This window comes from Armigeres subalbatus, chromosome 2 (genome assembly GCF_024139115.2).
Source record: "Armigeres subalbatus isolate Guangzhou_Male chromosome 2, GZ_Asu_2, whole genome shotgun sequence".
Classification (NCBI taxonomy): Eukaryota; Metazoa; Arthropoda; class Insecta; order Diptera; family Culicidae; genus Armigeres; species Armigeres subalbatus.
The window spans coordinates 311,971,126-312,115,304 of record NC_085140.1 but is presented as its reverse complement, the minus strand read 5'-3'; the positions used below and the strand labels follow the sequence as shown (position 1 = coordinate 312,115,304).

The 144,179-nt window shown below is 40.4% G+C and overlaps 1 protein-coding gene and 1 long non-coding RNA gene across 3 annotated transcripts; one reads left to right on the top strand and one right to left on the bottom strand.

Moving 5' to 3' along the window:
- Positions 1-31,895: 31,895 nt before the first annotated feature.
- LOC134216736 (uncharacterized) lies at positions 31,896-87,855 on the top strand. 2 transcript variants are annotated; one of them, XR_009980802.1, is made up of 4 exons: positions 31,896-32,319; positions 76,930-77,331; positions 86,998-87,685; positions 87,771-87,855. It is a non-coding gene; the product is annotated as an uncharacterized LOC134216736 (long non-coding RNA). The 2 variants fall into 2 exon arrangements; XR_009980801.1 differs by having other exon boundaries at positions 76,923-77,331.
- LOC134212590 (microfibril-associated glycoprotein 4-like) lies at positions 62,791-64,184 on the bottom strand. The gene is made up of 2 exons (XM_062690582.1): positions 63,116-64,184; positions 62,791-63,053 (listed from the first exon to the last, which is right to left on the bottom strand). Exons 1-2 carry the CDS (start codon positions 64,105-64,107, stop codon positions 62,939-62,941), a joined length of 1,107 nt encoding a protein of 368 aa, XP_062546566.1. The 5' UTR covers positions 64,108-64,184; the 3' UTR covers positions 62,791-62,938.
- Positions 87,856-144,179: the final 56,324 nt, after the last annotated feature.

Sequence of the window (144,179 nt, the reverse complement as noted above, 5' to 3'; positions counted from 1 at the left end):
GGAGCAAAAAAGGTTAAGGAAAAAATATGTTATGCCATATTTCTCCGGAAAACTTCAAATATTTTTCGTACACATTCACCTTTTATTAGCAAGCGTTATGCTATGAAGTAATTTTTAAAATTGAAAATGTTTAAATTTCAGTGAAAACAAAGTTTTTACTATTACTGGTACTGTTGGGAATCTTCCCGTTTGCACCCGCGGAAACTTATTCGGAACGCGAATTGATACAGTTTGTGATACGGTCACTATCGAAATTAATTTCCACCGAAAAACACTTAATTGTGGACTGTAAATAATTTTATTGCTCTACGAGGTCGTACGGTCGACCGATAGCAACACCGGCGGCGGTTGGGAGATAACTAACTATCGCTACCTATCAGTGATGCTGCGAGAGCGCATCACTGATCGCCTATCTCTTGGTTCGCACATATCAGCTGGTTTCGCATTTTTGCACATCGCACGGCCATACACGCTAACCTGGACCTACCCAGAATCATGTCAAAGTGACCCAGATTCGGCAAAACCGTGGTTACTCTAATTTAGGTTCGGGTATCTAAACTCAAATCTGGGTAACCGAAGAAGCGAAAAAATCTGGGTAACCGGTACCCAGCTATTTTCGCTCCAGAAAATTATTATTGTGTAAAAAATGTTAAAGAAAACAATTTCCCCAAACCCATATCACTTGGCGGCTGTGCCGACAATGCTCCGCTGCCATTAATTTGACCATGCTTACCTTTTCCTTTGTGTATTTGGCAAAATTCCCTAGCATTTACTCCGGCATACGACGTCGACGCCATGTTGTTATATCCGAAAATGTTTAAGTCCCCGGTTACCCAGATTTCGGGTTCGTCTGACCCAGATCCATTTTGTTGACATACCCAGATTTTGACAACTGCTAACATTGAAAAAATCCGGGTACAAACGACCCGGTCACTGGGTTATTTCAAGTTAGCGTGTAGCTACGCAGCTAAGTGCTTCACAGTGGCGTACCGTGTTTGTGCCCTTACTTTCTTTAACATTCCGGCCGCCTTGAGTTTACTCGAAATAATTAAAACTAATTTACATTATAACTACTTCAATAGTTGCCCCAAATGGGGGCGTACATAACTTTGTTGTAGATTGATGATGAAGCGATGACGTATTCTGGAACAGATGTCGGTTCCTCCCAGGCTTGGTGAATTCTGTTAAGGGAGAACGCATCAGAATGTTCCCGGACTTGCAGTAGACATATACATAACTTTGGGGTTGCCCCCAGGCAGTAGCGACGGTTTGTATCGCTGGATGCCTTAAGATGCCCCGTACGGGGGCGAAAAATACTTATTGATGGCGTGTTGATTCATCAGAATACAAATTTTGGAGATTGCCCGGCGATATTGACCCTTCTCACGTTTCCATCTTGCCCTGGATGGATCTCGGTCACGCGTCCCAGTCGCCACTTGAGAGGTGGAATATTATCCTCTTTCAATAGAACCATAGTTCCGACGTTCAAATTGTTCCGGTGCTTTGTCCACTTGTTGCGACTCTGAAGATTGGACAGATAGTCAGTTGACCATCGTCTCCAGATAATTTGGTAGAACCGCTGCATCATCTGCCACCTGGAGAGTATGTTCTCTGGTAGCTCCAGAAGTCTAGGCTCCGGCATCGCAGTGAGCGGACGCTGCACCAGGAAATGACCTGGAGTTAATGCTTCCAAATCGTTCGGGTCGTTGCTAAGCGGAGTCAAAGGTCTGGAATTGAGGCATGCCTCTATTTGAGCTACGATGGTGTGCATCTCATCAGGTTTCAGCATCCTGTTACCAATGACCCTTTTCATATGGCCCTTCAGCGATTTCACCGCAGCTTCCCACAAGCCGCCAAAATTGGGTGACTTGGCCGGTATGAATTTGAAGGTTAACGAGTCTCTTGAGGTTTATGCGCAAAGTTGCTCTTGAAGCTGCTGTCGCTGAAACTCACTCAGCTGCCTCCGTGCTCCAACGAAATTTGTCGCATTGTCGCAGTCGATTTCGATTGGCTTCCCACGTCTGGCGACGAATCTTCTCAGAGCGGCAAGGAATGCTTTTGTAGTTAGGTCCATAACTACCTCGATGTGTACGGCTTTGCACGCCATGCAAACGAACAAGCAGATGTAACATTTCACAGGAGCGCCTTTCCTCGTTGCAGGCTGCAGTTCGAAGGGTCCATAGTAGTCAATTCCCACCCGTTGGAAGGCAGGAGCAGGCGAAACTCTCTCCATCGGCAAATCTCCCATCAGCTGCTCGTGAACCGTTGGTTTCGCTCTAAAACATTTGACGCATTCTTACGTCATCCTTTTGGCCAAGTTTCTCACATTCAGTGGCCAGAATCTTTCCCGTATGCAGGATATCATCAACTGAGGCCCTGCATGGAGCAGTCGGTGATGGTAGTCGATTACGATTAGCTTCGTTAAGGGATGGCGGCTATCCAGAATAATCGGGTGTCTGCGCCCTCGTGAAACTGAAGCATTTGCAAGCCGGCCGCCAACGCATAGTGTTCCCTCCAACCATCATCGGGTTGAGGTTTCGGAGCTTCGATGTTGATCTGACTTCATTTTTTGACGCAAGATCAGACAATTCCAGCGGAAAGCATTCCGATTGGGCGAGTTGCACCAAAACTAGTAATGCTGCTTCGTGTTCGGCGGCTGTTATGATGCCGCACCTTCGCTGAAATTTGTTTCGGGGTTTGCAGTTAAACGAGAACCGACGGATTCAAGCAGTTATGCGTATAGTATTCAGAAGAGTCGATCGCACACGGAAACAAATGCATACCCACAATCATGAATAAAAAATCATGAAATCATGAATCATGCCAGTTCATGAAATCATGATTATAATTCATAATTTCAGGAACATTATTCGTGGTACTGCGCAATCTTCAGCAGTCGACAAAATGCATAAACTGTTATACTTCGAACACTCCCTTCCCAAGAAGTGAGAACGGCAGAAAGGTAGCACGCCGGACTCTCACTCAGTGTACTCGAGTTCAAAACTCCTGTTAAACTTTTTTTTATTTTTCGATCTCAACAACCAAATCGTAACGCATTGGTTGCGTTACGCGAAAATATTTCATGATTTATTTTCGCGTTTATGATTATCGTTTATTATGATCATAACATGAAAACACGTTGGATTCATGAAATCATGAATTATTTTCTTATTTCCGGGAACGGATTTTTACCCGTGCAACGTGAATATTTCATTCGGAGGCAGAATCTGAAGAACGGCTGACAGTAGCGGTCTTTCCTCCAGGGTCACCGAATCGAATTGCTGTTCTGGAGCCAGCGTGCTTACTGGCCAATACTGTGTATCCATTTTCAACCAATCTGGACCAGTCCACCACAGGGAACTGTCCGCTATTTGAGCTGGAGTTGCTCCTTTCAATATTATATCCGCACGATTCTCGATCCCCGGAACATGGTTCCAAGCACCATCCTGACGGGTGAGAGGATATCCAGCATTTGACAATTGTAGAATCAGTTCAGAAGAATGAACTCGCTTCAATCGCCATGCTGGTTGAGACAGATTCGTACAAGTGCGCCAACAGTAGCGCTGCAGATAACTCCAGCCTGGGCGTGGACTGCCTTTTCTTTCTTCTGCTGAGATCCTCCAATGGCGCAACCTTAGATTTTGCCATCAGCAGGTTGACGGCAATATTTCCGTTTCGGTCCATACAGCGCAAATAAACCGCTGCACCATACGCCTTATCGCTTGCATCGCTGAATCCATGGAACTCGCACGAGATAATGTCTTTTCCTAAGCCGATTCACCGAGGAACGTGTCCAACTTTCGAAGATTGGTTCTGAACTCTAACCATCGTGACTGAAGTTCTTCGCTGAGTGGCTCATCCCACGAGTATTTTCCCTTCCACAAATCTTGAAGGAATATTTTCCCCTGGACCACCACCGGATCAACTAATCCATATGGATCAAACAAACGAGCTATCTCTGAGAGCATCACACGGTGCGTGATTGGCTCACTTGGCCTCAAATCAAGAACTTTGATCCATAGCGTGTCGGTAGCTGGCTCCCAGGTAATGCCCAGCGTTTTGACAGTTGTCTTCTCGTCCAAGTCCAGAAGTTCACGATCGTCTCTAAGATGGGAAAAATCGTTCTCAAAATCTGCGTATTGTTGGAGTTCCACTTTCTCAGGTTGAATCCTGATCCCTTCAGAAGCTCCAGAACTTCCTTGCACAGTAGAATGCCTTCTTCGATTGTATGCGATCCTGCTAGCATGTCGTCGACATAGAAGCTCCGTTTGACCACCCTAGATCCAACGGGATAGCGATCCGCTCCTTCTTCGGCACATTGGTTAAGGCACCAAATAGCCAGATAGGGTTCTGACGACGTACCATTCGTCACAGTGGTGAGCTTAAACGTCCGCAATTTCTCCTGGGACGTATCTCTCCAGACTATTTTGTGCAGCTGCTGATCTTGCTCGCTTTGCCATACCATCCGATACATTTTCTCCGCGTCTCCGACAATAGCATATTTAAAAATGCGGAACCGCAACAGGATACTTCGGAGATCATCTTGATCAAAAGGTCTCACCATCAAGACGTCATTCAATGAAACACCAGAATCACTAGCGCAGGATGCATCGAAAACTACTCTTAGTTTTGTAGTCGTGCTGTCGGATTCCGGATCAGAATTTTCATCTTCGCTGTCGTTTACGACTTCTTGCATGTTACCCATTTGCAACTATTCGTGCATGAACGCTGTGTATAGCGCCTTCATTTCTGTGTTGGCGTCCAACCGTTTCTCTATTGACAGGAAACGTTTCTTTGCTATCAGCTTCGATTTTCCCAACTTCTCGATCATGTTCTTTCTCTTCGGCAGTGTTACTCGAAATTTGCTATCTGAATCTCTGGTAGTTGTTTCCTTAAAGATGGCTTCGCATGCAGACTCTTCGATGGACAAACAGCTCTTCGTGCGACATGATTCCAGCTCCCAGAACCTCGCGAGTTCCTCACGCCTATGACGCAGATGCTACCGTGTTGTAGCCGACCACAGAGGCTTCTGGAATACTTCCGGCAACAATCCATCCCAGCTGTGTGTTCCGAAGAATCAATCCCGAACCAGGGAGCTTTCGCTGTGCGTCCAACAGGAGGTCGTAGAAGATAACCGCACTCAAAATCACGTCAACGGCCCCAGACTCGTTGAAGTTTGGATCCGCCAGAGAAATTCCCTCCGGTAAATGCCACGAGGAAATATCGAAGTTTTGCTGCGGCAGGTTCAACGTAATCTTCGACAGCACATAGAACTTCAGTTCACACGACACGTACGTCGAATTGCACCAACAGATTGTAGCTAACACTGCTTGCTTGCTGACAGACGAACAACCACCCACACCTTTCACAGGCAAATTTTCTCGATCTCGCTGGAACTAGGCTGGTGTAGGCTGTGGGTTGTTGTGTGAATTGTTCCGGGTTTGGGCCTGATATGCGTGCTATGACGGTGGGTTCGCGACTTGAGGTCTCTTCGTTTGGACTTGGGAGGAGGGTTGGCTTGAAGTTTGCTCCTGGTTCACCGGAGCGACGTATGGATGGAGCATGTAATGATGATTTCCTCCGCATTTGCCACAAGCAATCCATAACAAAGTGTCCAGATCGCAGACACTGCAGACACAATCCAAGCTTGCGCACGATCATCTTCCTATCGATGACCTTCATTTTCCCGAAGCGTCTACACTGCTCAATGGAATGCGATCCACCGTTGCAGACTTGGCAAATCGCATCAGATGACACTGCAGCATGAACCACTTGACTCTTATTCGGCCTCTTGAACTCGATGCTCCTTCGCGCTGACGTGGACTGAAGAATAGCACAGTGTTTTTCCAGGAACTTCACCATGGGCTTGTACAATGGAATGTCCTTTGAACTGTGGTGCGTTTCCCAGTGTCGCATCGTATCGTCATCAACCTTCTGGGAAAGCAAAAGAAAGGGCGTAGTTTGTAGAGCTGACAGGATTTGGTTGATCTGGAGTTGAGCTTCATCCTTCAATGGCATTCGAAGATAGTTGAACTTGTCAATGCAATTCAACTGATTGTTGTCGTGGATCAATAACTTGAAATTGTCCCGGAAGTTGATCCATTCAGAAAGCTTGCCAGAGAAAGTGGGCAGTTTCAGCTCTGGATACTTTATCCGTGACGGCTGACACGCTTCGCCCACCGTTTGCCGTCCCGACACATCTCCAGCGTTTCCGACCGTCTTCGATAATAACTGCTGCTTCAGTCTGAAGTATTTATTCTTGAACTCCTTAAAGATTTCGTTCTCTTCCGAGCCTCAGCCATGTCCTGCGGTCTACTTTCGCTGGATTCATCCTTAGGTGCATCCTGTATATCCAGATCGTCGGTTTGAACCTCAATTTGCACTCGCACTTCACAATACTTGTCGTACACTTCGTCAAGTTTGCATGCGAAAATGCACTACGCACTTATCACGCACTTCGTCATACGTTGCCAAGAACTCCTCAATGTTCTCCATAGTAATCCACGCATGACGCTCCTGCTTCACAAGACCTCGTAAATCGGATACTGGCATTTTGCTTGAATCACTTCACTTCCAAATTTACAACTCACTCCCGAGACCTCAAGTGACCGAGCGAATTGACAAAGACAGGCAAAAAATTGTCAAAAGTGAATCAATCACTTCCCAGCAATCTCAAATGCCTTCAAAGGGCATTAAATCATAAAAACCGGAAAATCACAACTTATTCCCCACTGTGCTCTACTGGGTATGTACAACTTGCATGCAATTTTATGCTCAACGCGAGCATGAAACAATCTACCTCAGTAGAGTTTCTATGTCTGATGACAAAATAAATCAATCCAGACCAGAGCATTAGTGATTAATCATGATCAATGAATAATGGGTTATTTAATTATTATTCATTAATCATAATCATACAATAAATATGATTTAATCATTAATCACTAATCGTTAATCATCAAATTTTACATTCAATCATTAATTACTAATCATATTCATAATTGTTTTGAGGTTTATCATTAATCATCAATTTTAATAATTGCATACATCGCTTTTATTCATTAATCTTCAATCATAATCATATATTTTTTATACCTTCAATGACCCAGTTTGGTAGAAAGTTTAGTTGATTATTGATTATTATGTAAACCATTCAATTTGATTATTCATAATCATTAATCATAAATCATATCGATCGTTAATCATTAATCATGCACATATTGTGTCAACATTTAATCGCTAATCGCTCTGATCCAGACACCTCAACCACACAATCTCACACACAGGCTACTTATCTCGTATCGGTGAACTCCAGATGTCCACCCCAGGCCCTGGGTTTGGTTACGTTGGTCCACAAAAGGCGAGCGGTTTGTAATACGGTCACTATCGAAATTTATTTCCACCGAAAAACACTTAATTGTGGACTGTAAATAATTTTATTGCTCTACGAGGTCGTAGGGGCCCTCCTTAGCCGTGCGGTAAGACGCGTGGCTACAAAGTAAGGGTATGCGATAACACACTTTTTCCCAACGAAACGAAACGAAACGAAATTTAAAATGTCTATGTTGATTCGGATCGAAACGAAACGAAATAAAGATTTCTTTCGAGACTTCGAAACGATACGAAATCAGGGTTCACTTAATTCGAAATTTTTCGAAACGAAACGAAATTTAATTTTTTATTCCGCGGAATTTTTATTAAATTGGTTTTACATTATGTACGCAATTTTGATTTCACTTTTTCGAAGTCGAATAACTGTTTTGCGACCAAAAGCATACCTCATATTGTCTTGTTAGCGTGGACTAAGTACTGACTTAGTCAAAATTAGAAAATGAATGCTTAGATTTATTTTATATTTAGTGGGATACTCGATTATGTATCCACATCTGCCAGGCGTATACGCAGATAGAGAATTGATATTACAAGACCAACATTTGAAAAGAGCGTATCAGCCAAAATGTATTCCTTCTTATTCTTCGTCTACATATACTGTATATATAGCATACATTTGCTCACTAGAAGAATCCTGTGCACCTTTCTAAAATGCACGAAAATATGTATTACCGATTGAAATTCACAGACCCATAGTCTTATATACAATCAGCTCGACAAACTGAGGTATTGTTTTTGTGTCCTTGGCATATGAGAACAGCTGTTATGGTCAGTATGAGCTGAAAGCAATCTTAAGTAAAGAACTTTCAGCAATTTTAATTTTTTTTAATTAACTGTACACATCGTAGTTGCTAATCATGATTGGCCGTGAAACAGCAAATATGCACAGCTCACCAATTAAATAATATTCTTAGAATACAAAAAAGTTATTCTTATTGTATACTTGCTTCGGAGTTTCCAATAACTATGCTAGTCACGTGCTTATAGTAAATTTAGGATTAGGAAAGGAAAATTAGTTTAACACTCATTGTTATAAGAGACCGAGGAATGCTCTGCATCTTCGTGAGCGCAACGGGAAAGGAATCGTTGGTTAGTTTAGAAGGTAATTCGTGTGAAACCCCTTGGTAAGCGACAAAATATTTATTTGTAACCTTTCTTGAAGTTTACAAGGCTGAAATGCCATTTCAGGTGATTGTTTTGCCACACCATTATTGGATTATTGTTAACAGTAAATGTAAATATTCACACAAGAACATTTTTCTTATATAAACATAAATACCACCCCCCCCCCCCATCGAATTTCGCTAAATTGAGTTATAATTTTTATAATTGCGGTAACCGGATTGGGATTGATCATCACGCTGAATTAAAAAAAAAAGAATTCTAGCAGCACGGCAAAAAGAGTTCATGTGCCGTCAAGTGAGAGCTCTCTCAATACGGTGAACCAATAGGAGGTAGGGAAAGTTCGAAATTCGAATATAGCTAGGAAGCACGCTTGGGGACATGTTCACTGCTCGCAACTATCATCGGACGGCGCCAAACTAATACCATCTAGCAATATGCCCACGAGTTGGTATCATTCGATAGACCATGCGATTGGATCCTCTGACCCTATATAAGGCCCATCGATCCACATGGAAGGCCTCTATTAGATCCTGGATAGTGTGCCAAACGGTGTTTTATTTCGGCAGTGAAAGTTTATTTTTTTCCAAACGTTATTGCCTTTGGCAAAGTGGTTTAGTTCTTAGACTATTACAGTTTGCGAATTCGTTTATAATCGCGACTGGTAAGGCTACTAGTTAGCCCCGGTTCTCCTTACCGTCAACGTAGAGACCGGTAGTTAAAGTGAGAGGTCGCAACAGGTCGAAGAGTTTAAGTCGGTACAGTGATTGACCGTGAATATACCGACCTAGTGTGCATGGTGCCGCGAGTGAACTAAACCACGGTTAAATCCCTCTCGAAGACACTATTCAGTGGTCTGCCGAAGGTCGTCCGTCAACAAACGACCCCAACGTAAAGTCCTCCAGGCGGAGGTGAAAGTAAAGCCTTCCCGAATTAGTGAAACAGTGAAGCCGAAGAGCAGCATTTCCCCGGCAGTTCTAGTGCCGAAAGTTGTCTCCGGCCGGTTGTGAACCGGCGCCATTGCCAACCAAGTGGACCTCGTGGTGGCGATATCACGTGCAGCAGCATCAACGAGCTAAAGTGAGTCCGTTCCCTATTAGCATTGCCTATAAATTCCAAATAAAAAAATAACTTAGTATCAAAATGATAAATTCCTAGTTTATTATTCACTTCTTATTTGCCAACTTCTTGTGTGCACCGAAAAATTAAATTTCAGTCCATTTACTTCACTGTGGTTGCAAAGTGGTACAGGTAAGCCTCCGCTAGTGCGATCGTTCGACCCTGAAATAAGGAAAAGAGGTGAGCTAGCTCGGGACGTGCGGATGTCCATGCCAAAGACGCATGGGCGTCATCGGTAGTAACATATTGTCAACGAAGTTATTTGAAAACAAGAAGACGAAAAACCAATATGCTTCGTTTAATAATCTTCTACAACACGATCGATTCCGCACTAAATAATTTTGTGCTCTTCGATGCAGACATAAGTTTTATCACTTCACGTTCTCCCAGACTAGCTGGCGTGATCAGCATCAAGGGGTCGTTCAACAATGATGTCACATGTTTTAGGGGGGAGGGGGTCTAAGAATTTGTGACAGTACATATACTAGGTATACAAAAAAGCGTGACAGAGGGGGTCTAAAAATCTCAAAAAGTAGTGGACGTTATATTTGAATCGTCCCCAACACGATCGATTGCACACTGGTGAAACAAGTTTCTGCTACGCGAGGTAGATTTTTATCACTTCGCGTTCTTCCGGACTAGCTGCCGTCCCATGACCAGCCTCCATACGATCGTTTCCGCATTCATATAGAAGAAAACTACATATGAATTTGTCGACTAAGAATGGGGTTATGAAGTAAGCGTTAATAGGAATATTGTATAACCTAAATGTTTGAAAACAACTTTACGATTTTGTTCAGCGGCGCAGCCAAAATTTTTGATAATATAAAGTATGGTTTAAGTTTAAATTTTTTCGAAATTCCGCGGAATTCCGTTAAATTTCGTTAGAAGCTAGTTTTTTCTAGCGAAATTTTTGTAATTTTACGAAACGAAACGAAATCATGAAATCAGATTTCGCCATGCTCAAATTCCGCGAAATTCCGCGGAATTTCGTTTCGAACCACCTGAAACGAAATTTTTCGAAATACCGCATATGCTTACTACAAAGCAAGACCATGCTGAGGGTGGCTGGGTTCGATTCCCGGTGCCGGTCTAGGCAATTTTCGGATTGGAAATTGTCTCGACTTCCCAGGGCATAAAAGTATCATCGTGCTAGCCTCAAGATATACGAATGCAAAAATGGTAACCTGGCTTAGAAACCTCGCAGTTGATAACTGTGGAAGTGCTTAATGAACACTAAGCTGCGAGGCGGCTCTGTCCCAATGTGGGGATGTAATGCCAATAAGCAGAAGAAGAAGACGAGGTCGTACGGTCGACCGATAGCAACACCGGCGGCGGTTGGGAGATAACTAACTATCGCTATCTATTAGTGATGCTGCGAGAGCGCATCACTGATCGCCTATCTCTCGGTTCGCACACACAGAAATAAATAATTAAATGTAAACAGCAGCGCGTAAAACTTGACTTGCGGAAATTTACACTAATCTACGCGGAAATGGACCTCTTCCTAACAAGTTTGCTTACAACTTGCAAGCAATATTGTCGATTCACGTCAAATATTGTATACATTTAGGCTAAATTACGCGTGGAATTAAGCTAATAATGGTGTTCCATTTATGTGCATCATCTTTAGCGTAAATTTCAGTGGATTTTTCTATCTGTGCATATCAGCTGGTTTTCGCATTTTTGCACATCGCACGGCCGTCGCTACGCAGCTAAGTGCTTCACAGTGGCGTACCGTGTTTGTGCCCTTAGTTTCTTCAACAGGTACTATTACCAGTACAGCCACAAATATGTTGCATGCAAAAATATGTCTGTTCTGAATTCGGAAAAGAACATGATTGGTGGGTAATAAAAAGACACGCTGGAATAGCACTTCGATCGATGTGAAGCTTCAATCCAAATTCAGCTACAATGATGATGATTTGTTTTTCGGTAGGTGAAATAATTGAAGCCCACAAAGAGAGACGATCAGAATACGCTGATCTTTTTGGCTGTTTTAACTATCCTGCCGTAAAACAACTGATCAGACACGATTTCAGCATTTTCTTCAAGGCATCCAAAGCTACCTTGATTAAGCAAGTGGATGAGGTCTTGAAGTGTCCAATCATGATGCGATCGTCGAAGCAGAGGCAGCGACCATAACTGACTACGTGGATGGCAGGATCCTTGCAGTATATCATAACATATCAGTATGATATGTTTACTTAAGTTTCACTTTGTCCAACTCAACAAGCAATGTTTTTCACGTTTGAAGTTTGTCAGTAAGTATTGCTCTTCGTCAAAAAGTCCTAATCAAAAGTTTATTTTTAATTTCTGAAATTTTCACAAATACCGGTATTACCGGTATTGACTTCACCAAATACCGAATACCGGTATTTTTTAAACATGGCCAATACCGACCACCCGGAACCACTAAGAAGCATTTGGTGAACCAAGAACCAGAAATCACGACAAATTCATACTGACCGACTGCCACGCTATCGTGCATGAGGAAACGATTGGAAAAAATGATCTTTCCCAAAAACGATCTGCCATGGGATAACCGAACTCTCCTTCAATATGCAGTCCGGTGTCGACAACTAGGCTTCGATACCAAGCTCGATACAGTATACCCCCGCTGATCCGACAAATGTATGGCCGGACTACCGGGGTTTCTCTCGTTAATCCGACTGTCAAATCCATACAAATGAACCAAAACAAAATCACAGCACAAATTTGAAAACTGACAGCATAATGTGTTTAAATGGGTGTTGATACTTTTTAATCCGGAAAATTCCGAATTAACGAGTTCCGGACTAACGAGTCGTCGGGTTAACGAGGTCCGGATAAGCGGGGGGATACTGTACTATCGAAAACAGATACGTTATGACACAGGTGACCTTCCTCGCAATGGAGACTTCGATAGTCCTGCAATACTGCACAGTATAAAAATGTTACAGCATATATGATGTAACAAAAAGGCTCCGTTCGATTCGACTCATTTTCCATCACTTTTTAAAATTACAGGTCGTCGTTACTATGGAGCTTGTATTCAATATTGCGTACAAGAAAAAGTTGGATGTAAAATTAGAGGCTATTGAACACAAAAATATGCGTTCAAATATTTTCATGGCGTGTAATTTTCAGAATTTTTAACTGTAGGAATTTCCTTCACCTAGAGTTTCGGTTAACTACAGGATACATGATCTGATCCGGTCTATGTCTAAAGGTCACAACGAATTTTACTCGCTCTATGACTTCAACAGCATTAAATCATCCACCCACATACAGAAATCACATTCTATGCCTTTCTTTGCTTGGCTAATATCGTAGTTTAATATCTTCTGAATTTTCTATTTTCCAGTTTTTCTTTCTTGTCTTTTCTGTTCCGTGTCCAACGAAGCTTTGGACACCCGGAACATGCTTTCTGTTAAATCATGAATCGATCATGACGACATGTAAAACGGTTTCCAACGTCAAAAACATGGATGAGCAGCTGAAATAACCTGAACCCAAATCCCTACCGCGTTCATCCAAAATTAAGTAACATTATATCCTTGAGTCGCCATTATGATCTATGTCCCTTCTCTATACCAACTGTAATGATAGGATGATATCAACTATAAAATACCATACTTGAGAATTCCAGCACCGTAAAGTGTTAAACACGACTAATCCTGCCAAATAAATGAACTCTTAAAAAAAGATCGAAACAATGGTCTGGAACCATTTAAACATCTTTGAAATCATTCGTTAAAGAAACTAATGTATTATGATCATTGACTGAAACATGTAGACTAAACAAACATTGTGTTCAAATACGAAGCTGATAAAAAAAATCGGAATCGATTATGTTAAACACACATTTTGGGAAGCCTGGTGTGGTTCTCCCACTCCATTATTTCTTCAATGATTAATTATTTTTCAAGTCGAATCTCATTTCAATATCAAGGACAGCAATTTTGCTAATTAGAAAAACACATGGAGAACCACTACCCCAGAATACAAAGTGTTCCTTAGTCATTACAGGTGGGAGCACGATTTCATCTCATCCATGTGGCCTGAATGTCGAAATTATGGCGAAGCCACTCATGTTAATATTTCCACCCACAAGTTGTACGACTACCTGATGGAAATACAACATCATTATCGTCATCATCATCATCGTCGTCATTCTGGCCTTCCATAGTCACTAAAACACCGCACTTTTTTTTTCTCTGTTGAAACCTACTCAGCTTAGAGCTTTGAATCCTCTGGGAGTGAGCACACCCACCACTTCACTCCTATAACCATCTCGAGCTTACATAGGGTGTGTAGCTATCTATCTAACGGTTGGGTTGTCGATGACGACGATCTCACGAGGAACGATTCTAAAAATAGTACTCCCACAGGGCGTTCCAGCAGAAAAATGTATCACCATAATCAGAAATCACAACAGGAAGTGCGACGCGAGGAGTGCATTTGGTGAAAAGTACTGAGCAGGTGAGAGAATATATTTACATGTACAGAACACGATGACCGTACTTATGAGAGATACCGACGATGAGTGCAGTTCATAGCTCGGTCCTAGCTCGCTGCTTGTTTGTTGTTGAAACGGTTCGTTCGATGTTGTTACTCTCCGACCTCTGTTACTTTGAGGGTACCAGGGATAAGTACCACTCGTTTGAGTGACCTACGTTCTCTCGGATTTTATCCAGTAATAATGAGAAGGGAAATAAGTTAAAAGCAGCGCAGTATTGAACTTCTCAGTACATACTGACAGCTTTGCTGTCAATTTTGTTCCAACAGGGATTTTGGATCTAATATAAGTAGGAAGTTGCTTACATCCTTTTTCATTGATGGTTTTGAATGTTTATTGCTTTGATTTTTTTTGTTTTAGAACCCGAATGATAAGACAAATTAAATCAGCTGGTTAACTTCTTCAATATGTTAGAAAAAAAATAACTTCTAACAAAAAAAGTAATGAAATGCAACAGATGGACTAGTTCATCTCGTGGCTTTTTGTTGTCAATGACAACAGCGCTGTATCGCTCATCTGATCCAGTACCAAAAATTTGCTCTCTCTAATCGTTATTTTGCCTACTGTAAGTCTTATGCAGCGAGCAGCTGACTAACCGTTGGAAAACGTGGATGTCGAGTTATCGACCGACAGCGAAGAGCCAAAACGCAACTACCAAGTGCTTCCCATCATTCTATCCATTCGTCTCGTCGTCGTCGTCGTCGCAACCAGTCGGTGCAAGTGGGTGGTTGTTTTCTCACCAATTTGGAAGCTATTGTTTTCACTCCTGATCATGCCCCTCTTCATGCACACCACCAGCACTCAGCAGCAATGGTAAACGCTCAGCCTAATGGATGTCTACGGTTGGTCATCCTTCAGCTCTCGCTCTCGTTATTTCCGGCGAAGCCTTGATATTCTTATGTTCTAGGCATGGCAGCGTGGTCTGGATTGAAGAAAACGTGAACATAATTTGATAATCAAATGTTATGATCAGGCTAGCGAAAATCAACCACCAAACCACAAAAGGGTTGCAGGACAATTTAATGATTTTATGCAGGGATGTGACATTGTTGACTTCAAGCGGAATCTGACCCAACGACCAACGGAGGTCTCTCGTCAAGTCTTCTTCCTACTTTCAAGATGGATTTCACCGGAAATATCTACCTGGTTGGCTACAGCGTCGATACACCTATGCTTGGCGTATTGTAGAGCTCAATAATCGGTCTTGAATGATGTTTCTCCAGTTTCCCCGAATGATTAGAGTCCCCAGTCCGATTCTACTGCGTGCAGCCAGCGTGTTTGTGACCATCCACGAAGTCGCCGGCCTGACTTGAAATAAAGTCGTATACGTCATAATGATTTCAGACAGCAACATTTTTATATTTTTGGAATGGAATCAGTTTTGACGTAGGACTTACGTCTCTCTTTACTATACTGGGTGTCATTTCAAAATATTCAAATCGACCGCGTTACGCTGTGTTGAAAGATTTTAAACGTTAATAGCGTTCGTCTCAGTGGACGAATTTCTGCGGTAAGCCCCTCAATCGACGGATTTCAAGTATGCCTTCCATGTCCATGCTTGATAAGACCCGAAAAACTTGTTTCAATAGGCATGAAACTGTTTTCAATGAAAAACATTGAGATCAAGGGAACCTATAAATATGGGTACCGCATAATGCTTGCATCATTCCATTACCACCTTCTGATTGGTGCAGACACCAACGAATGAGCAGCCGCTGGGTCTGCCGAGAAGCCATAAAATAGCGCAACTCGATTTTTTCCTTTCATTCTGACCGGGACAAGCGAAGCAACCGTATCATCGATTGATCAGCACTCACACCGTTTAGCAGGGAATGAAGTCTGCACCGACCGCTTTTTCGGCTCGACACCATCGAAGCGACCATCATCAGCCGAAACCTAGCCAGTACATCAGCAGTCCACCCTTCAGACCCGACAAAGCAGCAATGCTGATCAGATTACCGGCAGCAGCAGCAGAGTCGAGCCGAGGCCGGCCGGCATCGGTGCTGAGCCGAGACAGGCTGAAGAAAAGCCACATGATGCAACATGTATGTCCAAAAAACAAACGGTTCTTCAGAGAGCCAATAATAGAGATCAATATCAATGCTTTCAACACCCTTCGGGATAGAAATTGCACTTGGGTGCCAAATCCAATATTCTAGAGATAAAATTGTATGCGTGATTTTCATAAATAGCGTCAAAACTAACAGTGGTTTAACCGCGAAGTGGACGAAGGACTTCGCTTGACCATGCCTTTAAAGATTCATAAGATGTCCAATAGGGTGGTTCAAAAAATCGGTTTTGCTCCACAGTGCTCATCTGATTCTTTACCATGTTCTGAGTGTCCAATGAAAATTTGAGCTCATTTGGATTAAAACTGATTTAGCACAAGCCGTTTCAAGTTTGCATGCAAATTAGTATGGGGAAATTTATTTTTTCATTGTACTGTTAATGGCGCTTCCCCATTAGGCGCAGGTTAAAAGAGTACATAGCTAAAAGTGGTAGGTCCGGCGAGTGCAGAGTGGGACTGTTGTCTCTCTCGCTTGTAGAAGGGTTGAGCACATCGATTACTACTTCTGATTCTGATGAATGCTGTTGCTTGGCTTTTGTTTTCTTTGCTTTCTGTATCAATTCCGTTTTGCACTGTTTACTGCCACTATATTCAACAACGCTAATCCCGGTGGCTGTTTCGGTTTTCTTCTTTGCACCCTGCATCGTAGTGTCGGGTTTCACTATTGGCATCTGCTGTTTCGCACTCTGCTTTTCTTTAAGCACCGGGCAAACGTTTTTTACGTGTGCTTCAGATTTGCAAGTAAAACACTTAACTTTCATTCCATCGTAATGGACTCTACCTTTACGGTGATGGAAATAAAGCACCTCTGGAATTTCTTATTCTATGTCCATATAGAGTCCACGTACTCCAGTGAACATATTCAGCTGGTATTCCGCTGGAAATCTTTCGCGTACGGTACGTTTAACCTTGCCAAATTTGGACAATACAGCAGACACATCGCGATCTGGTATCTCCGGTGGCAAATCGTAAACCCGCACATAGCGAGAATTTCCTGCCACGGACATGCGAACCTGAACTTTCTTCCCATTTGTGTAATGGAAAGGAAGCATTTCTCGCTTAACTTTTCAAAAGGTCCTAAGTAACATTTTTTTCATGATTTAATTTGAATATTGCAATCAACAGATAAACATGAAATATGTTGATTGCAATATTCAAATTAAATCATGAAAAAAATGTTACTTAGGACCTTTTGAAAAGTTAAGCGAGAAATGCTAACGTGCTTTTAACCATTGCTTCACTGCACATTCCGACCGGTTGGTAAAATTACCGTACACGATTGAACAAAGCACCGAAAGCAAACGCGCGAGTGAATCAACAACGCGTCTGTTCACATACAGATGTGATCGTCCACTCGATGTGGTTTATTACAGGCAGTCTTTTAGTGGGAAGGTTGCCACTGTCGAGGCTAATATTTCGTGACCGGACAGATACTTCCTGAATTTTTTTTATGATTCTTGTTCGAGGTAGATTTGATTTCTGTGTTGGTTTGATGAGAAGATTTTGCCAAGGAATTGTATGCAACGCCGATTATTTATCCAAAATAGTTGATGTGAGAAATTTGGACATATTATGTATCTTAAAGGCATGGTCAAGTCAAGTCCTACGTCCACTTAGCGGTTATGTCACAGACATTACCCACTGTTCGTTTTTATTTTGGGGATACGTTTCGAGTAAAAATAATCTCATAAATCCCGAAAAACACTGACGGCCGCCACTGGCCAAAATTCGTAGTCATTATCATCAATTTATTATTAATTAGCGACAATTTCCAATACGGCAAACAAGGTATCTTCTTCTCTATATAATAAAAATGAGTAGAGATTTCCTTCCTGACGATTTAACTCGCGAACGGGTTGACCGATTTGCAAGATTTCTTTCCTAATCGATTCGTTTTGGGAACCGCAAGGTTTGTATATACAAAAAGTTGGTGAATTTAACGGGGAAATGTAAAAAATCATTAGAATACTATTTTGGGTCAGCTGTTGAGGAAAACAAAACAGACGCACGGAAATTGATTTAGATTGCGGTGCTGCAAATAGTTCATTATGACATTTTCACCACCCGGGTTTCTTTCGCTAGTCTTCTTCTTCTATCTAGGGGAACGGTTCGCCACTTCATCTCATAGCTCCTATTTCCATCCCATCAAAAACAAAGCAATGGAAAAGAATTTGGTTTGTTTATTATTTTTGTGATTTTTTTCAGCAGTGAGCACGCATGTTGACAAAAAGAAGCGGCGAATTTGGTGCCGTATTTCTTTGTTTAGCGATGAGATGGATATATGTACAGTGAGATGGAAATCGGAACAGTTCCCCTATATAATAAAAATGAAATGGTCTGTGTTCGTATCCGCATAACTCAAAAACGGCTGGATGGATTTTCTTCATTCCTTCAGCAGTTACATTCGTTATAGTTTCCAACGGGTTTATATGATATTTTCTCATGCGAAAATTATTAGTAAAGATGAGTAAATCGTGGAAAACTGAAATTAAGAATCGTATGGAAATTTTGCATGGGCAGTTCACAACGCACATTTTCGCCTACTATGCAGGACAACGTCTGCCGGGTCAACTAGTTTTTCATAAAATGAAGGTCCTGAAAAAGGGCCAACTAAGTGCACCTTTGCAATCACTATACTGCCCATGATCGCATATTTGTAACACTCGCATTTTTGTTCATTTTGTACAAAGCCTGTGAATCGTTCAGAAAGCTAAATTTACTGCATCTGATCCCACAACAGTAAAATAGGCTTTATGATCTTGCTTATCTGTGGTAAGCTGGAAATGAATGAGTTCATGGGGAGGATTGACAAACGATTTACAAAATCAACCAAAATGCAAATGTTACAAATATGCGATCATGGGCAGTATAAGCATGCAAGAAAATTTTGCTTTAGAACTGCTCCCACCGACGACGAGATTTTTTCTGCAGCCACCGCCGACGGCCATTATTGTTGGATGAATTTTGAAATCTTGATGATGTTGCTGACAGCGGCCGCACGATTATTCACAGCAAACCGGATCTGCAGCAACCGTCCTCAATTACGCGAAAGAAACGGTGAACCGCTCTCTGCAAAATCTCGAACAAAATGTTTTGCGCGAGCCGTTTTGCCCAGAGCCGCCTCGCAGCTTAGTGTTCATTCGGCACTTCCACAGTTATTAACCGTGAGGTTTCTAAGTAACCGTTTTTGCATTCGTATATCATGAGTCTAGCACGATGATACTTTTATGCCCAGGGAAGTCGAGACAATTTCCAATCCGAAAATTGTCTAGACAAGCTCCGGGAATCGAACCAAGCCACCCTCAGCATGGTCTTGCTTTGTAGCCGCGCGTCTTACCGCACGGCTAAGGAGGGCCCCAGAGCGGTCCTACCGTTATTTAACTCTCAAACAGATTTTTTCACTTCGTCTAACGTTGGAGGCTCAAAGGATAGTAAATCATCCTCAATCCTGATTCTATTTGTGCCCTCTCATTCCGATTGTCCATCCAAAAATAACTGAAAGTGCTCCTTTTACCTAGCAGCCATCCCTGCTTGGTTGGTCAACAGATTTCCGGAGTTGTCATTGATCATGACTGGCGCCGGTTGTTGATCGTTTTGTAGAACTTCCGCGTGTCGCTTTTGGCAAAGCTTCACTCTGCCTCCGAGAGTACTTTTTCGTCGTACCCCCGTTTCTTATGCCGGTGGAGTTTTTTTTTCTCAGGTGCCCTTAGATCTTCATATCGTTCTCTATTTTGGCGTGTAGCGGCTATGAGCATGCGGCTCCTGGCCTGGATTTTTTTCCATCCACAACAAACCCGCCTTTTCGTTGGTGTCCTTGTATGGTACCAAGTACCTCTGTGACTGTTGTATTGACCGCCTTGTTGACTTGCTGCCACAATGCGTTCTAATTTTCTTCAGGTGGGTGTCCTTCGATTCTTTCGTTGAGCTTATGAGCGAACTACTCCGCAACGCCCTCGTCCGACAGTCACTGAATGTTCAGCCGCATGGTTCTCTCACACCTAGAACCGGAATACTAGGCAGCCTCTCGAGAATCTAACATACCACCAGATAGCGGCCAGAGTCGACATTTTGGCCTCGGAAGGTTCTCACTTCTATGGCATCTGGGAAATACCAACCGTCCACCAAAAGATGTTGAAGACACGTATCGCCATTTGGGTTTCTCTAGGTGCTATTTCAAATATTCTTGCGTGCAAAAAAGATGATCAATAAAGCCATTCCCCTCGTTGTAAGAATGACTAGCCTCAGCCCGTTGCAATTGATAATTGCGTGGACGCTCTCTTTTCCAATGACTGGGTAAAAGACCACTTTCCTTCCGACCTGTGCATTTGCGTCTCCGATGATGAATTTCACGTCGTGTTTTGGGCATTCACTGTAGGTCTTGTCTAGACGCTCATAGAACTCGGGTTTGTCGTTGGTTTCGCGTATGCTGTAGTTTAAGAACTTGCCCTTTATTCCTAACAAGGCTTGAATTCAAAGGAGAATGAGAAAATCTCTCACTTGTCATGTCCCACTTGATAAAATCAGAAATAAATCTATCATTCTTTCAACACCCTAATAAACTAAGCATAAATCATCTATAAGCTTAATTTGGCCCACTCTACAAGAAGTTGCGAAAAAATAGAATAACAATATTTTTAAACTATTCAGATCTATGCAAAACGTATTTCTCAAAACTATAACAAAGTCTTTTTAACCCCAAACTATTTTATAATACTCTTTTTTGAGAATGCGTCAGACCTAATTATATGTATTTATAATTAAAAACAAAAAGGGGAATCATAGAGAATAATAAAATGAAAATATTTCACTCAAAATAATTGTCGCCAAGTCTCTAAAAACCTATAATACATTTTATATGCTTGCAAATTTTAGTTCAAAATACAAAAAAAAAACTTGCAACGCAATTATTCACGACTGAAAGCTACTCCGAAAGTTGAACTACTAAATTTACAGTCGAAACTCACCCACTTCCTGGAGAAACTTCCGGAGGAATTCCTGGAGGACTTTCCGGAGGTATTCCTGGAGGAGTTTCCGGATGAATTCCTACAATAAATTCCTATTGGAACTTCCGGAGGTATTCGTGAAAGAACTTCCGTAAGAATTCGTGGAGGAACTTCCAGAGGAACTCCAGGGGGAATTGCTGGAGGAATTCCTTTTGGAACTTCCGCAGGAACTCCGAGAAGAATTGCCGGAAAAACTTCCGGAGGAATTCCTGACGGAACTAGCGACCAATTGGTCCAAACTTCAGAACAGTTGAAAAACCTAGAACATTTGATTCTGGTATTACTGAGTTTCAAATCGTACACTTGAGCTTCCAGTACTACTTGATACTTGATACTTGATGGGCTACAGCTCTTCGATGAACCTACGCCGAATGGAGTATCCTTCTCCACTGGACTCGACCCTGGGCCAATCGCTTCCAGTCGCCCTGAACATTGAGCGCCCCCAGGTACTCTTTAACTGCAAAAAGCCATCGTGTACGCGGCCTTCCACGAAGCCTTCGGCCTCTTCCGGGTTCTCTATTATCTTCGCTTGAGGTTCTTCCGGAATACGAACAACGTGACCAGCCCACCGTAGTCTGCCGTGTTGTATAAGCTAAATAATATCCAGCACTTTATACACCTGGTACAATTCGTGGTTCATGCAACGCCGCCAGATACCGTTCTCCTGTTTACCGCCGAGTATTGTCCGCAGCACCTTACGCTCAAACACTCCGAGAGCTCTCCGATCAGCCTCCTTGAACGTCCATGTCTCATGGCCGTATAAAGCCAACGGAAGCATTAGAGTAGTATACAGCGCGAGTTTTGTTTTCGTTTGCAGACTACGGGACTTAAGCTGGTTACGAAGTCCGTAATAAGCCCTATTTGCAGCTGCAATACGCCTTTTCACCTCGCGGGTAACATCATTATCGCACGTCACTAATGTTCCAAGATACACAAATTCTTCTACCACTTCAAATTTTTCACCATCCAGCACTATTTCGCTACCACCACCACTAATGAACCCACGTTGATTGCCAGCGACCATGTACTTCGTTTTGCTGGTATTGATCGTGAGTCCAATCCTCGCTGCCTCCCTCTTAAAAGGAACAAAAGCCTCTTCCACGGCACGGCGATCAATTCCGATAATATCGATATCGTCCGCAAATCCCAGGAGCATATGCGATTTTGTGATAATGGTACCGGTTCTTTGCACACCAGCTCTCCTAATCGCTCCATCGAGCGCTATATTGAACAGTAGATTCGAGAGTGCATCACCCTGCTTTAATCCATCTAAGGTAACAAATGACGTCGATATTTCATCCGCAACCCTTACACTTGATTTCGATCCGTCCAACGTTATACGAATCAGCCGTATCAGTTTCGCCGGAAAACCATGTTCAAGCATAATTTGCCATAATTCATTCCGTTTCACTGAATCGTACGCCGCCTTGAAATCAATAAACAGATGATGTGTCTGCAAGTTGTACTCCCGGAATTTATCAAGGATTTGTCTCAGGGTAAACATTTGATCCGTCGTTGATCGGCCCTCACAAAAACCTGCTTGGTATTCGCCGACGAAGGACTCTTCAAGCGGTCTCAATCTGTTGAACAGAATACGGGACATAATTTTGTACGCCGAATTAAGGAGAGTTATTCCTCGGTAATTGGCGCACTCCAGTCTGTGCCCTTTCTTAAAGAGAGGGCAAATGAGGTCGTCCAACCAGCTAGCAGGCAATTTCTCGTCTTCCCATATTTTCGACATAATATGGTGCAGAACTTCATAAAGCTGCTCACTGCCATGTTTGAGAAGTTCAGCCGGGAGCTGGTCCTTCCCCGCAGCCTTATTGTTTTTCAGCTCTTTGACAGCTTTTTTAACCTCATCTAGTGTAGGTGACTCCACAGCTTGTCCATCGTCGCTAATATTTATTCTGTTCACCGATGCACCGTCACTTCCTCCATTCAACAAAGTCTCGAAGTGTTGCTTCCACCTGGCTGCCACTTCAGTTTTATATGTCAGCAAATTTCCTTGCTGGTCGTTGCACATGCCGGGAGATGGCGCTGTCTTTCTCCGCACGCCATTGACAGACTCATAAAACCTCCGCATATCGTTCTGCTCCATTTTTTCCTGCGCCTCACTAATAACTTGTTTTTCGTACTCTTTTTTCTTCCTGCGGTGGGTTCGTTTTTCGGCTGCTCTTGCTTCCTTGTACCGGTCTCTATTCGATCGGGTACTTGACACCAACATCCGACTTCTGGCAACGTTCTTCTCGTCTGTCACTCTCACAAACTTATTATTCTGGTTGAATTACAAGTCAACTTAACAAAAATGATAACCGAAATTAATTTAAAATAGCGAATCAGCAATCAGTTAGGATAAATACGGTTCGTTGTCCTTTTATTGAATACATTTTGTTTTCAGTTGTGACCAATTAAATAATAGGCTTAGGCTAACCTTTTTCTCACGAATATTATCAATCATTAGGTTTTAAAACAATTACTAGCAGCGCCATGCTGTTAATCGATTTCGGTAATAGGTTTTATTCAAACTAAACCACAAGCATTTCACAGTGAAACGTTTCATGTTTTCATATGCATATATAAACATAAACACTGCTGATCCCAGGAAGAATAAATCCGTGAAAAAATGTTGCTATTCCGTGGATCCAAGGTCGGACAGTTTTCGGGGGGCCCTAAATGTACGAAAAGGTTGGTTTTGGTACATATAGTTATGTGGGGGCCCGGGGTCATGCCCCCCGGAATTAGGATTCGAATGAAAATTTCGTATGGGTACCTAGTCCACAACGCGCATTTTCGCCTACAAAGTCTGCCGGGTCGACTAGTTAAACATATTTTTGGGCTACTGTGATAATCCATTCAAACACCTTACAAAGGATTTTCTATTTCACATCTTGATATTCCATCGACATTTGGAGGTTTGACTGCAGATGATCTTGCTCGTTTGCGTTCAAACCTAGGTTTGAACTGTCAATAGTTGAGCAATTAGTCTTTGGTTGAGCACATTGCTAGATCGACTAAAGTGCGAGCATGATTGTTTTCTCCACAACACACCAGATCGTTGCAATTTCTTGATTATCTGCCACTTCCAGTTACATTTTCCGCTTCCCCATATACATAAGAACTGTGGATCCCAAGACCAATTATATTGCGGTTAGTCAAGACTATTCACCGTTCCTGAATTAGCACATGCCCTTGGACCACATGTTCCGGAAACTGCAAGGCCATTTTAAGTTCTTATTAAACTACAACGCTCGGTTCTTAGATACACATTTCATTATTCAACGACACCTGAAACTTTTGTGCAAATTCCTTTGTTGACAGAGAAATAAACAAATCAGTAGATATCGTTAGTAACGAGGAAAATCTCCGTCTGCTTAGAAGAAAATTTCAGTTCAGTGTTTGGAAACAGCTCTTGTCACACTATTTATAGCATAGGCCGGATACATTTAGCACAAGTTAGTATTGTGCCTTATTGCAACAAAATGACATCTTTCGTGATCATTTTTTCAAAGCTTTTACAGATCTGGCATTCATCGCTACAAACCACCACGTGGCGGTCAAATTTTCAAAATTATAAAACTAGCTTTTTTGCTACAGGTATGTTTTTCTTATGCGACTACTTTGCGCTTTGTTTTTTGGATGCGTCGAAAAATAAGTGGATGAGTAGATTTTTTTATGGGTTGTATAATATGTTCGAAAGAATAGAATGCTTAGCCCGATATCTGAACGACGCGAAATTTAGAAGTTATGTTATGTTATTATTCAGTTATCAGTTAATCGCATGATTGATAACTAAATATCAAGTTGATAATAAGGATAACCAATCGTGTTTTCAGTTTGATATCATTTCAGTTATCTGCCTTTGCTCGGGTAGATCGTTGATGTTGTCGCTAACGTTGATTGCACTTATCCGTTCGTCGAGCTTCTGGCGGTCCTCAGCCGATACTCCTTCCGCCGACAATCGCTGGATATTGTAACGCATCGTTCGCTGTGATCTTTCGTTCGATACAGTTGACAACCGTGATCTAGTTTAACTAACAACGAGGTAGTGATCAGAGTCAATGTTCGGACCTCTGAATGTACGCACATCGATAACATCCGAGAAATGGCGCCCATCCACCAGAACATGGTCTATCTGGTTGCAAGTTTCACCATTTGGGTGTCTCCAGGTGTGCTTTCGCATGTTCTTTCGTGCAAAGTAGGTGCTACTGATGGCCATCCCTCTGGCAGCAGCAAAATTTACTAGCCGTAGGCCGTTGTCATTGGTAGCGGAGTGAAGGCTCTCCCTACCGATTATGGGACGGAAAAAGTCCTCTCTACCGACCTGAGCGTTAGCGTCTCCGATAACAATTTTTACGTCATGCTTTGGGCACTCTCCATAGGCTTTATCAAGACATTCATAAAACGTGTCCTTCACGTCGTCGGATTTATCGTTTGTCGGTGCGTAAACGTTGATTAGGCTGTAATTGAAGAATTTGCCCCGTATCCTCAACACACAGATTCCTTCGCTAATGGGTTTCCACCGCATCACTCGCTTCATCTGCTTGCCCATCTCTACGAAACCAACTCCATGCTCTGCTTTTTCACCGCCGCTGTGATAGATGTTATACTTGAATGCAGTGTTGGTCGTGGGGTCCACGGCTCGGAATTCACGTTCTCCGGATCTAAGCCACTTCTTGTATAGCGGCCACGTTCAATCTTCAGCAGTTCACGAGCCAGACGGCTCAGTCGTCCAGGTTTATTTAGAGTCCTGAAATTCCAGGTACCGAGCTTCCAATCATTGTTCTTATTTCGTTGCCGGGACGGTTGCCAAAAATAACGTTCTCTTTTTCTTCTATCTCCATTTTTCGTGGTATTTGAGAGGCGTCAGTAAGCTACCTTACCGGGGTCGCGTTACCTACATCGCGATGATGGGGCTGCCACCTTAGGTATAGCTGACGCGATACAGCATTTCGTTAATCAGCCGCTGGGTACCAGGCAGACGCTGTTTGAGCCGCACCTCCTGGTGAAAAGACGCTCGATGCGTACCTTCTCACTCTAGCTGATGTCAGAAGGACTACAGTGCCCAGGCTGCACTACCAGCTAAGTACACAACCCTTAGCAGGCGGTCTTTTGTCATCGGACGACCCGTGGAAGCGTGAGATAGGGACTTGTGGGGACCAGAGCTCTGTTGGGCGCTCCTTCTTTGATGTCAACCCACCATTTTGCAGCCCAGTATTTGTATAAATATGATTGGTTGCTGTCAGATTTGCATCGAGCGCAGTTAACCTGGTAGACCCATTGATTAATAGTCCACAATAGTTTTGAGAACCAAGTGTCGTGTCCTCAATCCCTACATCAAGAATATCTGGTTTGAGAAAAACTGAGTGGAATATTAAACGCATGGGCTCTACGGACTTGTATGGTCATGACTGGTTGATCTCAGATAGCTATCGAGAGCAGTTGACTTGGTAGACCAATTGATCCAAAATCCAGAACAGACTGAAGAGCCTAGAACATCTGGTGTGTGTGTATATCTAAGTTTCAAATCTTACGCGAGGAATCTGCGGACTTGTAGGGACTTGACTCATTAATTTGAGATAGTTGTCGCGCACAGTTAGCCTGGTAGACCAATTGATCCAAACTCCAGAACAGTTTGGAAAACATAGAACATCTAGTTGGGATATAACTGAGTCGCATATCATACGCGTACGCTCTACTGCAGTGGTCCCCAGCATGCTTACTATCAAGGGCCGCATAGCAATTTCGGGCCACAGTACATTTGCATGATTTGTTTTTCATTTCATGTAGATTTTCACTGCTTGATAAATTATTTTGAATAGGTATCTATTTCACATTTCAATAAAATTTGTTGCGATGAATCTTCTTTAAATAACATACTTGTAAAAACATTTTATTCTACGAGTTTTATCACCGCAGTTAATACTAAAGACGATAAAAATCTTTTCGCAACAACATGTTTTTAGCATAGTTTGCAGAACATATATTAATATTCTTTCCCAAATGATCATATGCCGTCTGATCCTAAAATTTTGAATTTTTGTTGAAGGATTATTGTTCACTACACATAACAGTAACGATTCCTTAACCTCATTCCATCCTTTCAAGGAATTTAAATATGCAAAATGTATGCGCGTAAATGCATGAAATAAATAAACTGATAGTTTTATTTCCTATTTAAGCAGTCAAAATATTGAAATCTCCCAATTCTGTGTCATTGAACGATAAAAATTGAAATTTCGAGCCACCATTGATCATAGTTTGTCGTATCAAATGACGACAAACATGTTTCAAAGCCAAGTAAACTTACCAGCAGTTTTGAATAGAAATCGAATAAATCTAATTTCCGCACTATGTGCCTTGTTTCCAGATTTCCGATCAATTGATTTTTTTAGAAACGTTTTATTCGTCAACTAATCGGAGCTTGGGAAATTCTTGACTTTGTTAAATATTTTAGGTACCATCGATCGAGGGTTCTTTTGATAGATCGAAGGCTATTTTGGATATTTTGAAACAAAAATTATAAAGTAAATTACTCTTAAATTGCCATTATCACAGTGTTGATTGGTTGGATTGTTGGATGGCAACTTTCTGTTTCAAATTTGGTATTTTTTCCGTTTAATTTTTTTTAGAAAATCAAAAATCCAAATCAATCAAAAAAAGCCATGCACGAAGGTAGCGTAAAGTACGTTAATCTTCAGCTTGCTTTCTTAAGTTAAAAATAAAGGAAATTTAAATGTTGCCAAACCCTCATATGACAACATTAGTTTGACCGTTTTTGACCATTGGAATCTGCGAAAAAATTGACGAATTTGCTATTTTCATAGCCCGGGATAATACCATCGAAGTTGTTTGCTGTTGGCCTACGTAACATCTATGAACTGATGAATTTAATTAATCATGATGGTGCTTATACATCGTAATGTTGTGAACTTGACAGATTTCCTGAGTATAACAAAAAACTGAGTATGATGAAAAGCGTTTCTTATGCATATAAACGGGCCACATGTAGTGTATATTCTGAAATCCAAAGCGGGCCGCAGGAAATGGCTTCGAGGGCCGCATGCGGCCCGCGGGCCGCACTTTGGGGATCACTGCTCTACTGACTTGAATGGACATGACTGGTCGATTTCGAATAGCAATCGAGCGCAGTTGACTTGTCGATTTCGAATAGCAGTCGAGCGCAGTTGACACGGTAGACCAATTGATCCAAACTCCAGAACAGTTTGGATAATACAGAATATCTTCTTAAGATATAAGTGAGTTGCAAATCATACGCGTGAGCTCTACGGACTTGTACGGACATGACTAGTCTATTTCAGAAAGCTATCGAGCGTAGTTGACCTGGAAGACTAACTGATCAAAACTCCAGGACAGTTTGGAGAGCTCAGAACATCTGGTTTGGGTATACACTCAACCCTCTTTTTACGTCACTTATTGGGGGGACGTAAACCGCATGTGACGTAAAAAGAATGTTTGCTAAAATTTCTAGTATTACACACAGCTTGCGAATTACGTCTCAAATTCTGCCATGTAAGATGTAGTTTGATCTCCCAATTGTTTTAGAGATTGAATCAAATGGTCTACTGAATCAAACAAGGTTTGCATCATGCCCCCAGCCACGATATCAACGACATTATGTCCAAAATATTTAGATTACTTACCAAATGAAAACCAACTTGCATGATGTCCTTAACAACGGTATCACCCCAATTGAGTTCTCCTAGTATTTATAGTTTACTTGCGATCCTCCAAATTGCCCTAGAGTAGGAACCAAATAGTCTACCAAATCAATGTCCCCAATGAAGGTGTGTTCCCATTTTTTTTATCTTTGCGAGGTTTTCAGTCACCTTGGGACACAGTTATGCAACCAATCTCGTCCTCCAAGCACGATTGTTGTACTTGAGATGCGATATTCTAGGCCTTCCAAATTGACCTGGAGTGTGGTCAAATAGTCCTCAGTCCTCTAGTCCGTGTCCTCAGAGCCCATGCACATGTATTATATATGCCTTGATTTGAGACGCAAGTGAAAGAAAAATACTCGAAGGACATAAATGGATTGATACCGCGGCTTGGGACATCATGGAAACCTTGGTTGATTCGGCAGACTATTTGATTCAAACTCCAGGACAATTAGGCGATCTTAGAACAATTCATATGCCTATATTTGAGACGCGAGCGAACGAAAAATACTCGGAGAACAAAATTATGTTGATACCGCGGCTGGAGACATCATGGAAGCCTTGGTTGATTCAGTAGACCATTTGATTCAAACTCCAGGACGATTTGGAAATCTTACTACATCTCATTTGTCTGGATTTGAAACGTAAGTAAAAGAGAAATACTCGGAGGACATAATTAGGTTGTTACCGCGGCTGGGTACATCGTGGAAGCCTTGGTTGATTCGGCAGACCATTTGACTCCAACTCCAGAACGATTTGGAGATCTTACTACATCTCATATGTCTGGATTTAAGACGCAAGTGGAAGAAAAATACTCGGAGGGCATAATTGGGTTGATTTCACGGCTTGGGACATCATGGAAGCCTTGGTTGCTTCGACAAACCCATTTGATACAAACTCCAGGATAATTTGAAGATCTTAGAACAACTCATATGCCTACATTTGAGATGCGAGTGAACGACAAATACTCGGAGGACATAATTGGGTTGTTACCGCGGCTGGGGACATCATGGAAGCCTTGGTTGATTCGGCAGACCATTTGATTCAAACTCCAGGACGATTTGGAGATCTTACTACATCTCATATGTCTGGATTTGAGACGCAAGTGAAAGAAAAATACTCGGAGGACATAATTGGGTTGTTACCACGGCTGGGGACATCATCGAAGCCTTGGTTGATTCGGTAGACCATTTGATTCTAGCTCCAGGATTTGGAGATCTTACTACACCTCAAATGTCTGGATTTGAGAAGCAAGTAAACGACAAATACTCGGAGGACATAATTGTGTTGATACCACGACTGGGGACATCATGGAAGCCTTGGTTGATTCAGCAGAACATTTGGTTCAAACTCAAGGGCAATTTGGAGATTTTAGAACAACTCATATGCCTGGATTTGATACTCCAATTCTCGGATAACCTGGAACGGTATCTGGTTTGATATATCAACATCTACATATCTAAATATAAGTGAGTTGACGATTGACCTGGAAGATTAATTGATCCATACCCCAGAACAGCTTGGAGAGCCTAGAACATCAGGTGTGGGTACTTGTATGGACATGACTGGTCGATTTCAGATGGCTATCGAGCGCAGTTGACATGGTAGACCAATTGATCCAAACTCCAGAACAGTTTGGAAAACCTAGAGCATCTGGTTTGGGTATATCTGAGTTGCAAATCATTCGCGTGGACTCTACGAACTTGTATGGACATGACTGGTCGATTTCGGATAGCTATCGAGCGCAGTTGACCTGGTAGACCAATTGATCCAAACTCCAGAACAGTTTGGAGAGCCTAGAACATCTGGTTTGGGTATATCTGAGTTGCAAATCATACGCGTGGGCTCTACGGACTTGTATGGACATGACTGGTCGATTTCGGATAGCTATCGAGCGCAGTTGACCTGGTAGACCAATTGATCCAAACTCCAGAACAGTTTGGAGAGCCTAGAACATCTGGTTTGGGTATATCTGTGCTGAAAATCATACGCGTGTGCTTTACGGACTTGTATGTACATGACTGATTGCTAGGGATGTCCAGAAGAAACATATTGTTCAAACATAGTATATGTAGTCAATGCTAGAATAGTGTTATAAAACATTTTTGGAACCTGTAAGTGTTGTTCACACTGCAATATGTTATGTAAACTATATTTTTTTGCAAAAACCATCCTTTCTCACGCCCCTCTAGGGAAACAATGAGCATCCCTAGAAACATAACTCGCCAGTATGGTGAAACTAGATGAGATGGGTAAGACAAACGTAAAAGAATTGTGAAAATCAGTGAAAAGACGGCTGAGAACCAGCTGTTTGAAAATTTAGTTTCCATGTTTTTCTAATCACGGTATTTGGCGTGTTTAAGCCCCAATTGCGGGGGCACCGGTTCTGCTGATGCATTTCAACTTGTTGTACACAACTGCGGTAAAAATATGGTCTCCAACTTTTTTTTGTATCATCTCCGGGAAAGGTCCCCAACTTGAAATGAGCGAGAACGAAGCGTTTGATCAAACCCCATCGGTGGGGCCCGCCTATACGGATCAGTTTTTTTTTCCAACTTGTATACAAGAGCGATAGTTATTATAGTATTATAGTTAATTGGACGAAAATAAAATATGTAATACAAAAGCATTAAATGAAGTTGACCTGTTGTGGTTCAATTAACTTGTTAGATAATCTGACACTGTAAATAATTGTGTCCATAATAGCAAAGCCAGCCAAATAGGTTTCTTGTGCATACCTTCATATTTTTATTTTTATTTCCAACATTCCCCATCGGCAGACCACTCTGCCACCCGTGTCCGTTCTTTTCAATAACAGCCAAGCTGCCATCGGTCGATTCTCAGCGCAGCAAAACCCACAGCTCGAAAGCTTGTCTCCTCTTTCACGAAGGTTCTTCTGTTCTCTGTTGTTGGGAAAACAGTTCAAGCCCCGAAGTGAAAACACAACGCGTGGAAAATCCGGCACGTCAACGACCACGCGTCGACGGCGCTCAGTTTCGACTAAGCCGGCATCGAGAGTGGATCGTTTCTCCAGCTGTGCGGTGTTCGTTTGGCGGGGTGAATTTTCCGGACGAAGTGGGTGTTCTTACACGTGCTGCCGCAGTTTCAACGGCCAGCGGAGTGTGATGTGTTGATACTTTCCCTATGGTAACGTAGGATCTACCGGATGTTAATGATAGCGAAGACGACGACGATGACGAAAATAATGACGGCGAAAGTGTTTGCTTAGCTCAGTGCGAATTGTTGCCGTTGAATTCGGGCAAGTGACTCGGGAATCGGAGAGTACTTCTTGTGATCAGGAAGGGAGCAGTGTTTTTCGAGGTGTAGAAAAAAAACTTAGTGTAGTTACGAAGACCGTTTAGGAAACAAAACTAAAGCCAGTCGCAGCTCAACGCTATTGTGCCGCCAGGATTAAATCGACGCCGCTTGGAGAAGGTGAAATAAATATTCTTGAAAGTTGGAATTTTCCTTCCTGTTTTCACCCGGTTGTTGTTATTCATTGGGACTCAGTTCCATCCGGTTCTGGAGGGAAAAGAACAAAACAAAGCGTAACTGGAGACGGTGAAGTTGTAAGCGAATAAAATGGCCTTATTTTGCGCCACGGAAAACTGGAGCTCAACCATGTAAAGACTTACATGATAGAGGAGTGAGGGGCATTTGAAACTATGTTTTGCGTTTCACCTTTCTAATGTATTCGTATTCCCGCTGTTCTTTTTCGTTCTGCTACCGTGGAAGGAACTACCGCGAGAAAACACATATTTTATCGTGTTTTAATCTTGATACAAATATCTAATGTTAACTATCGATTAGCTGTATCCAAAATATTGATATGGATCCCCTGCTTTAACGAATGGATTAGTTTCACGTCATGGACAGCACGCGTAGTGTTATCATTATTGTTATTTTGATAATTTGTTCTAAATTATTGATAAGCGAATGATTTTATCTATTCTTCGCTTGTTTCGCTTGAGATCAAATCGATAACGTTATAGAATCGCTGATTTTGATTACTTAGATTGATACCTTTAGATTGGTCGTTTGAACGGTTAAAATATTAAAATGTACAGCAGAAAATCTTAACAGTGATATCAAATTGAAAACTACTTCTGCTGTTGATGAGAGCAAATAAAGGACTGATTTTGATGTTGGTTTTCGCTAATAATAGATATAATTAGTTCACTATCAGTTCAAATATACCAAGGGTTCGGTTTTAGTCGATTAAGACCTTTAGCGTGAATGAAACAAGTAGTAACTCCACGAAAAAAAATCACAACAGATTAAAGAAAATTCAGTTGCTAGCTCGAAGGCTGTGAAAGTTCAGGTTAATCGAGAAATTATGGATTCCAAACACGTAAAGAAAACTGGATGTATTATGTACCAATCAACAGGCATCTGAAATCAAAAAAAGTAATGTAGTTTAAGTTCATTTAGAGACAATATATTTTATAAATAATATTGGCATATATTTGTAAAGGATCTCCATCGATTGTAGTGAATTAACACTAAAAGTGGCGTTTTATACAAGAGTAAATTCTGTCAATCAACGGAAACTCAAAGTGACACGATAGGTATGGCAAGTGCAATTTGATAGAATAGCTAAATCTGAACCGATTCTATTTCGATTAAATGAACATTTCTTGGACAGGCGACTGGATGAGTGTACTTTCTTCGGGTGAAAGGCTTAACCTTGATGTTCCGAAGTCGAAACAATTTCCAAACCGAAAGTTGCCTAGACCGGTACCGGGAATCGAACCCATCCACCCTCGGTATGGTTTTGCTTTATAGCCGCGCATCTTACCGCTAGGCTAAGGAGGGCCCTTCGCCAAGAACCGGATATAACAATTTGACTGATGTTTTAAAAGTTCCTGGAGTAAGGCTGTAAAGTTCACACGCATAATTGAAGATCCATCGAACGTAATGCCCTCTATGATACATAGAATGGAGTGTGTTCACATCATAGGTTCGTGATAATCCAAGAAATCCCAGTAATAAGGCCTTAAGGTCAACTCCCGTAACCATTGACCAATCTGACATTTCCAAATATAGAATATGCCTTTTATAATGCATAGAATAGAATGTGTTCGCAGTAAAGGTTCTTTTTTTAAATTTTTTTCATTTACGAGACTTTCAGCTCGTGGCTGGCTCGTCTTGGAAGTCAAGATTATTGCCCATTCATGCAATCCCTGAAGTATGGCTTTAAGGTCTGCATGAGCAACCAAAGCTCATTCGGACTGATTAATATATGGTCCATGTTCTTCAAGACACATTAAACAGAATGTTTGTACATAATCGATTCTTAGTCATCCATGGAATTCCTGGAACTAAGTATTGAAGTCTACACGAGTAACCAAAGATCACGGAATTTGATGTCCGGAAGAAACATCAAGATGTCGACAGCTCCAAAGGACCTAGTCACTCGTCGAGAAAACCTTCCCTGCAACGTGGAAAAGCTCCTCAATAACTCCCATTCATAAATAAGGAAATGTGCACGACGTTCAGAACTATAGGGGAATCTCTATCAGTAATGGGAAATGTCAAAAAAATGTCATGGGGTTGCTATTACTAATTTGCTAATAACTTTTTTCAGAAGTCTTTTACAACTCGGATTTTTTTTTATTAACATGTAATGCTTAAAGGATCCTACAACTTTGCCAAACAGGTCATTGTTCTAAATATACAGTGTGAGGCATGATAACGAATTTAAAAAAATGTCACGGAATATCATGACATTAATGTCATTTGACAGTAATTCGGCTCTCACGCCGCCAATTTCAGTCTTAGAGCAATGACCTATTAGAAAAAGTTTTAGTATCCTTTGAGTGCTTTATGTTTATATAGAACAGACGATTGTAAATTACTTGTTGAAAAAGTTATAAACAAATTAGTCCCATGACATCGATATGACATTTCCCGTCACTGATCTCTATTCTCAGCTGCCTCGCCAAAGTTTTTGAAAGTATGATGCTGGTCTATGATAATCGACTGTATAGAAAAGCGACAACAAATCTATTCTGTGTACGTGGACTTTTCGAAGGCTTTCGATTGAGTACCTCATCAACTTGCGGTGGAGTAACTCCCTGATTGGTTAGCCACTAGGATCGCTTCATACCTCGACAACTGCTGGGCATCTGTGAAAATCGGCATAGTTATGTCGGTTCCTTTCCGTATTACGTTTGGGGTGCCACAAGGAAGCCACCTTGGGCCCCTACTTTTTGTGCTATTTGTGAACGATTTATGCAGCGAATTGAAATCTTCAAAATTAATGTATGCCGACGATTTGAAAATGTTTCGAGTTGTAACGTCACTGGTGGATTGTTGCGCGTTGCAGGCAGATGTTAATAGGCTTTTGGACTGGTGTGACAAGAATGGAATGGCAGCGAATGTAAACAAATGTAACATTATCACATTCACACGTTTGCTCTCTCCAAAAATTTTCGAATACACTATGCATAACCTAACTTTGAACCGAGTTTCGCTCGTCAAAGATCTAGGTGTTTCACTGGACAGTTAACTTCATTGTAATCACTTGTCATAAGACGAGTTTATACAATCCCATTGAATTCCACCACTAATTAAGTGGTGGAATTCAATGGGATTGTATAAACTCGTCTTGTGACAAGTGAAGACATTCCACTAAAAAGCTCAAAATAATGTTCATTGTAATGAACACATCTCAACCACGACAGCTAAAGCTTTTGCTATATTAGGACTACTGAAACGCGTCACCCGAGATTTCAGCGATATTTACTGCATCAAGACGTTGTATACATCGTTGGTGCGCAGCATTCTAGAGTATTGCGTAGTCGTAAGGGCTCCGGATTATGCGTTGCAAATAGCGAGAATCGAACGTGTTCAGAAATCTTTCATCAGATTTGCGCTTCGAAAGCTTCCCTGGCGCAAACGACGTGAGCTGCCGCCATATGAGTACCGTTGCGAACTCGTGAGTTTTCCTACTTTGGGGAGTAGGAGAATGCTTTTTCAGAGGCTCTCCGTATTTGACCTACTGCTTTTCAACCGGCCAATCTTATCCTAATTACCTGGAGTTTTGGAGCTAAGAAACCTATGGACTACGCGCGTGCGCCTAGGTTCCATCAATGTCTGTCACACCTCGTAATTCAATTATTAATAATTTATAGGAAACTGAATTAGAAATAAGGAAACCTTAATTTTATCAAAAGGGGGAAAACAAAACATTCATAATAGATGTCTTTACAAATATTTTAATTTAGTGGGTCGACAACATGTTTTGACGTCAGCTGCCATCAGTTCAGTCTATTTACTCAGAAATTGCAATGGCGCATATTAGCTGACTGGGGCATTTTAGTAACCAACGAAAATTAAGTCGGCAGATGATAACGAAATAATAAAATAGAAATAAGCTTGAAATAAAAACGGCGAGTCATTGATGGTCCCGCACCTATTGTTGCGTTAGAATAGTGATAATGAAACGGTTTAGGGCAACTGTTCCATTTTCCATCTCACTGAACATTTATTTATCGCGAAACAAAGAAATACGGCACCAATTCCGTCGTTTCTTTTTGCTAAAATATGTACCCACTGCTGAAAAATTTACAAAAATAAGAAACAAATCAAAAGCCTTTTCATTGCTTAGTTTTTCGTGGGATGAATATCGGAGCCATGAGATGAAGTCCAGGAGCAATAGCCCTACCAGTCTATATTTCGGTTTAAAAAAATAAATAAAAATAAATCATAGATATTTTTGCGCAGTCAACATTTTCTTCGGATCATAATCCTTTGAGCACATTTGGTCTATTGTTGCCCGGCAGTTTTTGGCGAAGAGTAAACAACGTAAACATGCTGGAGCTTCGTATTTGTGTATGCTGGAAGTATTTCGTACAGAACACACACATTACAAAGTATTTCAACATGTATGTCCTTAGGTTATTTGTTCACCAGCTTTGTAGTGGTGCTACTTATATGAAATGCCATGATATGTGTACACTGTTCCCAATTAAGTTACTCTATGTCAAATGATAAAAGTTGTAGTATGAATATCCTATAAGACCTACTTTCAAACAGATTTCAGGTCAGAAACTTTGTTATTATGACTCTTACATACACCAGTAGACCTATAACTATCATCGATGCCACTGAAAATCTGTGCCCCAAATCAGCATGCATCTTATAACCGTTTTTTCCAAAATTTAGGTCTTCAAGGCAGATCTTACGGAAACTATCAGTGGATACATTTTACACTTGATTAAGCTTTGATTTTTAATAATATTTGATTGAGCTTTGATTGAGCTGTTATCTTGTGTACTTAATCCTACGATTAAAAATATATTTGAATACATTGAAATCAAAGAAACGTCCAACGGCGTCCTTGGAACTAGATGCATAGTGAAAAGTCCATGTCGTACGATGTCTTATGCGATCGAATTGCTCAAAGTTAACATCATCGCGATGGGCTTATTGAAGCGTAGAGCCTGGCTTATACGTTAAACAACTCCGTTGCCGTTGAAGTTGTAATCTACCAATGTGCTAGAGCTTACTGATGACTTATTCGTGAGGAGCTTTATCAAACGCTTTCGAAAACCTTAGCAGATTCTACAGAGTTTGACAAGACGTTCATGAATCTCATCAGATTAGATACTGTTGATCTTATATTGTCGAAGACGTACTGAACGTGAGGAATCGACAATCTAACTGCGCTTGAGAGGTTTCCATGACTTTTGTGATGCTACATAGTATTAAGATACCGCGATTTCCGATTTCGTGAATACTACAGACAGTAAAAACATAGGTATTAGAGCGCTAGAGGCACTGCTCAGGGTTCATAATGCTCACTCAATCTCAGGAGCACATGGTTTTCCCTCACGAAAGTTTTCGGGGAGAAATAGCTTTTCGGGAAAGAAAAACAGCCTGGAGAGTGATAACAATTTTTCGCTCACTTCGATTGTCGCTAAACTTTGGTTTGCTCTTTTTCTTTCATATTCGAGTCTTTTCGTAGCATCATCAATGCAAATGGTAGTAGCTTATGTGGAACAAATAACTTAACGCTTTCATACAGATAGCGTGGTGGTGTGGCTAAAGTAACCGCATCTCCACAGATATTATTGTTACTATTCTGGGTTCGAATCCCGGCGCGGCCATACAATTTTGTAATTGTTCTGCGATAATTCTCGCGAAAAGTGAGTAAGAGGTGAAAGTAATGAAACGAAAAAGGATTTTCATCGAATAGGCAATATTTTCGTTCATCTTGTAATGCTAATTCTAGAGAAAAGATTGATGGGTGAAAGATGATCCTCAACATAAACAACGAAACAAGATTTTCCCTTGGCCCGAAAAACGCTTGCTTTGGTCTCATTGAAACGAAAAGTCGAAACCCTGACTGCTATCCCATACAGCATTTGAGATCGACGTGATTCAACCATAGTAACCCGGATTCTGCTTAAAAGATGTGGTCGGTACGTCGGTACCATAAATGTCAAATTTATTGTTTTGGTTTGCTTGTTCTCAAATATGAATTGGGCTACTGTGATGTAAAACAAGGACAACAGGGAATCAGAATAAGTAAGCCTTATAGCCTATTCAGATTACGCCATTAATGACATAATAATTGGCGTTTCAGGGTAAATACGCTTTATGATGTCATTATTTACGTAATATTCCATACATTTTGTTCTGTCAAAATATACCCGCTAAAAAGAGTCTTAAAGGATTTATTACGAACAATTATTACGATAGAGCTTTCGTTCTAACTGGGATGCAGGCAACGTATATTGACAGTTACTAAAGGTATGCTATTCATGCGCTTGCATTAGTATTGGTAGATAGTTATGAAAATTTTCAGAATTTGTATGGAATTTTATTTATTTTTTGCTATATTCTGTGACTGTGAATTAAAATGCACCATATTAAAACTACATATTATAGATAAAAGAATTCTTTATTTAACACAGTGAAAAATAATTTTGGAAAATATCCCATTTTGATGTATTTTGCTATATTAAATCCATTTCATCCATTACTCGATCCATTACGCTGATCAGATTACGAGGATTCTTATTTACGTGGTATGATATGATTTTAAAAGAAAATGAGTAAACATCAAGATACTTTTTTATCATGTCATAAAAATCGTAATCTGAACAGGGAATTATCCTATTACATAGTTTGCAACATCATACAAATTTCAGGAAAACGTATACGGTGCGTATACGGTGTGTGCTAAAACATTTATTTATGTAGGCAAATTTACTTTCCGCTATTTTAGTTTTCAAATCTTTTGTAAACAGTGGGGTTTATCCAATATTTCGTATGGGGAAGGCATTGCGATTTTTTTCAAACTCAGTGGTAATTCATTTGATGGTAGTAAACACATTTGTATGACACAATGTTGCCAAGTGGAGACCTGAGCATTATTTTATTGATGATTTAGAGTTGAAATTTAAACAAAATGGATAATTTTGGTAAGATACTTCATAATCAATAAAGAGTTTTATTTATTTACCTCAAATTCACATCAAAATTTTTCGCATTTTTTTCTGTGTCGGTTCTGCTGGTTTATTGGCAGGTTTCAACAAACGTTTAACCGAAGCTTTAGCTGTTTTGGCCTCCTTAATCTTCCTGTTCAAAGTGCTGATTCTGATATAGGTGCGAAGTCGTATAAAATGCTCTACGATTTCAGCAGGAACATCTGGATTTTTGGATAATAAAAGATTAGCTACTTTTGCTACTATTCCCTTATCTTTAGAAATGCTGTCCTTATGATAACTCTTAAAGAAGCTTTCGAATCCTGTCGCCTGTTGCATGAATTCTCCTGATGGATTAGTCAAGCCCCCCAACGAGAGATGATCAACATAACTATTAGGATAAGCGTAGTCGTGATCCAGTAAAGAGTAATCAGTTAAGTTGACATGCTGATCACGAAGTCGATAGGTATAATCTCCAACATAAGGATATTTTGCACGAAACTTTCTTGCAACAGCACCAACGACATATTCAAAGCCATCTTGCTCAGTAATAAAATATGAATCACATTCTTGGTCCTCAGCAAACACTTCGTTAAAGTCGACGTCATTCTCTAATTCACCAGGTGCATCTGCAGAAGAGTTCCCGGTGGATTCAGTTGGCTTATACCCTTTCAATACGTCCATCACAAGATATTCTTCACCTGAGCATCTGTCTTCTGTAGATTGGCCTGATGATACTGACTGTATGCTTTTACCAAGTATAATCACTCTTAAACGTCTTAAGAATTGCATTGGAGATGGGTGATCATTACCTCCGCCTCGCGTACGTACTATAGAGAACAGATTTTCAAGAGCATCTTGGTTCAATTTCGCGGTCATGATATATTTAATTCCAAACCTTGCTTTCATATCGTCAAATAATCCTCGAAGCGAAAAAATCGACATTAAAATGGCCTTTTGAAAAAGCTGTTGAAAAGAAAATAAAAAGTTATATTTAATTAGTGATACATACGATTTAGTTTGATACATTTTTTATTATATAGGAAAACTGTTTCAGTTCTTCATCTCATAGCTTTTATGTTTATTCTATAAAAAAAAACAAAGAAGTGAAAAGGAAATTGATTAGATCATTATTTTTGTGATTTTTTTTTTTCAGTGGCGATACACACATGTTAACAAAAAAGCTGACGCAATTGGCGCTCTATTTCTTTGTTTCTTGATTAGATGATTTCGTTACACTGAGATGAAGATGGGAACAATTTCCCTATAATATTTTTACTTTTCGGGATTTTCCTGAATTTCATTAGAACATTTTTTTAAAAGTCGAAACAGCTATAAACAAATTTAAATATACCTGCATGCTCGATTTATTCGTCGGAAGAGCAGTTTTCATGAGCTCCACCATTAGATCCAGCGCCTCATCTTGCTCTCGACGGTTTAATCCATATGGTCTTTTCAAAACCTGACTTTCTTTCGGGCAACGAGAATTCATAATATCCCACCAGTTGTTTACGATAAGAATGAAATCTGCTAACCGTTTGGCTTCAGCAGTACCAACTCTTCGTTGAAGCGCCACGGCGCATTTCCGAGATAAGAGCTTAGCAGCCCATCCAACATTTTGCCGTTGACTCCTCTGACACGTCAGGTGCTCTTCTTTAAGAAAATAAGTGTCCGAAATTTCTGTAGAACCTTTGGCTACCAAGTTCCATAGAAGTGTATGTTTGATCACTGTCCCATCGGATAATGAGAATCCAGTGTCTATAAGCCAGTTTCGGGTTAACTTCAAAACATGCGGAGCGTCCGCAAACAGATACAGCTTCCGGTGCGTTTGTGGATGAATAATAAATGTTCTTTGAGCTTCCAAATTGACATCTGACCAGATACCAGTGTTTCCACCACCGCAATCTGACACGGCAGCTACGACTTCGAACCCAGCTTCATACGATTTGCTGACAGCCTCTAGCAACAAGCGCTTTGTCATCGAGACATCAAAGGACGCATAAATAGGCTGCTTCCAATCTCCAAACAGACCTCTGATCATCATGACCTGAAGAAAAGAGAAAAATCATATTATGAATAAACACAATATTATTGAAAAATTGGCTGAATAAATTTAAAAATATAACTTTTTGTTGTATAACTATGAATAACGAAAATCATTCAGGAATTGATTACCTGTACTTTGGTATGAGGGCCCAGAACATCATCATGTTTTCGATCGTACTCATACACTTCACTTACTGACATCTCATCGTAGAGGAGCACACAAACTTTTTCTAATTCGGACATGCTTTGCGATTTTGCTTCTAGCATCTGCAACACTTCGTTCAAAAATCCCTGCCGCATATCCATTTTGGATGCATACTGTCGAAGACAACTCGATCGAGAAAAAGGCATGCCAAGATTTTTGGTCAAATACTCATAACCAGGCAAACCGAAAAATCGCAAAGTAAATCCTCTGGATAACTCCTCACTGCTCCAGTTAACTCTCTTTTTAATGCCCAACAACAAATCCGTTTGATTTTTGGTCAACTTCGATGACAACATTTCTCGAGATTTTGCAATAATCTGATTTTCTTGAACGTCTTTCAAATCAAGACTCAGCTTCTCCAAATCAGCAACGCGTTTCTTTGCCTGAATATTTTGCTCCTGCAAAACCGATATTGTTTGATCTCTCTTCCGTAGCTGTTCCTCTAGCTCTTGGATCCGCATTTTCATCTCGTTTGCTTCGCATGATGTCATTTCTGGCGTCGCATCTGATGCAAACCCTCCACTGGAATAATGTCCGGAATCATCGAGAAGAGAATCATCCATAGATACACCGGAGTCGTTACCACATTGACTCGCGGATTGACCACCGAATCCTATGCGCGCGCTGACATTCTTCTGACCTCGCTGATGTTTAGATGTTTTTGAATTCTGAGGATTTCGAACGCTTGGAACAGCTAAAATTTAAAAAAAATATAAGTTTGCAGTTTCTAGTGCAATATTTATGAATACAAACCTCCTGCCTTAAGCCGCCTCCGCTGTTTCGGCGATATTGGAAGAGTAGGTTCAATGAAATCCGATACATTGAAGTGCTTGCAACAAATAAACAAATTATGGGTATTTGTTTTCAGGTTCTGTCCCAGAAATTTCAACCACTGTTTTTTCAGCGCTTCATTCGACGGAAACCGATGGAATGTTATTGGATCACCAGAAATCGGTGGATTAGTTTTATTATGACTAATCTTACTGTTGCACTTCGGAACGTGACACTTCGACATTTTAATGACCGAAATCGGACCGCTTTCCGTTTCAAACCCGGTATAAAGTCGCCACCGCTTAACTCGATATTTGCAATTCAACGGCTCAAAATGAACGAATAACACCAACTTCGCGTGAAAACTAACAAAAAACTGTTTTTCTCCGGATTTCCGAACAAAATAAGAAAATTTTCATAACTATTCTGTTTGTGTTAGTATTTTTGTGTACGACACACAAAAATCTGGCATACCTTATAAACTGTCAATATACGTTGGGATGCAGGGAGAAATTCAACAAAACAAAACTGACAAGCGTCACGCTCTCTTTGCCAGAGAGAAAATTCTCTCTGTTTTCATTTCGTTTCGTAGTTGACAGTCATGCTCTTTCTGTCGCAGCAGGGTCGAATGCATGTTAGATGGAAATCTTCTGAGCGCTGAAGAATAACTCGGATTGTGATGGTTTTTTGGAAAGCATTTTATATGATGAAAAATAATGATGATAATTATTTATTCTCCACTTATTCAACATGAATTGTTTAAAAAACAGATGCTTTCTAGAATTAACATGAAGTATTTAACTTAAACGTAGATTTAATAGAACAAATCGAATAAATTTTCAAAGTTCAAGGGCCCATGCGGAAGACAATTCAAAACGTAGGAATGGTTGTAAAACGAATATATTTGATGAATTAACATGATTTCATAAATTGTTTCAATTCTGCTCCTTGAATGGCTTAATATACTTTGGATTACAACATTTTTCAGGTAGGACAACTGTACGATTTGAATGGGATGTATATATAAAGTAGAATAACCTTAAATAAAACATGGATTGGTAATGCATTAATTCATCCAAAATCCAGTTTAAATTATATCACATTCACACGATTCGATTTTGTTAGAAGCTTTATCATTGATTGTCGAGTAGAACGCAATGGTTCAGTTTCCATTTTTGAAAAAAAATTAAATTGTTGAGTTGCCCTTCATACATGGAGTTACTGGTGGAAATACATTTTAGTTCGATAATATTTCTTGAAAATTGGACCAATCGTCCTTATTTTATTTATTTGTGAGAATTTCCAAAAGTATCTAATTTTTTCTATCAAATCTCCGTTCGATCATAGTACAGAATCAAAATACTTTTTAAACTTAAAAATAAATTGAGGAATGGTCTGATTCCCCGAAGAACGGCGCACCCAACTAATGAATGTAGCTTCGCTCATTATCCTTAATGAGAGCTTCAAATATTCTTCGAAAATCCCTTTTCACATTTTTTTTATATTTTTTTTCGTAGAAACTTTGTTCAGAAAAAAATGTTCGATTGTCGCCACACAAATGCTTGATTTCGCAAATTAAATTTTAAAACTCTCCTTGAATTCAACCCTGTATTAGCGTGCAAATGAGAAAACATGGAAACGTCAAGATATATTATCTTGCTGGAGTCTGAACACCTCGTAATAATTGGATACCCTCTCACTTAACAAAGTCATAAATAGCTCAATCTGAATAAGCTATTAGAGTCATTCAAAATTTGGGTGATATTATTTGTTTAAGCAGAACGTATTGATTTTTCATCAATAAAAGTTCAATAGATATGCAGGTGGGAAGAACAGGACCCAGAACGCGAAAGAATCCAGTCTCTCAGTTCTGCGTGGGACAAATTTGGCAAACAATACATTTTCTCAAGTAAAAATTACTGGATAATCGAATGGATAATCGAGCTCATTATAATCCAATTTTCCTCATTTTTGTAAATTATTCATTAATATCTTAACTCGGAGCTCCCGAAAATAAAAATAAAAGACTTGTTCTATGTACAATTTCTTAGATAATTGAATGAAGGTAGTCATTATTATTATTTTAATCTTTATTAACGAGATATTCGGCCCTTGACCGGTTCATCTCGCAATGAATCGCACGGCACGAAAAAGACAAGAGAGGACCTATTTTACCCCATTTCCTCTTATTTTTTGATATTATTTGTCAATATTGTTGTTCGGAATGCACCAAGATAAACAAAATGGATCTCATGTTGTGTAAAGTTTTTCTTAGAATCAAGGAGTAAAATTTCATGCATTGCACGATACTGTGATTGGAGGTATGCCTGAGTTTACCCCAGCTTCCCTCATATTTGTAAATTATTCATTAACTCTCGCTTAATTTTTCAAAAGGTCCTAAGTAACATTTTTTTCATGAATTAATTTGAGTAGCGCAATCAACCGACCAATATGAAAGCTTTTGATTGCACTACTCAAATTAATTCATGAAAAAATGTTACTTAGGTCCTTTTGAAAAGTTAAGCGAGAACTAGTCGACCCGGCAGACGTTGTCCTGCATAGTAGGCAAAAATGCGCGTTGTGAACTGCCCATGCGAAATTTTCATACGAATCTTTATTTTAGTTTTTCTCGATTTACTCAACCTAACTCGTGATTTTAGCATAAGGAAATATCATATAAACCCGTCGGAAACAAGAAAGGATAGTTCGATGTAAACTTTGAAATAGAATGGAATGGAGACGTTTTCATAGACCGCGTGGCACGTAGAAACAGGATATATACTGTTTTACCCCATTTTTCCTTTTTATAAATTATTTTTCAATACACCCAGGTTTTTTTACACGGTTTGGTTTTAGTCATTTAAGACCTTCAACGTCAATGAAACAACGAGTTAACCCCACGAAAAAATTCACAAAAAATCAAAGGAAATTCAGGTGGTATTTAAAAAGCTGTGAAAGTTCGGGTTGATCGAGAAATTAAAGAATTCCAACCGTGTAAAAAAAAACCTGGGTGTACTTCCAAAGAATAAAGGGAAAGGAGTTTCATGTACTAAGCGACAATGTGAATAAAGACTGGACTTTAGTTTAAGAAGTTGTGACAAAATAACGGGTTGAAGATAAAAAACCTTTTTTTGTTCGATAGGGTCTTCACTAAAGAAGCGTTTTGTTTTCGCTACTTAATGTAAATCTGCCACAGAAAGATATCCCTGTTTCGACCGTACTGTCGAAGCACTTATATCTGACCAGATATGAATAAAGCTCTTGATTAAGAAAGAGCAGAACTTACTCCTTTTGAAAACTGTTTGAATTACTTCAAGTGAAATGGATTCAGAATCTATTAAGAATCTCACTATGCATAATCATAGATATTTAAAACTATGACCAGAACTTCGAAGAAATTCAAGTAGAATCTCATGTATTTTCAAGATATCTTAAAATTCCCTTCTGTATCCCTGGATCTCATGAGCCTTCCATTTGATACTTTAATAATCCTTTCTGGATCTCAAAATTTTCTCCAAATTTCCTTACATTTTCAAAATTATAAAACTAAAGAATCTTTGTTACAATTGCTGAAGAATTTACAAACCATTCGAATTCGATGAAACTATTAGGCTAAACCTCAGGTAACATTCTCGTTTTTGGCGATTTTCCGAAATATATACAGAGGTAAATTAAGAATTAATATCATATATCCTTTTAAAGATCATCAGAGAACTGTTTCGTATCTGCCTGCTGTTCAATTGGAATGTTATATTGTTTGGATAACAAAAACTTTTTTAGATTTAGAAATCAACCAACTTCGTACCAGAAAACATTTCTCTTTTAGTACAATTCAGGGTCTAATGAGTCTAAATTTCACACATATTCAGAAAACCAAAATTTTCAAAACCTAGGCAATTTTATTTTATAATATTTTGAAGTGGCTTTCTTTTGCTCTGGAATTTATTTTTATTTATTTTTTATGACTCATAAAAAATGCTAAACGATTCCAAATTTTTGTTCATCGGTACTCAAGTATCTCAAAACATTCGAAATGTTATTCATAGGATTCCCAAGCATATTGTAAATGCATTAATATTGTATACTTATATTGATTATGACAAAATTCCATGGAATTTATTTCACATCCAGAGTTTTAAAAAAATAAGCGTAATTCGAAAACTTTATATTACTTGAGTAATATCAAATAATGGAAATGCTTGAATACTCTCAGAAAAACACTCATATCGAATTACATTTATAGACAATGCGAAAATGATTCTTCGTTCGTAGATTACATTACATTTGTCTACATTTAGATATATGGAGAAAAAAAGTTGACACAGATACGGCATTTTGAATCATTCACATCTTAGGAAATCAGTTGTAGTTTTCGCGAATTTCTTAATGTTAGTTTCAGGAAGAATAAGCGATAAACTTAGTAAAACAATTTCTATTGCAACCCATGCGCGCAGTGCCTTACATCGACTTAGAAAAATACATCCCACCAGCTGCGCAACCCCCCCCCCCCTAAGCCGAGACTCTAGTTAAGCCTATGATCGAGACACCTTTTTGTGGTGTTCGAATTGGCGGTTAATTTCTATTCTTCTTCTATTTCTGTAGGAAAACAAAACCACCGATCTGTTTAGTCAAAAGAGGTTATAAGGGTCTGTCTCATTTGGAGAACTGAAATTAAACTTAAAAGTTACATTTCAATCATTAACGAAGATTATTTTTATCGAATCATTTTTCATCGATGTTTTATTGGAATTGCTGGGTAGCACCAGCCATTATTATGACCGGGTGATTTATTAATTTTTAAACTATCACTTTAAAGTTTAATTTTCCAAATGAGACAGACCCTAAAGAGAAAGATTGTCGCTGTCCAGACCATCTCGTGCTGGCGGGGATTTGATTTGAGGCAGCCGCGCTGCTGCCATTTAGTAACGACGAATATGTGCGTGAAATCACTGTATTTAAAGATGGTGAAGTATAAGAAGTATATTTGAAAATACTTCGGCAATGTTTTCAAAAGCTTCAATAAGCATTTAAGGTCACTCCTGACAGAATCCAAGTTTAAAAGTGCTCGCGTTTTTTTTATCTATTGCGTTTATTTGACAGGCTCAGGGGTGTATAACACTTAACGGAGCCGAGACTTTATGATATTTACAATCGATATCATCTTATTATCAACAGTTAGTAAGGGTAAAGGGTATAGACCAAGATACTCGTGGCGACTCAAGGTTAGATTGCGTAATTTCAGGACGGACTAGGTTGGGATTTAGGTTTGAGGTATTACAGCTGCTCATCCGGGTATTTGACGTCATTAACGGTATGGCGTAGCGTCGGGCTCGAGTTGTGGTTCGTCAGGGAGCATCTTCCGGATGGCCATAGCTTCGTATTACACAGAACAATAAGACAAAAACAGAACAAAAACGAGAAAAAAAATAGGGGAATTAGACTTTTATGTCAGACGAGCAAAGAAAGGCATAGATGGCCTGCATATAAACCACATCGCGATCCCCCAAAACACCTCTTACTTCCCTGTAGGGTTGTTTACCTCGTGCCACAAGGGTATCCAATAGTTGTTCTCTGGAGGCGTCATTTTCCGAGCAATACCAAACTACGTGATCGATGTCATCGTAACCGGCTCCGCACCTACATAGGTTGCTATCGACCATATTCTGTAGAGATGTGTGTTTAGTGAATAGTGATTGGACATAAGTCTCGACATCGTGCGAATGAAGCCTCGACTTAAGTCCTCACCTCTGAACCACGCTCGCGCAGAAATTTTAGGAACTATGGAAAATAGCCACCGTCCAAGTTCATTGTGTGGCCAAATCATTTGCCATTTTGAAGAGTACTCTGACGGACTAATGGGAAAAACTCGTTATTCGAGATTTGTCTATCATAAACTTCACCTTCCTGTGCGCCCACCTTTGCTAGGGAGTCCGCCTTCTCATTGCCATAGATTAGGCAATGGGATGGGACCCATACAAAGGTAATCTTGAATGATCTTTCGACCAAATCACGCATCTGCTCTCTTATAGTTGTAAGAAAGTAAGATGCGTGCTTAACAGGCTTCATCGACCGGAGTGCCTTGATAGAACTAAGACTATCCGAGAAGATGAAATAATGGTCTACGGGCTGATCGGAAATTATCCCCAAAGCGAAATTAATTGCTGCCAGCTCAGCAACATAAACCGAACACGGTTCTTGAAGTTTTCGGAAGGTGGTTGAACTTACGTTGAAAACACCGAAGCCAGTGGATCCGTTAATGCGAGAACCATCAGTGAAATATCTGTTCTTGCAATTGACATGTTCATATTTTTCAGAAAAAATGGAAGGGATAGATATTTGTCGAAGATGATCTGGTATTCCTTGAATAGCGTGTTTCATGGACAGATCGTATTCAATTGAGGAACTGTCGTTGACGAAGTGAACTCGAGGTGGATTATAACATGGAAGACAGAGATCTGACGATATGTAGTTGAGATAGACTCGCAGGTATCTTGAACGATGAGCCAGTTCAAGCATATTATCGAAGTTTTCTAATACAAGTGTGTTACTTGTTCCACATTTGATCAGTATTCTGAGTGAGAGCTCCCAGTAACGGTGCTTTAAAGGAGTGACTCCAGCAAGCACTTCTAGGCTCATGTTATGCGTTGAATGCATGCAGCCAAGAGCAATACGCAAACAACGATATTGAATTCGTTCCAATTTGATTAGGTGGCAATCAGCTGCTGAGAGGAAGCAGAAAGAGCCATACTCTAAAACAGAGAGAATAGTCGTTTTATATAGTTTGATTAGGTCTTCCGGGTGAGCGCCCCACCAAGTTCCGGAGATAGAACGGAGAAAATGGATCCTTCTTCGGCATTTCTCTAACAAATAATCAATATGGGTTTTCCAGGTACACTTGGAATCTAACCAGACCCCAAGGTATTTAGAAGATAAAGATTGGTTTATGTCATCTTTCAACAGCTTTAGTTTCAGTTGAGCAGGGTACTGCTTCTTAGTAAACACTACCAATTGAGTTTTTTGCGGAGAGAACTCAATCCCTAAATGTCTGGCCCAAACAGTCAGGTTATTTCGGGAATTTTGCAATGGTCTTTGCAGGACATTTGCACATGAACCTCTTAGGGAGATCACGGCATCATCTGCAAGTTGTCTAAGCGTGCATTGTCCTTTCAAACAATTGTAGTAGTAGTAGTAAAATTCTTCTTTATTTACACATTTTTTGTTCTACAATTTTTTTTTGACATGTACAGTGATCGGCCGGCTTGGCCCTCCAACTTCAATTTTAATTATTATTATTATTATTATTTTTATGTTTCTACTTAATTTTTAAAATATAATGTATCATGACGGATTTCAGGAGGCGCTAGTGTGTTTTTTAAAATTTGATAACCTAACTACTATGTACACTAATATTTACAATGAAAATTTGATAACCTAGATTGGAACTAGCGCCCTAAGCGCTTCTTGGTCCGAGTGCAAGCAACGGACCCTAAACTTTTCTTTACACTCACCAAAGCGTTCATGTAAGGTTTTTATTCCGGCCAGACGGTGAACCTCGGATGTTCTTGTCCTGGGAGGGGTGTTGAGGATCATCCTCAGGAATTTGTTTTGGACCCGTTGAAGTTTGAGGTGGTGGGTTTTAGCGCAGCTCTCCCAGACCGGCATGCCGTATTCGATCACAGGGAGGATGATTTGCTTGTAGACAGCAAGCTTATTTTTCAGGGACAATGACGACCGGCGGTTGATCAAAGGGTACAGTAGTTTCAACAAGACGTTACACTTTGTCACCGTTTTGTCAACCTGTTGCCTGAAAATAAGCTTGCTGTCGAGGGTCAAGCCAAGGTAGTCGGCCTCATTGGCCCATTCTACAGTCGTGCCATTGAGGATGATTTTACAGTCCCCAGGCGGAACAAGTTTAGGGGATTTGGAGTGGGGGAAAATGATGACCTGGGTCTTCGCCGCGTTGATACAGATCTTCCAGCTGGTGAGGTACTCTGTCAGGGCATCCAGGCCTCGTTGGAGTTTTGCCACTAGCGCTCTGATCACTCTACCGTTGTAGACGATGGATGTGTCATCTGCGAACAGAGACAGAATGCCGCCTTCTGGAGGTTCTGGCATGTCGGAGGTGAACAGATTGAAAAGCAGGGGCCGGAGGATACTGCCCTGGGGAACGCCTGCGACGATGTTGTGCGCATTGGAACTCGCTCCGCTGATTGAGACCCGGAATGTCCTTGCCGACAGGTAATTGTTGATGATTTTCACCAGGTAGCTGGGAAGATTGTAGCGTTGTAGTTTGTACACCAGGCCATCATGCCATACATTGTCAAATGCCTTCTCGACATCGAGTAAGGCCATGGCGGATGTTTTCGAGACAAACTTGTTCCGTCTGAGGACGTTGGTAACTCGGGTCAGTTGGTGAACAGTTGACCGACCGCGTCGGAAGCCAAACTGTTCCTCGAGCAAGATGTTGAGATTTTCGGCAGACTCAAGTAACCGGTTATGAATAGCTTTTTCGAATAGCTTGGATAATCCTGAGAGAAGGCTGATGGGACTATAGCTTTTGGGTGAGGAAGGATTTCTTGTCAATATCTTTAACATAGAAATTGTAAAGCAAGGGACTTAAACATGAACCTTGGGGAAGGCCCATGTAGCTATTTCTGAAAGTTGTCAGCGTGCCGAGAGTAAAGTTCATATGTTTTACTGACAACAAATTGTACAAGAAATTATTCAAAATAACGGGTAATCCACTACTGTGCAAATTTTCCGACAGTACTTCTATGGAAACAGAATCAAAAGCGCCCTTAATATCCAAGAAAACTGAAGCCAGTTGCTCCTTGTGCGCATAGGCCAGCTGTATATCTGAAGAGAGCAACGCTAGACAATCATTTGTTCCTTTACCTTTTCGAAAACCGAATTGAGTATTTGACAGTAATGCATTTTGCTCGACCCAATGGTCAATTCTTGAAAGGATCATTTTCTCCAATAATTTCATCATGCACGGTAGCATGACAATCGGTCGGTATGAATTGTGATTAGACGCTGGTTTCCCAGGCTTTTGAATAGCTATTACTTTGACCTGTCGCCATTCAGGTGGCACAATGTTGTACTCCATGAAACAGTTGTACAGGTCGAGTAATCGTCTTTTTGCGACATCTGGGAGATTTTTTAGAAGATTGAATTTGATGTTATCGCATCCCGGAGCAGAGTTATTCGATGAAAGAAGAGACATAGAAAGTTCCAGCATTGAGAATGGTCCACCCAAAGAACCGGGATCAGTGATTGATTTTCGAAATAGCGGTTCTGCTGGTACGGAATCTGGACAGACCTTTTTTGCGAAGTTGCAACCTTTTTCTTGGGAGGTACCCCTTCGAACTTTTTCATTATTTTTTGCCGTAAATGAAAAAAAAAAGCGTAACTAATAACATATACGAAAAATTGACCTGAAACCTAACTGGATTTATGGCCCTCCAAAAAGTAGGCTAAAATTTTCATTACACCGTAAGTTTATAGATCAAGCTTCCTATAGGACTTTCGTGACCATTGGACCTTTTGGGAGGAGGCTTCCGAGCCTATTGAAAAATGACCTCTTAAATGGCGGATTTCAAGCCATTTAAAAGAAGGTCTCTGAGCATCTTGATAGATCGCTTAAAAGCCTCTTGTTAGAAGAATTCCGAACCAATTGAAGGGATGACTCCGAGCCTCTTGAAACAAGTCTTTCGAGCCTCTTGAAAGGAGGCTTTCGAATCACTTGAGCCGCTTGAAACGAGGCTTTGAGCTTCTTGAAAGGAGCCATCCAAGCGTTTTTAAAGAAGGCTTCCGAGCCTCTTGAAATAATGTTTCCGAGCCTCTTAAAAGGAGGCCTTGGAGCATTTTGTAAGTAGGCTTACAGGCGTTTTGTAACGAGGCTGTTGAAAGGAGGCTTCCGGGCCTTTTGAAAATAGGCTTCCAAGCCCCTTAAAAGGAGGGTTCTGAGCCTCTAAAAAGAAAGATTCCGAGCCTCTTGAAAGGAGGCTTCCGGCCCACTTGAAAGGAAGCTTCCAAAAGTCTTGAAAGTAGGCTTCCGAATCTTTTGAAAGGGCCTTTTGAAAGAGGCATCTCCGAGCCTCTTGAAAGCTGGCTTCTGAGCTTTCGAGGTTTCGAGAAGCTTACAAGGATGCTTCCAATCCTCTTGCAAAAAAGCAACTGAGCTTTTCGAAAAAAAAAACTTCATGCCTCTCAAATTGTAGTTTCCGGACCTTTAGACTCAAGATTTTAGTTCGGAAGCATATTTTTAACATAGTATTCAACATTTTGTTTCAATCGCATTGAAATTAAAAAAAAAATTCGACGTTGTGTGCTTTTGATCTGTTGTCCACAATCCTTCATACACTGAGCGAGTTGTAGAGGGCAGGATTCAATAGGCTTTGATTTACTTATGTATATTATGTACAAAACAATGTTTTGAAATTGAAAACATTACACTTTGTCAAATAATTTTGATTGGAATTGTAATCATCCGCCATTACGCATTTTTATCCGAGGTACCCCCTAAGGCCAACGAAGGTACCCCCAGGGGTACATGTACCCCAGGTTGAGAACCGCTGACTTAGAAAAATACATCCCACCAACTGCCCCTCCCCTCCCTAGTCCGAGACTCTAAATAAGCCTATGATCGAGACACCGTTTTGTGGTGTTCGAATTGGCGGTTAATTTCTATTCTTCTTCTATTTCCGTAGGAAAACAAAACCACCGATCTGTTTACTCAAAAGAGGTTATAAGGGTCTGTCTCATTTGGAGAATTAAACTGCAATTAAACTTAAAAGTGACATTTCAATCATTAACGAATAACCCTGCTCGTAGAGCAAGATTATTTTTGACAGATATCGAAGCATTTTTCATCGATGTCTTATTGGAATTGCTGGGTAGCACCAGCCATTCTTATGACCGGGTGATTTTTCAATTTTTGAACTGTCACTTTTAAGTTTAATTTTCCAAATGAGACAGACCCTAAAGAGAAAGATTGTCGCTGTCCAGACCATCTCGTGCTGGCGGGGATTTGATTTGAGGCCGCGCTGCTGCCATTTAGTAACGACGAACGTGTGCGTGAAATCACTGTATTTAAAGATGGTGAAGTAGGGTATCTGTTCCATTATTAATAACATGCACCTATATCAATATAATTCGCTAAACAGGCGATTTAGGCTCAATTTGTGTCGTGTTTTGTTGTTTTCCGGCGTGCTCACTGCTGAAAAAATTCACAAAAATTAGAAATAAAACAATTAGCGCACCAATTCTTTGTTTTCGAATGGTATTGATTTTGGTACATGGTATGAATTCAAGGAGCAGTTCCCCTATGAGAAGAATATTTGAAAATACTTCGGAAATGTTTTCAAAAGGTTAAAATGTTTTAAACGCTTCAATAAGCATTTAAAAATTGGCGTCCTATATCATTTGCCGGGTTAAATAAAAAAGCATTACCCGGCCACCATTTTGTTTTCTCGCTTTCGTCAGGGCCAAAAGGGATGATGAAGAAAATTCACATGATTTGACAGTTCAGTACCTAACGTGTTTCTGGTAGCAGAACCGCAGCGACACTCATTTTATACACGGAAGAAAAAAAAAACCAGCGTTGAGTATTTTTAAACTTAATTTAGAGTTTTTTCACGTAAAATTACGTCTTTCGGTAAAGTTTCGAGTTTGGGACCGTCACGAAACGAGGTCAGGAAGTGACATTATTGACTCACCCATTTTTCAACGGATTCTGGAGATTTTGGTATGAATCGTTCAATCAATTCTCTAAGATTTCATATAACTATTGTAAACAATTGATTCAATGCTTTTAACTATTGAAAATCCAATTTCGACAGGTAGTGTTTAAATTTCACTTTTACTGTAAATTGCCTACATCCATTCGCAATGAACATGCAAAAATAATGGAATTTTGCATCCATCTTTCGAACTATACGTAATTCTACGTTTAATTTGCGGTTGTGTCCCTAATACAACCTTCTACTCTTTTCTATTCTTTTCTTCCATCCACTCTTTCTTCTGTTGTCAAAACAAATGCATCGACACCAGTTCGATACCGGAAGCCAACCTTGAGTTTATTGCCTGAAGTCGAAATTGAGTGAATTAAACCTCTAGTTTAGTGAATAGAACTTACGCTAGGTACATTTTTTTCATCATGGTAGTAAAGACAAACTACTTCGACCCCATTTACTCTAATTTGGCTTCCCGTACGGAAGTGCGAAGTTGGGCGGATTGAACTCACTTTAGAGTAATTTAGTTCTTCCATGTATAGTTTTAATTATGGGGGTCTCCAGTAGCCTTGCGAGTAAAGGCGTAAGATTGCCAATCTGGAGATGAAGAGTTCGATTCTCGGTCCGGTATAGGATGTTTTTGGGATGGAAACTACACCCTGGGCATAATAGTGTAGCTCTTGTACCTACCACACAAGATACATACTCGTGCAATGGCGGGCATAGAAAAGCTTTCAATTAATAACTGAGGAAATGCTAATAGAATACTAGTAATTTGAATAGTAATTTGAAAAGCAGGCCAAGTTCCAACTGGAATGTAGAGCCATCGAAGAAGAATTGTATAGTTTATATCCTCTTTTGTTTACTCGTCTATTATCTACCAAGGTCTCGTACTATCATTCGTTCATCCTGATATGTTTATTTGTACGAGTTAAAACTGTTAGTATTCATGGCTAGGCCCTACACTAGATGTAGGGTAGATCTATGTAAACATTTTCTCAATGCCTCAAGCTGTTCGAATTTATTCAACAAAAAATAATTTAAAAAATAAACACGCATTCTCTTACGAAACCTTGAACATAATAAAGGAAAACAAGTTCGAAAAAATTGACCAAACAAACAATTCATTATTACATGCTACGTAAATATCAAAATAAGTTCCATCATCCATGGTGCAGAGACTTCCAATGAAGAACTTGAACAATCTCGAACGATCAGCAACCCCGGTCTCCGTTAGCCGCGCAGAAGTAATCAGCAGGAAAATGCTGACCTTCCGTTTACCTGCGCCTTTTACGTTCCACCGCGTTCCAAGGAGGAGAACGCACTGTGCGACACGCGGCTGGGCTGGCTGGTAGTTCGCATTACCTCATGGAGGTGGGGTTGGTTTTATAATTAGCTTAAATTTATTTCTATTTATCATTCATTTTGTGTTGTCTTTTACTTTCGCCACTCTCGTCGGATCGCTCAACCGCAACTCGTTGGCTGACTGTTTACATTGCCCATCCTGTATCGTTGCTTCGCCTCCCGATAGATGGGAAAATGGGGGTTTGAGTGCCATGGGCGGCAGCAACTGCAAAAAGGTATATAAATTATTGTTGTTTTAAGGCGAAAGTCAGAGCGGAGAAAGCTGGTGTCAGTCGGTGCGAAACAGTTTTGATGTTTTGGTGCGAAAATGATGGGAAAGTACTTTCAAGGATGACTGGAATGACGTTTTATTAGTGATCTGTGGTATTGCAGTTTCCTCCGTTTCCTCACCAGAAATAATGAGCATCAATGGTAAGGGAATACCAACTCCGATGATTCGAAATCGAAGTCAACATAGCCAGACATAGCCACAGCATGTATATCATGGATCTACACAGTAATAAATCTGCTTAAAAATTAATGACGTGTGAAGCAAAGACCCATTTCCAGCGGTGGGAGTGAAACAAAACCCGACAGAAGTCGTCATTAAATGGTGACGCCAACAATTTTGTGATGAATAGCCTCTGTCAAGAAGCATTCCTCATACACGACTTCTCGATTAAAATAATCCACACTCAAATAAATGGATCAAAATAACTCACGTTGAAGCCAGCTAGTCGGTTGCGGAATCATCAAAAGAGCTACAAAATTTTAATTTTCTATCGGCCCATCTTAAAAACCAGGACCGGATTGAGACTTCGTGGATAATTTTTCGATCATGGGAAAATCAAAATATATGTTGTTCTCCTTCTTTTACTTCTTCTTTTTATTCAATGTCTACTTTCCAACAGGAATTTGGTTTGCTTTTCAACATTGTTTTCTATTAACATTTCCACAGTTATATAGTCAAAGGAGATACACCGTGCCGAGAATCAAATTCGCCATCTCGGTGTTGCCAATCTTACGCCTTTGCTCGCAAGACTATCAATTTTATTAGGATAAATCAAGGTTTGTGGAGGTCCTATGAAATAAGGGACACGATCATATCAAGACACACCATCCCCGTTAATTTGGTCCATATAGCATCGCATAATATTGCATGGCACGCGTTGGTACGGGCCCGGAAAGACACACCCTGTCCTTAACCTCCCACTTAAATTTCTCTGGACTGCCCAAAGACTTGTGGAGGACGAAAACAACGATGAACGCTATAGAATGTTTATGTTTTCTACAATTCTACCACTACCAATCAGTCAACCAGTACTTGTTTTGCTGCATAGGGTATCTTACCACTTCAGTCATACTGATTGTTTTGTTTCCATCTGGGAGTTTCAACGATAAATCTTTTCGAAATACGATCGATTAATACCGTATTACACAAATAATGTTGAAACATTTCAAACAAGTTTCCTTCGAACAACATGATAAAAAAACATACAATGTTAAATGCCTACTTATTTTATGCAAGAACATGAACAGCACCTCTGCACCCCTACAATACACCGGGCTTCGCAAGACGGATTCAGTGTGCCAGTCGCATTCCCCAGCGTGTGGCTAGTCCCGGGTACTTTCTTTCACGAACGCAGCACTTTGAGAGTGCCGTCTGCATGAGCTGATGTAATTTTTCTTGATTGAGGTTCAACGAGCAGGAAGGAAGGAAACTACCGGCACTTTGTCGCATGGTGGTTCTCGTTTGCTCAGTAAGAAATTGCACTTCTACTGGCACTGTTTAAATACAGAGTCTTAGTCGTTATATTGCCAAGAAGGGCACCAACAGGTATTCCCAGCGAAGGTGCTGCCAAGTCATAGAATTGTTGGAGTGACATTTGTCGTCATATTTATTGATTTATTCTAAAGCTGAAACTGATGTTGCCTGTGCGGTACGCACGAGTTTTCACCATTCTCGTACACCAAGTACGTGCACCTGGCTATAAACTATAGCATCGCTGTAAAATGAACTCATTATATGTGCCCTATGATAGGTGTCCTATAGCAAACATGGGTCAAATAGCATATTACGGAACCAGAAGTGATATCTGATTGTGTGTTCGAATAGATGTGCGCAATAAATCAATCATTTTTTCTGGCACTTCTTCTTTTTCTTAAATGGCTATACATTCATACTGGAACTTGGCCTGCTTTTCAACCTAGTATTCTTTAGTTATTAATTGAATGCTGTTCTGTGCCCGCTATTGCATAAGTATGTATCTTGTGGAGCAAGCAAAATTGATACACTATGCAAAATGAACCAATAATGTTTCCCACCAGAAACCATCCTAGTCCGGACCGAGAATCGAGCTTGCCATCTCCGTATTGACAATCCTACGCCCTTGCTCGAAAGGCTAACTGGAGACTCCAATGGGCACATACGTTATGGTTTTTTTTTATTTCTTTATTAAGGTGTTTTATACGTTGGTTAAATGGATGGTTAAAATATTATGAATTTCTATATAGTCTATATTTTGTGAATCATGAATATAGTTATTGGGAGCCACGAATCAACAAATAATTACTATTTATCCCCGTGGTGCTGGCCGGGATACGAGCAACCTTAGGGAAGATCGGGTAACCAACCCCGTTGGGAAGGGGGGTTTGCTCCTCTCCGGAGGTGCAAATCTTATTGAGCGTCTGTTCTCCATGTCAAGATCGGCTCACAACAGCGTCTGTTCTCCATGTTAGGGGCGGCTGATCATCGTCCGAGTGCCAGCGAGGGACTCTAAGTGAAATTGTGCACCATAGTCCACCGGGAATAAGGAGGAATGGTCCTCCGGAAATTTAGGGGGTTTGGTGTCAGGCCCTGTAAGCCAGCCTTTAAAAAAACATAAGCAACGAACAATCAACAAGAGAGTACGGACCGGAACCATCGGCGAAGACCACTGCGACGAAAAGGGACTAGAGATTGGAAACCCGGTTCGTGGAACTGCAAATCTCTCAACTTCATCGGGAGCACACGCATACTCGCCGATGTGCTCAAGGAACGTGGATTCGGCATCGTAGCGCTGCAGGAGTTTTGATGGACGAGATCAATGGTGCGAACGTTTAGAGGTAATCATACCATGGTGTCAGGCCATTTGGCCGAATGCCGTTTGGCCGAACGGGTCATTTGGCCGAAAGCCGTTTGGCCGAATAGTAAAAAAAAACTCATATTGCAAGTACTGAATAGTCAGTAATGAGAAGTGAGTAATGAGAAGTAGGAAGTGAGAAGTAAAAAGTGGAAATAGAAAAGTGAACCGAGAACTTCTTCCTTTTTCCTTCTTCTTTCTTCTTTCATCCTTCTTTCTTCTTCCTTCTTCCGTCTTCCTTCTTTCTTCCTTCTTCCTTCTACCTTCTTCCTTCTTCCTTCTTTCTTCTTACTTCTTACTTCTTCCTTCTTCCTTCTTCCTGCGTCCTTCTTCCTTTCTCCTTCTTCCTTCTTTCTTCTTTCTTCTTCCTTCTTCCTTCACACACTTATTTAGAAAACGTATTTCAACTATTCGGCCAAACGGCATTCGGCCAAATGGCGTTCGGCCAAACGACCCTTTCGGCCAAATGGCATTCGGCCAAACGGCATTTGGCTAAATGACCCTAAACCTCATACCATCTACCAGAGCTGTGGCAACACACACGAGCTGGGAACAGCTTTCATAGTGATGGGCGATATGCAAAGGCGCGTGATCGGGTGGTGGCCGATCAATGAAAGAATGTGCAGGTTGAGGATCAAAAGCCGGTTCTTCAACTTCAACATAATCAACGTCCATAGCCCATACTCCGGAAGCACTGATGCTGATAAGGACGCATTCTACGCGCAGCTGGAACGTGAGTACGACAGCTGCCCAAGCCACGACGGCAAAAGCATCATAGGAGATTTGAACGCTCAGGTTGGCCAAGAGGAGAAGTTTAGATCAACTATTGGAAAGTTCAGCGCTCACTTCGCAGCACCTACTTCCAACACAGCCTTCCGTATTGGTACACCTGGAGATCACCACTGCAGGCAGAATCACAAATCGACCACGTTCTGATTGATGGACGGCACTTCTCCGGCATTATCGACGTCAGGACATATCGTGGCGCTAACATCGATTCTGACCACTATCTGGTGATGATTAAACTGCGCCCAAAACTATCCATCATCATTGTCATCAACAATGTTCGGTACCGACGACCGCCACGGTACGACCTAGAGCGACTGAAGCAACCTGATGTCGCCACTGCATACGCGCAGCATCTCGAGGCAGCGTTGCAGGAAGAGAGTGAGCTTGATGGGGCCTCCTTGAAGACTGCTGGAATACAGTCAAAGCAGCCATTAACAACCCGTCGGTGTACAACGTCGGGTATGTAAGACGAAGTCGACGGAACGATTAGTTCGACGAAGAGTGCAGAGAAATTCTGGAGGAGAATAACGCAACGCGGGCGGTCGCGCTGCAGCAAAGTACCCGGCAGAACGTGGGACGTTATAGACGGAAGCCGATACAGCAGACTCGCCTTTTACAGGAGAAGAAGCGCCGCCTAGAAGAGGCGGAGTGCGAGGAGATGGAACAGCTGTGCCGTTCTCCAGAAACACGCAAGTTGTATCAGAAGCTCAAAGCATCCCGTAAAGGCTTCGTGTCACGATCCGAAATGTACAGGGATAAGGATGGAAGCATCTTGACGGACGAACGTGTGGTGATCGAAAGGTGGAAGCAGTACTACGAGAAACATTTGAATGGCGCTGAGAGTACAGGAAGTGAAGGTCAAGCCAGCGGAGGAGATGACTACGTCAGTTCAGCGGACGATGGAAGCCAAACGGCCCCCATCTTGAGGGAAGTTTGGGATGCCATTCAACAGCTAAAGACCAATAAAGCAGCTGGTAAGGGTGGTATTGGAGCTAAGCTCATCAAGATGGGCCCGGAAAAGCTCGCAACTTGCCTTCACAAACTGATAGTCAGAATCTGGGAAACTGAACAGCAACCGGAGGAGTGGAAGGAAGGGGTTATATGCCCCGTCTACAAGAAAGGCAACAAGCTGGAATGTGAGAAATTTCGAGCGATCATCATCCTTAATGCCGCCTACATCTTCCGACGTCTGTCACCATTCGTGAATGAGTTCGTGGGAAGTTATCAAGCCGGCTTCGTTGACGGCCTCTTGACAACGGACCAGATATTAACTGAACGGCAAATCCTTCAAAAATGCCGTGAATACCAGGTTCCAACGCACCATCTATTCATCGATTTCAAGACGACGTACGACAGTACAGACCACGTAGAGCTATGGAAAATTATGGACGAGAACAGCTTCCCTGGGAAGCTTACAAGACTGATCAAAGCAACGGTTGATGGTGTGCAAAACTGTGTGAAGATTTTGTTCGAATCGCGCCGGGCACTAAGACAAAGTGATGGACTTTCGTGCCTGTTGTTCAGCATTGCGCGAGAAGGTGTCATGCGGAGAGCCGTGTAACAACCGGGATACGATTTTCAACAGATTCAGTCAATTTCTTTGTTTCGCTGACATGGACATTGTCGGCCGAACAATTGCAAAGGTGGTAGAACTGTACACCCGCCTGAAACGTGAAGCAACAAAAATTGGACTGGTGGTGAATGCGTCAAAGACAAAGTACATGTTTGTGACAAGAGACAAAGAGTGCGACAGGGACCGCCTGGGAACCAGTGTTACGATAGACGGGGATACCTTCAAGGTTGTCGAGGAATTCGGCTACCTTGTATCCTTGCTAACGGCTTATATGTTAGTCGTGAAATACGAAGGCGCATCATCTGTGAAAGTTGGGCCTACTACGGGCTCCAGAAGAAGCTACGGTCAAAAAAGATTCACCACCGCACCAAATGGGTCATGTACAAAACCCTGATAAGACCGGTTGTCCTCTACAGACATGAAACATGGACAATCTTTGGCGGCGTGCAAGAAGACTGTGTGTGGCGGCGAAAAATGAACCACGAGCTCGCCCAGCTCTACGGCGAACCCAGTATCCAGAAGGTAGCTAAAGCCGGAAGGGTACGATGGGCAGGGCATGTTGCGAGAATGCCGGACAGGGACCCTGCAAAGATGACGTTCGCTTCCAATCCGGCAGGTACGAGACGGCGTGGAGCGTGGAGAGCAACTTTGCCGTTGCACACTGAACAAAAAACTAGGGGGTACTTTAAGCAATGTAAAGGTCTGAAGGGCTGTCCTATCTGTCCTATCAGATTGCTACGCTTGTGCAAAGCAACGCTTGACTTCAAACTAGAGTAGTACACCGGACACCTGTAGTGATTCTATCGCCACACAACGAAGAAAAATTGATCGAATTCCTGGAAGACACCACTTGATCGACTAGCTCTAAAAAATTTCGTTTCATTTCGCAACTGCATCGCTTCTAACTTTGGTTTATTGCTTTAGACTATATTGCAAAGTCGATTAACCCTTTATAAGGCAGTGGCCACCAACAAATTATATGTTTTTCTATTTATCAATAAGAGCTCTACTTATTATTTCCCATGTGTTGGGTTTATTTGCTTCCTAGTAACACCATGGATGAATTTGAGCCATAAAAAAAAAATTTAAATGTCAATTAGAGAACAGTTTTTTTACGAACAGATCATATGTTTCGAGTGGAAGGAGGATTTTCAGTTATAATTCGTTAAAAAACGACAAACATATCATTTTTCCCGTTGGTATTAGTTATTTTGAATCTCCTGAGTTAGATTATTACGTGATTAGCGTGATTAGCGTCAGATTTGCCTTTCTGTACATTTGGTTTTTGGATTTTTTGCCGAAATTTTGTTTTTCCCGAGGGTCCCAATTTGGGAACAAAAGCGCAAAATTTTTTTTCACTTATAATGCGTTTTCCGACTAGGACTCTTCACCAAAACAAGCAACGTGCCTTAATTTGACTGGTTTTACGTGAAACCTAATTTTTATTAATCTTTTATTTATTTTTGTTGTTGCCTGTTTTCCCGCTTGCCGGGCAGTGGCAACTATATTGCCACCAATGTTGTCCCGCTTGACGGGCAGTGGCAACTATATTGCCACCAATTTTTCAATGTTTCTGAACTGTTTAATGTATAACAAACATACATTTGAGTTTAATACCATGTCAACATTGTGTCCTATTGTTGTTTTTGTTAATTTATTGTTTAGATTCGTCTGCCTTATAAAGGGTTAAAGTAAATTTATCAAGACATTAAACTTGAGTATCAAAAAACCAAACGCAGCTCTGTAAATAAGCTGTGCGGTTTTATCTTTGAATTCTTTTTTGATTTAAAAAGAGGAATTGATAAGAATGACTTAATATACTAACTGTTATGATGGAAATTATGCAACTCATATAATCTCCAATGCACGAGAAAAACCACAGCACCGCTTAATGTATTAATTTGGGCTTATATTCTTCTAACACTCTATTACTGCTATCGCAAGCATAACTGGTATAGATTTCAAATCTATATGGGACAGTTAAGCTTGCAGAAGCAAATTATTATACAATATTTTCTTCTACCATAACCACCTCACACTTCACGAATCAGCATTCTCGTATACTTCAGTCCATAATGTGCGCTTTTGAAATGGTACCAAGTGATGGATTTCTGATCATTTCCGGTCATGAAGCGCCCATTTAGATTGCTGCAATTGATAAAAAAAAAATCACCACCTGTTTCATATTATAACGAATTATTTAATCATACCTATGATGGCACGTATTGTACCACCATGCTCCTGTACAAACTTCGGCACAGTTTGCGGAATTTTTGTCATTATCCCTATCCAATGTGGTAAACATCATTCCTTTGTGATAGGATAAAGAATCGCCCGCCGTTCCAGTGTAAGCTCCCAGCGTTTTCAAACTGTACTTCTCCGACTCATCACCGATCTCAAATCCGGCATATCTTGCATACTTATAATCCCCATTGAAATCCTCCAACTCCACCAACAAATGATGGCTTTTGTTTTTGGTCAGTTTATGCAACCGCTCGAGACCTATCCAGAACTCCTTATCAGGTTCCCCGAAGCCGCTTTTATACTCCGTCCAGTTTCGATAAAACTCCACGGAACCATCGAACCGGTGTTGAATGGCTAACCAACCGCCACCGAACTTTGTTTGCTCACAGTAACCAACGAATGGTTCCTCGGCAGAGAAAGGCTGCAGCAAATATTTCCCCGATGTCTTACTCGGCTCGGCCTTGCACGACTCAAACGGTCCCCTCGCCTTAAATTGTTGTAAATCGAACAGCATTCGCACGTTGTCTGACGGTCCTTTGACTGGTTTTAGCTTGAACAACGTATTCCGTAAATTTTCATGATTGGAGCAGCTTACTTGCTGTTGTAAAATTCTCCAAGATTGTCCCATTACTGATGTGAAGTTTTGACCAATTGCTTGCTCCATTCTGGTGATCATCCATGACATCCCCTCGTGCGTTTTCTCCAGTCGGGCTTGGTTCCGCGTGGTCTGCTCATTTTGTTCCTTTAGTTCGAATTCGAGCTCCATCAGCTTGTATTCGATATAATCCATTTTGGTGAGAAGCACTTCATATCCGAAATGATCACTATTTGCGTTGTTACTTGGGGTAGTGAGCGTGGATTTCACTGTGGTCTCTTCTCCAGATATCACTGACTGCCCATGGAAAAGGCCCAACATTAGACATAAAATTTTAAATCTGGCTGAGTATTTTTGCGACATGGTACTGTTCTGCTTAGAATGAAGTTGGTAACTGACTTAGACTACAACTTGGCTGGAGATATTTATGTGTCCCATAGAAATTTGATTCACACTATGCATTCTTTGCTTATGGGTTCCAATCCTGCATTTGAAATTCCCCTTCTTATCGGGGATCCCCCATCCAACATAATAATACAACAGACTGAAAACTCATAACGTCTTTGGAGTCAAAAATGTGAACCACTCGAGATAAGAATGAATGAGCATAACGTGTTTACATAGTGTGCTATTACAATGCATCAACGATAAAAGCTGCGGTTCATGAATTCCCTCAATGCACGAATCGATTTAAAAATTGTAAGCCTCGACTTATTCCCGTTGTAGGCGCTAACTAACTAATGAAACATTGGGTTGTATGAATAAAAAGTAGTAAGTTCGAGTTTACTACATTTTCATTGGTAAACGTCACGTGTGGAACATGTTCGTATGAATAACAGAGACGATACTTACACATTTCGAACATACTACAAACAACTGGTTCGGTATGAATAAAAGAACTACTGATTTTTTGTATTCTGCTAAAGACGTTGCTACTCATGTTTCAAATGCAGTTTATTGATCAGAATCGAAGCGAATCAGCTTTGTTTTTGAAAATAGAAGTCCAATTTAATAAAAACAAATAAAACAGACATGTCTTTTGCCGATCAGCTGAAACAAAATTATGAGATCATCATCGTCATCATGGGGTCTATTTTGTTTTGAGGTTTCTGCATGTAGCAAATGATAGTAAACTGTAGTAAAGGCTAAGTTCGAATGTAACATATGCCGTAAGTTCGAAAAAAAAAATGTCATTTTCAACCAATCAGCAACCGGTACGATTGTGACAAAAAATCGGTACGGTTTTTTAATGACTACTTGGCACATCCTATCCTAGATCCGTGCAGTGCAACAACTGCCTACTTTTTGATTCGGATGGGTTTATGGTTTTCGAGAGAACGGTCCAAAATGGCCACCTCAAGCTTTTTCGATGTGTTTACCTATATAAACAAGGGTATCGAACCATTTGATACTAATTATCTTTAATAACTTTTAATTAAGTGCTTCGTTGCACAAAGTGTGGTGGAAACCCCTGTCATGGGAGCCCCATAAGGCCAGGGGTTTGCAACACACCTTTTCAGGGTCGTTTTAATAACGAGGAAGACAGTCAGGGCTTAGCGGCCATACAAAATAAGAAAATAACTAGTTTAATTTTAAACTTCGGATCCGTTTAAATTTTTCATAATTTTTGTTTTTTTTTTTACTTTTCTGTGAGCTTACCGTTGCGGCCGTTCGTTGAGGTGGTCGACTTGCAGCAACTCCATAGTCGTAGTAGCGTCCTTCTTGTTCACTTGGGCTTCCTTCTTCTTCCTCCTCTTCTTCTTTTTTCACCTTCTTCTTCTTCTTCTTCTTCTTTCTCTTCATCTTCTTTCTCTCTTTATTAGTTCTTCACTGTTCCCACACTTAACGAGGGAACTATTAATGTTCGTGTGTCACTATGGCCTTTTGTAGCGTAGGCCAGTGTTCCTTGCCCTGGGAGTGGTACCGAAACGCGCATGCACAAACTTCACTAGTGGAATCGGACGAGCGGGCTTACCCCGGAATCTGACATCAGTCCTCAGACAAATTATTTCCCACTACACTGCCTGTCCTCTTACCGTGACTACGGACAAAGTGGAAGTCATGTGAGACTTAACTTTTGGTGCACTATTGTCTTCCACTCAAAGTAAAGGTGGTCTTCACCACGCATTATTCACTTGATCTTATCGTGTTTTAGAATTTTAGTTTAGGTTTTAATCACGCTGTTAATGTCCTTGTAGTTTGGGTTCTAGTTAGGTGATTTTAGCGATTTAGCACAACTAACTTTCGCGGAACTTGGCGGTTAGGTTTATTAACGTCCTATACCGCGGACACACTACCGTCACTCCTCCGGGCGAATAATAATACAAGAGGGCTTTCTTAGTCAGTTGAGCCTTTTTATATCCTTCTCCTCATGATTTGCATATTTTCTTAAGATGGTGGATGACGAGGACGACGATGATGTGACGGCACGATGATCGACGAACGATGACAGGTGACATACGAAGACTTAATAATATGGTTGATGCCCTATTCTACTCTAGTTGTTTACTCCGACAAAACTGGGTGCATGCTTAGCCTTACAAATGAAAAGTCTCTAACACTTGTTTCCGAGTAAATTGAAAAATAAATAAATAAACTATGAAATAAATATGGAATGTAAATAAAAAATCTAGACAAATAATTAAATAAATAAATAAATAAATAAATAAATAAATAAATAAATAAATAAATAAATAAATAAATAAATAAATAAATAAATAAACAAATAAATAAATAAATAAATAAATAAATAAATAAATAAATAAATAAATAAATAAATAAATAAATAAATAAATAAATAAATAAATAAATAAATAAATAAATAAATAAATAAATAAATAAATAAATAAATAAATAAATAAATAAATAAACAAATAAATGGAAAAATAAATGAATAAATCTAGTAAACTACGGTCGGAGTAAACACAAATGAAAACAAAATATTTATATAAAATAAAGACATCAACCAGAAGACTACCAAACGTTAAATATACATCACTCAAACACTACGGAAGTGGAGACAGATATTTATTTCACATTTAGACATTTAATTTTTCAAGACGGCACAAAACATAGATAACAATTTAACAGGGCTAAACCACTAACTGGCCTTGCCACCAAATATATAATTGTGACCCAAAAGTGGTTGGTCACACATTTCAACGTGTAGATTCAAAATTTACAAAACTGACTACATTTTACAATGATCTCTTATTCAAAACAACCTCCTAACGCATTCAAAATAAGTTTTAAAAATGGGGTTGGGGCAAAACGCCCGAATGGTGGTGTTAAATGGCCTAATTGCATGTAAAATAATGGTGAACGCATGGTTGCTTGTTTTGTCTTAATGGATTGAACGACAATCTTACGGGTGTGGTGAATAGTTTGCAAATCGTTAAATTTAAGAAAAAAGGAATGAATTTTGCTCATTTTTCATTGCAGTTTAATAATGAATAACTAATATCGAATTGTAATAGTAATATTCGCCCGTAAATGACCTACAAAAGATTATATGAGTGATTTTTCAGTGGGGCCATTTTGCCCCAGGCGTGCATTATGCACTGTTATCCGCTATTGGGAAATCATTTCGTCTTCCGTTTGATATAATAATTGAGCACAGTTGGTAGAGATAGAAATATGCTTTGCTGGTTATAACCGATAACAGATTACAGAAATCATTGCTACTGTGCACGTCATTTAGTTAGCGTTTTATGAGGCGCGTTTTCATTATTCTCACAAATCTCCCACTTTCGTCTTGTTAGTTAGATGCATTAGTTAGTACAGGTTAGTAGGTATTAGATGTCTAATGGCACTTTCAATCTAGTTGATTCATAAGTATAAGATTGCTAGTGTCGCTCCTGTTCGCGTGATCGACATCGAGTTTGCATTGGCCTAACTGGCAGCCAAAGCACCATGAATATGATATACTATGAATGTCAAACTAATGTTGTCGATGAACATTCGTTACAACATAGTGCAGCACGAATAGCCAGGTTCAGCTTTGGCATACTATGCAATTGCGACAAACTTGGGATAAACTTGTTTATAAATATTTTGCATACCAAAAATTATTTTTTTATATGCATCGTTTCAACTTGCCCCGCATATCGGGGTAAGTTGAAACACTGCGCTGTATACAGACATAAGCTAACTGTACCGTATTAAAAACAAAATATATGTACTCAGTGTGACTAAAGATGCACGAGGTTGTAAAGGTGACTATACTGCCAAGATTCACATAAGAGTCCCATGTAAATTTTTGACGATTTTGATATCAGAAATTAGCTTAAAATTGTCTCCTAAAACCCTAATAGAAAAGTAGGCTTTGTTCTAGAAATTTGAAAATCAAATCCCACTTGTGTTGTCTCATCTTGATATTTACTCGCATAAAAGTCACATTCCAGATTTTTATATTCTATACTCTTTCTTTGAATTGTACGCTTAATTAATTCGGCTGTGGCTTTTTCATAAATCCACATTAATTAACCAGCGTATCTCTCATAGACTCTCGATTGGAGAAAGGGGGCTGGGGAAGTGAAAGGTGGAGTTAACGAAATGTTTACATGTTCTATGTTTTATTTTTTGAGACCCAGTGCTCACAGCGAGGTGAAGTAGATTAAGATTCTCAAAACTAGACCGTGCAGCTTGAACATGGCCCCTTTTCAGTTTATTTTTTTGTGAAGATTGTAGAAGGGTTGCATTCATGACAATATGGGCGGAAATTTATTAAAATTAATTTACAGAATTTTGAACCTTTCTGTTAATTTTTGTTTTCCGAATGTATTTAAGGACTATGTAATTCTGGAAATTTAAATTGTGAGAGTGACGTATTGAATCGTTGTTTCAACTTGCCCCGCACCACGCATTTCTATTTGCCCCGATGGGTTGAAAATGCGGAGCAATATGAAACGAGCAAAATACAAAAACTAAAACGTATCTTTCATCAATTTTTCATAATCGTTATGCTTATTCAACATTCAATGATTACCTACCATGAAAATTTGATGAAAAAACTCTTCCAAACATCATTTTGAGATCTGTTTCAGTGGTACGTCAAAAAGTTGGTTTGATTTTGCAAAAGGCGAAAAATAAACAGTGGCAGGGATTGCTTTTAGTAATTGCAATTCTCCGGGAATGGCAGTCAGAAGGTGCGTTTAGGGGAGTAATTGGTTGAAAAAATAATAATCAGGGCATTCGGTCATTGCTGATCTAAATTACAGCTTCCGTTTCAACTTACCCCGCATTTCAACTTGCCCCGGTGTACCTTACCTAAGGATGTCCTTGATGAGGTCAATTTGTGCAATGTACCTTATCTTATTGGTTTTTAATTTCGTTTTGATTAAAATACTATACCATATCGGCGCGTACTGTATATTGCCTATTTTCAGGCGTAAGCTCTTATTTATCTTTTGGTGTGTACTTAGGAGTTTTGTAATGTATTTATATGTTTTTTTGCCCGGAATCACGCTTTTTCATATGAAACTGCCATTATTAAACTTAAGTGTAAGGCTTTATATATGTTTCCAGCCTAAAATTTTTGAAGAAATCCGATTCCTTAGAGTTATACACTGATCCCACATATATGGGTCACTTTGTAACAATTATTAGTCACTCAATTTTGCATGTTGATCAAATGGAAATGACTCATATTAGTGTGTGACCCATGACTGTGGGGTCAGGGTATAACATATAAAGCGTTTTCAAAGTTTATTATAAGAAAGAATGGGACATTTTGAGGTACGTTGAAAAACAAATAGTTCCGGGAGGTACGTACTTGGTACATTACAGTGGCGATAAAATTGGGAACTTTTACGAAGATTTTCGAAAAATTCAGCAGGCCACCGATTTTCTAGGAAATATTGAGGTACTTTTAAAATCCCCGGAGGTACGCATTTGATACATAAACTTAAAAGTATTTATTTCCAATGTTATGATAAGTGGCCTGCCAGCTGGATAATCATCCAAGAATTAGGAATTTCTTTAGCAATTTCTTAAGGAATTTCCGAAGTATTTCCTTGAGGCACTTTCATTAGAATTTCTGAAGAAATTTCATAGTAAATTCTTGAGAGAAGTTCATAACCAGTATTCAGGGGTTTTTGAAAAAATAAATTGTTGGTATTTCCAAAGAAACTTCTGGAGAAATTTGTAAAGAAACTTTCAGAGATTCTTCCGAAAGTATTCCAGGGAAAAATTCTGAGGCAATCGACGTGGTAAAAAAATGTAACTGATTTAGTGGAGTGAAGTCAAGTACGAGATGCTGAAGACGTACCTTCTGTTGAATTTTTGAAGGACTTCGTAAAGAAATTTTTGGAAGGAATTCCCGAAGGAATTTATGGAGAAATTCCCAAATAAATTTCTGGACCAATTTCCAAAGGAATTTGAGTATGCATTATCAAAGATTTGTTTGAAGGAATTTCCGAAGTAACTCCTTAGGTAACATCCTTAAGAAAATCTGAAGGAATGTTCGAGGTAACTCCTGAAAAAAGTTCATAAGCAACTTTGGAGTTATACAAGAGCGTAGCCAGGATTTCGAGTGAGGGAAACCAATTTTAGGTCTTCCGAATCATAGTTTTATAAAAACACATGAATACTACAGTCAAACCTCCATGGGTCGATTTTCCATGACTCGATATCGACTCATGGAAGCAAATTATGCCAAATATTTTCTGGGCTACTCTGATGGTCCCTTCAAACAGCTTCCCAAGGATTTCCTATTCCACATCTCGTTATTTCCATGAGTCGATGGTCCCTTCAATATCGACTCATGGTGGTTTGACTGTAGTACTTAGCACTATTTCCTTCTAAGTTCCAAAAACTTAAAGGCCAAATTCTCAACTAACAGTAAAGGCTGGATCCCAATAGCGCATTGCGCTGTGCGTTGAAGTCAGCTTTTTGTACTAAAACCCAACGCCAATGAACGTGACGCATTCACACCCACAATGCAACGTTCACGTTGTGCGTTTATTTAACAACAATAATGATTAAAACCGTGCCTTAGCCGTGTGGTAAGTAGCGCGGCTATAAAGCAAGACCATGCTGAGGGTGGCTGGGTTCGATTCCCGGTGCCGGTCTAGGCAATTTTTGGATTGGAAATTGTCTCGACTTACCTGGGCATAAAAGTATAATCGTGTTAGCCTCATGAAATACGAATGCAAAAATGGTAACTTGGCTCAGAAACCTCGCAGTTAATAACTGTGGAAATGCTTAATGAATATTAAGCTGCGAGACGGCTCTGTCCCAGTGTGGGGATGTATTGCCAAGAAGAAGAAGAAGAAGAAGAATGATGAAACCAATAATGGATTTAAAAATGCATGAATTGTTGTTCATCTGATATTTTTAAATAAAGTGAGAAAGTTATCAACGAACTTAGTATTCAGAAAGAATATAAAATCGGCTTTAAAAATCCTTTATTCTTCCATGAGTTTTAGAAAACTAGAACCATACATCTAAATTTCTAAACAAATCCTCTATGAAATAATATTTATTATAAAATAACCAGAAAAAACAATATGCAAGCTTTCTCCAGGAATTCCTTCGACAATTGCTCCAGACATTCTATCGGGAATTCTATCAAAGATTCTTTGGGAATGCCTCCAGCAACTTCTTCGGCAATGTCTTCAGAAATACTACCGGGAAATGATCTAAACATTCTACCATTATTTACTCCAAGAAATCCTTCTTTATAAGTTCTGAAAATAATTCTGCAGATAATTTCATGCTGTTTCTCATAAAAATTTCAGAAAAATTGAACCGTGGAATTCTTAACAATATTCAGTGGAAATTCCGCAATTCCTGCCAGAGAACATTTTGTGAGTGAAAAATCTTCGAATTTCTTGTGTAAATTCCATAAAATTCTTCGTGAAATGTTCGAATAATTTCTCGTAAAAATTTAAAAAAAAATCTCCAAGAATTACACCGAAAATTTATACAGAAATTATACCGAAAATGAAATCAACAATGTAATTTTCGGAGGAATTCCGGGATTAATTTCCAAAGAAATCCTAAAAGAATTCCGGTGGAAGCTTCGAGATTTCCACAAAAAGATCCTCCAGGAGTTTCTCCAAAAATTCCTCAGGGAGTTCTCCAGGAGTTCCAGTTCCTCCGAGAATTCTTCCATTCCTTCGGGAGTTCCTCCGAGAATTATTCTGGTAGTTCTATCGGAAGTTTATCTAAAAAAAATTCCGGGAATTGCCCCAGAATTGGAATTCATTTAGGATTCTTCAGGAATTTATATAGAAATTCCACCAGAAGCTCCTCCGAGAATTTCTCTGGGAGCTCCTCAGGGAATTCTCCTCTGATGATTATGATGGTCCAGCTATATTTCTCTACAAGGGTTTCAGCTAGACGATATTTCTTCTGGTAGTTCCTGCGAGGGTTCCTTTGAAAATTCTCCCGGGAGTTTCTTCAGAAATTCTTCCGGAAGTTCAAGAATTCCTCCGAGAGCTTCTCCATGAATTCCACCGGCAATTCATCCGGGAGTTTCTCCGGGAATTCCTCCAGGAGTTTTTTTTATGTCTTTATTATCGAGACTTTTAGCCAATTGAGGAACTTCCAAAAACCCATTTTCCGTAAAATTTCTGCCAAATATTATCCAGGAAATTCCTTTGAAGTTCCTGGAAGGATTCCCGGAGGAACTCTTGGAAAAACTCCTAGAGGAGCTTCCAGAGGAACTCCCACAAGCACTTCCAGAAGAATTCACACAAGGAAGTCATAAGAAGAGAAGTTCCTAAAGGAATTTCCCGAGAAACATCTGAAGGAATTCCCGGAAAAATACCAGGAGGAATTAATGCAGAAATTCCCAGATGAAATCCTTAAAGTATTCCCAGATGAATTGCTGAAGCAATTACCGAATGAATTCCCGGGAGTTTGTTCTGAAGAAATTTCTGGAGGAACTCTTGAAAGATATCCTGGAGAAACAATCAAATTAATTTTAGTGAAGTCCGGAGAGAATTCTAGGACCATTCCGCGGAAAAATTTCAGAAGAAATTCCTGGAGAAGTACCAGAATGAATTCCCGGAAAAATCCTTGTAAGAATTTTCGGGGAAATCCTTGGACGAATTCCGGGAGAAATTCCCAAATAAATTTCTGAACTAATTGCGAATAGAATTCCAGAATGAAATCCTAGAGGATTTCGCTATTGAATTTATGGAGGTATTCCCGGGAAATTTCTTGGAAGTTATACCGGAGGAGTACCTGGAGGAATGCCCGGAGAGGTTCCTAGAAGAATTTCCGAAAAAAATTCTTATAAATTTGCAAGTAAAATTATGCAGCGAAATCGGAGGGTTTCCGTCATAAATTTCCGAAGAAACTTCTGGTGGAATTTTGGGAGGAAATTCCGTATGTATTTTTGAAGGAACTCTCGAATGCATTCCTGAAGGAAATCCCGGAGATTTTTCTGGAAGAATAGCCAAAGAAATTTATAGAAGTAAAACTAGGAAAGAAGAAAATAAATCTTCAAGGAATTTCCTAAAAAAAATAGTGAGGGGTTCCTAGATAAGGAGGAATTACAATTACATGAACGGGATTTTCGAACGATTTTCAGAGGAATTTGTGGATAACTTTCCGGAGGAATTTAGAAGCTCCCAGGGGAACTTCTAGAAGAATTTCAAGGCGAATTCTTGACCCCAAATTGTTTCGAGTTGTTTTGAACTTTCATATATCATGGATCCTGGATACCGTAATAAGCTTTTTGGAATCTTTTGAATTTCAACCACCTATTTCTGAATATGATTGGATCGTAAAGTTCACATGTTTAAGGGAATTCATTTCGGTACCCGTTCAATCTTTCCACCATTTAGGGGGAAGCGACGCCCCCTGGCTACACTCTTGGAGTTCCATAAGCATATCTGGAAGAAATCACGAATGAAATTGTAAACAAATAGTTTTAAATGAAATATGTACACGTAAGAAAAATTAATGTTATTTATTATTAAGATTTCTAATACTTTTTTGCCAAAGCAGGCGCTTAATGATATGTATAAAAAAAAACTTATACATCGCATTAGTCACATACATTCCGAAACTTATACTTTTCATTAACTTATGAATTTTATTAGCTTTTTGATATGGGATGATTCATTAGGTGGCATAATGAAGAGTATAAGTATTTTCGAATGGTTTTTTGCCATAACATATAAGGTTATTTTTTTACGTGTAGGAAAATTCCTGCTGATGATGCCTTGTTTTTGTATGCCGTGTCGTGTAGCAAATGTTTCGCTTTACCAACAACATCGGTTTGACATTCATTGAGCCAGTATTTTGGCTGTAAGGCCGATGCTAACTAGATGATAGTTAGGAGGAGCGACATTAACAATCTTATAACTTTTGAATCAACTTTCCGAACTGCCTTATTACATGAAACTGAAAAGGATCTCTTAAGGGAAGTTTACTTAAGAATCCGTCCACCGGTGACGGACTTCGCATCAAAGCATCAGCAATTTTAAACTAAATATTCAGAGGCGTCGCTTGATAAAAATGGTCACCTGTGCACCAATATAATTTGTTCTATGTTTAAGAAATTTTCGAACTATCATCAAGCTTTTTATATAACGATGGGTCTATTAAATATAACTTCATACATGCTTCAATGTATTCAAATTTCTAAGAAGATGTTTTGTATAACCAAATAGCGAAATTTCATGTGCATATCGCTTTAAAGTTATTATACGCTGATGGTAAGTAAGCACTTTGATATATAATTATAATTGCCATTTTTCACCAGTAGCGTTTATTCAAGGTTTCTGGAAATTATAATATAGTTGCTTGAAATAAGCTGATCTAAGTATCTAAACTACTGTCGTAGTTTATTCTATCCTCAAGTTTTAGCACCATGTTAATTCATCCAGCAAGAACCAAAAAAACAGAATCAATAAATGATATGCATGTCGAACAGCAATTCAATGTACACGTCGCCCACAGAAACTTTTCACTCTCAAAGCATTGAAAGTTGGCGCGCATTGAATAATTATCAGCGTCTCACTATATTGTGGTGTGCACGGTGCAATATTTTCATCTCACAACGCAACTCTAACTCAAGAATGACTAACACTACTGCACAAAACTGTTGTGTACTTATACGCTCGCTTTGTTCACCGGAGAGGGTGCGGGTGCACGACAACGACTAACAGCTAGAAGGTATCGGATTGCGTGAACCAACTGAAGGAGGCGCATGGCTTTTCATGCGTTACCTCGTTGGATTGCTTATGGGAAAAGACTTGGCGCAAGAGCGCTATGAAAGGTTGATTTTGTTCACTAAGCAAGGTGCACAGGAGTGCTTCGCTCAAAGCATGTTGAGCTCATTGCAGTATGATTATATCTATTTAATATACTATATCTATAAATATCGAAATAGCTACTTTTGTGGACGAGACGCCACTGTAAATATTTTTTACCACGCACTGACCTTACTTTTTATGTTATAGGGTATATGATCCAATCGTGGAGGAACTAAGCGCGTTCCAACACTATCATTTTCCCAGAATAATAACAAATCGAATTCCACTTACCTTTAGTACGTATCCGAAGGCTCTGCGCTTCTTCTTCTGTAAGAAAATGCTTTCGTTTGAGAAGAAAACGTAATTAAAACCTAAAATCGTAACTCCAATTATTGGTACAGTGTTCTAATAGTTGCGATATTTTTTAATTTTTGTTCCTTCAGTTGCGAATCCCTTTGTTTTTTTACGGTACTCGCAACTATAGGAACACAACCGCAACTATTGGTGCACAGACGGAAAAAAATATTAAGCTACTTTGAGGATATTTGTTAATTTAAAAGAGCTAGTCAAGATGTTTTGGTTCGGTTCGGGTACTGACTGATTAACTAATTGATTGACAATGTGGGTTGCTGCGTTTGATTTGTACATTTTGAGTACACAATACTACCGCAACTATAGGAACAACCACGACTATCGAAACTTTTACCCTACACGCATAAAAATGGCGCCAGAAACTCTGTGTTTGGTGCGTCGCGATTTCTTTTTGATTTAAGTTGTTTTAATTTCGAAACCTACTATCCATCTCTAAAAGCTTACTGTCAAGTATATAAACTGGATAAAATATATTACTGAGAAATAATTACTTTAAATCCTTTTATTTTTTTATATCTCTTAAGGTGGACGGATTTCGCTCCCCCACGGTAGAATGGATCCTTTTGGCTGTTTTGTACCGTTTTGATTTAAATTCCGAAAATGATTCATAGTCCGAACATTCGCTTTTGGCCAATTGGTTTTAATCGTGTAATAGTTTCCAAAGGATCATGAATTTGTTTGTAATACTGATCCTCAGTAGGTAAAACTAATGAATGTATCAGTTTGCGAGCTCTGAAACATCATTTTTGTTTCGCACTGGCACAACATTTATCTGGCCACACTTGTTCAAACCCTACTTCAAAACAAAAGATTGAGGCACAAGCTGATTTGTTCCTTATTGATCAGGTTTAGCGATAAAAGCCCAACCAAAAGTAATGGATAGAGTTAAGTTCGTTTGTGAGTGAGATGTTCTGGGTATTCGTTCACATCAATGAAAATATTGGCAAATATTTATCGCTAGGAAACGAATGGTTCAGTTTAATTGGCAGTCATGTTTCTGTTTATTCCATCAAATTAAATAACAGCAGCAGTTGAAATAAAACTAGCTACAGCCAGATCTCCTATGACACGACTCATAAAAGCATGCTATAATATTCATATTTAAGGAACCACACAGAATTACGACAAACAGGAAAATAATCGTATCACACGGTATAAAATAAATTTAAAATACGCGCTGTAGCGCAACATGGATCTATGCACTACTGGAATCTTCATAGTAAGAAACCAAACTGTATAGCAATAATGCTTCATCGGTGTTGTGGGAGGCTTATGGCATATGTTGCTAATAAAAGAATAGTTCATCAATTTATTATTGTTCAAACTAACTTCCGAGAATTACTCCGCGTTTATTCGACTTGTGTAAGTAACGAACTTCAAACGAAAATAATCAAAACATCTCTGGTGTTTCAAACCCAAACAAAATCAGACACGCTCGATCTCCAGTTACGCTTCTCGCCGCTTTCACCCCAACACCAATCCAAAACCACCAGACTGTCTATCACCGTTCCTCAACAACTCAGTCGAAAACCGACGAAGGAAAATCCATCACTATCTCTCGCAAAAAGACACACCACTAACGATTTCCATTAGCACACAGGTTCTCGTCGACGCGTCGTCAGTCACCGTCGTCCCGCTGGTGCGTTGTTGGACGTGAAGCAGCTCGCCACATCACAGCGCGCGCCAAATGATTTATTGACTTGGAGAGCAAAAGTGTCGAATGTCGAGCAGCATCAGCCGGCCGCCGCCGCCAACAGCAGTTGTCGCCGCATAGCAGGACTTCGACTGTTCCGCACAAGGACCCTCTCAGCCGAAGCGTATGGGTAGAAGGACCAATCGCAATCCAAAGTGGTTTGTAATCAATCAAAACTCTTTGGGAAGTTCAATTGTTTGACGTGGACAAACAATCAATGTGTCTGCATTGTAGTGGATAATTTTGCGATCTTTGCCAGCGAGCGACCAAACGGAAGCAGGTAGCCCAGCAAAAGTGTACTGGAAAAAGGTAAAATTTCTCAGTTATGATACGGAGCTATTGATTTTGATGATTGCAGCTGCTGGAAGCAATGATGGACACATTACCGAAACAGAAAAAAAATTGTTTGATCTTATATTTTTACTTTGAAAGTTGATAACCACCAGAACAAAACCGTGTTATAAGGAACTTTTATGTAAGTTAGCAAATTTTCAGCTAGGGGACTGGAGATGATATGGGCAGCCCTTACTTTGCACCGTTGAATGTGTAAAAACGATCCATAAAAAAATGAAAAACGATCCATAAATAACATCTGAATGTTTCATAAAACGCTACCATAAATCCATAAAATAGTTTGGGAGATTCCATAAAGAATATTTTTATGATCCATAAAACTTTGAAAAATGATCCATAAAAACAATATTTTGATCCATAAAATTTCAAATTTGCGCATTTTTAATCGTGTTGATGATCCATAATTTTAGTAATATGATCCATAATTTTGATAATGTGATCCATAATGCTTGGAAAGAAGGCCAATGAAACTATATTAATTGATCCACACATTTTATAAAATCTATGGATCATTTATCAAAGTTTATGGATCATATCACCAAAACTATGGATCATTTGAACAAAGTTATGGATCAAATGGCCAGAATTATGGATCATATAACTAAAATTATGGATCATATTACTGAAATTATGGATCATCATCATGATAAAAAATGCGCAAATTTGAAGTTTTATGGATCAAAATATAGTTTTTTGTGGATCATTTTCCAAAGATTTATGGATCATTTTTTTGTTTATGGGAAAATAGCAAGAATTGTAATGTTTTTCTTGACCATGTTAATGGAACATATTTCCCTTTTAATTGCTAAATTTTAGCTTAGTTATGGATCAAAAAATTATTCTTTATGGAATCTCCTGAACTATTTTATGGATTTATGGTAGTATTTTAAGGAACATTCAGATGTTATTTATGGATCGTTTTTAATTTTTTTATGGATCCGTCTTTATTGTTTATATGCAAAAGTATGTTTTGCCGATGATATGGACATCCTAAGGAATCGAGGTACAAGTAGTGACATTGGGGACCTAGCCTTCTTTAAATAATACTCAAGCGGTAGGATGGTTTGAAGTCAGCGTTGTTGAAAATAATAAATTTCAATGTTTTTGAACAATGAATTATTCATCTAAAAAAAATTCGTTTTCTAAGTGGGTGAGTGAAAGGGACAAATTGTCGAAGCCTGCTAAGCCTGCTCACTGTCCCTTTTTGAAACCATTTGCCTGTCAGAAAAGGCCAGTTTTGATTGGGAGATTTGACAGACGCCAGCAAGCGCAGCGTTGCTTTATTTTGCTGGTGAGTGCTTTGTTATTACTTTCGCGGTGTTGCTAGTAGTCGGGGATTTTCCAACATCAGTTTCTAAAGAAACAAGCAAACACGAATAAATGTTTCTTTCATTCATTTTAACGTAAAATAGAATGAATAATAAAAATGTTGTAATCAGAGTCAGAAGTGCAATGATGAAGTACAAATGAACAGCTTAGCATTCGGTAATTATTGTTTGAAGTTTATTCGTCTGGTTAATTTTCGGTTAGTTAAAAAAGTTGGTCACACTGGAGCTGCCCGTTGCGTGGATTGTGGATAATTTGTGTGAGGGCATTCAGCTCCGAGATGTCTTATCTCATCTCAGTGCTAAGCCTAAATTAAACAGCTTCACACACGGGGAAAGAATGTAGCAATCAAGCAATTTTCGTAAGGGTGGAGTCAATGTTGGTTCCACATGTTTGAGCGTGACGTTGAAACTTTTGTTTACAAAATCGAATGAGCCGTTTTGAAAACATGATCTCGAATTAAACAATTGGGTCCTAAAATAAAGAATCGCACAGGGCACTAGACTCAACCTTTGACAGTATATGGGCCTGACCTTTTGGACTGATGGTTCATTCGTTCTGATATGTTGCTTTTTCAGCAACAGACGTTGCTCAGCCCATGTCTTAAAAAGTCTCAAACACAAAAATATCATTTTTACTTACTTAGACTATTATCAGAATTACTTTAACATCGGTTCATGTATTATTGACCGATGCACTATCGTTTTCAACCATTAACGATGTAGAGCTTTAAGACCCAATTGAAATGTTGTATAAAATTTTAAAATCACTAATATATTAGAATATGAAACAAATTAGACAAAGCAGGGGAATAAGAAGGATTGTTTAATTCAAATTAAGATATTCCAATATTAGAAACAAACATTTAATTTTGAAACACCAACTACATAAGCTGGACTAATAATGGGCGAAATGCATAAATAGTTAGATCTGTTCTAATTTTGAAAGGTTTCTTTAAATCGAACGGGCACCTGGTATTTACAATTCTTATGTTAAGATAGGACTCTGGTGAAAATTTCAGCTCCTTTGGCCAAAGTTTAGGTGGGCTTCAAATCGATTATTTGTTTATGACATGGTTTTGTCCTTAAAAAATCATAACCCTGAGTGGAATAAACAAAATTCAACAGTAATTAATGCCCATCCTCGACAACTTTGTAGAATATTGTTTTGTATACGGAACAGATCTTCTATGTGTTTCAACAGAATCGGATAGGCACCCCCTCCGAAAAGTGATGATAAAACGCTCATTTTGTGTTACGGATCATACTTTTTCAAATAGCTGTGTAAAACAAATTAAAATGCATCCTCAGAACCAGAGCTCCCTGCGTTTGGAGCTCTTAAAAAAATATCATGGTCCTCCGAATAAGTGCTTTACCATGACAGCTTGCAAAAAAAAGTCTCTCACGGTATGCTACATAATAGTAAATGTATACAGAGGTGATAAGTGGGAGATTTTTTCATTCTCCTTTAGATTTAATCCCTAATTTCAACACATCTCATCCCTTGGGATATCCAAAAATCGGAGAAGGGTCATTTGGCCGAATGCCACTAGGCCGAAAGTTGTTTGACCAAATATACCATTTGGCCAAACAAACTATTAGAAAGAAAGTAAACGGTCGTTTGGCCGGAACGGTCATTTGGCCGGAACGGTCATTTGGCCGAAAGCGTCATTTGGCCAAAAGGGTTATTTGGCCGAAAGGGTCGTTTGACTGAAAGGGTCGTTTGGCCGAAAGGGTCGTTTGGCCGAAAAGGTCATTTGGCCGAAAGGGTCGTTTGGCCGAAAGGGTCATTTGGCCGAAAAGGTCGTTTGGCCGAAAGGGTCATTTGGCCGAAAGGGACATTTGGCCGAAAAAGTCATTAGGCTGAAAGGGTCATTTGGCCGAAAGGGTCATTAGGCCAAACAGGTTCTTTTGGCCGAAAGGGTCATTTGACCGAAAGGGTCGTTTGGCCTAATAGGACATTTGGCCGAAAAAGTCATTTGGCCGAATAATTCATTTGAAAAGAGAGAGAAGAAAAATTAGGAATGAGAAGAGAGACGTCTCACTTCTCACACTTCATTTTTCTCTTCGCATCGTAAAAAGTGAGAAGCGCAAAATGAGTAATGAGACGTCTCACGGCCCACTTCATACTACTCACTTTTCACAGCGATAAGTGAGACGTCTCACTTCTCACTCCTCATTTCTCATTTTTCGCTGTAAAAAGTGAGTAGTGAGACGTCTCACCTCTCACTTCGCGCTCTTCGTTTCTCACTTCTCGCTGTAAAAAGTGAGAAGTGCGAAGTGAGTAGTGAGACGTCTCGAAGGACAAACGGCCGAAGTGACAAATGGTCAAAGGGACAAAAGGTCAAAAGGGCAAAATCTAAAAATCTATAATTTTGCACATATGAAAAAAAAACAAAATATACGACGACAAGTTTGGAAACAGATTTTTAAAACAAAATCTATCTTATAACATTTCCCAGGATCTCTTTTTCTTTATTTCATGGACAGTTCCTTAACCAATTTGCATGCATCGACAACCGGGCGAACATTGTTTAATTTTTATTGGTTCTTGAGATGGTTGAATAATTAGTACTAGATAGATCATGAACTTGTAGCACGCGTCACGCAATGAGTGCCAATGGTGTCAAATTGATTTCCCTCTTCTAGTCTTATTATTATTATCGTCTTTATTTAAGAGGTTTTCAGCCCTTGGCTGGCTCACCTCTGATCTTCTAGTCTTGTATTAGATATAGCCATTATTGGTTTGAATTTAACGTGACGTCGTTATTGTTTTGAAATTGAAAAATAATCTCCAAAACATGTAGAATAAGAATGGTCTTTTAATCCCAAGAAGACTTTTCAATTGTTGAGCTGTGTAGGTATAACATAATTAATTTACTATTGACTATTCGACGATTCAATCATACAAATAATAATGTTAATTATAGTCATGGTTGTGCATATGTATATTGCAAAATTTTGGGAGGTTGGTAGGTGAAGTCAAGATTGGTCCGCCGTTTGCACTAACAGTCTTTAGGTCGGATAACTAAATCGTTTTCAAAAGGTTTTGTTTCGTCCAGGGTGGGACGACCCTACTTTGTGTTGTTTTTTTTAACGGTGTGATTCTCCGGGCGACGAATAAAGAACTACTGATTGAACTGGACGGTTGATTTATTGCCTCCGAGAGGTAGCGTGCCTGCTCGGAGGTTACTATGAACACTATACAAACATTGAGTCTAGAGTCGACTTTTATAGGAGAATTTTAGTACGGATACAATACAAATTATAATTTGGGGACGTGCGCAAAAACATTCAAATTTAAATCTAATTAGACTATCTGCGCGCCAAACGATCGCATTGTAATCAGTGTTAACGCGCAGAATGAAACAATACCACAGAACATAAAACAAATAAAGCAAGGCACGCTGCTCTGTTTGGCGCGTTCCTCTTCATACTTAGCAGCACTGCACAGCGACGATGATGACGGCGCGAAGAGGTTTCTTATATTGTGGTTTTCTTGTCCTCAGATACATAATTCCCATTGAAAAGAATTGAAACGACATTCTAAGTTGTTGAAAATGTAGCTCATTACCACCTATTTGGCCCGATGACGGTACCTAAATTATAGTTTTGTGTTCCTATGGTTCTCAAGACTATGTCTTATCAATTTTAAAACTTTGTATTTTCGACCTTTTGTTTATTCGACCTTTTGTCCATTCGACCTTTTGTCACAGTTTTCATTTTAGCAGAGTTCGTACTTTTCGTTTCGGTGAGATGAAAACAAGCGATTTTCGGACCGAAGGAGAATCTTTTTTCGAAGTTTTTTTGTGTGTCTTTATCAGCGAGACTTTCAGCCCTAGGCTGGCTCGTCTCGTTCTTTTTTCCGAAGTCTGTGGCGCGAACCATCTTTCACTTACTACTTTTTTTTCAAGAACAAGCCTGAAAGCTGAACGATAATTGTGCCGACTTGATGAAATTTTTTTATCGTTTCATCATTCTTACGCTTCACTCATTTTTTGTGAAAATTTGCGGTATGCATTTATAAAAAAATATTACAACAACGGAACTCGAACCCAGAACACCAACAAAAATAGCACATCAGGGTTGCTCACCTTAACTACACCATCACACTGACTGCTTATTGGAGACAGGTTATTTGTTCGATAAATGCTAGTTATGTGTGCATTGCACAGTTGCGAAAATCGTTTTTAGCGTATTTATTTAATAATAGTTTTATTATACTAATGGTGTCTTCCAGATATTTCATCAGTAAGTTAATGCGCTTCTAAGGAAATATACAGCCTAATGATCGATCCCCCCAAAAGTGAGTCGATTTTATTTTTCACTTCACAACATACGAGGTTAGTGTATTCACAAAAGTTGTAGCAAAACTTCTTCTGAAAAACTTTGTCGAAGAAGCTAAGTTCGTAATTTTATTACTTTTGAGATATATTACTATTTATGCCTACAAGTTCTAAACATGTTCATAAGGTAAGCAGACAGGTATATGGAGACGCATGGTGGATTGTATAATCAACTCCTTGGAACTAAACTTTTTGTGCAAAAATTAAAAGTTTATAATGTTCTGCACACCTGTAAGAACATATTTGTATGAAGTTATGATCAAAATAACCTCGCATGATGTTAAGGCCTACTTAAGGTTCCACAAGAGTAATGGCAAAACACCGAAGATTGATTTCTGCTTTGAACATTAGAAAATGGTTTTTGATTGAACATACCTGACATCCGGTAACTACTCGACAAGTCAGGTATTAAATAGTCAATTACTTGTACTTTAAAATGCGTATGAGTTTGTCTGCCACAATTTGCCCCTTGTCAATTTGCAGTCATATTCAATATGCCTAAACAATCCATAAAAACTGTTACGACTTTTTTATTTTTCAAGTTTTTAAGTCGAAACAGTCACCAAATGGCGTACTTTAATATTATCTAGAGCTTCATAAACATGCAAAAAATGTCAGATTTCACGAATCCCCGGACGATTACCTGACTTTTATATAGGAATTCCTGGATCGCTGGGAGAATTGTTGAATCGTTGAAGCAAATTCTTGTCACCGGCTATTAATGAAATAAGAATAAAAATTTTTCACAAAGTTCAGAAAATTTTCATGCGTCTCAACATTTCTTCCAGGGATTACAAAATTCCTCCATGAATACAAAATTGCCTTCAGAAAGTCAAGAAACTATACTCGGATTCAGAAAATCTTCCAGCGATTCTATATATTTTTCTAGGATGCAAGAAGTGTTCGTGATTGTTTCATGAATTTAGGAGCTTCTACATGAATTCAACATTTATTCCGGGGATTTTAAAATTCCTTCAAGGATTCAAGAAATCCTCCTGAAACTCAAGATTAACTCCAGAGATCAAGAAATGTTTGCTTAGGTTCAGACATTCTTCCAGGCATTCAGAAACTTTTCCATGATGCCTGAAAATCGACCAAGAATTCAGATTTATTTGCAAAGATTCCCAAATACTGGAATTCATTCAGCGATCCAGAAATTCTTTAGCGATTCAGGAGCTCTTGCAGCGATTCAGAAATTCTTGATTCAAGATTTTTTCCAGCGATTAAGAAATTCCTACACGGATTCAATATTTTTCCAGGAATTTAATAATTCAACATTCTTCAAGGGATTCAGCTATTTTTTCACGGATTCGGAAACTCCTTTAATAGGAAGTTTATCAAGGGATTCTTTGAGCTCAATTCTATGAGCTTTGAGCTCAATGAGCTTTCAACTATCGTCATTAAATATTTTGGTTGGGACCAGAGATGTTGAGACAAAGTAGTCATTGGTGCCTTGGTAGAATATTATTCAATTTTAACCCTTTTGGTACCGACAAAAAAAAACACCCTTACGTTACCGACAGGGTATCCGGGTAACCACGGACTTAAAACGATCATAACAATGTCAGTTTTTCACCGATTTTGACGATTTTGGTTGCTATGAATTCAGGAACTTACCCGCTACTGGAATTCTAGATTTACTGGGCCTAGTCCGAAAGCTTGTGTAAATTGAAAATATATAGTCAACCAAATAACTTCGTTGGAAATTAAAAGAATATAACTTAGCTACGTTACAGGACCATCTTATGATTTAATCCCGGTACTGTTATTTCGCAAACAGGTTCCCGTTGGTCCTAAAGTGGTGGCCACAAAATCATTCTGAAGAAACCTTGGCAATATGGGTATCAAAATTCATGAAATTGTCTCGGAAGCATAATATTTTTTGTTATTAGGTCATGAAATGCTTTGGCAACGGACCGGTCATCCTGAGACAGGTTCCCGTGGGGCCTAAAGTGGTCACAAACTCATTCTAAAGTAACCATGGCAATATGGGTATCAAAATTCATGAAATTGTGAAATATGGGTATCAAAATTCATGTAGAATTAGGCCATTCGATGGTTTGACAACGGACCGTTCATTCTCAAACAGGTTTCCGTGAGGTCCAATGAGTCCCCTCATGTAGAAGAAACACAGGCTATCTTCTTTTTCTCTAATGGCTTTACATGACAACTGGAACTCTACTTTTCAACAATTCTACCGTTCCGGTTGATTTCACGGGAACCTATTCCGGGATGGCCATTCCGAAACTAAATGATCATGTGGTCGTTATACATTGTGAAGTCATAATCCTCGAATATTCTACGAAACTGGTATCTCAGGATACAAGAAATCATCATTTGGTTTCTATAGCATCAACTTATCTGTTTTTGAGACATCCGGAATTCTGGTAATTAGGTAATCCAGATTGGTTCTATGTGGCACGGATCGGAAATATTACGAATTTCTAAATCCATTGCAAGCGGAATCGTACAATTCGGTTTAAAACTAACGAAGTGGTATGACCTTAAACTTGAGTACCCGGGTACCCTGTCGGTACATTATGAATTTTCATTTTTAAACCACCCAAACCTAAATTTAGTCGAGTTTAAAGATGTCACAGAGTTTCATTTTCCTACGCTGTTTAGAACCCTAAAAAAATTCACTTGAAAAGGAAAATGTACCCGGGTACCCTGTCGGTAACATAAGGGTTAAAATCATTAGGCAACGTCAAACACGTCTGATGCAGTTGGTAGGGCGTTCGGCTGCCAATGAGAGTGTACTGATATCGAATTGCACATAAATTGAACATAAATTTTGTTCGCCATTTTTTTTGTAAAATCAAACACATTATAATAAACAAGGGGTCGTTTAATAATGATGTCACTGGTTTCAGGGGGGGAAGGGGTCTAAGATTTTGTGACAATACATATACTAGGTATACAAAAAAGCGTGACAGAGTGGGGAGGGGGGTCTAGAAATTTTAGAAAGTAGTGGACGTTATATTTGAATCGCCCCCAAGATGACTAAATTAATGATTTTGTGTGTGTTACTTCTACGTGAAGTTAAACGATTTGTAGATTTGTGAAGATAAACGAAACAAGATGAGTTTGTTACTTTTTAATATGGAAATGATAATATCATCTTTCAAATTTGTTTATGATAGAATTAGAGACGAAAACACAAATCTGCTTCCATATAAAAAATCTTTATGCCTTCGTATCCTAACAGAACTATCAAATGTGTACTCATCCCACTCGGAGTTATGATTTTTTAAGGGCAAAACCATATATGTCAAAAACACTAAATCGATTTGAAGCACATCTAAATGTGATCGAATGAGCTGAAATTTTTAGCCAATTTAAAGAAACTTAAAAAAACGTGAAAAATTGTTAAAAAAAAGTATAAGGTAAACAAATTACATACACTAAATTAATGATTTCGTGTGTGTTACTTCTACGTGAAGTTAAACGATTTACAATGATATGGAAATGCTAATATCATCTTCCAAATTTGGACGTGCATGTTCATGATAGCATTAGAGGCGAAAGTATAGAATTGATAGTTCCGTTAGGATACGGCAGGCATGAAGAATGTTTTTATAGAAGTCGATTTGAAAGCGAGCGGAGGGCAATATTTGTGATGGCACATATCGCACGACCTTCCTTCTGCCAAGCTCCCGTATGAAGGGGGAGGGAAGAATATCAGTGTGGAAGCTGATATATCTCCACTGGCCAGTCAAAAAACTCAACTGAAAAAAATGAAAATAAATTTATCCAGATAGATACCTTCCCAAATAAATTGGCAAATAGAAGAATTTGATGATCAATTACCAAAAAAAGGATCCGACATAAAAATGCAATGAATAAAGTAATGTGTCCACTCTCGCTGGCAATTGGATTGCAGGATAAAATTATCATAAATCAATAATTTCGTACCATTCATCGGAAAAATATGCAAATCATATTCGCAGGTGCCGTCTACCTTTCTGATTGCAGTCGAACGCTCGTCACAAAACTGTTCCATTTCTTGGAGAAAAATTCCCTTCAAACCAAGGTTCCCGCTGAATCTGGCAAGTGGAAAGTGGAAAGCGGCAAAACACAAGAGTAGCAGTTTTCTTTTCGTGTAAATGTAAACAAGATTACTCTGCACACGAGAATCTGTTAGCCGGAAAGCGCAAGCGAGTGAGTGGAAAAGCGAAGTCACAGTGGCATAAAAATTACAAATTGAATCGTTCCCGTGCAGAAGCATGTGAATTTGATTTGTGTATACAGCACATAACTTTTTTTTCTCCAGTTCGCCGCGACGACCGCGCGTGGTGCGTGGGAGAAGTGTGGAAAGCCGTCAAGAGTGCCGCGACTTGGTCGGACGGTGTGTGCGGTGCAAAGAACGAGCAGGAGTGTTCTCCTTCATTATTGCGCTACAGCTCGTCGAGTAATAAGAATACATACACAGGAAAAGCGTGAGCCAAAGAAAGTGAGCTGTGACGAGAGGCAGTGTAGTAGTTGGAGGGAACCAATAGTGTGAAGTCAGTGAAGCGTGCTCGAGTGCTGGGGAGCCGTTGAATGATGTTCCACAGTCTATGAATGTTGGGGGAGCCAGAAGCGGGCGACGAGTATAGAAGCATAGCGTGAAAAGGTTTAAATAGAGATATCATTAGTGTAAGTTGTGATTTATATCGTATTGCATTATCATGGAGATGAAGAGGGAAAATCATACTCTGAGGCTATTGTGTGTCGTTTTCAGGACTTGCAGACTCACCGAGGGATATTGATTGCTGGGCTCGGGAAGCATTTCGACTGCTGAAATCGATATTTATGAGCAGTTCAAGGTGAGTAGTATTTCAAAGATGATGAATGTTTATGTTCTACACAGACGATAAATTTTAACCAGATCCTGGAGAGTGAAATATATTTTATGGCATGGATTTTTCTGGTGCAATATTTTATTACGCTGTTGGATAGCATCTTCAACGAGATCTAAATATTTCTGCTGTAGATAATATAAGATTTCATTATATTTATTTCAAGATCATATAAACCTTTTTTATTACTTCCATAAGCGTAGCTGATTTGCATTTTTAGACGCACTTTCAAAAATATTCCAATAAAACTTTATTCGGCTACTATTTAAGACGCAAACGACTTATTTATATAGCTGTTGGGTTGATGTCAACTCAAGCTTTTAAACTACAACACTAGTTAATTCAGTAGTCAGCATGCTTCCGGTTATCTCTTGCCCATACTCATTTGCAGTGATAATAATGATTGGCTGCCCCATAAGTTGCGTAGCCATTAGCAGCTTCAGTGTGGTTCAAGACTTTCTATCTGAGCATCAGCTTGCAGAGTATCGTATCGGTTGGTACCCATGTACCCATCAATCTCAGTATTGCCCTGCCAACCAAAATGATCGGTGGGATAAAGAATTGCACATGTCACCAACCAACATTAATTCCATGGGTTCCGAACGACATCGCTGGGAGATGCTTACAGTGGCGCATCTACACACAAAAGTATGACAAAATCTAACTGAAGAATCAATGAAAACTCCCCGGAAAGGAAATAATAAATTAGAAATTACTCAAACCATTGCTCACCTAACATAGTAAACAGTTGAAATATTTTCCGTAAATGCAATTTACGCTTCTTCTCAAAGCCATCAATTTGTTGTAAACATAATACCACGAGCTTCTTTTGGGAATGTACATTACACTGTTTTTCTACTGACTTAGTAGACGCCCGTTTTGTGTGTGTCCGTGTACTCATAAATTTTAGCGTCCATATCACAACCGATTAGTAGCACTCAGAAAGAAACAACGAACTAGATTAGCGATTTCAGAGCCATGGAATCACATGTTTCCGTGACAGGAAGCTGAGTACTTACTTTAAAATGAATGAGAATAAGTGATAAAGCACAAGAGACTGAAGTGAGTTTGTGTGTTCATTAGTGTCTTGCCTAATAAGGAAAAATATTCGGTTGCTTTTCTTCCTGACACCAATTTCGTGGGAAAAACCTTAAGCATAAGTTCTGTTTGCATGCTTCGTGCTGAAACAAAAAAAAACATTAGAAATGATGCACTCCTCATTCTTCTGTTTTGATTACATTACATATAGTTCCCGAAATTGTGAATTAGAAAAAATGATTCAAATCACACTAATCACTTTTCTGGAACGTACAGGACCTCATACACGCTGACGTTTACCGTTTAGTATTTTACCGCTAGTTTTCTTTCAGAATGCGTCGAACACGACCCGACCCTTAGTTGTTGCAGACACTTCCTTCATCACAAGCTGTTGTGGTTGGTAGCACCTCCTTCTTCCATCCACAGGATCACTGGCGGCGCAAGCAATTTCAGAGTCAAATCTGGATTTTACTACTGTAAAGAAATCAAATTAGGAATTACCTTCTGGTATTTTGTCGTGAATATCTTAAATAAAAGGATATATTCAGGATTATTTCCGAAAATTTGAATTTTTTTTCTGGATTTTCATTCACTCGGAAATTTCTTCAATTATTCCTCAGAAATTTCCTCCAAGAATTCTTCTCACAATTCTTGGAAAAAAATTCAGGAATTTTCTTCGGGATTTTCGAACGATTCTATCGAAATTTTCTAGGGTGGAAAATTTTCAATAGAAGAATTTCCGACAGTTTTAAATTTCTCCAAGAATTATCTTGGACACTTCTTCAAGAATTCTTTGGGAATTTCCTCTAGGGATTTCTCCAGAAAATCTTCTGGAAATTACTTCGGAGATAAGTCCAGAAGTTTCTTTGGAAACTCCTCGAGACATTCATTTGAAAATTCAAAGAAGGATTCTAAGAAAATTTCGAAAATTTCTTCAGAAATTCGTCTACGAATTCTTTTAGAAATTTAGAAATTCCTTTGGAAATTCTTTTGCATATTTCCTCGGAAATACGTAAGAAAAATGTTTCAGGTAAGCCTGAAAAAATTCAGGATGACTAATCGCATTAATTCCTGGGGTTATTTTTTACAGAAAGATGCCTTGAAGATTTTCCGAACGAACTTTTGGATAAATTCTTGAAATATCATCTGGACGAATATTCTAAGGAATTTCTGGATAAATTTACAAAGGAACTTCTTGTATCAATTCCCAAGAAATTCTTGAGAATATCCGAAGATGTATGATGATGGATCGAATGCAATTCCAGACATCATGCACGCATACAAAAAAGGATGAGATTGAGCAACGACTGCTACGCGCACATAAAATTTAGCGCACGCGAGTCTCACGAAGCTTGTGTTCCTCACATTAACATTGGTGAGTCGCATTGATTGAGACATCTCAATTGGATCAGCTCATGCGCTGTTTGCCATGGCAAAACTTTGCAAACAACAGCGGCGGTGCGTAAAACAGCTTAGGCGGCAAATTTTCATTCAATTATATCGTCGCCTAAGTAACGCCAACTATGCATTCCTAGCGCATAAGATGAGTCTCATGAGAAGTAAATTGAGACACGCTCACTCAGTTATTTTATGTGCGCTAGCTTCTCTCGTCGCATAGAATCGGTACTACGTGAGCTTTTGTAGCTCATGACACACTGTTTCATCCATGTATACACGAGAATTAAGAAACTCTGTGCAATTCTGATATTTTGTTTTTATTGTAGCGATGCATGATGTCCTAGTTTTCCAAATTCAAAACAGGATTTCATACTACTGTCGGGATTTTCGGAAGAATTCCCGGAGAAATCCCTGGAAATAAGTCCGAAGGTTTTTAGAGTGTATTTGTTTGGAAAGTCCATTGGAAGTTATTTTGTTGTTTTCATTTCATTATTCTTAGGATGTTTCTTGAAAAATTCCTTAAGAAATTTATTCAGATTTTTTTGAAAATCTTTTGAGGTTGTTCTTCAGAAATTTCTATGCTGCGGTGACATCAGAAGAGTACGGGACCCCTCTCTTCGGCGAGGCTGACCGGATCCTTAGAAGCGTGGCCGGCACCGGTCTCCCCCAGTGGCGCGGGTCCACTGGCATGTAACAAGAAGCTGGTCAATGCTTCCCGTCAAATTCGAAAACTCCATCGCCGCGCGCTTCCGGAGAGGCGACAACTCCGAGGAGCTAAGAAGGTCGGTCATCAAGCTCGTGGCCACTCGGTTCCGGAACCATACCGTACGGTACACCGAAGGTTCCGTGTCTAGCAGAGGGGTAGGTTTCGGTATTTTCCGTTCCAATCTAGCCAGGTCCGAGAGTCTACCGTCTCAGTGCAGCGTATTTTTCGCCGCAGCTTCAGTCATCTTCGTCGCTGCCCCTCTTCCAGCAAACAAACCGATTGCGATCCTTACGGACTCGGCCAGTGTGGTGGCTGCCCACCAAAGCACCCGTGGATCCAAGGAATCCTTGCAGGTATGACACCAGACACCTGTTTCGCCGTTGCGGCATTTGGGGGAAATGTGGAAGCTGACGCCCTTGCCTACGTGGGGCATGAAGGCTCGCCCTATACCCGTTCCGTCCCGCTGGCCGACGTTAAAAAATAGACAAAAAGTGTCGTCGGCCAGGACTGGGCCCGGGCTTGGAACAGCAACAACGTCCTACCCCTAAGGAAGGTGAAAGGCACCACTGGTCCCTGGCACGACCTGACCTCGCAAAAACAGCAGACCATCATATCCAGACTCCGGACCGGGCATACCAGGGTGGGGGTCCTTTCCGGTCGGAATGTGACTTTTGCGAGGTTAGGAACAGCGTCGAGCACTTTGTATGCAGGTGCCCGAAATTTGACCACCCCATGAATCATTATGGTATTTGAGCTAGCATCCGGGATGCGCTAGCTGATGATGAAGCTAATACGGCTGTACTCTTTTGCTTCCTGAAGGATGCAGGTCTGTACTACGCGATATAGATCTGGACCTCTGCCTAAGGCGAACGGACCTTCTTCGGATACAAATCCCAACCCCTCAGTGAACCCCTTTTCAGTTCAGCTGAGGGGGCCTCAGCCTCCTTTTGTTCCCAGCCATTTTAATAACGACATCTGCCATGTCATCGAACCATTTTTTCTACCTTTTTAACAAGGTTTCCCAAAATGGACCCTTGAACCGGTACTCGGTAAATAAGTTTACCGGTTCCAATCGGTTCAAAAACGGTCCAGGAAGTACAAAACTACTATAGTATGCCATTACTTTTGAAATCATGAAGTTTGATATGTCGCGTGATGAGGTTTGCTTATTTCCCAAAATTGATCCTTGAACCGGTACTCGGCAAATGAGTTTACCGGTTCCAATCGGTTAAAATACGGTCCCGGAAGTACAAAACTACAATAGAATATCATAACTTTTGAAATCATGAAGTTTGATGGTCGCATTCTTCATTTCCGTAAAGTGACCCCGTAACAGGTTCCGGAGGAATGTCCGGATTCCGGAATACAGGCCATATTTCGGACCGATCAAATTCCTGATCGAATTTGGTATAGTTTATGCGTCGTTCCTCTTCAAAATATCTTAAATAATCATTTCCGAAGTATGCGTTCTGGCATATTCTGGTATCAAGTGACCAGTCTTAAAAAGTAGAGCACCTGAAACTTGAACAAAATCCGCTTCTTTTGGTGAAAGTTGCGAAAAAAAATGTCAAAATATAAAAAAGTTACAGCCAAAAAGATTTTTATTTTCGTTTTCAAAAGGAGGATTGGTAACGGAAGGGTTAACCCTCAAATGCGCAATGTTGTTTTTAAAATAACAAACCGAAAATAAGTTTATTGTTAATGCATTTAATAGGTATTTACGTTAAAAATATTTTCGAAAATTTAAAAAACAAATCGCTTTGCGCCTTTAAGGGTTAAACAATGTATTTATTTATATATGTGTACTAGCCTTATGTACCCGGCCTTGCTCGGAATTGCCAGTTTGATTCGCAGTTTTTTTTTCACAATCGGAAAATGAATAAACCAATTGGTCAACAGGATAATTGCGTTTTCTTATCGATACTTCATCATTTGATCAGAAGAAGGCAGATTTCATTTGAAAACATTGACTGGTTTTGAAGAAGGGAGCAAACCCATAATCGCCATATTCCGGCAAACGTTTATTTCTAAAGAAGGAAAACATCCACCGATGCCTTATTCCGGGCAAACGTCTATTTTAAAGAAGGGATCACATTCACCATCCAGAAGGAAACACATTAATCATTGCTTGTCACTGGGCAACCATAATTTCGATAAATGGTTAAATTGATCGATAACTAAACAATACAATAATGGGTTCAGAAGTTAGGCTGGAGCATACACACAAACATACAAACATTGAGTTTTATATATCTCGGGTACTTATTCAAAAGGACGTATGTGATTTTGTAAACAAAGATGCATACGTCGATTTGTCAAATATGATGGCACTCCTACGCAAACCAACACAACGAACATGTAGCCGAAACCTCCCCTACCTGTATGTGGCGATGGTTTGCGTGGAGTGCTATCAGATTGCAGAAATCAACGTTTAAATTTTTGTTTACAAAATCACATACGTCACATACGTTGAATAAGTATCCGAGATATATAGATAGCTAATAGCTATATGTATTCGGCTTTGCTAGGGACTGAAAAGTAAATTATTCAATTAAAATGTCCAATGCTGTAGCACAAAACCCACAGAGGTAGATCTACCGCTCATAGAATTGTTCCTTTGTATCAATCTATTTTTATATATTTGTTTGGCCCTTCTACCTTTTCAATAAACATCTTCCAAAAATAGAGAATAAGTGTACCAAATCTGGTTGTAATTTATCCTGGGAGTTACACTGAATTGCTCATTTTTTAAAGACAACCCCTTCCCCATAACTTCCCTTTTTCCCCAATGACCCTCCCACCTCCTTTGTTATCTTCTCCTTGGGATAGAAAATGTGTACACCAATTTTGGTTGAAATCGGTCCTGGGAGTTAGGTGTTACACTGAATTGCTCTTTTTCTAAATACAACCTTCCCCTTACCCTCCCTTTTTCCCAATGATCATACCACCCTTTGTTATTTTCTCCTTAGGATAGAGAATGTGTGTACCAAATTTGGATGAAATCGGTCCAGGGTTCAAAAGATACACTGAATTGCTTGTTTTCTGAACAATACCCTCCCCCAGCCCCTCCCTCTTTCCCAAATTACACTTCCATATGATCGACTACTCTTAGTGAATATGTGTACAAAATTTGGTTGATATGGGTACTGGGGTTGGGAGTTACACTGAATTGCTCGTTTTATAAAGACAACCCTCCCCCATACCCTCCCTTTTTACAATGACCGCCCCACCCGCTTTGTTATCTTTTGTTTAGGGTAGTGAATGTTTGTATCTAATTTAGTTGAAATCGGTGCAGGTGTTCAGAATTTACTCTTTATTTCCCGTTTTCTGAACAATTCCTTTCCCTCCAGACCCCTCCCCCTTTCAAAGATTACACTCATATGGTTGTCTCCTTATATTGAATATGTGTACAAAATTTGATTGAAATCGGTCCTAGGAGATGCAAGTTACACATAATTGTTCGTTTTCTAAACAAAACCCCGCCCCCTTTTCTAAATGACCCTCCCACCCCCTTTGTCAACTTCCCCTGAGGATAGAGAACGTGTGTACCAAATTTGGTTGAATTCGGCCAAGTGGTTCAGAAGTAGTTAGCGAACATACATACATAGATTGATTTTTATATATATAGATTTTATCAACATTGACAAACTAGATCAAATTTATATGGCAATGAAACCACCGACAAACTGGCGTGAATCTAAAATACCAACCCTGACTGAAAATGTGAAATGGTCGATTCGAATATCGAGTGATCGCTAATGTCAAATTAATTGTGACGTCTGGCAAAAAGTGGTTAAGCCAAGCAGGAGAAGGTGCAATCTGCAGGAAAATTCAACAGCTCTTCGATGTTAACATAACGTTCACTCTCAAAATATTTCACTCAATGGCTGATACAAATAACTGTAACATGTAAAAATGTCTCAGATTACTGGAAATCAACATTAAATTTCACTTACTTTTCAGAGAATGCCTAATGTAAGACACATCGAATCAATTAAAGTATTTAGGTGCTTCATTTTCGTAGTGAACTTCAATGGGTTTGTAAAAGTCAGTAAGTGATTACTTACTCAGATATGAGTGATGTTTTCTAACCGTAATGCGTTTTCTTGCACACACATACATTGAACAGACGATGTGTAATTTATTATGCAGCTAGAGTTAGTGGTTGGAAAAGGATAACTGCGGTTGAAAAAAAAATGTCAGTTTGTCGGTGGTTGCAGCATCACGAAAATAAGATATGGCCAAAAGACCCATTCCTTCTATAGCTTCCCTCTTCTCGACAGTGACCCAGCAGTTCTGACTGCATCAGCAGGAAAAAAATTGTAACGTTACCCTGTTTGTGTTTGTTGGTCAGGTTCAAGATTAATACACTACTAGGTGTTCCAATCTGCCAAATTCACGATTCAACCATTTTGGATTTTAGTATGGGAAGTGAGTTAGTTTACGTTTTGCACTGCAAAAGAATTTTTCATTCTCACCTTCTCTGCCGTCCCAAGCATATCTGTCCTATGTCGATTTTTATCATTTTTGAGTTTTATGCACCAAACGTTCTAAATTAATGTATATTTTATTGTGAACAAATAAATACATATAGTTTGTTCGAAAACTTAGCGAAAAAATATCGGGTCATTTTGTCCCATTGTAGAATTTCCAAGCATAACTGTCCCATTGAAACCAATTTCATATAACATGTATTAAATTACTTCGAAGAGGCCTATTTTCATTACCAAATCATTCAGAGAAAGAATATGGGTAAAATAGTTTCAATGGGTAAAAAGGTTAGTCCACCTAACATCGTTAATGCCTTTCTTGTGCATTATGAAAGTTGAAAAGTAATAATTAAAGCATATTAACATGATTTATATTAAAACTTGAGTGAGAATAGTCTCTCATTTTTTTCGCATTATATGTATTTATTTACACTTTTTCTTCTTTCCTTATTGGCATTACCATTTTTGCATTCGTATATGATGAGGCTAACACGATAATACTTTCATACCTAATTGCACCTGAATATTTCTTTGACCGTGAGTCCAACCAAGCCACCTAAGCATCATCGCTTTGTAGTCGTACTTCTAAGCGCATGGCTATAAGGTAGGCTCAATTCATTTACATATATACAAGCTTTTTGCAATAGGGAAGTGACTAATCGATTTTCAAAAGCAAACAATGGGGCCGAATTTCCCGTCGAGTGCAACTTATTACGAAAAAATGGTCCTGTGTGTTTACAAATGTTCATATACGCACCCCACACTGGTGGAAGTTTCCACTCGACACATCAGATGCTAATCTGAAATAAATTTCATAGGAATCATCAAACACCTTCGCAGTATTGCGGTATTGAGTTACCACGGAACCTGATTTTGAAGCTTCGTCATAAAATTCTTCTAAAAAATTTGTCTCTGGGGGGGGGGGTTATGTCCAAAACCACCCCCCTGGCTACGCCACTGACCTGAACCAATTCTCACTGTCCTTATACTTATGTAAGGTATAATATCTCTGGGGTTTTTCAGACACACTCGTCCCCATGTCAGATTTTTTATACATATTTTTTTTCTATGGAGCGCGAGCTCCCTCCCCCAAAAGCTTACGTTATTACTGTACGGCCCCTTACAACAATATGCTTTGAAAAGACCTTATAATGCATCTTTTCTAAACAGGTTATTATCCAGACCGAACTAAACTTTTGCTAAGTGGAAAGTAATCTGATGATACTCTAGCACTGGGACAAATATGCTTGGAATTATCAATTTTGTCTTCAATTTCGCAGCATAAATGTCCCACTGAATAAATTCCACTTAAAAAACAGTGTTTATCCTTTGAAACATACTAAGCCATTAGAAATACACTATTTTCATCGATATACGTTTATTAATCAAAATTTCATGGGGCAATTTAGCTACAAACTGAAAAATATGTTTCCACCTTAAATCGCATTTTTCTCAGTTGCATATTTTTCGACATGGGACAGATATGCTTGACACGGCAGTTCTTCTCTTCAAAAAATTTGGCAGATTGGACACCTAGTAGTACATTAATCTTGGGCAGGTTCTTGCCATCAATGTCCTATAAAACTGATCGAGTCAGTATGACTCGATATTAACGTTACGTTGACGGCTTTTTTTGTTTCCAGTAGGGTGGGAATCTGCATCCAGACACCGGTGGGCTACCGGCGAACGGGGTTTAGCTATTGCCGACCCGCTAAAACCACCCTGTTCACAGACCCTGAGTCTCCCGGAACAGTCTTTTCGGCATTACTTCTGGGACGGGTCCATGCGACTACGCACGCTCACATACTAGCTACCCACTAGCTTCAAATCACAACTAGCTACCCACTAGTGCCTCTATTTCATAACTAGCTACCCACTAGTTCCTCTACTACTTAACTAACTACCCGCTGGTACCTCACCCTCGAGACTAGCTACCCACTAGTCGGCGCTATCCGACTGCTGCTCGGCGCACCAATTGCGCTGCAAGATGCTGGCAATCTGAGTAGTAGCGGCCGAGACCGCATTCCACTTTTCAACCTCTTGACACATCCTCTGGATAAGATTATCCGGAGTAGTGTCCCTCCCACACACCTCTAGCATTCCGCTCCTTACATCGACGAAACGAGGACATACGAATAGTACGTGCTCGGCAGTTTCGTCGACCTCTGGGCAGTCCGGGCAGACGGGAGAGTCCGTATGCCCAAACCTATGTAGGTACCACCTAAAGCATCCATGGCCTGACAGGAACTGTGCCAAATGGAAGTGAACTTCCCCATGCCCCCTATTAACCCATCATGATACGCTAGGTATCAGTCGATGGGTCCACCTACCCTTAGAAGAGTTATTCCAGTCCCGTTGCCACTTGATAGTCGAAGTGACTCTAATGGCTTTACGGGCTCCTCTGGTTCCGCGCATGTCGAAACTCTCCTCGTCTTCCCGTCTGACTAGTCCAATGGGTAATATACACGCAATCACACAAGCAGCATCCCGTGATACCGTGCGGTAGGCACTTATCACTCTGAGACACGCTAGCCTGTGTACACTCTCCAGCTTCTGCAGGTTACTTTCGACGCTAAGTGCCGAGGCCCATGCTGGACCGCCGTATCTAAGGATAGATAGTGCAACCCCAGCTAATAACCTGCGTCTACTGGAGCGCACCTGGACATCATCCTGGATAATTCCGCAATAGCTGTCGAAGCTCTCTTGCAGGCGTAATCTACGTGACTGCCGAAGTTCAGTCTATCGTCGATCAGCACCCCGAGGAGCTTCACCTCCCGCTTGGAAATGATCTCACAGTCGCCCACGCGAACCACTGCCTCCTGTACCGACTTACGGTTGTTAACAACAACCCACTCCGTTTTGTGATGAGCTAGCCCCTGCTGCCTTGAGCTCATCCATTCCTCTACTATAGCGATCGCGTGGGCCACCGTAAGTTCCACCTCCTCAATCGACTCTCCGTAAACCTCCAGCGTTATGTCGTCGGCGAAGCCAACGATCTTAACACCTGGGGGGAACTTCAGTCTTAAAACACTATCGTACATAGTGTTCCATAGCACCGGGCCCAGGATAGATCCCTGAGGGACTCCTGCGGTGATAGAAGCACTACCCTCCCCTTCACCGGTCTCGTATAAGAGTACGCGATTCTGGAAATAGCTTTCCAAAATGTTGTACAGGCCCATCGGAGTAACGAGAGCGCGATGGCATCCCAGCTTGCGCTGTTGAATGCGTTCTTGACGTCGAGCGTCACTATCGCACAGAATCGAGTTCCCCTCCGCTTGCGTTGTATCGCTACTTCCGCAGTTTTCACAACCGAGTTGATAGCATCCACCGTGGACCTACCCTTACGAAACCCAAACTGATTGCTTGACAGGCCGTTCGTACCTTCGGTGTACGGGGTAAGCCTGTTGAGGATAATCCTCTCAAGCAACTTCCCTGTGGTGTCCAGTAGGCAGATTGGTCTGTACGCCGATGGGTCACCTGGTGGTTTCCCGGGCTTCGGCAACAGCACCAGCTTCTGTCTCTTCCACCTATCGGGAAAACTGCGCTCGTCCAGGCATCTCTGCATGGCTGTCCTGAACATGTCCGGGTTAGCCATGATCGCTGCCTTCAGAGCGAGGTTTGGCACTCCGTCGGGCCCCGGAGCTTTGTTCGTATCAAGGGTTCGGGCCATCGCAAGCAACTCTTCGTTCGTCACCGCTGCCACTTCAGCCACTTCAGCACTCGCGTTCTGCGGTGCTGGGGGTGGCCAAGGGCTTGTGGCATGGGACGGGAAGAGAACCTCGATAATGCGATTCAACCTTTCCGGCGACCGTTTGGGAGGCGCCAGTCCCCCTCTGGTCTTCGCCATTACTATCCTGTAGGCATCGCCCCAAGGATTAGCATTGGCGTTCAGGCATAGGTTGTCAAAACACTTCCTCTTACTGCTACTGATGGCCTTGTTAAGGGCCAACTTCGCAGCTTTGAACGTCAAACGGCGTTCATCCCTCAACTGCTCAGAGCGAGCTCTCTGCATCCTTCGCCTAGCCCTAAGGCAGGTTGACCGAAGGTCTGCGATTGCTGCACTCCACCAGTATGCTGGAGGTCTACCGTTCCTCGGTGGTGCCCTCCTTTGCATGCTGGCATCGCATGCACATGACAGGACAGCTGTCAGTGCGTCCCCTGTAAGACTGTCGGTGTTACCCTCCAGTCCCAGCGCCGCGGTGAAAACTTCGCTGTCGAAGCTTTGGGCCTTCCACCCACGGACCTGACGGGGATTCCTCAACCTCGACTGCTGCACACCACAGCTGATCGCGTAGCGGATGGCTAGGTGGTCGCTGTGGGTGTAGCCCTCGTCGACCCTCCAGTTCAGTCCCCCGGCTAGGCCGGGGCTACAGAACGTAACATCAATGAACGACTCCACCCCATTCCTACGGAACGTGCTGGTTGAGCCGTCATTGGCTAACACGACCTCCAACTTTGCTAGAGCCTCTAACAAAGCTTAACCTCGCTGATTGGTGCAGCGGCTTCCCCACTCCACCGCCCAAGCATTGAAGTCCCCCGCTATGACAACCGGCTTCCGACCTACAAGGTCGGACGATAGCCTATCGACCATCCGGGTGAATTGCTCTATTGGCCACCGTGGTGGGGCATAGCAGCTACAATAGAACACCCCGTTGATCTTAGCTATGGCGACACCTTCGACAGGTGTGTGTACGACCTCTCGGACCGGAAACCGGCCCGTTGTGCAGATCGCCGCCATCTTGGAGTCGTCCGCGACCCAGTTTCCGTTATTGACAGGGACACGGTACGGATCTGCAAGAATAGCGACGTCGGTCTCTGACTCAGAGACCGACTGCCACAGCAGCTGCTGGGCAGTGTAGCACAATGGTTAAGATTCAGCTGTGCTACCCGCACGGCGATTTCTTATTGCCACCACCGAAGGGACAAGTAGGTCCACCCATAACATGGTTAAAATGTTCTAATTGACACCATATTCGACAACAGTATCAATAGCAGGGGGTCCCGTAGCGTAGTTGGCTACACGTTCGCCTTTCAAGCGAATGGTCATGGGTTCGATTCCCAGCCCCTCCACCAAAACCCTCGTCAGTCGCCGGATGCGCAGCCTTATGCGGTGGCGTATTGGGGTGCACGCATCACCATCACGGCTGACTGATGACGACTGACAACTTGTTCTTCTCGGAGGCATTCCTCCAACGTTACCCGGATAAATGGCAACAGGACAATGTAACGATCATTGGATACACGATATGGACAAAACGAACACAATGGACTCACGACGAGATGGACCGGCAACGACAACAACAATGAATAATGGAAAAATCCAAAAAAATAGATTCTGTGTGGATTCTGGCTGCAGAATACCACAGTAGATCTCGGCACAGTAGCGGTAAAGTAACACAGAGTGCCTATCAAATAAATAAAGGAATAAAAAAAAGTATCAATAGCACTACTGCCCATGATTTCATAGTTGACGTATCAACCATCGCACTTTCCGATGTATTTGAAATGATTTAAGGACAAACATCACTCATTTAACACATTTCAACCCGTATTTACTCAAATGAGATTTGAATCATGCAACATATCGATGTTACAGCGATTGAAATACCTTTGTAAACACGTAGTAAGTCGTATTCGCTGAAATTCTGAATGGTTGATACGTCACCTATGAAATCATGGGCAGACCATTCTATGCCTGTAGAACAAAATGTTTAAAACTGCGTTTTTACCTTTGGTCAAAATGTTCATAGAGTTGGTTAAATAATATACTAACCTTCGTTTCAGGTCTTAAACTTCTGATTTTTTAAGAATTTTCATCCAAAATGAACCAACATGTTTCACCATTTCAACCAAAACACAACATTACTCAATGTTAACAGTTCTGCAAATTTTCATCACGACTAGTTGTTGTTTTAATTGCGCGCGTGGTAAAATTAACAAGAATGGTTTAATTTCATCAACATACATGCAGAAATAGTATTTCCAAAAGCTATTTTGTAGTTAAATATACCCTACGGTAAAAACTATGCTAGATTTGTCACATTTTGTCGCACCAGTAACCACTGTGTAAAGGCTCCCCCAGACCTAAGCGATTTCATCGCAGTGACGGCGACAACTAGTCGTCGCGATTCTATCGTTGGGTCGTTGCAGGCCATGCTCTATTTACGCTTCCATACCAACGGCGACAGAATCGCTGTCGCCAAGCGATAGAATCGCCTCGCGACTGTCGCGTCGCGTGTGTTTGGGGGAGCCTTAATGCTTGCCGCCATCTATTGTTCTTTGGTTTGCAACTCAGAATACCTAAGGAAGAACAGTCCAAAATGCACCCCTTAAGTTTTTTCGATGTTTTCACCAATATAAACCGAACCATTTCATCGTGTAGATGCAAAATTCATAAAAATAGCTACATTTCAAAATGATCTCCTATTCAAAACAACAAGGCTTTTATGATTTTCGAACGCATTCAAAAATATGTTTTAAAAATGGGCCTGGGGCAAAACGCCCGAATGGTGGTGTTAAATGACTGAATTGCAAGTAAAATAATGGTGAACGCATGGTTGTTTGTTTTGTCTTAATGGATTGAATGACAATCTTACGGGTGAGATGGAAGAATCACAAATCGTTAAATTTAAATGAAAAGATTTCGTTATTTTTTTTTTCCATTTCAGATCAATGATGAATACATAATATTGAATTGTGATGATAACATTTGTTCATAAATGTCCTACGAAAGATTATATGAGCGATTTTATGAATTAGGTCATTTTACCCCGTGGCACAGTGGCCAAAATCGTGTTTTGAGCGCGTTTATTTTATAGTACCTTGATTATGCAATATAACGTAATGGTGTCTTCGAGGCATTTAATTAGTAAGTTAATGCGCATTTTTGGAGGTATTCATCTTACTGATCAATCCTTCCAAACGTGAGATAAAAATTTATTTTTTTCCACTTTGCAACATTTAAGGTTTGATTCTTCATAAAAGTTTTAGTTAGTTAGTTTAGTTAGTCTATAGATAATATTAAAATACGTCGTTGAAAAATAAAAAAGCTATAGCAGTTTTATTGGATTTTTTGGTCATATTTGATTTAACTGCTACTTGACACCGGGCAAATTGTGGCAGTCAATCTCATACGCATAACAAAGTACAAGTAATAAACTTTCAATTAATACCTGAACTTTAGAGTTGTAAACGATTGTAAGTAATGTTTCATCAAAAACCAGAAATCAATCACCCACCACAAGGAGTTGATGAACCAATGAACCATGCGTCTCCATATGATTGTATGCTTATATATCGAACATGTTCAAAACTTGTTGGCATAACATGCAAAATAAATAAATAAATAAATAAAATAAATAAATAAACGCGCTAAAAACACGAGTCTGGCCACTGTGCGTGGATGCGTTATGCACTGTTCTCGGACACGTGATTGGTTTTCTCTTCAGAAATTCCAGAGAACAGACTCTTCACTTCATTCATAAACCTCACTACTTTTCGATTTATGAAAATTGCTTGCATTATATAATTTTCTTCATTATTTTCTAGTGGCATCCGTTTGGTATTTGTTCTAATTGGTATACTGAGATTGAAGTGCCTATGATTGTCTACACAATTGAAAGTTTATGACAGCATTCACTTGGCTAGGGCATATTTCCTCATGTTCCCACACCCAAGAAGCATTGCTCCCTATATATAAATATTCAATCCTCTTGGTTCTACGATATGTACCCAGCTGGAGAACGTAGCCTGCTACCAATATGATTCCAAGGTCCAGATCAACATCGATTTCTATTTATTCAACATTGTTCCTGTCAGAAGCGTATCTGCACCTACCGACAGGCACACAGGACGCGCACCAGCCAACAAATCGCTCAGCGGGAGATTCATATCCTGCAGGAACGTTCACAAATTGCGTCACATTTTAAAGCGGTAGGATGAGTAACAGAAATTTATTCCACTGCTGTGACGATTCGCATGAAATTTGCTGATGTAAATATCCTTTTATGCGTGACGTAGTTAAGTGAACTTCCCGACGCGCGCTGATGGTAGATGCGATGCTCTTTTCCGATGCTGGTTGTGTCGACGACGATGTTATGTAATTTCGCGGAAATATTGGCTATAGGCTATAGTCTGCCATGCTTCGGGTGCTGTGATTCCACATTGTGCCATGTCTTTCGATTTGCTGAGTTGGTTTAAGCATGGAATAATGATAATAATAACGTCCCTTGGTGCTGTCGTTTCCTGGTATGATTCAAGTCCTAGCCAAACAAATGCAAATGTTTTTCGGTGTAACAAGTGCAACTGCTGAGCCAACTTGTTTTAATATAAATACTTGACTAGAATAAGTAATGTCTATTTTCCCGAAAATATCATCCGAAAATCACTTGGTAGTTCAACACCGGTATGGAAAGGAGCTTGAAGAGCTCCCTTTGCGGTCCAACCAAGGGTTCCGCCACGATGCATGTTTGTGTGCTGATGAAAGAGGGAAGGGTAGGCCGGATGGGCCCCCTTGCGTGCCAATCTAGGGCTCGCCAGTTGGTTTTCTTGTTACTATTTTTGGCTTAACCTAACACTTTAAAAAAGCATATTAATTGTAAAACCGATAAAACAAACGATAAAATGAAAATAAAAAGAGGATGACACTTTCACAAACAATCACGGTTGTTACTGGGGTCCGCCTGCTCCCTCACTGGAGCACGAACCGCACTCCTGTCAGCATCGCAGTTTGGTTTCCTGGGGAAGTTCCGTAGTTCTGAATCTTGGTGCGCTGCTCTGCGGTGTTTGGTTTGAAGGATGTGGGCTGTGTTAGGGTCTGCCTATGCTTTGGTTTATACTTTTCAGCCGTTTTCTGTCTTAATGGACCAGCCCATCCGAAAGCCAAGTGTGAGGTAAAATGGCAATTTCAGAGCCCGAAACTTTTCGGAGGAGCCATCTTGCTCGAATAGGTATTCTCTTGAGACCTTGGTGAAAAGGTGAAAGAAATTTCGAAGGCATGGCAGAATGTTGTGTTAAATAAAGGTTGAAAAATAGAGCAGGAGACTGAAGCCACATAAGCTGAACAGTATGTGGTTCTCTTAGGGGGTGGGACTTATATCCGGGGAAAGCCCGTTCGCCGCGGAAGAGGACCTTGTTCCCGAAAAAAGGTTTTCAGGTGTTCTATATTTGGTAATAGGCCCAGCATCCTTCAAAAAACAAAAGAGAGCTGCCATTCTGGCTTCGTCGTCGCCTACAGCTCATCTAATGCTGCCTGGGATCCCATAAAGTTCCCTAGGGAATACGAACTTAGGGCATCCGCAGGTGAAATGCTCCACGCTGTTCCTGACTCCACACAGGTTACATTAAGGTCGGAAAGGGCCTCCACCAAAGTTATGGGAGACCCTTGTATGGCCCGTCCGTAATCTCGATATGATCTCCTGCCCTTTCTGGGAAGTCAGTTCCCTCCATGGGCCAGTAGAGCCTTAAATCTTCCTCAGGGATAGTGTTTGGTTGCTATTCCAAATCCGCGCCCGGTTCTGGCCGACGGGTGTAGGGAAGACCTTCGTGCCCAACGCTTGCTAGGGCTTCTACGTTTCTCCTGATGCCACAATGGCCAGGGATCCAGACGAGACAAGTATTTGGTGCCATAGCCGCCAGTATTCTTTGAATCCAAGGGTGTCTAGGGTGTCTGGAGAGCAGCGACGACGCTAGCTGAATCTGTAAAGATTGCGATCGGATTGTTGGCTGCGACGAAGATGGCAGCAGCTTCAGCCGAGAAGATGCTGCATTGACTAGTTAAACTATCCGATCTATTTAAACCGGGACCGGAAACTCCAAAACCGACACCGCGGCTGGAGACTGAACCAACCGGATTTCATGGGTCTGGAATCGTGTTCCCAACAATTCTAGGAACGATCTACTCAACTCGTCTGTTTTTTTCCCCGCTTTTAAACCGGGTGGCTATGGTGTGGTCGACCCTGGCAGGAGGCATTAGCCAGCTTGTTGCTCCGTGTCAGCGGACCCTCTCCACTGGGGGGAGACTGGTGCCGGCCACGTATCGCAAGATCCGGTCAGCCTCGTCGAGGAGAGGGATCTTGCACTCCCCTGAAGTGGCAGCCGCAAAAGAAGCGGCTTTGCTGCAGATAGCCATTAGGACTCGGTGTCGAAAGGGGAGGATACCGGCGTCAACACAAGTGGCTTCTGCTGGTGTGGAATGAAGCAGTCCAGAGGCCAGCTGAACATAATTGTTGAAAACCGGGGAGAGGACGGTCAATAAATCGCTCCGCGCAGAGCTGGTTAGCTCCAGGCCGTAGCACAGTGGCGGAACCAAGTCAACCCTTAACATGGTGTGCCTGTTGTTGGTAAGATGTTTTTTGGCCAGGGTTTTCATCAGACTGATCCGGAACTTACCTTAACAGCCCGGAAGTGTGGAACGAAGGTTAATCGGCGATCGATGTCCACTCCAAGGACGCGGACGATTTTCCTGTTCGGGATGGGATCATGGCCGAGTCTGATGGAAGGTCCGGTAAGTTGGTGACGGCTCTGGCAAACGTGGCCCCTAATGCATTTTCCGGCGTTCATAATAAACCCGATGGAGGCTGCCCAACGGTGAACGGTACTAACCGCTGCCTGTGTCTTTATCCTGGTTCGTCCAGGAGTATCACCCACCACGACCAGGAGAATGTCGTCGACGTAGACGACGTACATTCGCCGGTAGGACACCGAAGACCCCATTCATTGCGACCAAAAAGAGTGTGACCGCAAGAACCGATCCTTGGGGGACACCGGTCTCCTCGGCGAATTCTCTAGACGCAGTTCCGCCAATCAGCAACGTGAAGGTCTGTACGGTGGAGAAGTTTTTTTATAAAGGCAAGCATCCCAAGTAACATTCATACAGCTCTTTGGAATTCGATGTTATTTATTATGGTTTCATTATGGCTAGCTCTCCAGTTTTGATGAAGCATTTATCACGCCTGAATTATGATCCATCTTCAAGCTGTTGCCAAAACCTTTTGTGGCAGGTTATTAATTCTGAATACTATGAACTTTTAAATATGTCTATTAGGGCAGTCCATGCTTTGATCAAACCTGCCGTGGAAATACCATTAAAACTCCTTGATGTTCATTTTATTTGTCACGATGAAATACTTCTTAAAATCGTTTTGTAACCATAAAAGTTACTTTCGGCTTTAAATCAGATCAATTGACATCTGTGCTTGCTACATAAAGAGTCTTATAAAATACAAACTCTGCAGCTCTGAAAAAATCAGAACCAAAAAAGTGGGAAAGTGAAGTCGAGTAGTAAGAGCTGAATCCTTCATTATTGCAAAAAAAAAATTAGCTCTGCAACATCACCACGCTGCTTGCTTACTCATAATATGCATCCTAACCAATTTTCAGCTTTATAAATCAACTTGATATCGAAATATTCATTTCCGAAATCACGAGGTGACAAACTTTAAAGAACACAACATAGAGGAAAAACACCGCGTAGACCCGCTCCAGACGCTAAAAAAGTTAGGAGAGAATTTGAAACGAAAAATCTTTTAGTACTGCATTATCATAAAGATTTTATATGACCTTTTATAACCGAATCAGCTGCAAATAATAAAACAATTAAATAATACTAAGCATATGCGGTATTCCGAAAAATTTCGTTTCAGGTGGTTCGAAACGAAATTCCGCGGAATTTCGCGGAATTTGAGCATGGCGAAATCTGATTTCTTAATTTCGTTTCGTTTCGTAAAATTACAAAAAATTCGCTAGAAAAAACTAGCTTCAAACGAAATTTAACGGAATTCCGCGGCATTTCGAAACAAATTTAAACTTAAACCATATTTTATATTATCAAAAATTTTGCTGCGCCGCTGAACTCGAAAGTTGTTTTCAAAACTTAATGTTATACAAATTTTTATATTTACGCTTACTACATAACCCCATTCTTAATAGACAAATACGTAGGGGAACGGTTTGCCACTTCATCTCATAGCTCATATTTCCATCCAATAAAAAACAAAGCAATGGAAAGGAATTTGTTTTGTTTATTATTTTGTGATTTTTTCAGCAGTGAACACGCATGTTGACAAAAAGAAGCGAAAAAAGTGGTACCGTATTTCTTTGTTTAGCGATGAGATGGATATATGTACAGTGAGATGGAGATCGGAACAGTTCCCCTATGCAGTTTTCTTCTATAAAACGTGTTCAGTGTTTCCAAGATTTATATTCAAATCACGCGATAATTTTTTTACTATTTGCCCAATATGAATGCGGACTCCAACGTGGGACGCCAATGAGTGAAAAATCTACCTCAGGTAGCAGAAATTTTTCAACCAGTGTGCAATCTATCGTGTTGATGCTGATCACTCCACCTAGTGTGGGAGAACGCGAAGTGATAAAACTAATGTCTGCACCGAAGAGCACAAGATTATTTAGTGCGGAATCTATCGTGTTGTGGAAGCTTATTAAACGAAGTACATTGATCTTGCGTTAGATATGGGTCTGTGAAATTCATTCTGAAATACATAACTTTATGCATTTTAGAAAGGTGCACAGGATTCTTCTAGTGAGCAAATGTATGCTATATGGAAAGGCAAGGTGTTTCATGTGCCAAGCGGAAGGTCACCGGAAGGATGCGTGTCCATAAAGTACAAAAATTAACGATCAAAAGGAACGATCAATCGGAAAGAAGAGGCGAATATGGCAACGCAAGATGGGCAACGGAAATCGTATTCCGGTGTCGTTATCGGATTTGATGCAGCAACCCGTTAAACATCATCGGAACCAGCGCAGAACGACGTAATTTAAGTGGCTGAGGAAGATGAGGTTGAATTGGATACCGATTCAACTGAACGGATTGAACCATTTGAAATTCCCGATTTAATGATGGAACGCGAGAAACTAGCAGAAACTATGAGTATTAATATTAATACAGATAGGATCTGGTTCGTGAAGAAAGGAATCATGGCTACACTGACTCCCTCAGAAAAATGAGAGAGGAGGAGGATTAAAAGCAGCTAGCGCAGTCTACGAGTCAGTGACGGGATCGTTTGGTTACTGAAGGATCAATGGACCGATTCCCACCAAAGAATACCTCACGCAGAAATGTTTCTGAAATTTCTTCGAAATAATTGGTTCCATTATTTCTTATGTTTTCGGCTCCGTAGAGTTTATTATTAAACATCTGAGCCTCATAAATAAATAGATTGGTAAAAAAAATGTATGCTATATACATGTAGACAAAGAATAAAAAGGAATAAGTTTTGGCTGCTACGCTCTTTTCAAATGTTGGTCTAGTAATATCAATTCTCTATCTGCGTATACGCTTGGCAGATGTGCATCCCACTAAATAAAAAAATAAATCTAAGCATTCATTTCCTAATTTTGACTTAGCACGATGCTATAAAACCAGACTGACAAGAAGACAATATGAATAGAGGTGTTCGCCGGTCCGAAAATCGTCGGCGGCGGCGTTTGTCAGAATTTTGGTAGGCGGCGGCGGCGTTTTCGTCGTCACGCCGAAAGCCATTTTAGCGGCGGCATGAATCGGTGTGCAGATTTTTAACGTTTGTTTTTTTTTAGTTTTTCTTCTGCATTTTTACAAGATGTTTTCAAGACTTTGCATTTCGTCTGAAAAATCTGATGTTTTTCTCTCGAAAAATCTCTGAGCTTCTCCAAAATATTAATATGAAAATTATTTTCAGACTTTCCATGGCACTACTTAGCACTACTACTTTGAAGTTTTGATAATTCTTCGGAATTTCCAAGGAAGAACTCCGGAAGTTCCAAGGAAAATTGATTGAGTTGCTACAGGAAAATGTTCGGAAAATCTACGGAAAGTTTCTGTTGAGTATTCTTTGAAATATACACAGAAAGTTCTTCAGATTTTCCGCGGGAGATTGTTAAAAATCTGGACATCAACAAAACAAAATTAAATATCAACAGCGAATTGATCATAATTTTTATAAGAATATCATTGGAATTTGCACGGGATTATTTTCAAATTTTCTATGGAAAATTCTTCGGAATTTCCGAGGTGAATTTTATGGAATTTAAACCAAAATTGTTCAGAGCTTCTACGTGATTTTTTAATTTTTTTTTACGGGAAACCGTTTGGTATTTCAACGAAAAAAATCGGATTTTTGAAGGAATTTATTTTGATTTCTACAGGAAATTTATTGTATTGTACATAATAAATTCGAAAATCATTTGGCGAAAGCCATTAAGCCGAATAATACGTTAAGTCAAAAATCATCCAGCAGAATTGTATTTGATCGAAATGAACGTTTGGGCAAAACGGTTATACAACGAAAACCAGTTTGGCCAGAAATTTCATTTGGTCAAAGCACTCTTCCCCAATACGTCATTTGGCAGATATGGTCGTTTGGCTGAATAGGTTATAAGGACGAAAATGTCGTTATGCAGAAATGGATGTTTGACAGTCAAAAATCGAGTCAAGTACGAGACACTGAAGACGACCACACAGTTGTGGTCGAAATACGTATCTCCAAAGATATCGAAAATAATTGGTGGAATTAAATGGAGAGTACTTAATTCCACTAAAAGAGCTTAATATATTTTTCTGATGTACGTCTAAGTTTGGAAGATGATATTAGCATTTCCATATCATTGCAACTTTCGGACCTACCAACAAACCACTCAAGCTTTAGCTGGAATAAGGGCGAATGTCGCAAGAGGGGATTCTCTTCACCGACTTCCCTTCTTTTGAATAAAAGGGACAAGCAGGGGATTCCTTTGAAGTTTATCACCTCAGAAAACTAGAAAAAAAAATAAAAACATGCATTCTGAGGTTATAAACCGCAAATAAATCTTCTGCTTGTTACTTTTATTTGAAAGAGGGGTAATCGACGAAAAGAATTCTCTCTTGCGACATTCACCCTTTTGCCAGATAAAGCTTGAATTTTAGCTATACAGTCGACTCTCTACATCTCGATGTTCTATATATATAGTTTTCTCGGTCCTCCAATCTACATACATTCAGCCTTCTACATCTCGATAACCTACATGTCTCGATGTCTTCTTCTTCTTATTGGTATCACATCCTCCACTGGACATTGACGCCTCGCAGCTTAGTGTTCATTCAGCACTTCCACAGTTATTAACTTCGAGGTTTCTAAGCCAAGGTACCATTTTTGCATTTGTATATCATTAGGCTAACACAATTATACTTTTATGCCCAGGGAAATCAAGACAATTTCCACCGGGAATCGAACCCACTCACCCTAAGCATGGTCTTACTTTGTAGCCGCGCGTCTTACCGCTAGGCTAAGGAGCGCCCCTTATCGCGATGTGTTCTGGTCATTTTTTGTTCAAGTTTCTCTTTCTCTATCTCTTTCTCTATTTCTCGTGAGAATTTCTAGGCTACTAGACCTTCTTTTTACAATAACAGTCACATATGCGCTTTAAGGTTCCCCAAAACACACGTGACGCGACAGTCGTGACGCGATTCTATCGCTTGGTGACAGCGATTCTGTCGCCGTTGGTATGGAAGCGTAAACAGAATATTGGCTGCAGCGACCCAACGATAGATTCGAGGTGACTAGTTGTCACCGTCGCAGCGATGAAATCGCTTAGGTTTGGGGGAGCCTTTATTCTCCTCCAATGTTTGTTGGGCATTCTTGCACTCGACAAAATGGCTTTCTACCAAACGACTCTTCTCCGTTCAAAAAATCTATTTCAACGATTTTTTTTGGATTTCAATAGGAATACCTTTGAAATTTACACTCGAAGTTTATCTTACTCTTCATGGTGGGATTTTCGAAATTTCAACGAAAAATTGTATGTAATTTTTAAGAATATCATTGGTATTTCATTGAATCCGGATTTTCCGGAAAAATCTGCGGATTTCTTCAATTTTGAATCGGCGTGGAAAATTATGGACCACCGGCGTGACAAATTTTAAACGGTGGCGCGCCGATGCAAAAATGTCGGCGACGGCGGCGTGCCAAAAACTGTCGGCCGCGGCGGCGGCGTGGCGCGGCGGCGCACACCTCTAAATATGAAGTGTGCTTCAGCATAATTATGTACATAACCTTAAGTGAACTAAGGTTTTAAACGAAATTTGAATCCGTATATGAAAAATCCCACAATTTCTTTCTTTTTATGTACTTGCTGATATAAAATTGATCAGATTCAGGAGCACACGCTCCACGATGAATTCCTTTGAAAGCGGCACAAATGCTGGGGTATTGCCTTATCGCTAATGTTATATGCGGCGAGAATGCAGCGATTTATCACAGACTGTCTCTCGTGTTATTTTAACTCTAAAAATAGTTATTTGACTTCAAAAAGTTAAATCAGAATTGCGTAACACCATTCCGATAAAAATTCCGCGGAAAAAAAAATAAAATTTCGTTTCGTTTCGAAAAATTTCGAAATAAATGAACCTTGATTTCGTATCGTTTCGAAGTCTCGAAAGTAAAACTATATTTCGTTTCGTTTCGATCCGAATCAACATTGACATTTTAAATTTCGTTTCGTTTCGTTTCGTTAAGAAAAAGTGTGTTATCGCATACCCTTAAATAATACGCAATTAGCAGATAAGCGCAAAATTAACAACAATTTGTTTTTCAAAAAATAATATTTAAAACGAGGTTCACTGGGAGCGCATCAGTTATATCGAAGTTTCGCACTATATGATACAATAAATCTCATTCGGCACCAAAAATTTAAGCATCATACATCAAATCTGCTTTGATTATTTTTCTCGATGATTATAAATATTTCATTTCAATATTTGATTATGGCATTTTATGGTTTCATGTACAATAAACTTTAATTAATTTTGTTGATACTGAACGTATTTTATTATTTCATGTGAATGTTTGCATAAAGCTAGATCTAGAGATTTCCGCAGGCATCAAGATTAAGTGGCTTAGAAAAGGTTGCAAATGAGATCAACTGTCTTTTATAATGGTTTACAAATAGATTACGAAAGGTTTTTGGTGCCGAATTCGTATTCATGTTTTGTCATATTCTGATCTTGAAACCCGTCTTGCATTTACCCTTCAAAACCATTTCAAGAGTGGGCCAACTAGGCAGATACTACTCTCCAAGAGGTTTTGGTGTTAGCGATAAAGAATAAAATGCCTTGATTATGGTTTTATTGTTGTAGGATTCAAATACTCTTGTAGTAAATCATAAATCTTAAAATGTTACTTGGGATGTTGCCGGTGATGCCCCATTCCTGAAGTTGTTTCCATTAGCTTCCAGCTTCTCACGGAGCCGTCGGTTAACCATTCTCTCCATGGTCTTACAGGCACACGATGTAAGGGAGATCGGTCTATATTTGGTGGGGTCTTGACCCTCCACGTTATTTTTGGAAATGGGGACTACGAGGCTATTCCTCCACTCATCGGGGAATGAGAGGTTTTCCCAGGTGTCGTTGACGAGTTTTAGAAAGTCGGCTTTCACGTCTAGTGGGAGCCGTTTGAACATGGGATACCCCAACTCATCCGGTCCGGATGAGTTCCCGTTGCACTTAGCAAGTGCGTGGGCCAACTCACCTGCTGAAAAAGGTCGGTTTATTTATTTAATTTAATTGAATTTCATCTTCGACAAAGTCGTACAGATTACTTCCTTAAATTCTAGCTAACAATATAACAAACATAATACACCTAACAACATAAACCACATGTTACATGAAATAGTTTTAACTGAATGGAAATTATTACATTAAACTGTTGCAACTTCATTATAAAATTATACAAATCAAATAATAGCGCTTCGATCTAAATTGATGGATGAAGTTCGGTTCAGTGGTCTCCAAGCAACGGTGGAATAGCGCCTGAACTCCCGACATCGTACTCCATTTGGCCAGCTTCTACTCCTCGTTGCAGCATTTCGGTGTCGACCGTCAACCGTGATTTTGTAGGATACATAATCTAGCGTAGACACATCAATTCCAGCTGCGACCAATCTTTTGACATCCAAGATTTTATCCGTTCCTATAGTTTCGCAAACCATTTGTTTCACATCATCTTCTGGCACGTCGTGGGCGATATTCGATATAAACAGCTCCAAGCTCGAGTTATCTGAAGCACAAGTAGTTTGATCCAACTTTGTTGAAGATAACGGAGAAGTGTGCTGAGCGATAGTGTGGCTTTGTTGATGAATCGGCAAGGCTTCATTAGGTTTGGAAGTAATTTCGGATACTAACTGCGCAATCCGTTCAAGGTCAGATCTCAAGTAATTCAGTTCCGTTTTTGTAGCGAATTCTTTAGAATTCGTTTCGTTTACAATGATTCGAAGGCGACCGCTTTCTATAATCTTTCTGCAGGAGTCACACATCCAGAATATATTTTGGTGTAAACATGCACATCCCTCGTCGTATGACAACCCGACGCATTTGGCGTGAAAGAAGCGTCCTACATCACAAAGGCCATCACATGAAACTACTATATCTTCTGCGCAAAACTCGACGTTACATGCGGTACATTGATGCATATTGCGGTTTTGTAAACCCTATGTATTCGAAGTAAATTCTCGATTTGAGAACTAGATGGCAGAACGGTGCACAGTGTACAGATGACGAAGGGTATCGATGATATACAATGAGCGATGGCGGTGCTACAGGAATGAATTGAATGATGCGAGTCTTCCGATATAAAACGATGATGCAGACTATATCACAGGCACTTAGGTACAATAATTTGTTTTCTTTCTTGTTGAATGTGAAATAGATCGGCAATAACACTGTTGTATAGCACTAAAACTTTCCAAATGCGATCGAATTTCGTAAAACAAGAAGGAGCAGAAACAGACACAACAAGCGAAGCAACAAGCAATTAACTGGCATTTGGAGGCGGTCCGCGGGAATAAAGGTGGCGTTGAGTGTCAGGCTACGGGGGTAATGATTCTTTGAAATTCGGCCGGGTACTGGGAAGTAGCCAGCAGGGAGGCAAAGTACTCCCCGAGGGTGTTGGCAACCTGTGCGGGATCAGAAAGTGGCTAGTTGCCCTGGTCAAGGTGAATAGGGATCGCCCTGGATTTATCGCATTGATCTGCCTCCATAGTTCGGCGGTAGTTTGGGAAGGGTTGATTCTGTCAACGAAGTCTTCCCACTGCCTCTCTAATGACTATTTTACATTGCCTGTGCTTTTCTTTATAGCAGTCCAGGGCGTCTGGCCTGAGAGGGCGGTTGAGCTTTCTTATTGCTTTTATTTATTTATCACCAGACTAAGGCCGGAGTGGCCTGTGCTGCACATAAAAGTCTTCTCCATTCAGCTCGGTCCATGGCTGCACTTTGCCAACCACGCAGTCTGAGGAGGGTCCGAAAATCGTCCTCCACCTGATCGAGAACCATTTTCACCGGATTACTGTCCGACATTATGGCTACGTGCCCGGCCCACCGCAGTCTTCCGATTTTCGCGGTGTGAACGATGGATGGTTTTCCCAACAGCTGATGCAACTCGTGGTTCATTCGCCTCCTCCACGTACCGTCCGCCATCTGCACCCCACCATAGATGGTACGCAACACTTTCCTTTAGAAAACTCCCAGTGCACGTTGGTCCTCCACGAACATCGTCCAGGTCTCGTGTCCGTAAAGAACTACCGGTCTAATAAGCGTTTTGTAGATAGTCAGTTTGGTACGGCGGCGAACTCTATTCGATCGGAGCGTCTTGCGGAGTCCAAAGTACGTACGATTTCCAGCCACTATGCGTCTTCGAATTTCTCTGCTGGTATCGTTATCGGCGGTCACCAGTGATCCCAAGTACACGAATTCTTCAACCACCTCGATTTCGTCACCACCGATAGAAACTCGTGGTGGGTGGCTTACATTGACCTCTCTTCAGCCTCTTCCTATCATGTACTTCGTCTTCGACGTGTTGATGACTAGTCCAATCCGTTTAGCTTCGCTTTTCAGTCTGATGTAGGCGTCCTCCATCCTCTCAAAGTTACGTGCCATGATATCAATGTCGTCGGCGAAACCAAATAACTGGACGGACTTCGTTAAAATCGTACCACTCGTGTCAATCCCTGCCCTTCGTATTACTCCCTCCAAAGCGACGTTGAATAGCAGACACGAAAGACCATCACCTTGCCGTAACCCTCTACGCGTTTCGAAGGGACTCGAGAAAGCCCCTAAAACTCGAACTACGCAGATCACCCGATCCATCGTCGTCTTGATCAACCGTATCAATTTGTTCGGAAATCCGTGTTTGTGCATCCCTAGCAGCACACATGTCCCACATAGGTTCCTGCAACTCTTATGTGATCAGATTTAGTCACAACCAAGTTGCTGCAACCATTTTTGTCAGACTTGTGTTGCTCGGGATTAGCTGCCATAGCTGGTCCCGATCGATTGTATCATATGCGGCTTTGAAGTCGATAAATAGATGATGTGTGAACACGTTGTATTCGCGGCATTCTTGCAATACTTGACGTATAGCGAACACCTGGTCTGTGGTAGAGCGTTCACCCATAAATCCCGGCTGGTACTGCCCCACGAATTCTCTTGCAATTCGTGATAGTCGGCGGCATAAAATTTGGGAGAGTACCTTGTAGGCGGCGTTCAGCAATGTGATTGCGCGGTAGTTACTAGAATCCAGCTTATCGCCCTTTTTGTAGATGGGACACACGACGCCTTCCATCCACTCTTGCGGCAGAACCTCATCCTCCCAAACCTTGTTAATCACCCAGTGCAGCGCTCTAGCCAGTGCGTCACCACCGTGTTAAAACAGCTCTCCTGGTAGTTGGTCAACTCCAGGGGCATTGTTGTTTTTCAGCCGGCCGATCTCCTCCTGGATGACCTGGAGATTCGGAGCCGGAAGTCGCATGTCTTGCGCGCGTGCTCCTAGGTTCATTACCATACCGCCACCGTTGTCTGCCATATCGCCATTCAGGTGCTCTTCGTAGTGCTGCCGCCACCTTTGGATCACCTCACGCTCGTTTGTAAGAAGGTTCCCGTTTATGTCCTTACACATATCGGGCTGTGGCACGTGGCCCTTACGTGAACGGTTCAACTTCTCATAGAACTTTCGTGCGTTATTAGCGCGGTACAGTTCCTCCGTCTCTTCACGGTCTCGATCTTCCTGCTTGCGCTTTTTCCTCCGGAAAATTGAGTTTTGTCTATTCCGCGTCCGTTTGTATCGTGCCTCGTTGGCCCTCGTGCGGTGTTGCAGCAATCTCGCCCATGCTGCATTCTTCTCCTCAACTAACTGCTCACATTCGCCGTCATACCAGTCGTTTCTCTGATCCGGAGCCACCGTGCCGAGTGCAGCGATTGCGGTGCTTCCAATGGCGGATCGAATCTTCAAGAGATGCTGCGCTTAGTTGCTCTTCCGTTGGGAGTCACTCTCAGCTGCTGCGCGTAGTCTTGGGCTAGTCTACCGTCTTGTAGCCGCCCAATGTTTAGCCGCGGTGGACGACTCCGACGCGTGTTGTACACCGTCGAGAGTTTTGAGCGCAGACATACTGCAACGAGGTAGTGGTCGGATTCAATATTCGCACTGCGGTAAGTGCGTACGTTTGTGTTGTCGGAGAAGTATTTACCGTCGATTAGAACGTGGTCGATTTGGTTTTCCGTTACTTGATTAGGTGATTTCCATGTGGCCGTGTGGATATTCTTGCGGGGGAAGAAAGTGTTTCGGACTACCATTCTGCGAGAGGCTGCGAAGTTTATGCATCGTTGGCCGTTGTCGTTTGATACGGTATGCAGACTATCCGGTCCGATGACCGGTCTATACATTTCCTCCTTTCCTACCTGAGCGTTCATGTCGCCGATGACGATTTTGACGTCCCGCAGTGGGCATCCATCGTATGTCTGCTCCAGCTGTGCATAGAACGCTTCTTTCTCGTCGTCGGGTCTCCCTTCGTGTGGGCAGTGCACGTTGATGATGTTATAGTTGAAGAATCGACATTTTATCCTCAGCTTGCACATCCTTGCGTTTATTGGCAGCACTATGAAGCCGGTTCCCAGATCGTTGGTGGTGCCACAGCTTTGGTAGAAGGTAGCCGCTCGATGCCCGCTTTTCCACACTTTCTGTCCTGTCCAGCAGATTTCCTGCAGCGCCACGTTACGGGGATGTAATTCATCGTAGATCATCCTGTCGCAACATGCGAAACCTAGCGACTTGCAGTTCCATGTTCCAAGCTTCCAATCGTGATCCTGTATTCGTCGCCTAGGTCTTTGCCGATTATATCGAGTCGCATTATCTCTTATATTGTTCGTAATGATTGGTTTTCCAGGCGGCTTATTGGACCTGCGCACACCTCCTGTCTCGTCGAAGGGCCGTCGTGTCAGGGCTGTTTAGCGTCCCACCTAACACCAGGACTTGGACGGTCGCTGTGGTGGGGCCTACTTGCGGATACATGCAGCTTTTTATAGAGGTTTACCAGGGCCCACTGTCAAACCCCACCACATCCTAGGCAGGCGCCACAACTCGCAGATGGCCTGCGGAGGGATCGTCAAGCCCTTGGACATAGTCCCTGCTGCCCTGGCTTTCTTAATGCACGTAAGGCTTTACGTCTGGCTTTGACAGCGTTTTTCTACTGAAAACATCCAGTTATTTTTTTTATTTGTCACCATTAATTACTTCAAAAATCTCCCGATAATTTATTATTGGCTCTCTTTGGGAATCCCTCTGGCAATTTCATCTGACTTCCTCAGTAAGTGTCTCTAGTTTAGAATTGATTCTCACTAGTATTTTTAACAACGCTGCATAGTAGACCCGGTCGCTTTTATTTTTGAACTACTTCAAGTCTACTAAGTCAAGTCTAGTTATCACTTCCCTGGATTTTTTCACGAACTGACTTCTTAAGAATCCATCATGAATTTTGATGAAGGTAATTTTTCCGAAATTGCACTTTGAATTATTTACAGAATACCTCTCTCAAATACGTAGATAAATTCATTGTAATCTTTTTCGAATACACTTCCAGATTTTTTCTGAGACTTATCCTAAAATATTTTCGAATTGAAATCCAAAGAAATGCCTAAAGAACTTCTAAAGATTGCGTTCAATTACGCTAGCTTAGAATCACTGTTGTGGGCCAACAATAGGGCTGACAATAGTCATTCTCGTCGTATGAAGAAAGCGAAAAAAAAATTAGTCTTCGTCATAACATTGCACGACGCAACACCTATTCGTTTTCTTCGCGCCGCATGCGTACCACGACGATAGTCGCGCAGCCAAAAGTTATGACGATTTTCGTCGTCACTTCTTCACACAATTGATTGCACGTCATTAAAGACGGACTGGTTAAAAACATAATAGCGTCTCAAATAAACAAATAGTAGGAACTTTGGTAACATAAATGTATCAATAACATTCATAACGCTTTCATACGTTGCTTCAAATTCATTATTACAAAGGATTAGTAAAAATCTTCGCATGGCAGCTGCCGCTTGAAGAATAACGGTATGAAGTCTTCGTTCTTCGATGTCGTCATGACGATTTGGTTACACGACGAAAGCTAACGTCGTGCGCGTCATTGACGATGTGTACACTCAACTAAATTATCTTAAGGACATCATAAGCCTCATCTTATGAAGCGTGAAAAAATAATCGATTTCTATTTTCATTGAGAGTCTTATGAAAATTAGTCGGTCAGTGATGAAATTCATTTTTGTATCTTATAAAGTTCATAGCAGTTGTCTATAGAAAAATAAAACATAAGAGTTGTCTTATGATTTTTATCACTTCTATTTATGTGAAAAACTCATAAGACAAATCTTATGAAAAGAGAAGTCAACATGGCGAAATAAGTATGTAGACCATCAACCCGAGCATCAACCGGGAAAACATTTGAGTATCGTCTGTTTCTATTTTCTTACAATCTCCAGATTAACCCGCAGTTAAGAGCCGGTTGTAAATTGTAGGATAAAATGTGTAAGTAAATGATTCCTCTAGTTAAGGTTTTCTATTGTGTTGTTTAGAAACAAAATCACTATTTATATTTTACAGAATTCTGTTGGCGACAAGGCGCATAAAGATTCCAGCCCATCGGTATCATTGAACGTTTGCCACCATCTGTAGAGGAAAATACCAGCGCGGCGATTCTCGAGTCTCCCAACTGATGCGTTGTAACCACGTAAAGACAAAATGGTCGGGGTTGTGAAAAATCGCGCCAAACGGCATAATGACTGAAAGGGGAGAACATAAATTATTTCATTTCAATTAATGCATACAATTGTTGTATACGATGTTCTCAGTTATGGCAGTGCGGGATAACAGATACGATTAATGTTGGTGAATTGTATATTAGTTTATTTTAAAGATCATTGAGCGTTTACACGAGTTTAAAAATTAATAAATAAATATGTTTTATTATATGATTCGCGACTTTCATTTCCTTCTCTTTTGAATCTAGTTCTCCCACGCAATATATATATACAAATCGCATTGAAAACATTATGACCTTCATATGTAAGCATTAGGGGACATCCACAAATTACGTAACGCTTAGAGGGGGAGGGGGGTTGCCCATAATGTGACAATCCATACAAAAAATTTAGAGGCTTCATACAAAAAGTGTGACATAGGGGGGAGGGGGGGTTGAAAATGGCCAATTTTTGCGTTACGTAATTAATGGATCTTCCCTTATTGGTGTTCATAAGATTCTCTTATGAATTTCTTTATGAGCTTTGAAGAGGCTTAATATTTTCATAAGAATATCTGATGAAAATCATTCTCGGTCATATAACATTCAGTTCATAAGAAAATCGTACAAAGTTTATTAGTAATTCTTATAGCAAAAAAACATAAGATGTTCGTATGATTACCACTAGTTTTCTTGGTTGAGTGTAGAGTAGCAATGAAGACGCTGTAACCCGTCGCTACTGTGGCATTTTGTGCTATGACGATGACTATTGTCAGCCCTGGTTGTGGCGCTGTACAAAAAGCGGGTCTTTGCTATATCCTTAAGGCTCTATAAACCGTAATCAATCCGATGATGACGATGATTTTATTCCAAACCGCACTAATACTAATAAAGTTTTGAACTAAATTCAATATTTTGGAGCTTTTTGCCGACTTACCTCAATCATTGCATATTCATTACATTTTCATATTAATTTTTCACTTATCCAAACCAACAATTACTAAGATATTACTGGAAAAACGCTGAAAACTGCTTTTTTCCTTGACCGACATTCGCATTTATATCGAACGCATACTAACTCCGAACGTTCGGAGCAAACACATACATACGCTCTTGATTTTTCACTTGATCTTTTCTCACTGTTTCCTTGATTTAATCACTCCTAAAACATATTCACTAACTGAGTTTCACCTTTTTATTCAATTTTGACTACCAATTAATTCACTTCAAGTTCCAAAACTGTGGAAAACTGCTTTCCAAAAATCGAAGTGAGAATTTGACGACCGTATTGTGAATGCAATAAAATGCGGAAGACTCAAATTCACTAGCGCAATAAGTGAAATGGTGAGAACAAAATCTACGCGATGCAACTTCATTCAATCCGAACAATACAACGTATACGCCAGCCACGTCCACGCCAACACGCAAACAAAGGTGTGCATACACAAGAAAATAATCATCTCTTCACCGTTGCCAGATTTATATATTGGAAAAAATCATTGCTGTTTGTCGGATTGAACAAATAAACCAGAAATAAATATTTAAACATGTTATGTTAGCTTCTCTTACATTCCAAGTGGTGTATACAAAATTTTTAACCGGTAAATACCCATATATTTGATGAACCATGAACATGTGTTATGATATAAAATAAGTATTTCGTCAAGTCTGGCAGCATTATGCATCAGCTGGCATATTTTTAACACCCCATTTCCACCCACCCCAGTTGTAAACAAAAATTATTTATCGCTGCTGCACTTTTCCATACCAATTGACTCACTATTACAAACAAGCGATACAGTCATTAATTTTCAAAACATTGTGATGGAGTCTTGAGCCTTAAAGCACTTAAATGGTATTTTTAGACGATCAAGGGTCGCATCGAGTTGGGTGTATTCTCCGTCCTTATCGGGCAGGATCAATAACACTGAAGCAGGGAAACCACCCAGAAAAGTGAAAATCGTGGGTCATGTCAAAAGTACGCGAAAGTATTCAATAATAAATGAGAAAATTTATTATGGATAATTGAAGGCTGTATAAAAAAAATGTAAATAAAATCCAATGAGATTTAAAACCACTTCTACAACCGAACATGTACCTACCAACATGGAAGCATGATAACAGAACATCACCGTGCGTGTTGGTCTCTATGTAGTCGGAATCGTAAAACCGCTGAAGTGCTCTTAATTTCAGTCAATTTGTTTTACGATCACCAAATCCAGTGGAGTCCCCAGTCGAATATCTACTGGCTGAACTGGTTAGAAATCGGGCAGCCGAACATCCGAATTTGATTACATATCTACTCGCATACATGCGGAAGGAAGCTCAGGCTAACAATGTTTGTAATCAACATCTATTGCGATATCGCTTTACCAAGAACGATGCGATGGATGGGCGTAGAGATACTTGCCGTAGGACGTGGCTCGTGTTTTATGGTTCCGATTAAATACCAATCACGAATTTGATGTGAATTCCGTGCCAATCGTTAAACGGAGCGAGAGAAAATGAGTGACGGTGTGTGTTCCATGATTGTTTGAAATGGAGAACTGCCGGTGGGTAGACGCTGTTGATTTTTAGAAAGATTACTATCTAAAAGATGATTTGAATGAACACAATACAAATTGAAACAGAACTATCTTTGATACTAAGAAGTATCTGATTGAGTTTTGTTCTTATTAAACTTATATGCTGCACACTTGAAATCAGCAGACCTGATCGTTTATTTTCGAATGCAAACCCATATAAAGCGTGAAGTAGCTGAAATAAGAAATCAATACAAAAATCTATTATTTGAAAATTACCTAAATAAATTGCTTTTAGTCGCATAAAATACACCTGCAAACAACAGCCCAAGTGCGACCTGTCAAAAACATATAATCCAAAATGTGCACTGTGCTTTGTGCTGGATCGATGACATAAATTGAATTATTTTCCGGAGAACTTTGTAGGTACGAAAGTTGAACGTTCAAACAAATTCACTCAATAGCTATTACGCGTTCGGATCCAAATTGAAAACACCCACCGCCGCACCCCAGAGGAACCATTCTCCCTGGGGGGGCCTTGCAGGTTGTCCCGGTGACGATGGAAATCACGCTGCCTGCTGGGAGGCACGCAGAGGGTGGCGCGGCAGGCGGCAAGGCCAATCACCCGTGCTGACTAACGAACAACCGTTCCAGCAAAGCGTCAGAGCCGAGCTGATGTAAACAATGATGGAAATCGATCCCCACCGTGTGCCCTTGGATTCCCTTGTGTTTATGAGCAAACACCGCGGATGGCTTTCGAGGAAAAAATAAATAAAAATACAACACGGAGCTCCGCAAATTCCCATCTCAACTGCTCATAACTGCGCTGCTATCTAATTCGATTCCAGTTAAGAACAACAGGGCAATTATATATTTAAAAATGGTTAAAACTGTAAGTCTATTTTTTTTACTATTATTACATACTAGCTTTATGTACCCGGCCTTGCTCGGAATTGCCAGTTTGATTCGCAGTTTTTTTTTCACAATCGGAAAATGAATAAACCAATTGGTCAACAGGATAATTGCGTTTTCTTATCGATACTTCATCATTTGATCAGAAGAAGGCAGATTTCATTTGAAAACATTGACTGGTTTTGAAGAAGGGAGCAAACCCATAATCGCCATATTCCGGGCAAACGTTTATTTCTAAAGAAGGAAAAACATCCACCGATGCCTTATTCCGGGCAAACGTCTATTTTTAAAGAAGGGATCACATTCACCATCCAGAAGGAAACACATTAATCATTGCTTGTCACTGGGCAACCATAATTTCGATAAATGGTTAAATTGATCGATAACTAAACAATACAATAATGGGTTCAGAAGTTAGGCTGGAGCATACACACAAACATACAAACATTGAGTTTTATATATCTCAGGTACTTATTCAAAAGGACGTATGTGATTTTGTAAACAAAGATGCATACGTCGATTTGTCAAATATGATGGCACTCCTACGCAAACCAACACAACGAACATGTAGCCGAAACCTCCCCTACCTGTATGTGGCGATGGTTTGCGTGGGAGTGCTATCAGATTGCAGAAATCAACGTTTAAATTTTTGTTTACAAAATCACATACGTCACATACGTTGAATAAGTATCCGAGATATATAGATAGCTAATAGCTATATGTATTCGGCTTTGCTAGGGACTGAAAAGTAAATTATTCAATTAAAATGTCCAATGCTGTAGCACAAAACCCACAGAGGTAGATCTACCGCTCATAGAATTGTTCCTTTGTATCAATCTATTTTTATATATTTGTTTGGCCCTTCTACCTTTTCAATAAACATCTTCCAAAAATAGAGAATAAGTGTACCAAATCTGGTTGTAATTTATCCTGGGAGTTACACTGAATTGCTCATTTTTTTAAAGACAACCCCTTCCCCATAACTTCCCTTTTTCCCCAATGACCCTCCCACCTCCTTTGTTATCTTCTCCTTGGGATAGAAAATGTGTACACCAATTTTGGTTGAAATCGGTCCTGGGAGTTAGGTGTTACACTGAATTGCTCTTTTTCTAAATACAACCCTTCCCCCTTACCATCCCTTTTTCCCAATGATCATACCACCCTTTGTTATTTTCTCCTTAGGATAGAGAATGTGTGTACCAAATTTGGATGAAATCGGTCCAGGGGTTCAAAAGATACACTGAATTGCTTGTTTTCTGAACAATACCCTCCCCCAGCCCCTCCCTCTTTACCAAATTACACTTCCATATGATCGACTACTCTTAGTGAATATGTGTACAAAATTTGGTTGATATGGGTACTGGGGTTGGGAGTTACACTGAATTGCTCGTTTTATAAAGACAACCCTCCCCCATACCCTCCCTGTTTTTATGATGACCGCGCCACCCGATTTGTCATCTTTTGTTTAGGGTAGAGAATGTATGTATCAAATTTGGTTGAAATCGGTGCAGAGGTTCAGAATTTACTCTGCATTACCCGTTTTCTGAACCATACCCTCCTCCAGACCCCTCCCCTTTCAAAGATTACACTCTCATATGGTTGTCTCCTTATATTGAATATGTGTACAAAATTTGATTGAAATCGGCCCTAGGAGATGCAAGTTACACATAATTGTTCGTTTTCTAAACAAAACCCCTCCCCCCTTTCTAAATGACCCTCCCCCCCCCTTTGTCAACTTCCCCTGAGGATAGAGAACGTGTGTACCAAATTTGGTTGAATTCGGCCAAGTGGTTCAGAAGTAGTTAGCGAACATACATACATAGATTGATTTTTATATATAAGAAGAAAGAAGAAGATAGAAGAAGAAGATAGAAGAAGAAGATAGATGTAAGATGTATTTGTTTTCGTATCTACCATGACTACATAGATCATAGCTGCGATGTCCTGGCGGATTCTAATCCAGCCTTTGGTAACAAATTTCGTTTCCGCTCTTTCGTAATGTGTGGTCGACCATTTACGTTCTCGATTTTTTTCCTTGAAATCTGCTTTGGTGCGTCAATGGTGCTCAGCATTCGAGATCCAGTTGTTGGCCTCGCCAAGCCCAAACTTTAAAACGTAGACTTCGGTTGATAAATGTTGAAATTCACAAATGCAGCCTTCTTGACTCGTGCTCGTATGCCGATTAAAGCCCCGCCATCCGAGGCTAGCTGGCTACCAAGATGTTAAAAGTTTTCGAACTGCTTGCCCATCTACTGTAATGCTTGTTCGTGTTTACATCTAATGATTTGGTCTATCAAAATCTACTTAACTTTGACCACTTCCAGCCCAGTTTTCTTCTCATGGGAAGCTACCTAGCCTACTTTTCAAAAACACAACGATTGATCGAAACCGAATAGAAACCAAATTTGAATAAACAAAGGCTTTGGATTTCATCTGCTGTTCTACCCACTTCATGTAAACAATAATGTGCTCCCCTTCATTGCGTAGCTTCTATAACCTGTATCTTACCCCACTCTGCTTCAGACCTAAATGCAGCAGCGAACGGGAATTCCCTGCCATATCGTCATCACCAACGGTATCATTGCGAGCGCAGGAAAAAGCGGCCGGAGGTGGATGCTCGTATCATTCCCCGTGTTCCGCGCTGTTTTATTTGCTATTTATATAACGATGGGTACTTAGGAGAGAATAGCACCTTGGTCGAGTGCAATCAGACGAATCAAGCGTTAATTCGTTCTCGTCAAAATTACGACCGTGGAGCGAGGGGCGGAATATTGCGCTTTTGGATAGACTGCTGGAATTTGTTTTCGGATCGAAATATCCACCTCATGACGTAGGATCTAAACCTCATGTTGAACTTGGTGAAAATTTCAACCGAATATCGAAGTATACAGCAATGAAATTGGGTTTTGCATTCATTTGATTTTTATTTGCAGACTTGAATCGAAATTACGTAAAAGTACTCTTCAGTCAGGCTTCTTTTTCTTCAATAGCTCTACATTCCAACTGAGATGTCCGGCTTTTCAACTTTCTATTAGTTGAAAGTTTTTCTATGCCCACCATTGTATGAGTTTATATCTTGTGTAGCAAATACAATGGATACAATATTTCCGGGCAGCATGGACTATGTCCAAGGGATTGACGATCCCTCCCAAGGCCATCTGCGAGTTGTGGTGGGGTTTGACAGTGGGGCATGTTCAACTTCTATAAAAAGCTGCATTTATCCGCAAGTATGCTCCGCCAAAGCGATCGTGTGCCGCTCAAAGCGCAAAAGCCCAAGTCCTGGTGTTAGGTGAGACGCTAAACAGCCCTGACACGACGGCCCTCCGACGAGACAGGAGGTTTGCGTAGGCCCAAAAAGCCGCCTTTAAAAATAAGCATTACGAACTACGTACACACTTAATTTTTTTCACCGAGATCTCAGCATTTTTTGTTTATTTTCCCGAGGTGGGCACCGCCGAGTTTCAGCAAACATGATTTTTGCCGAGATCTCAGTAAAAATGACGTTTCAGTTGCTGAGATATGGTAAATATTTTGCCGAAAATCAGTAATAAACCAAATTTTATGCCGAAGTTCAGTTCTGAAATTTACGGTGCCCGATTTTGCCGAGCTCGAGAAAGAAAAAGTTAGTGTGTAGAAGATAATACGACTCGATACAATCAGCAACGGCCTAGGCGATGAATAAAGGATCACGATTGGATGCGCCAATGCGTGATTGGGTGGTAGCCAATCAACGCAAAGATGTGCAAGCTGAGGATAAAAGGCCGATTCTTCAACTATAGCATCATCAACGTGCACACTGCACAGCCCACACGAAGGGAGACCCAACGACGAGAAAGAAGCGTTCTATGCACAGCTGGAACAGACATACGATGGATGCCCACTACTGCCATCGTCATGGACGCTCAGGTAGGAAGGGACGAAATGTATAGACATCGGACCGGATAGTCTGCATACCGTATATGCATACCGGCTAACGATGCATAAACTTTGCAGCCTCCCGCGGGATGGTAGTCCGAAGCACTTTCTTCCCCCGCAAGAATATCCACAAGGCCACATGGAAATCACCTAATCAAGTAACGGAAAACCAAATCGACCACCTTCTAATCGACGGTAAATACCGCAGTGCGAATATTGAATCCGACCACTACCTCGTTGCAGTATGTCTGCGCTCAAAACTCTCAACGGTGTACAACACGCGTCGGAGTCGTACGCCACGGCTAAACATTGGGCGGCTACAAGACGGTAGAATAGCCCAAGACTACGCGCAGTAGCTGGAAGTGGTATTCCCAACGGAAGAGCTTCTAGGTGCAGCGTCTCTTGAAGATGGCTGGAGAGATCCGTCATTGGAAGCACCGCACCCACTGCACTAGGCACGGTGTCCCCGGATCAGAAAAACGACTGGCGATGGCGAATGTGAGCAGTTAGTTGAGGAGAAGAATGCACCATGGACGAGATTGTTGCATCACCGAACGAGGGCGAACGAGGCACGATACAAACGGGTGCGGAACAGACAGAACTCGATTTTTTCGGAGGAAAAAGCGCCAGCAGGAAGATTGAGACCCTGAAGCGGAGCAACTGTACCGTGCTAATAACGCACGCAAACAACGGTGGCGGTATGGTAATGAACCTCGAAGCATGCGCACAGGACATGCGACTTCCGGCTCCGTATCTCTAGGAAATCCAGGAGGAGATCGGCTGGCTGAAAAACAACAAAGCCTCTGGAGTTGACCAATTACCAGAAGAGCTGTTTAACGCTGTTTAGCTGGCTAGAGCGCTGCACTGGGTAATTACCAAATGTTGGGAGGATGAGGTTCTGCCACAGGAGTGGATGGAAGGTGTCGTGTGTCCCATCTACAAAAAGGGCGATAAGCTGGACTACTGCGCAATCACATTGCTGAACGCTGCCTACAAGGTACTCTCCCAAAATCTATGCCGCCGACTAACACCAATTGCAAGAGAGTTCGTGGGGCAGTACCAGGCGGGATTTATGGGTGAATGCTCTACCACAGATCAGGTGCTCGCCGTACGTCAGGTATTGTAGAAATGCTGCGAATACAACGTGCCCACACATCATCTATTTATCGACTTCAAAGCCGCATATGATACAATCGATCGGAACCGGCTATAGCAGCTAATGCACGAAAACGGATTTCCGGATAAACTGATACGGTTGATCAAGGCGACGATGGATCTGAACTGTCGTACAGTTGTCTATTGTTAGTGTTGACCTTGAGTCGATTATCGATAACAATACTGTGTCAAGGTCCAATTTTGCCGACAGACTATGAGGTTTTTGTTTTTTCGAAAGCGAGAGTGGGCATCGGAATCGCTGAGTGTGATGTTTCGGGAGCCTAGGGAGTGTAGTGTTTACGTGAAGTTTCAATCAGAAGAGCTAATGATTTAATGTATCTGAGGGCAAGAAGAGTAAAATATAAGAACCCTTTTGAACGATTTTGCTGTACGACCTTCAGACTGCCGGTGAGAGCGATGACCTATTCTCGCCCACAGACGCATTGTCACCCCCGATGGCGGTATGCAAAACAAATGTTTTGCTAGTGGAGGTCCAGACCACGTGAAAGCGACTTGCCCGAAGCGTGCATCGGTTGCGAGCCGTCTGCAGCAAAATTAATCCAGTTCAACGTCTTATGCGGCAGCCGTAATGGGAATAGCAGTTACGCAAAAGAAAAACACACATGGAGGGCGCCAAGTAGCCACAGAAGAAGAAATCGAAAACCACGAGGAGGTGGCGAGCGACACGGGGACTGCAGGAGAACCGTCGCGTGTAGTTTCAACACAGGAACCTTCCAACAGTGCTACAGGTGAAGGAGAATCTAAAATCATGTACGAGTCCCATGGTTCCATCGCACCCCACCCGGTTCCAGCAGTCCGAACTCACGTCGTGATTGAGTCAACGGAAGGTATTGAACAACAGACTATATTCCTACAAGAGGTTGTATTTGAAGAACTTTTCGTTCCTTAGTTCGTATACTGCCGCTAACCGCAAGTCGAGCACATCTGTATATGGATGCCCATATATAGATGTGCTCGACTTGCGGTTAGCGGCAGTATAACGCTCTTATAAACATTAGTGAAGATTAAAGAGGAGCTGAAATTCTGTTAAAACAATCTTTAAGCTACAGCACACCAATATTTAACCCCTCCAGTAGAACATTATCAGTAATCGTTCATGGGATGAATTTCGTTAATATTTATGCCCATTCAGGAACCAATAGAAAAAAAACGAGAAGATCTATTTCTAAATCAGATGACAGTGCATATAAGTAAAACTAACTGTGAATATTCTTTATTATTAGGAGATTTTAATTGAATCTTAAACCGAAATGATTCAAATAGTTCCGTTAAGAATTTTTCGGCCTCTGTAGTTTAGTTGAGCTCTTCAAAAACGAGCAATAGGTAATGGTTCAAACATAACCGCGAGTAGTCGTAATACTTGTATAAACGTAACTTATTTATATTTAACTTCTTTTGGATCGATGGAGTTTGATGATAGTATTGATATTGGAAACGACAACTTCCATGCTGTGTGGAATTATTAGCAATTTGTTCATTCAAAACTTCTGGAAATAAAACTAATAATTAAATACATAATTAGAATTGCTTTGTTTCTAACTATTAAGCCCTTATTTACTCAAGCAAATGTAGGTCATTTAAAGATTTCTTTTTGATGATAGTATTTGAAGTTTAAAAATTCTATTTATAAAATTTGCAGATTTGGTGTGCTATTTTAGGAGAACTGTCGCGTTTTCCAAACAAAGAAATATCAATTTTGTTACTTCTTTTTGCTAACATGCGTGTTTACTGCTGAAAAAAAATCACAACAATAACAAACAAGTCAAGGAGCAGTAAACCTACTAAAATAGAGGAGGTACTGCTAATACATCAATGACAAATTATTTAATGTTTTGATTCCAAACTGCGAGTCTACGTCAAGTTCAATAATACGATTTCTCAGAAAATGAAAAACAAAGAATAAGATAAAGTTTATTTAAATATTCTCCTGGAAATTATTGTTTGCAGACTTTTTTTAAAACATTTACATGTAATACAGCAAAATTTTCTAATCTTAAATGAATATTAACACTATTGCTGATTCAGGGTGTCTACTCATCTGTAAAATCAAAATTCCCTGATTTTTCCAGGTTTTTTCCAGGTGTCTTACATTAATTTCCAGGTAAAAACAAACGTGCCATATATAGATTTTAGCAGGAAAATAATCAATTTAAAAAAGTAAATATTGCGAAAAATATTTTTTTAAAGATTTTTTTGGAAGCCTCACATAAATGTTGTAAATTACTTAAGAAATTCCTCCAGGAATTCCTTCGCAAGTTCACCCAGAAATTGTTTCAGCCATTCAATCGAAATTGTTCCAGAAATCACATAGAAAATATCTCCTGGTATTCCTTTGAAAATTTCTCTATAGATACCATCGGACAATCCTCCGGATTTTAGGAATTGCTTCAAAACAGGAGGAATCCAGGATTTAATTTCAAAATTTCTTTGCTAAAACTTTAGAAAACATCTCAAGGAATTGTTCCGGAAATTCCTTTAGAGAAGCATTTGGCGATTCCTGCGCGATTTTTTTAATTCCTTCAAGTGTTTGTTCGAAAATGTCTTGTGAAAACCCCTCGGAAATATCTTTATAAAATACTTTGTAGATTTCTTCAGATATTCTTCTATTTTTTTAGGAATTTCTTTAGAAATTTGATTAAGAATTCTTTCGGAAATTTCTTTGAATTTTATTTCAGCTGTTTTTTTAATGAAACTTAAGAAAACTTGATTAGGAAATGTTTATCCGGAGACGAGCCAGCCTCGGGCTGAAAGTCTCTTTAATAAAGACACAAAAAAAAATTCTTTAGGAAATATTCTGGAAATATGTTTGGGATTTCTTAAGGAAATCCTGCAGAACTTCTTACGAAAACTCCTTCAGGAAATGTGTTGATGCATAAGGACGTTAGGCATAATATCTTTATGTCGTGGGCTGTTTTTGGGGTATTTTATGCTTCACAATGTTCACATCCTTTATGCTTAACGTACTCATGCCTAACGTCCTTATACAACTTGTTCGCGTGACAAACATCTAGTTTGTTCTAGTTTGTAGCCAACATCTAGTTTGCTTGATACCGCAGTCAAGATACCGGTACTATAAGTGTCAAACGGCCAAGTTATAGCGTATACAGATTACATTATTTATGATCATAAATATCATGATAAACAACAACCTGGTGCCATCCCCATACATTCAATTTTCTTTCTCAGCTTTAACACGATATTTATTACGATAAATAATCTAATCGTAATCTGAATAGGCTTATTGCTTATTGAAGTTTATTGAAGCATATTTTGGCTAAATAATTTCAATGGTTACAGCGCCACTAGCGTTATATTACTGCTTAACTATAGAAACCTTCGGAAAATGCTTCGGATATTCTTTTGAGATTCCTTGGGATTTTTTAGGAACTCATTCAGAAGAATCTTGAGGAAAACTTTAGAAAACAAGGAATTCTTTGGAAATTCTTCGAGAATACCTTTAGAAACTCCTTTGAAAAATCCATTTGGGATTCCTTCGGCTATTCTTTCAAGAATTCCTTTAGCAAAAACCCTTCACAAATCACTTTACACTTTTTTTGAAAATCCCTTCAGGTTCCCTCTCCGGGAATCTCTTAAAGAAACCATACGAAAAATCGTCCGGAAATTCGTTTTGAAATTCCTCCGGGAAATCTTTTCGGTTTATATCTTGGACATTCCTCCAGAAACAATTTAGAAAATTGCTAATCATTCTTATAGACACTCTTTTAGTGATTTCTTTGAAAAATTCCTTGGAAAACTGATCCAGAAATTCCTTAGGAAGTTTGCTTTGAATTGAAAGAATTGCTTTGAAAAATCCTAACTAATTTAGTATTTTTTAATATATTCATAAAGAATTTCCGAGGGAATACTCAAAAGAATTTCCAAAGTAATCCCTAATTGATTTCCCGAATAAATTCCTAGATTTCACCAAGAATAGCTTCGGAAATTCCCCAGGAATTCTTTTGAAGATGGCAAAACGTTTTTTCGGAACAACGATCCATTAACGTTCACTACAATGAATCGCCTGCTTTGAGCGTGCTTACAGCGGCACACTAGGAGTTAACTTTCGGAAATCAATATGGCGAAAAGCATCTAAGGTTTAATATCTCGAAAATAAGCAACCTAATCAAAAAAATATTCGGTAGGCGTAGTAGCGGACACCGTCCTACATAACTGGTACCAAATAGATTTTCGTGAAAAGTTCCTGCTGTTGAGAAAACCTCCGTTAGATGTCTTTCGCCATGCCAATAATTCATTTCAATAGATTTGATTGGTATATTTATTTAAACATTTTTTATGATTTTTTTTCATCTTGTGAAAGAATTTCACTCGTGATCACTGAGTATTGAAATTTCCCTGATTATGTCAGGAATTCCCTGAATTGGAATGAGGAATTCCCTCCAGGTATTTTCCAGGTGGAGAGAAATCCTCTGATAATTCCAGGTTTTCCAGGTAGTAGACACCCTGTGATTGTGCATCTTTAATTGCTAATGCCTTCTGCAAATAAATGAAAGTAATTATTTTTATCAAATTTTTTTTTTCATCAGGTAGTTGATTTTTTTTGCTGTGGAATCAGAACTGTTATAGTATAACCATGTTTTAATGTACGTGTCATTTAGTACCAAGTACAACTTAACATATAATCAGTCATATGACATGACTCGTACCCATCCCGGGATCATGTGGATTATAAAACCAATCACCTGGATGAGCAGATCAAATCTCTCTAATTTTATTTTTTTTCATCCACCACCGCTGCCCTCGCTGCCTCAGCCATCATCATCCTCTAGCCGTGAACTCCTAGCGATGCGATTGCATCCATCGCAACCGACACCACTGCATCCGACCATCATCAAGCACAGAATGACAAAAAAATGCGCCCCTTCTTTCATGCATATAGGGTAGTGAGCTAATTCCCGTCGTAGTATGTAGTGCTTGGTTTTCAAATCTAATTTATACGCCAGCCCAACTACTTACTCTAACTAAGTTGTATGTAACACGTATTTTAGAGTTCCTTGTTTTCATTGTGTACTATTAGCGCATTGAACAAATCATAGTTTATTAAGAATCGGCAATCAAAAATACCCTTCAAATTTTTCAAATTTGTCTTATGAAAATCTGTTTACGTCCATGAGAATTTTCATTCGTCCAGTCTAAAACTCGATGGATTGCTGTAAAATAAATCTGTTGGTATTGGTGTGCGATTTCTACAAGTACACCAAATTAGTTTTTTATGCGGTATCATACCGTGTTAAATAAAAATAACATAAATTCAATTAATATTGGCCTGTTCTGAATATGATATGTGTACATTGTGAAACATTGAATAGAATATGTGTACGGAGGATGTTCGCGGCTATCCAAGAAATACCTGAAGTGGAGGTCTTCAGATCTACACGCGTAACCAATGAGCTACAGGCCTGTTTTGTAAATGTAATGTTTCCATTGAAGTATATATAACAGAATCTGCGTATGAAAGACGTTCGCGGTTATCCAAGAAATGCCGGAAGTGAAGGCCTTCAGATCTACACGCGTAACCAATGATCTACAGGCCTGTTTTGTTAATGTAATGTACCAATTGTAGTACATATAACAGAATCTGCGTATCGAAGACGTTCGCGGTTATCCAAGAAATACCTGAAGTGCATGCCTTCAGATCTACACGCGTAATCAATGATCTAACCCATTGTGGTACATATGATAGATTCTGCGTATGGAAGATCTTCACGGTTATCCAAGAAATCCCTGAAGTGAAGGCCTTCAGGTCTACACGCGTAACCAATGATCTACAGGCCTGTTTTGTCCCTATTGTAATGTACCTATTGTAGTACATATAACAGAATCTGTGTATCGAAGACGTTCGCGGATATCCAAGAAATACCGGAAGTGGAGGTCTTCAGATCTACACGCGTAACCAATGATCTACCGGCCTGTTTTGTTAATGTAATATACCCATTGTGGTACATATGATAGAATCTGCTTATGGAAGATCTTCACGGTTATCCAAGAAATCCCTGAAGTGAAGGCCTTCAGGTCTACACGCGTAACCAATGATCTACAGGCCTGTTTTGTTAATGTAATATACCCATTGTGGTACATATGGTATAATCTGCGTATGGAAGATCTTCACGGTTATCCAAGAAATGCCGGAAGTGAAGGCCTGCAGATCTACACGCGTAACCAATGATCTACAGGCCTGTTTTGTCCCTATTGTAATGTACCTATTGTAGTACATATAACAGAATCTGTGTATCGAAGACGTTCGCGGATATCCAAGAAATACCTGAAGTGCATGCCTTCAGATCTACACGCGTAATCAATGATCTAACCCATTGTGGTACATATGATAGATTCTGCGTATGGAAGATCTTCACGGTTATCCAAGAAATCCCTGAAGTGAAGGCCTTCAGGTCTACACGCGTAACCAATGATCTACAGGCCTGTTTTGTCCCTATTGTAGTACATATAACAGAATCTGTGTATCGAAGACGTTCGCGGATATCCAAGAAATACCGGAAGTGGAGGTCTTCAGATCTACACGCGTAACCAATGATCTACCGGCCTGTTTTGTTAATGTAATATACCCATTGTGGTACATATGATAGAATCTGCTTATGGAAGATCTTCGCGGTTATCCAAGAAATCCCTAAAGTGAAGGCCTTCAGGTCTACACGCGTAACCAATGATTTACAGGCCTGTTTTATTAATGTAATATACTTATTGTGGTACATATGATAGGATCTGCGTATGGAAGATCTTCACGGTTATCCAAGAAATCCCTGAAGTGAAGGCCCTAGGTCTACACGCGTAACCAATGATCTACCGGCCTGTTTTGTTAATGTAATGTACCAATTGTAGTGCATATAACAGAATCTGCGTATCGAAGACGTTCGCGGATATCCAAGAAATACCGGAAGTGGAGGTCTTCAGATCTACACGCGTAACCAATGATCTACCGGCCTGTTTTGTTAATGTAATATACCCATTGTGGTACATATGATAGAATCTGCTTATGGAAGATCTTCACGGTTATCCAAGAAATCCCTGAAGTGAAGGCCTTCAGGTCTACACGCGTAACCAATGATCTACAGGCCTGTTTTGTTAATGTAATATACCCATTGTGGTACATATGATAGAATCTGCGTATGGAAGATCTTCACGGTTATCCAAGAAATCCCTGAAGTGAAGGCCTTAGGTCTACACGCGTAACCAATGATCTACCGGCCTGTTTTGTTAATGTAATGTACCAATTGTAGTGCATATAACAGAATCTGCGTATCGAAGACGTTCGCGGATATCCAAGAAATACCTGAAGTGGAGGTCTTCAGATCTACACGCGTAACCAATGATCTACAGGCCTGTTTTGTTAATGTAATATACCCATTGTGGTACATATGATAGAATCTGCGTATGGAAGATCTTCACGGTTATCCAAGAAATCCCTGAAGTGAAGGCCTTCAGGTCTACTAGCGTAACCAATGATCTACAGGCCTGTTTTGTTAATGTAATATACCCATTGTGGTATATATGATAGAATCTGCGTATGGAAGATCTTCACGGTTATCCAAGAAATCCCTGAAGTGAAGGCTTTAGGTCTACACGCGTAATGAATGATCTACAGGCCTGTTTTGTTAATGTAATGTACCAATTGTAGTGCATATAACAGAATCTGCGTATCGAAGACGTTCGCGGTTATCCAAGAAATACCTGAAGTGAAGGCCTTCAGATCTACACGCGTAACCAATAATCTACAGGCCTGTTTTGTAAATGTAATATACCCATTGTAGTACATATAACAGAATCTGCGTATCGAAGACGTTCGCGGTTATCCAAGAAATACCTGAAATGCATGCCTTCAGATCTACACGCGTAACCAATGATCTACAGGCCTGTTTTATAAATGTAATATACCCATTGTGGTACATAGGATAGAATCTGCGTATGGAAGATCTTCACCGTTATCCAAGAAATCCCTGAAGTGAAGGCCTTCAGGTCTACACGCGTAACCAATGATCTTCAGGCCTGTTTTGTTAATGTAATGTACCAATTGTAGTACATATAACAGAATCTGCGTATCGAAGACGTTCGCGGACATCTAAGAAATACCGGAAGTGGAGGACTTCAATCTACACATGTAACCAATGATCTACCGGCCTGTTTTGTTAATGTAATATACCCATTGTGGTACATATGATAGATCAAAAGGCCTTACTCCAGGGATTTCTTGGATGACCAAGAACATATGCATTGAACGCATTCTGTTCTTTGTACTACAGAGAGCATGTACCATATTTGAAACCGGAAAATTGATCTTCAGTTATGTGTGTAGATCAAAAGGCCTTACTCCAGGGATTTCTTGGATGACCAAGAACATATGCAGTGGATGCATTCTGTTCTTTGTACTACAGAGAGCATGTACCATATTTGAAACCGGAAAATTGATCTTCAGTTACGCCTGTAGATCGAAAGGCCTTATTTCAGGGATTTCTTGGATGACCAAGAACATATGCTGTGAACGCATTCTGTTCTTTGTACTAAAGAGAACATGTACCATATTTGAAACCGGAAAAGTGATCTTCAGTTACGCGTGTAGATCGAAAGGCCTTACTCCAGGGATTTCTTGGATGACCAAGAACATATGCAGTGAACGCATTCTGTTCTTTGTACTACAGAGAGCATGTACCATATTTGAAACCGGAAAATTGATCTTCAGTTACGCCTGTAGATCAAAAGGCCTTACCCCAGGGATTTCTTGGATGACCAAGAACATGTGCATTGAACGCATTCTGTTCTTTGTACTACAGAGAGCATGTACCATATTTGAAACCGGAAAATTGATCTTAAGTTATGTGTGTAGATCAAAAGGCCTTACTCCAGGGATTTCTTGGATGACCAAGAACATATGCAGTGAACGCATTCTGTTCTTTGTACTACAGAGAGCATGTACCATATTTGAAACCGAAAAATTGATCTTCAGTTACGCCTGTAGATCGGAAGACCTTACTCCAGAGATTTCTTGAATGACCAAGAACATATGCAGTGAACGCATTCTGTTCTTTGTACTACAGAGAGCATGTACCATATTTGAAACCGGAAAATTGATCTTCAGTTATGTGTGTAGATCAAAAGGCCTTACTCCAGGGATTTCTTGGATGACCAAGAACATATGCAGTGAACGCATTCTGTTCTTTGTACTACAGAGAGCATGTACCATATTTGAAACCGAAAAATTGATCTTCAGTTACGCCTGTAGATCGGAAGACCTTACTCCAGAGATTTCTTGAATGACCAAGAACATATGCAGTGAACGCATTCTGTTCTTTGTACTACAGAGAGCATGTACCATATTTGAAACCGGAAAATTGATCTTTAGTTACGCCTGTAGATCGGAAGGCCTTACTCCAGGGATTTCTTGGATGACCAAGAACATTGCAGTGGATGCATTCTATTATTTGTGCTACAGAGAGCATGTACCATATTTGAAACCGGAAAATTGATCTTTAGTTACGCCTGTAGATCGGAAGCCCTTACTCCAGGGATTTCTTGGATGACCAAGAACATATGCAGTGAACGCATTCTGTTATTTGTACTACAGAGAGCATGTACCATATTTGAAACCGGAAAATTGATCTTCAGTTACGCCTGTAGATCGGAAGACCTTACTCCAGAGATTTCTTGAATGACCAAGAACATATGCAGTGAACACATTCTGTTCTTTGTACTACAGAGAGCATGTACCATATTTGACACCGGAAAATTGATCTTTAGTTACGCCTGTAGATCGGAAGGTCTTACTCCAGGGATTGCTTGGATGACCAAGAACATATGCAGTGGATGCATTCTGTTCTTTGTACTACAGAGAGCATGTACCATATTTGAAACCGGAAAATTGATCTTTAGTTACGCCTGTAAATCGGAAGCCCTTACTCCAGAGATTTCTTGGATGACCAAGAACATATGCAGTGAACGCATTCTGTTCTTTGTACTACAGAGAGCATGTACCATATTTGAAACCGGAAAATTGATCTTCAGTTACGCCTGTAGATCGAAAGGCCTTACTCCAGGGATTTCTTGGATGACCAAGAACATATACAGTGAACGCATTCTGTTCTTTGTACTACAGAGAGCATGTTCCATATTTGAAACCGGAAAATTGATCATCTACGTATCCTTTCTCTGTACCACAAGGAGCATGTACCATACTTAAAACAGGACTGCAAATCTTTGTTCCTGAGCTCAAGCCATTTCTTGGATAACTGGACGACTTATTTGTGACTTTATGCAGAATAACTATCATTTCGGTCAATTTTGAAAGTCAAACCATAAAGTTTATTTTCGGTTCCAGTTAACAAAAAAATCCTATTGCAATCCCATTTCGACCGCATAAAAATGGTTTCGATTGTGCTGCCATTCAGTTAAATGCCTCAGTCTGTCAAACAACTAACACACATGCTTAACATGTACGTGGGTAGTGCTGCCAACAGATTTCTGTTATGAAATTATTTCTCCTGTTTCAAACTATTGGAATAGTGGAAAATTTTAGTGTGAATGACGAGTGTGTAAGACAAATATTTATTTGGAAGACTTTTCTTTTATTACACTAGCGGAAAATAATTGAAAAACCCACTTTTATTGACTACATGATGTATTATCAGATGTGTAACATAAGATTATTTCAGTTCAAACCGCCAGTTTGGCAACGCGTTTTTCGGATATAAACAAGGCGACGAAGAAAATAAATTTCAAACGCTCTAAAGTTTGAAAAAACAGATCATTTGAACGCCTTCCGGTAGTTATTTTTCAATTATTTTTCACTTGAGCAATAAACATTGCTTTTATTTAGTGCGCAGTGAGAAATTTATGTGAAAAAGTGCGGTGAAAATCAGTGAATTACGTAGATTTTGGTGACGGTGTTGCGCGTCTTCTACAGCGGTGAACGAACTGGATTTTCCTTCGTCGCACGGATAACGTAGAAAATTGTGCAAAAGTCACAGCCGCAAAGTTAAATTTAACTGTATTTCAAGTAAGTAACACCGGAATGTAATTTAAATGAATGCAGATCGTAGTGTACACTTTTTTCTATCTCGCCAGATGATTAGTTCATTATTTTAGTTTACGATTCGCGAGTATTTAGTGATTTAGAATTTGATATGACGAATGCTAGCGCCATGGACGAATTAGCGCATAACCCTACGCAGACCCACCGGCAGTTCTACCGCTGGAGACTGCATGCTGTCGCTGTGTAGGTGAACACAACGAACGAACGAAACGAAAAATGCGCGAGCAAAAAGCACGTCAGTACGCGCTGCTGTCACAAATTGTAATGACTCGCACACTGCAGGCACTGCTTCTTTTATACACAAAGAAAATCTTCCGGTAGACTCGAAGGCCCGTGACATGCCGCATTCTGATGTCCGTGTTAGGAATGCACGTGATTGGTTACATATGAAATTTTTACTAGCTTTGACAAGAATTGAAATTTCCAATAACTTATCATTAATAATCTTGTTTCAATGAAATAGTCAAAATGGTGAAGAGCGTCCGAGACGATTGACATAAAAATCTTAAAAATCCATCGAGAGATAAAGGCGCTAGTAACGTTCAAAATCTTCCCTTCCAGCGTAACGCTCTCGATTTCTAAAAATCTAAATGACACCCAGTATAGTAAAGAAAGACGTAAGTCCCACGTCAATATCAAGATGTTGCTAAACAGCTAGGAGAAGTTTATCTTTCATCCAGGAAACTTGTAACGAGTACAGATATTTCCTATTCCTAAAAAAATGAAACACAACTTAACTGTACATTTAAATATCGTTCCGATTCACTGATTGTTAAGGTCAGGTAATGCCAGTTGAGTTAACTCGGCGATTTTCGATAAACTGAGAGCGGATATGCTCATACGACAGAAGCCGAAGTTTCGGGATCGTTCGTGATGAGATTGAAATGTAATATACCTAAAGCAATGCGATAGCGTTCTTTCTATTCTGGCCGTTGAAGAAGACAATCAAACGTTACAAAAAGTGATTGTGTGCAGTTCTTGTGAATGTGAATTCCGAACTGAGAAAAGTATGTCAAAAGAATGTGTTTAAACTATTCCTAGTGCCCAAAATTAGTTTATTTCGGCTAGATAGACATCGCCAAGAATTACAGTGAACTGAATAGGCTAAGCTACTCGCCAAAAAGCTAATATAAATTGTGAGTACTGCCATAGAATGTGCTTAATAAGCACTGCTTATGTATATTATAGTACTGAAATATTTGCGCAGATAAAGATTTATCTCCACCAGTACACGATTCATCGTGGTATTAGACCAGAATAGACTCCACCGTGGAAACAAACTCGGGGTAGAAGGTAATAGTCATCTGTTTCTCTGATGAATTGTAATTCTAATTTTGAATTTATAAACCGTTTGAAGCAACCTTCAAACGAAGGTGCCACCCTAGGGTGCTGAAGCAGGACCGTGCATAGTGACATTACACGTGGAAGTTATCGTGCGACATCGTTTCGCCACGACAGAACGACTTCAGGTCGGTCGCACGTGCTACATACGTCAAGACTCACCACAGCGACGACTCGTCACCACGTAGTGTTAAACCTCTCGATACGTTCCGTATCCCGCCACTAGGTCGCACGTGGTGTGGGCAAACATTGAAGCGTTCGTTTTATCGTCCAAGCCCACAATCCGCAAGTGCACTTGCCGTCGATACCGCCGAGGGAGAGAGCCACCGATGAGTAAGAAGAATATACTAGTCAAGTAAAAACAATTTGTACACCCACTAACCCTATGGAAAAATTATATATCTTTAGTAAATCTCACGTGAATTGCATGTAGGACATAGGGCTGGTTCAATGGAATAAACGGATTTTCAAAATGTACGATACGGTAGCGACGATTCCTTTAACCCAGTTTGAGAGTTGATTATCGCATTTCTTGAGAACTAGATTTCGGGTCGTGTATTTGAAGATTGATTAATATTGATTCTTAGCTTCTGGGCAATTTAATGCTATCACTCGGAATATTGTGATTGTCGACCAAGACTCGCCCTGAGATTTCCTGGCCGGGCACGGGAAGACTCTTTTGCATTATAAATCGCGCCTTCACGATAAGAAATACTTGTCTGGCGCTTAAGTGAAGGTTATATTGGTCCGTGGACTCCTCGCTTCCAAATTCCCCGTTACAAACTGTGCATCTCGACTAGATCGGTTCTATGCTCCACTGAAACAGAACCTTCGAATGCTCCGCCAGGCTGTTCGAGTCGCAAGACAAGAACAGGATGCGTTTATCAGGCGGGTGATGGAAGAGAGATGGCCGTCAAAGGCGTTCAAACCGTTGCCTTCTCCTTCCTTGGAGGAACGACTATGATCCAAGAGACGATTGATTTCGCAGGCCGAACAAGCCATTAGGCCGAAACCCATCTGGCCGAAATAGTCGTTTGGCCGGAAAAGTCGTATGGTCGAAAGGGTCGTTCGGCCGAATGGGTCATTAGGCCGAAAGGATCATTTCTAGGAACTTTTTTCAAATGGGCGTAATTGATTCTGACCTTGATTTTTGGAATGACGATTGTGCTCTTTATTCGAACTATTATAGTCATCTAACGTACACAACAGAAAGAATAGATTGCGATCTATCAGGTAGTAACGTCAGTTGCACAAAATATGCAGAATAGAGAGAGTAGGAGTCGTTTCAAATTGCAAAATCAAATACAGTTACGCCTATTTGAAAAAAAAATCTTAGATTTAGCCGAAAGGGTCGTTTGGCCAAAAGGGTCGTTTGGCCGAATGGGTCATTTGGCCAAATGGGTCATTTGGCTGAATGAATAATTTGGCAGAAAGGGCCATTAGGCCGAAAGGGTTATTTTGCCGAAGGGATTATTTGGCCGAAAGGGTCGTTTGGCCGGAAGGGTCATTCGGCCAAAAGGGTTGTTTGGCCGAAAGAGTTGTTTGGCCGAAAGGGTCATTTGGCCGAATGGGTCGTTTGGCCGAAAGGGTCATTTGGCCGAAAGGGTCATTTGGCCGAAAGGGTCATTTGACCGAAAGGGTCGTTTGGCCGAAAGGGTCGTTTGGTCAAAAGGGTCATTTGGCCGAATAGGTCATTAGGCCGAAAAGAATGTTTGGCCGAATAGGTCATTTAGCCTAACAGTTTATTAAAAGTGAGAAATTAGGAATGAAAAGAGAAACATCTCACTACTCACTTTGCGCTCCTCTTATTTTACAGTGAGTAGTGAGAAATGAGGAATGAGAAGTGAAACGTCTCACTACCCACTTCGCGCTTCTCAATTTTGACAGCAAGAAGTGAAAAATAAGGAGTGGAAGTGAAACGTCACGTCGCGATTCTCACTGTGAAAAGTGAGTAGTGTGAAGTGGGTATTGAGACGTCTCTCTTCTCATTCCTTATTTCTTAAATTTCAATAAACTATTCGGCTAAATGTCCTATTCGGCTAAATGACCTATTCGGCCAAATGACCCATTCGGCCAAACGACTTTTTCGGCCAAACGATCCTTTCGGCCAAACGACCCTTTCGGCCAAATGACCCTTTCGGCCAAATGATCTTTTCTGCCAAACGACCCATTCGGCCAAATGACCCTTTCAGCCAAATGACCTTTTCGGCCAAACAACTCTTTCGGCCCATCAACCCTTTTGGCAAAACAACTTTTTCGGTCAAACGACCCTTTCAGCCAAATGACCCTTTCGGCCAAACAACCCTTTCGGCCAAATGACCCTTCCCCATTTTTTCCACAACGTATACCAAATGATGTTCAATTATGGATCAGACATGGATTTACTGAAAATCAAAAAAAGATTGTCGAATAAGCTTTTACACCGATACCAATATTTTAGATACAAAACTTAAAACCAAATATTTTATACTATATTTCATAGGATGCATACTGACCAAAAATAAAATTGACCGTTACGGAACACCCATCATACTCAACAAAGAGCAAACGATACTTGCAAGTAATATTAAAAATTCTATGTACTTAAATACAATAATTTCCCTGCAGAAGACATCAAACCCGATGTCGAAACGTTGGACAAAATTTAAAAATTAGTTCTAATCAATCAGACTGCATAGCAGAAAAATTGCAAAAATTAACGCTACAGTCGAAGTCAACTAACTGCAAATTGGAATAACTGAATTATAAGCATTTACGATTTAAGAATACAACGGAACCGCTTACTGCATCGAGTTCGAAAGCGTATTCACGTGCCACTTGTTACTTTTGGAGTCACCTCTGTGGGAAAACCTTGATCCGATATTCACGAAAACAATTTCGAAAATGATGAAGATTCAGAAAACACCTATCGCCAACAGCGTCATTGCAGTTGACTCCATAACATCCCACAGATGCATGTCGCGGCGCTATCTGTTATCGGGTTCAATCCGCGTAAAATGAAATACTGAAATTGATAAAGAAAAAATTCAGAATTAATTCACTTAGTAGTGATACTGCCGACTATTTTTGAACGCAATGACTGATTGTCAAATTCGATATTGATAAATAAGGATAAGGGTCGAATGCAAATAAACCGGTAAGATACTTCTTATTGAGAAGTTGGCTTATGTTTTTCGTCTAATTTGTGCACATTCGCGGACATACTGACATTTGTTCAGTTTGTCGAGCTAAGTCAATTACATATACATGGTTGTTCGGGCTTTCTACAAAAAGATCGTTTTTGGAGTGGAATGATAGCCTTTCATTACCGAGCAAGGCAAAAAATGTTTTCCGGAGTAGAAAAGGTCCTCGAAGCAACGCTGTGACATACATTGTGGAAACTTCGTGGAAAGAAGGTTTTTCCCTTTTGGGGCGAACTCAGTACACACGCTCTCGTAGGTTTTCTGTCCAGTGGGCGACCGGTTCGATAGGGATCTGTGTGCTGTGTATTGGTAATCAATTGTGCTTCGTTCAGTTACGTATTGCTAGCGGCACGATCGCCTTTGGCGAGCATCTTGCGGATACATACGCTTTTATAGAAGTTTAACAGGGCCATTGTCAAACCCCACCACATCTGCAGGCACCAAACTCGCAGATGGCCTGGGGAGGGATCGCCAAGCTCTTGGACATAGTCCATGCTCCGAAATGTCCCATTGTAT

What these genes read in the sequence shown, in the direction of transcription:
- LOC134212590 (XM_062690582.1), bottom strand. Translation starts at nt 64,107, where the DNA reads ATGTCGCAAAAATACTCAGCCAGATTTAAAATTTTATGTCTAATGTTG. An exon ending in TACAATACGTGCCATCATAG is followed by an intron (nt 63,054 to 63,115) that starts GTATGATTAAAT and finishes TATCAATTGCAG; the next exon opens with CAATCTAAATGGGCGCTTCA.